The 144,179-nt window shown below is 29.5% G+C and overlaps 4 protein-coding genes and 1 long non-coding RNA gene across 11 annotated transcripts; 3 read left to right on the forward strand and 2 right to left on the reverse strand.

Moving 5' to 3' along the window:
• The first annotated feature begins 10,555 nt into the window (after positions 1-10,555).
• LOC147806506 (uncharacterized) lies at positions 10,556-59,719 on the forward strand. The gene is made up of 2 exons (XR_015435930.1): positions 10,556-10,746; positions 56,959-59,719. It is a non-coding gene; the product is annotated as an uncharacterized LOC147806506 (long non-coding RNA).
• A 1,650-nt stretch (positions 59,720-61,369) lies between these two features.
• Xrcc2 (X-ray repair cross complementing 2) lies at positions 61,370-86,638 on the forward strand. Of its 5 annotated transcripts, none has more exons than XM_071181115.2 (3): positions 61,370-61,551; positions 79,457-79,515; positions 85,562-86,638. In XM_071181115.2, the coding sequence occupies exons 2-3, from the start codon at positions 79,483-79,485 to the stop codon at positions 86,336-86,338; spliced, it is 810 nt and encodes a 269-aa protein (XP_071037216.2). In that variant the 5' UTR covers positions 61,370-61,551; positions 79,457-79,482; the 3' UTR covers positions 86,339-86,638. The 5 variants fall into 5 exon arrangements, with proteins under 5 accessions (XP_071037216.2, XP_087025425.1, XP_042906395.2 ...); XM_087169299.1 differs by lacking the exon at positions 61,370-61,551 and adding an exon at positions 77,895-77,982; XM_043050461.3 differs by lacking the exon at positions 61,370-61,551 and adding an exon at positions 77,926-78,061.
• Positions 86,639-89,538: 2,900 nt separating this feature from the next.
• Positions 89,539-107,525, forward strand: GPHR (Golgi pH regulator). 3 transcript variants are annotated; one of them, XM_043050457.3, is made up of 15 exons: positions 89,539-89,769; positions 89,841-89,900; positions 92,091-92,194; positions 93,438-93,544; positions 95,072-95,176; positions 95,583-95,703; positions 97,437-97,517; positions 97,935-98,047; positions 99,867-99,955; positions 102,053-102,145; positions 104,018-104,113; positions 104,196-104,285; positions 104,599-104,664; positions 105,373-105,431; positions 107,269-107,525. In XM_043050457.3, exons 1-15 carry the CDS (start codon positions 89,728-89,730, stop codon positions 107,411-107,413), a joined length of 1,371 nt encoding a protein of 456 aa, XP_042906391.1. In that variant the 5' UTR covers positions 89,539-89,727; the 3' UTR covers positions 107,414-107,525. The 3 variants fall into 3 exon arrangements, with proteins under 3 accessions (XP_042906391.1, XP_042906392.1, XP_071037210.1); XM_071181109.2 differs by lacking the exon at positions 92,091-92,194 and having other exon boundaries at positions 89,581-89,769; XM_043050458.3 differs by lacking the exons at positions 104,018-104,113; positions 104,196-104,285 and having other exon boundaries at positions 89,569-89,769.
• A 2,987-nt stretch (positions 107,526-110,512) lies between these two features.
• Positions 110,513-110,881, reverse strand: LOC139425594 (uncharacterized). Its single transcript, XM_071180895.2, has one exon. It carries the CDS (start codon positions 110,879-110,881, stop codon positions 110,513-110,515), a length of 369 nt encoding a protein of 122 aa, XP_071036996.2.
• A 19,575-nt stretch (positions 110,882-130,456) lies between these two features.
• Positions 130,457-134,845, reverse strand: LOC147806507 (uncharacterized). The gene is made up of 4 exons (XM_087149654.1): positions 134,627-134,845; positions 134,519-134,522; positions 131,837-131,968; positions 130,457-130,659 (listed from the first exon to the last, which is right to left on the reverse strand). The coding sequence occupies exons 1-4, from the start codon at positions 134,843-134,845 to the stop codon at positions 130,457-130,459; spliced, it is 558 nt and encodes a 185-aa protein (XP_087005780.1).
• Between the last annotated feature and the right edge of the window lie 9,334 nt (positions 134,846-144,179).

A 144,179-nucleotide genomic window follows, 5' to 3' on the forward strand; every position in this document is an offset into this window, starting at 1 on the left:
TGTTTTTAACAAATGAAGCTGAAATGGTGTCTTGGGGACAATTGTAACAATAAGTAAAGGGACGATTGTAACAGCTGAAAATAAATAATCCTATGTTTGCAAACTATTACTTAACTCTTTAAGAACCACCAATAGTTTCCTATATCATTTATATTATGTTGCATGTGCATTATTTATTTGTCACCTTTCACAGCATAAATTAAAATTTTTAACCCCTTAAAGTTAAAAGCTTAACCCTTTAGGTCTCTGCTCATTATTATTTTTACTCCTAAAATATCACTACTATTTTGATCCATAAAAAAATATATCACAACTATGATAATATGTATAATTGGCTATGTTTTAGTTGAATTTATGAACTGTTACAATTAGGACTGGGCGATATTAGAAATTATATATCGTGATATATCGTCAGTTTTGCATCGCGATATAGCGATGTATCGCGATATAGTATTTTTGAATTTCATTTACTTTAAGGCACAGAAAGTCAGATTTCTATCAAGACTTCATACGCATATTGATTTAAATCAATTTATAAATTTGAAAATATATATGTTTTGCTAAAGAAAGATATTAAATAAATTGACTAAGATGTACAAATCTTACTTAAAATATTTATTGAAAAATTGTGTGTAGATACAGAATGAAATATTTGCACTTCTTTATCGTTTATAAGGTATAAGCAGTCTTAATTTAAGTTAACCCCTAAAACACCCTTAATGAAAAAAAATATTGTTATTAAACAAAAGCTGATTTTAAAATTTCAAAATATATTTTAATTAAAATAAAAGTTAGATTGACTAAAAGCCGAAGTTTAAAATTAAAAATGTTCGAATTTTAAACTAAAAAGTAAACATAAGATTTGTAATAATTTCTTAAAATTTTCGTTCTCTGAAAGATTTCTCAGTTTAAAAATAAAAAGGGAATTTTATAAAGATATCTAGCTGAAATTATTGAAAGAAAATTTAAAAAATTAAAAAAAAAGTTTGTTAAGAAATTCATTATACATTTAAAACAAAGTGTTAAAAATATTTTTTTTTTTTTAAAAAAGAAACTTTTTTTAACAAATCAATATTTGCTTGTACTATTATTCGTAAATAATTACAGAATTATTAAGTTCGATCGTAATGTTCAAATTCTTAATGAAGAAGTAAACACAAGTTTTGTTATATTTTCTAAAAATGATCACGCAAATAACAAAAGATTTCTTAGTTTAAAAATAAAAAAATAAATAAAAGTGAAATTTATCAATATATTTACCTAACAGCAAGGAACAAAATTATTTGTATGCTTAAAACAAAGAGCTAAATAAATTTTAGAAAAAAAATGCTTCTTAAACACTATTTTTATTATTATTTCATATAAATAATTAAATTAAATTAAATAATGATCGAATTATGAACGAAAAACAAAGTAAGGCAAAGTTTCTTAATTAAATTCTTAAAAATAAAAACAAAAGAATTGTGATATTCGGTAATATATTTAGCTAATAATATAAAACGAAAATTAAAAAAAAAATAATGATTTTACTCTCTAATAAAACGAAGTAGTAATTGATAAAAAAAAAAAAGAAATGAATAAAATTCGCAAACTTTTCAAATTCTTTTGAACAAATAAAGTTTATTGACTTATGTCCAAAAAATAAGTTTTGTTTTAACTTTATTTCTAAAAATAAAAACAACTCAAGATTTATAAATTTAAAATCAGTAATAGAAGCCCATTAAATTATTAGAAGTCTTATCCGAAAGGTTTTTAATAAATTAAAAGAAAGTAAAAAAATAACCTAACAAATTTATTTATTTTGTAATTTAATTCCTTATGGATGCCTTAAATTAGATTTCCGATAATTTTCACATTTAAAAATATAAAAAAAGTTTTGTCAGAAAATAAATAAAAAACTTACCTAATTAATGAAGAAACTTTTCTTTATAAATTCTTTTCAATAATAGATTGCGTTCAGAACAAGGTTACGACGACGATCACGAAGTTAATCCCATTGAAAATAATCTACAAGAAACGATTTCAAATCGCGAAGGTGCGAAAACGAACATGTGATATAACGATATAAGGTCTCAAAAGTGATTCTGATTCTACGAACAGTCAAGGCCGTCTCAACATAACGAAACAATATCGTCTTCCACAGCGCGAGTTGGCATCGGAACGTAAGAGAAAGTCCTTGCGTGTATCGCTATATCGTTATATCGTCTTCTTCACACGACGGCTTAAATCAGATTTCTGATGCATCGCTTGGAATGAAAGTTGCTGTATCGGTTTGCCGATATAGGCGTTAAATCGATATGTCGCGATATATCGATTTATAGCCCAGTCCTAGTTACAATTGACCCCGTAAGTGGGGACAATTGTAACAACTGCACGACTGTCAAAAATTGTTAATAACTAATATAATAATATTTAAAATTAGGTATCTATTTTTTTTTCTAGTAGAGGATAGTCTACTTTACTCGTCTGTCAATTAATACTAATAATATATTGGATTTTTGTTAGTTAAAAATAGTTAAGTAAAAAATGTTACAATTGACCCCACTCTCCCCTACTGTGGTAATGAAAACCTATTACAACGAGGTGCATAATGTAGATGCTGTGGTAATAGATTTTTTTACCATCCTCCGAAATGGATAAATATCTTAATATTTATCCTAATATTCATGCTAATATCCTACTTATTCATGGTACCTAATGTACAGTCTTTTTTTTTTATTGTTCGTTGTACATTCCGGTGTGATTTCAAGCTAATAGATTAGGCTTAATCTGAATTAGAAGTTCAACTCACTAAAAGAAAGATTAACGATAGATACAGCATCATTCAAAAGGTGATATTCAGAATTTTTCATATCTTTTAATAGTTATCGTTTTTTCATTAGTTCTACTTGAGTTTCCACCAATAATTTTATAGAAACGCTCTTTAAAAGCGTAATTATCAATTATAAGAAACACGTGATTTCATATACCTTTTATGATACGAATTCGTCATCACCTTATGTTGAGATATTATTAACGTTGATTTTACTTGCGACTGCCTAACATAGGAAACCTAAGATAAATAATTCATAAGAAAGTGTGATAAAACTAATTTTTGATTGATTAGAGCTGCAAGCTAACAAATCACTCATATTATAATATGTTTATAATATGAGTCAAATCCTATGGAAAATTCTTTCTCAGAGAGCTTTATTTAAATAGATTTGAAAATTACCGGTTTATGAAATGAAATATATATAAATAGGAGGTAGTATAGGTATATATAGGAGAGATATAAATCGTATATGCGTGATTAAATATAATTGCTAGCTTACAACGGTAAGAATTTTAAGATTTATTTCTTTAAGACAAGAAGACTTGTTTAGTGCCGTCATGATTTGAACATTTAACAGAGAATATCAAAATTTATTGGTTCATTTACAAGTAGGGTGAGTAGCGTTTTTAAAAAGTTCTTAAAGGTGCTTATTTTCGATTTTCGTTTTTTAAAAGCCCTTAAAGGTGCTTTTTTTTATTGCGTGTTTTTAAAAAGTGTTTAATTTTCCCTTTTTCAAAATGAGATTTTTCCTTTATCATGTTGATTTTCGCTTCAAATAATGCAAAAAGACGCAGTTCACATTGTTCTATTCAACGTTTTTACAATTAATTCAACCCCAATTTATTTGGGCGTATTGTCAGTCCGTAGCGTATGAAAACGCCATTCGTTTTAGATGATTCAAAATTTCATGATTTTTGACAATTGTCAAAAACAATGCCAAAAGGTTTTTTTTTTTTTTTTTTTTTTTTTTTTTTTTTTTTTTGACATGACGGTTAAAGCAAGATAAAACCGTCAATTGTCAAAAACTTTCCAACTCTGCCTAATTATGATATTTCTTTAAAGTGCTTAAAAATATTTTTTGACTGCTTGAAAAGTGCTTAAAAGGTGCTTATTCTTTGTTGAATAATTTGGCTACGCACCCTGACAAGTTTTCCTAAATTTAAAGCAAATGTATACAACCATACTACGCCCACCTGTCAAATATTTTTTTTTAATTTTATAAATACATTTTTTACAATTATTTATTTTTAATTAGTATTGAAATCAACGAAATGAGAAAACGGAAATTTTGGGCTAAAACAGAATTCGCTATGAAGTTGGAGTGTTATATGTTTTATCTCTTTAAATATGTTTTTCTGAAAACCTTTTTTTTTTTTTTCGTTAATTGGGTACACTTATCCCTGGTTCGATGCATTTTTAAAACATGATATTTAGTATGTTTGTCCTGAATTGCCTCTTTTACTCAGTGCACTTGAAATTTTATTAAACTTTTGGAGAAAATAACTATTAAATAATTTAACCTGATATAAGCTTGACTGTTTGCGGAGCTATAAATGACATCTATAGCTTATTATTACATCATTATAAATATTTGTAGTTTTATGTATAACATATTTTGAAATTTTAGCATAAAATTAATTTAATAACATACTATAAATGTTATTGTTTAAACTAATTTCTGATTGCATCAGGAAAAAACTAACGAAGGACTTTTAACGAATAGTTTAAAATATGTCTCTGAAATTAAATTTTTTATAGCAGTTTATTTAAAAATATTGCTTTCGTGCATTTTCATTTCACGTAATGTTCGCTAATCCTTTGAATTAAATGAATGTCGAATCTTGGTAAAACTCCTGAAGAAACTACCTAAAATGACATAATACCTTATTGTATGCAAATGGTAATAAAATCATTGCACAAATCTTTCTAAAACATCTCTTTGAAGCATTGAGTGCGGTCTTAGGATTTAATATAGGAAAAGTTTATGTAACACCGACGCTATTGATTTGACATAATTATAAAATTCTGCATTATAAGTAACAATCCATACTAATAAATATACTATATAGATGTGCTATTTTATAAGTTATATTTTATAAGTTAATTTTAACAAATGGTATAACTTTATAATTACATTGTTGTACCATTTCTTTATTTCCCTTTTATGTTGTAAAAAAGTAAAAAATTTAAAGAAAGCATCGAATTTTGTATGAATTTTGTTAAAAAATATAAAAAGAAAAGATGCTACAACTCAAAGTATTTTTTCATATATAAATTTTAAACTTAAGGATGGGTTATTGAACTACGATGTTTGTTACAAATTTATTATTCTATAATATATTTACCAAAAACCTAACGCATAATGTTGTAATTAACTGCAATTTACCTGTTACTCATATTTGAAGATAATGCAGGGTTCAAAATTGTCCTGATTTTCCTCATAAAAAATATTTTGTCCTTATTTGTGCTAAATTTTTCCTTTTGGTCCTGATATTCCTGATTTTCGGTTGTGTTCAGAATGTTCCATTTTGTAAGAACACAAATGCTGTTTCTTGAAAATTAGATATGAAGAATCAAATAATTTTGATTTTTGATCCTACATCTTTTTATTTTATTAAATAATGCTTGTAAAAATCTCCATCTTCAATAGTTCCAATTTAGGGACCGTCTACTAATTATATGCATGATTCAGGCATATAGCCTTACTCACAGAGCTCCTTGCTTAAACCATTTTGGGAATTTAGCTACGGAAAAAAAAGCTCAATTTACAATTTTATACAAACAAATATTTATGGTGAAGAATTCTGATGTCATACTTTTATTTATCATTTTAAGAAAATGCAGTAACAAATCTTGTAAGGTGAACTTTCGAAATTTCTCAAATATTAATTAGTCTCTTCCATGTGATTTTAAAAATTATCAATTTTAATCAACAATACAATAATCATATCATAGAGTTTTATATGATAAATTGAAGAATCATCCAATAAAACTATTTCTCTACAAAAATTTTGAGACATTGATGTGACTATCATGATAAAATTTAATGTATGGTATTATCAATGCATGATAATTCCATGCATTGATTTGAATTTACCATTATGATGTTGTTATGAGAAGTTGTGCCATTTTTTAAAAACATGTGGCCATTTTTTAAAAAAAATGGAAAATTTTAAGCGATTAAAGAAAAACTATTAATAAAAAAGGCACTTCTTTTGAAGCATTTCTCACATATTATTATTAAGTTTACTTTCAAAATAAAAATTTTGAGAATTAAGCGTGAAATAAAATAATTTTTAAAATGTTATGAAATATTCATAATAATTCGATATTTATTATAGTAATAACAATGATAAAAGGTGTATTTCCGACGAACAATTAACAATTAAGTGGCGACCGGCAGACAATTTTTTATTCGCCATTTATTATATTTAGTCGCCCTGTGGCCGGTGGAGACTGTTAAATTTGTCTATAGAGTTCAGTGATAGTAAAATTATACTCGAAATTATAAAAGTTTTCTGTTCTAAACAAAGTAATTCTGAAATTAAAAATAGTACATTTCATTGTACTTAAGTAGAGCAAATTATAATTTGGTTTTAGTTAGGCTTTTTTAAAAGTTGTCTAACATAAATATGTTCCCAATTTTGTCCTAATTTTTTGGGGCAAATTTTTTTCTTTGGGCAAATACGAAGCTTGGTTCTTGTACTTTTTAAAATTTGTCAGAGGTGTAGATATTCTATTTCAAGCGCTTTACTTTTTTTTTCACAAATACATCAAATAAATCAATATTATTTTTCACAATAAAAACAACATTTTGATAGTATAAACACTCATTACATTGTACAGAATAAATAAAAAACGGACCACCCTGAATAACTTTTGATCTACTGATCTTCATATTCCAGAATTCAATCTTAATGGTACGATAAGGTGACTTCTAATATGCTAAATAATTAGTGCAAGCGATATTTTAAGTTACGGGAATCAGACACAAAAACGTACTTTCTCTTATTAAACAGGCCTTTTTTTGAAAGATTCGGATTTTTGACCCCTGAAATATATATCTAATTTTTAAAAAGTCGTATATTTAAAAGTAGATTTCTCGCTAACTATTCTATCGATTTCGTTTACATTTTGTAATTAGCCATTTAAAATTACATTCGTTAAAAGAATGTAAAAAATTGTATACCTTGCAGTTAAATAAAATAATAAAAAATAATAAATAGTTACTAAAATTTAAATTTTGCATGGAGTTATCTTTGGATAAACGAATTTTATAATTGTGTGCAAAATTTTTTCCAACTTGCTTAAAAAGTTCTCGAGATATAGCGAAATACGTAAAAAGTAGAATTAGCATTAAAGTGTCCAAACTTTGGACCTCTCTCCAGACCTGTGACCACATTTCCCAGACTGCGACTACTCTCTAAAATTCGGAATTCAAAAATTTAAATTCGTTGGGGGGGGGGATTATGTTTATTCAGAGAAAGCGCATTTTTGTGTCTGATTTCGTAACTTAAAATATCGTCTGCATTAATTAATTAGTATATTTGAGGTCACCTCCTCGTACCATTAAAATTGAGTCCTAGAACGTGAAGATCCGATAACGAGATCAAAGGTTATTTTAAATAGTCGATTTTTTTTTTTTTTTTTTTTTTTTTTTTTTTTTTTTTTTTTGCACACTGTACAGCATTCTATAGTCCACCAAACACTACAGTTGTGGAATTTATTTGTGCTTTTTCTAGTATAGTAATTGTTATTCTATACTAATTAATTAGGTAAATAGTTTTTTAAATAAAAGCTCGTTTTTGAGTTTTTTTTAATTTGCTGTTCTGCTATTTGCTTACTCTGGAGAAATATTTTCATTAGAGTTTTGGAAACATTTATAATTTTTTGAATATAGTAAAAAATTTTGTTTGTTATATAGTTTAAGTTATTTAAGACTAAGTTATTATTAAGACTAAGTTATTATTAAGATTAAGTTATTTAAGATTTTTTGAAAATTTTCTAACTTTTGAAAACGTAAATATAGTTATTTTTGTTGCAGTTTTAGAATCACGGGTACCTTTTAATATGCATATATATGTAAGTTTTGCAGACGTTATTATAGTTTTATGTATTTATTTGTAAAAAAAATTAATGATTCATATTCTTTTTCTGGAAAAATTACATGAAAAGCAGAAAAATTAAAATTTCAGACATATTCTGATTAAAGTTTCGTTTTCTCACTAAAGTTCTGTAATATTACATACTACAAAAAAAAAAATTATAGTCATTTTTTTTTATCAAAAAATGTTTTAAAATAATTTGTTCTTTTGGAAGCCTTATAATACATTTGTAGAAGAAAAATTTCTACGAAGTGTAACACAATAACAATTGTGTTATTTTTATGCAATCATTAGACTCTGCCCATGGCTCGCTTCGTTCATCAACCCCTACGACTGCTACTATCAGTTTTTTTTTCTTTATGATATGCAGAGTTTTACATTTAAATTAAAAAAGTGATCAATTGAAAGATTTCAAAGTGATTGATTCCATTATCACAGATCTGAGGAAAAAAGTATGGTCATAACTATCAGAATATGGTAAAATATGCCGTGTTTTCTTTCTCTATGGTAACACCAGAAAGTAACGTAATTTTTATCCTCACACTTGCGAGACAATTAAATTACAACTACACCTACTACTGAACTGCCGTACAATAGCAAAATCTACTTCAGCGACGAAAAATTCAAAATTAATATCTTTATATGTATGGCAGATCTTTATATATTTTTTATGATTAGCTAAGTTTTGCGAAAACAAACATTTTTTGAAAATAATTTTTTATTGTTTTTTTGAAATTCTATTTTAGTATTCATAGCGTTAGCAATTGAAAGAAAATAGTCGTCAAATCACTTTCTTCGAAATCTATCATACAGAGCTTGAGTTGTTTTTTTCAATTGCACAGCAGAATACTACTACTTGGTTATGTTTTTAATCAGTTCGATGTTTTCATTTCTAAGTAACCCATCAGGTAAAATCTACCAACTTTTAAAATTATTGAAAATGCGCAATGCAAATACAAATGAACTACAGCTCAGCAGCGTTCCAACATCCTAGAATGGAAGCGTGAAGGTTGTGGGTTCAAATCCCTCCGCATCTCTGAATGTATTTGTTTATTTATTTATTATTTTTAAACATATGTATGCAGACTTGTGTACTTGTTACAAAGTTCAACTTATAAGTTCTTCTAAAGTCGAATAGCGCAAGATAGAGAAGGACATCACAAGGATATATCCTTCACTGACAGGGCGGAATTCGAACCTGCTACCTCAGTACCATAGATGCATCTTTGTAATTTCCTTTTTTAACGTGTGCTATCTTTTCTTCAACTTAACGAGTGCCTATGATAAATCTTAACCAAAGATAAGCTATCTCAATTTTCATTCTATGCAGCGGGGATGGCTTCTCTGCTTTGGTAGCCTGACCACCTGCACGCGAAATCGAGCTTTTTACGGTAAACTAAGAAAAAATGGTTCCGCAGTGGACTGATCTTGAAGACACGGTTCCCAGTAGAACACCGAAGTCAAGCATCACTACAGTCAGTAAGCAGGTGGGTGACCACTTCGATCAGCCTGCGTAGGGACCGAGGGTGTTTGGTATCGGTTCTCGTTAAACTGTTCTACCGTAAAGTGCTCGACTTCCCTCGCTGGTCGTCAGGCTACCAAGGCAGGGGAGCCATCCCCGCTGCAGAGGATCGAAATTGCAACAGCACGTCTTCGGATCGTCCTCAGGGATGTTTTTCAGACCGTGGCCAATAGCCCATTGTGCAGCTCTAGTGAGACGTAAATAAAGTACCTACCTACTAAGAAAGAATGATGAATAATTATTACGTTTCAAATATAAAATTTTCTTTTTGCATTTTTGTTACATTTTCTTATTATTGTCTTTCCTTAATTTCATGCATATGGCAACCAAAACACAACCTGAATCTTCATGTTCGAAAATTACGTCCCAGATAGCAAAATAAGGTTTATTTTCACTCAGTGAAAACCTCTTAAAGTAAACCTAAAAAGGTTTGTAATGCGGTTTACGTGTAAACCTTCTAATCTTAAAGCGAGATCTGTGACCATCTGCTCAATTCTACGCTCATAACTCTTATCCAAAACCTTGGAAAACAACCTTCTATATAAAAACCTTAAATCGAGGTTGACTTAGAGTTTTCAAGCGTGAAAAAAATCCTTTAATAAAGCTAGTCTCAAAATGAAAATAATCTTAAATCTAGGTCATTATAAAGTTTCTTTTCGCAAAGTCTTGTATTCTCAGCTAAAATCCACCTTGTCATGAAATTTTAATGGATAATGCAATTTCGCTAGTGTGACGTCGCTAATTGCTAGTGTGACGTCAGCTAAAACGTCATTATGGACCTAAGTGACAATACTTTTTAAAAAAAGCTTTAAAAAAATAATTTTTAATCCTTTTAGGATGAAAGGTTTTAATCTGCAATATTTTCGCTTCATTGAAAAAAGGTTTTTAGTACAAACCTTTTCGTGACAATTAAAGGAAAATTCCGATGCAAGGTTGCCGTAAGGTTACATGCTTTCTGGGATTATACTAAGTGATTTATCTGTCCAATGTGAATGCTCTGTGCATAAATTTTCTACCATTTATTCATTTTTAGTACATAGTTTTTAAGTCTTATTTTTGTAGTGTTAGTGTTTTCTCTTAACTTGTTTCTCTAATCCTTTTTTTGCCTTTTAGGATCTTGCCTCCAGAAGTGCGTGCTTGTGCTGGGCCAAGCCCGTGTCCTGCTCCCCACTCCCTGAGACCCTAACTTGTGATGGATTCATTGCTTCGCACAAGTTAGTGTCTCGGGCCATGGGTGGCAGGTGGGCTCCGTCTCCCCAGTCATCTTCTGATCCCCCCTTTACTTCCACCAAAACATCTCGCAGGTAATTGTTCTATTTTCTTCTAATTCTATTTTCCTCCATTTATAAAGTTAAAGTATTGTTTTAAATAGGAGAATATTTTATAGGTTTATAGCAATGTAATAATAAGTAATGTTTTCAAATTGTTTGGAAGAGCTCTTTTGATGAATTATACCAAGATTTTTATGTAAGCATTAAGACGTAAGATGTTTATGTATATTGTACTATGATTCAGCGAAAATCCAAGTAACTTGCAAAAGACCTATCTGGAGACAATAATAATGAGCTGGCGTAAAAAATATAGTATGAAAAAAAAAGATTATATATATATATATATATATATATATATATATGTTCAAAATGTAGAGAAAACAAGGGAAAAATTACAGAACAATGAAAAAAGGGGAAAAAAGAAAAATAATAATGAAAATAAAAATAGTAAAAAACCGGGGGGGGGGGAATGGATCAAAAATTTTGAAAAATCCGGAAAATAAAAGATATAATCTTTTTATCAGCTCACACGATTGTATCCGCAAAAATTCTTCTTAAATTCTTAAATCAAAATTCTTCAAAAATTCTTTTTTATATATATATATATATATATATATATATATATATATATATATATATATATATATATATATATATATATATATATATTACATCAAACTTAACTGGAGAATTTCATTTTCACCAATATTCGAAATGATTTTGAATAAAAAATTGGATTGGTTAAATATGAGGAGTTATTAAAAAGTTTTAATTTATGTTTCATGAAATAATGTTTCATTCTGGAGCCATTTTTTTTTTCAATTTGTTCTTTTAACCTTTAAACTGTATGCTTTTCTCGACAGGAAATATTTAATTTAAAAAATGCTGGGAAGTAATAAAATATTTGGGATTCAAGTGTTCAATGCCTATTTATATCTTCCAAGAAATAAAGTACAGTGTGAAAATAAAAAGCAGACCACCCTGAATAACTTTTGATGCTAATGATCGGATCTTTACTTTCTAGGACTCAATCTTAATGGTTTGTGGGGATGACCACAAATATACTAATTAATAAACGCAGACGATATTTTAAGTTACGAAATGAGACACAAAAGCGCACTTTATAGTTCCAGTGAAATCGAATTTTAAAAAAGTCATATTTAAAATTCGATTTCACACCGATTTTTCGGGGTATCAGACGTAGATATTATTAACGCTCGGCCGCAGAAGCATTCTCATTGCGTACGTTGATGCGCCAGCGAAGGATTTGCACCAATCAAATATTAAATATTTTGCGTCTGAACTTAGTTTATTCAACTAACGCTAAAAGTAGATGCCAAGAATCGTTAAAAACTACTGTTTTTATTTTTTTTTGTATCGCACTCTTTTTTTTCAAAAGTAGTGCACTACTCTACAAACTACGGAAAAAAGTAGCGATTACAGTATAGCGGGCTAATTCCGACCACTGCAGTGGTCGGAATTAGCCCAGAGTAAAAGTGAAGTAACCAGAGGTTACTGAAACGAAACAGAACAGTGCTACTATTTTGCGAAATCCTTATCGCTTGGTAGGGTATGTTTGTTTTGTTGTTAATTTACGTCGCACTAGAGCTGCACAATGGGCTATTGGCGACGGTTCGGGAAACATCCCGGAGGATGATCCGAAGACAAGCCATCACAATTTTGATCCTCTGCACCCCCGCTTCGGTAGCCCGACGACCTGCGTGAAGTCGAGCACTTTACGGTAGCACAGTTTAACGAGGACCAATACCGCACACCCTCGGTCCCTACGCAGACTGATCCAAGTGGTCACCCACCCGCACACTGACCGTAGTCAGTGATGCTTGACCTCGGTGATCTGCTGGGAACCGTGTCTTAACGATCAGTCCACTGCGGGCCCTTGGTAGGGTATGAATCTTTAGTAAACGTATAATATATAATAATTTGGACTAAAAATAATTTTTACTTTAATAAGGATAGCTGAAAAGCAAGAGAGGTAGAGAGTTGACACAGTGAAACAACACTGACGTCATGATTTAATCAACAACAACACGTTAATATGGTGGGTCTTTTTTCATTTTTTTTTTTCACAAGTAAAGTGAAATTTTTAGTTCTTTTGCAAGAAAATAGAATTAATTTCCACGCAATCGAGATACCCTGTCTTACCCACCTTTCCACCATGTACGAAAATATTGTACTTTTGAAGCAGAAGTATTTGGCTCAAATTCTATATCAAATTAATTCCGCGAATAGTATGTTACTATTTGAATGTACATAAATTGAATTTTAAATTGAAAAACTTGGTGAAATAAAAAGCTCAACTACTAGTTTTGCATAGTCGAAGAAATTAATGTGTTTAAAAAAATATCTAAGCATCTGGAATCTGTTTAAAAAAATTACCTTTTTGTTTGAAAACTGCCATATTTTAAGTTGGTGAAATAAACTAATATTCAATTGATCTAACTTAGTTATTGAGAATGAGAAAAATATTCTGAAAATGCATTATTTACAAAACCTTTTTCTTAATACAGAATATACATAAATTGAATGTTAAATTGAAAAACTTGGTAAAATAAAAAGCTCAACTACTAGTTTTGCATAGTCGAAGAAATTAATATGTTTAAAAAAATATCTAAGGATCTGAAATCTGTTTAAAAAAATTACCTTTTTGTTTGAAAACTGCCATATTTTAAGTTGGTGAAATAAACTAATATTCAATTGATCTAACTTAGTTATTGAGAATGAGAAAAATATTCTGAAAATGCATTATTTACAAAACCTTTTTCTTAATACAGAATATACATAAATTGAATGTTAAATTGAAAAACTTGGTGAAATAAAAAGCTCAACTACTAGTTTTGCATAGTCGAAGAAATTAATATGTTTAAAAAAATATCTAAGCATCTGGAATCTGTTTAAAAAAATTACCTTTTTGTTTGAAAACTGCCATATTTTAAGTTGGTGAAATAAACTAATATTCAATTGATCTACCTTAGTTATTGAGAATGAGAAAAATATTCTGAAAATGCATTACTTACAAAACCTTTTTCTTAAAATATCATTTTCTCATTTCAAAGCAGTTTTTCAAGTGCAAAAAAACGTGTCAAGCACTTTTTATAGATAAAATTATTATTTTACATTATAATTAGTACCCCAAATTTAACTTTAATTTCAAATTTGAAATATTTTTTCTGAGTATAGTTTTTTTTTTTCAAATAATTTAATTAATTCAATTAATTTAATTTAATTTTTGTAACCTTTTTTTTTTTTTTGCATTGTTAAAAAGTTTTTAAAATAAAAGAATGTTAATGTCGTTATTTATACCCTTTCCTTACATCAATTATCAGCAAAATTAAAGAAATCACAAACCTTCTTCCATTATGAATATTTGAGTAGCCCATTTTGTATGTAAACAATCGTGCAAAATTCAAGACTATTCCGAATTTGTTAGAAAGAAAATATATTAGCAGATTTTGAAAACTATTTTAGATTCCAGTTTTTTTCATTCTTCTGAAATGCAAAGTCAATTGTTTATTTTAAAAAAATAAAATAGTATATAGTATATTACAAACTAATTAAATATACAAAACTAAAATATATAATATTACAAACTAACTATACAAAACTAATATATATAATATTACAAACTAAATGTACAAAACTAAAATGTAAGTATAAAATAAACTACAAAACTAAAATATAAATAGTATAAAACAAACTACAAAACTAAAATATTACGAACTAAAATATTCTTTCAAAATAAAATATAATGAAAAATGATTAATTGCTGTACTTGTGTGAGATAAGTATGACAATAACGTATTGAACACAAATAGAAATAAGTTAAAAAATATACAGCTGTTTCAATTCTTAAAAACAAGTATAAAATATTCTTCTGTACCAAGATAATATTTGCAATTACATAGAATCTGCTATATGAGCATTTATTAGATTGTGTCAGCCATATCTTTCAGATTGCGATTATATTTTGTGGACCAAAAACCCGAATTCGTCTAAAAATAAAATCTGTTTATTCAGACAAAGTACGTATTTGTTACTGATTTCGTTATTTAAAGTATCGTCTGCTTAATTAATTAACATCCCTTAGGGTAGGCCTTCGATCTAATATGAACATCTGATTATTAGATTAAAAGCTAGTCAGGATGTTCACTTTTTTATTTATCTGTACATTACTTATTTATACTATTCGCGAAATGTCAATCTATACTAACGTTGAAATATAACGATTTTCCGTTAATAAGATTTCGTTCCTTTTTTTTCTGAAAAAGATTTTTTTTTAAAAATATCAACGACTGACCTAATTTAAACTATTGAAAACGATTTCCGAAGGCCGAAGTGAAGCGAAGGGGAACCACACACACACCAGCAAACGCAGGAGTTAAGTTTCATTTAGAGTCCTAACTTGATTGATATCGACATCTGGACACCACTCTTAGCGAGTATCGGGGGTGGGGTACTTCTACCCCTCAACTCCCACCACCCTCTATTAGTAGGAGGGACTTCAAATAGAATAAGGAGTAGAGGGTGTTGCCAATTTTTTTTATTTTTTTCATTTTCTCTCTAGTATTGATGGAAATTGTTTTATAGTAAATATTTTCTTGCTTACGGATAAAAAGAAAAACAGTTAAAAATGTAACCTAGAGCTTTTATGGAAACAATCGATGAAGCAATCGGTTTTTAATAAATAATGTTTTAAGCATTAAATTAATAATTAATGTATTCTTTTTCTTGCCGTTTATAATAAGTCGGCCATTTTGGGAATTTTTTTTTTTTTTTTGTAACTTTTAGCTGAAATTGCGCGACCATTTAAAATGCTAGTTTTGATTATATGATGAAAATCTTCTTAGATGATGAAAATTAAATGTTGATTTTTACAGTAAACTTATTTATCAGTTGTTTTGTGAAGTTTTATTTATTATTTGTTACTGAAAATTATGTGAAATCTTAAAATGCTAGTTTTGAATACTGAATAATTTGATTAGGAATTGAAAATTAAGCGTTGATTTCTATATTGAACTGATATTTCAGTCGTTTTGCGGAGTTTTATTTAATATTTTGTACTGAAATTGTGAGAAAATTTAAAATAATATTGATTACTGTAAAAAAATATGATTATTCAGAAAATATATCAGCCAAATACCAAAACAAATATATTAGCCATTTTACAAAGATTTATTTATTAATTTCAGCTAAAATTATGAACTACATAAAACAACAGTTACATTACAAAAATATGATTAGATAGTTAAAATTAAAAGTCAATTTTTGTATTAACTTTATATTTAATTCATTTTATGAAGCTTTATTAATTTAAAACACTAAATTTGATTATGAATAGTAAAATTATTTGATGAGCTAATAAAAATTTAAGAAATGGTTTCTGTATTAAACTCAAAATTTTATTATTTCCTGGAGTTTTATTTAGTAATTTCAATTGAAATTGTTTAATCATTTAAATTAATAGTTTTGATTACTATATAAAAATCTGATTGTGATCCGAAAATTAAAAATTGGTTTCTATATTCAACCAATATTTCAGCCATTTTTTTTTAATTGAATTCAGCTGAAATTGTGTAATTATCTAAAATAAGAGTTTTGATAACAGCATACAAATCTAACTGGCAAGTAAAAATTAAAAACTGTTTAAATGTAATATTTCAGCAATTTTAAGATATTGCATTTACTAATTTCATCAGAAATTATGTAACCACTGAAAATAGTTCTAATTACAGGAAAAATAAATAAATAAAAATTGATTAGCTAGTAAAAATTGAAAGCACATTTCAGTATATAACATACAGTTCCGGAATTTTTTATGAAGTTTTATTTACTAATTTCAATTAAATATGTGATCATTTAAAATGACAGTTTTGATCATAGTAAAAAAATGTAGTATGTTATTCAAGAAAAAAGCTACTATCTGTAATAAACTCAGATTTCAGTCATTTTCTGAAGTTTTATTTAAAAATTTCAGTTGAAATTCAGTTACCATCTAAAATAATAGTTTTGATTACAGTGTGAAAGTCTGATTTGACTTTTAAAATTTAAAATTATTTCATTTTTGTTTTTAAAAGAAATATTTTGCTCATTTTTTCTGAAATAAATCTCCGAAGTTAGAGCTCTTAAACAGGAAACGCTTTAGACTTAAATTGGGAAAACTAATAGCAATATTTTGTAGTAGTTTATATATTAAATTAGATATTAATTTTAAAGATAAATTAAATTGCCGTTTCATTTTCTTTTTTTAAGAAAGAAAGAATTTTTTTTTTTTTTAAAGTATTCATTTAAAGAAAAGGAAGAAAAGAAAAAAGAATGTTTAAGGTTTTAGACATTAATGATAGTACTCGTACAAAAATTACTAATTAGATTTTAGTTTTGAGTAAGTTTTAGAAAATATTATTTCATATTTCGATACTTTTCTTGTCTTATTAGCTTTTTCTGTTATTGAGACGGAAAAAAAAGTATTTTTAATGATTTGTATTTCTACAGAAATGATAAAGCCAGCAATATTTTTTTTTTCAATTTTGATTCGAAATACATTTAAAGAAAGAGAATAAACAAAAACATCTTTCGCTATATTAAAAAATCGTCGCTGTTTTGTGTGTTCAACTTTAAATAATACATTTCGTTTTGCTGAGCAGGATCTATAACACTTAAAAACTTGAAATAACGAAGGAGTGCACATGAAGAACGATAGAATAGAAAAAATTTATATTTGATAATTAGTTTGAGTTTGAGTAAGTTTCTCATTTTAATTTGATTTTAATTAGAAAGTATTATTTCATATTTCGATGCGTTTCTGGTCTTATTAGCTTTTTCTGTTATTGAGACAAAAAAAAAATGAATTTTTAATGCTTTGTATTTCCACAGAAATGATAAAGCCAGCAACATTTTTTTTTAAATTTTGATTCGAAATACATTTAAAGAAAGAGAATAAACAAAAGCATATTTCGCTATATTAAATAATCGTCAGTGTTTTGTGTGTTCATCTTTAAATAATACATTTCGTTTTGCTGAACAGGATCTATAAGACTTAAAAACTTGAAATAACGAATGCTTTGTGTGTTCATGTTTAAATAATACATTTCGTTTTGCTGAGCAGGATCTATAAGACTTAAGAACTTGAAATAACGAGTGTTTTGTGTGTTCATCTTTAAATAATACATTTCGTTTTGCTGAGCAGGATCTATAAGACTTAAAAACTTGAAGTAACGAAGGAGTGCACATGAAGAACGATAGAATAGAAAAAATTTATATTTGATAATTAGTTTGAGAATTCAGTGTTGAACTTGTTGGGGGAAAAACATATGAGTCATTCTGCGGGTAACACAAAAGGAAATCATTGGTTGAGAGGATCATATTTATTTATAAACTCAGCACAAACTTTTTTTTCCCGTAATTCCAATTTGTTTCAGAGAGCCGCGATGGCTCTGGGCATAGAGCGTTCGTCTTCCAATGAGATGAAACGGTTTCGTATCCCAGCGATACGAATTCCGCATCTGACTTGCCCCAACCACAGTGCTGACCTAAAATATCCTCAGTGGTAGACAGATCATGGGTTAGAGTCCCCTTGCCGTCAGGCTAACCATTAGAGATTTTTGTGGTTTTCCTGCCCATGTAACGCAAATGCGGGTTAGTTCCATCAAAAACTCCTCCACGAAGGCAAATTTCTTCCAATACTTGATCCAGGAGTTCCCTTGTCTTCTGGATTGGGTTCAAAATTACATGGCTACGGATTTGAACATTGGTAGTCGTAAACTCAAAGGAGGTGTCAGTTGTTCAGCGACGGTTATAAAATAAAATAAAATTTGTTTTAGAGTTATTGGATTTTTAATGCTTTTTTCGCAAATTTTGTAGCACTTTCTTTTCTCACATTTTGTTTTATTTTGATTTGCCGTGCAAAAATAGTTAGACTTAGGAACTTAAAGTTATGAAAGACTGTAGAAAAATGTCAGAAGAGTATGATGGAATAATAAAAATTTATTTGAGAAAGTAGTGAAGTTATTTTGACATTAGTTTGAGAATTATAAACTGCTAAATTTTTAATAGAAAATATCATGAGGACCAACCTGCAGCTCTAAGAAATGTAAAGAGTCAAATTTCGACCTGCTGAAAGAACATCATGAACTTAACGAAAGTTTTTTTTTTTCCTTAAATCTTTTTTTTTTCAAGAGTTATTTCAATTGTAAGTGCATTTTTCAGATTTCTTTTAGATAATGACTATTGACCCATTGCTTTAGAATAATTTATTTCTCTCAAGATCTGTCTTTTATAAGCTCGTTTTTTGAAATAACATTAAAAAGGAGATTAAAGGGAGAGTGAGAATTTAGATGTTGACAGATAAATGTTAACATTTGTTTCGAAATTTTTTAAGATAGAAATGGCACAAGTGGGATAAAAACTGTTTCCAATTTGATCTGTTATATGTTAACTAAGCAGGGCTGCAAACTTTCTACGCTTTTGGGGAAAATTTCTTCTAGGGATTGCTAAGTTTATGTTTTAATGTATTGTTCTTTGTTTTGTAAATTTGATTTAAAGTTATTTTGCGCACCTCTAGATGGTGATTGATATGATATGCCATTTTGCTTCAGCTACCTCATGATGAGACTTTTAAAATGTAATCAAAATTACCAAAAGTTTTGAATTGTCTATTACTTTTTAAAATATTTCATAACTGTCGTTGAACAGCCGACCCAATTTTTTGGGTTTACTATTATTAATGTTCAATTCCTTAGCCGTGTAATTTTGAACCGAATCCAGAAGACAAAGGAACTCCTTGATCAAGTTTTCGGATAAATTTGTCTTTGTAAAGGAATTTTTGAAGGAACTAAACCACATTTGCGTCACATGGAGAGGAAAACCACAAAAACCTACCACGGTTAGCTTGACAGCAAGGGGACTCTAACCCATGGTCTGTCTACCACTGACGATATTTTACGTCAGCACTGTCTGTGCAAGCCTGATGCGGAATTCGTATCGACCAGCCATCGCTGGGATTTGAACCCGATGCACCTCATTCAAAGGCAGTTATATATATCAAATACAGTTGAATTTTTATTTTTCAAATGTAGATAACCATTCATTTTGTTACAATTGACATATCTAATTATATATTTCAGAAGCAAAATTACATTTTTTTCATCGACCTTTAAAAGAAAAAAACAATGATGAGCACGAAACGAATCCGGTAGTAAAATACGAAGATACGGTTGGTGAGCACAACGAACAGTTGTGGAACCTTTCCATCGCTTAAAAAAAATTTTTTTTTTTTGTTCCAATTAATTCGCACTGTATGGTAGACTTAGTTAATTTCTTTTGATATCCAATTTTAATAAAGCCTCTCCTGGATTCTGTATATTTTAGAAAATTTCATCTAGTGACACTTAAACGTGAAGTAAATAAAAATAATGTTTTTTATTTTTCCGCTTTATTAATCAGTTTATAGTTTATTATTATCATTATTTACTGGGAGTTTTTTTTTTTTGTTAATTATTTTTGAAAATTTGTACGAGACTAGATTTGTTTTTTTTCTTCTCTATATGGAATTATTTTACTGAACGTTAAGTTATATATTCACAAAAATATGGTTCAATTCAACATCTTATTAATACTGCACCAAATTTCAGCCTCATTGTGTAATTCAAAGTACTGATGGTTCTTCCCTAGAATGTAGCAAATATAAAAATTGAGACCAAAGCATTAATAAGTTGATTTACCATTGTTTTAAAATAAATGCCCCATACCCTTTAAAAGTTTTTACCCGTCACGTCTACCTATATAAATACATATATATATATACCCGCAAATCATCTTGAAATATGAGTCCTTGTTTTGACGTGGTTACACAATTTAGTCCATTTTCATCAATTCATGTACCTTGGAAAAATATTTTCTTCCTGCAATATTGGAGGGAGGGGGTGAAAGTTCTTTAAATCCCCCAACAGATGGATTACTTAGAAAAGGTGAAAGAATAAAAGAAAAAAAATGAAGGAACAGAGTAAAGATAGTGACATGAAACAGTGTTGCTACCCTTATAGGTGAACAGAGAGAGTGTGTCATTTCGAAGTGATGCACATGCCCCAAAGGGAATATTGGCTTCTCTTCACACCCCTTCCTCCACCACCCACCCTGACGGGTTTCGGTTACCATGGCAACTGCATCTCTGGCGATACCGCTCAAGGTCAGGCTTTCTTCCCCCTCATCCTTTCGTTGTCATGGATACTGGTGTGGAATCACATGACCACTCCCATCTTCACGGATGATGCGCTGTTGGAGCGTTCAGTCACGACGCTGACCAGGCGACACATGTTTGGTGAATACTGATTTGGTTGATAGCAAAGGTACAATTAAGGCTTGTTTAAGGACTTTGAAGTGCAAGAATGCGTCGTTTAGAAAGCTGCTTAGCGAGATGTTAATTTTTAAAGAGGCTTGCGGGGATTGGATGAAAGTTAAATCTAATGATTGTTACTAAGCATCGTCTTAAGCATTGGCGTCGATTTGGTCTCTTAAGTTGAAGCGGACTTTGGTAAATGTCTAAGTTGAAGCGGACCATACGCATTCGATGGCCACATAAAAACAGTTTTTTTTAACGTATTATTTCTGCTTATCAAATTATGATTCTATAAATGCTAATTATATTAAACTGAACGATTGACAATTCGGATTTAATGCCCAATATTTTGGCGTCCGCACATATTCTAGCCTTCGCACACAATGATGAACCCCTCGCTATTCTGAATTTAAAAATATTAGCACTTAAGAAGAAAAGTTTAGTAAAGCTTTCCTTTTTGTAATTAACTTTTATATTCTTGAAACTTCTTCGAGCTGTCCGGGATTTGAGGTTTTCAATTATAGCATCTTTTTGTAAAGCCTAATTAAAGGTTTTTCAGTGTTCTTCCTTGATTGTTTGTAGATAAGTGCACTTGGATCGTTTTTTCCGCTCTAAAAACACTCTGAAACTGTCACTTTCACCCACTGAGATCTTTAGAAATAAAATGCATAGAATATAAATAAATGTTGTATCAGGACTGTTAAAATATTACATAATTCTAATTTGGCAATTTTGTACCCTCTTCGCCTTCGTCAGCAAAAAAAAAAACAAATTACAAACCCTCACCCCTGCTTACGTAAGAAAATTAAAACAAGTTCTAAGCATCGAAATTTGACTAAAACATGGTGCGTAGCATTTTTAAAAAGTGCTTAAAGGTGCTTATTTTCATTTTTTGAAAGCTTTTAAATGTGATTTTTTAATTGGGTTTTTTTACGAAGTGCTTAATATTCCTCTTCCGAAATGAATTTTTTTTTCTTTAGCATGTTGATTTTCGCCACGTTTTTGGGCAAAAACAAGGTTTTTCAATATGTTCTATTTAACGTTTTCACAATTCATTCAACCACAATCCATTTCGGCTTACCGTTGGTTCGAAGCGTTCGAAAGCGCCAATCATTTTACTTGTTTGATGAAATATATGCGAGTCCGCATGTGCGTCTACTGCGCTGGGTTCTTTGAGATTCTCTTTTGCAAAATATTCTCAATTCTTCATTTTCCAACCTCTGAAATCGAACAGAAAAATCTTTCTATCTTTTTATGGTGGCTAATCTAATCAAGAAAAAAGTTCTTTGTCAGAAACTAGTTATTTTATCATTATCATATAAATTTTTTTGAAAATTATTTAGCATTTTATTAATGTATATAGTGCTTAAAAAGATTTTTGAGTACTTACAAAGTATTTAAATTTGCTTATTGTTTGTTGAAAGATTTTAATTACACACTCTGTATAATATTCAAATTTTGAGAATTTCAGAATTAATTAATTGAAAGATATTACTTTACATAAAACGAAATGTAAGTTTTAATTCATTTTTGTATATTTTTGAGTAGAAAACTTTTAATTTAAAATAATTTGAAGGAGAATATAAAGTATAAATTTATTTAAATACATCTAATATCAGACAGTGTTTGTTACAGTCCTTTTTTTCCAAATTTCTTTTAGAGTTTTCTATATGGCATTGCTTTTTTTCTAGGGCTATTTCTTTATTTAAGAGTGCAGCATTTATTCAATTGCACACATCATTTCATTGTTTTCTTATGCGTTTTCCAAAACCGCTGAAACTCCTTGAAGAAAGCTTTTTTCCCCCCAAAATCTAACTTTTATTTCGAATTCAAAGCGCATTTTTTAAAGAAAAAAATAAAACAATGGGAATTTAGTTTCTTCCGTTAAAATTGTGCATAAACCTCCTCCGACTTGTGGTACTTACGTAATATTTGAACAACTCTATAGTTAAATAAAAAAACTTTTCCTGATAAATCTTTTTTTTTATTTTAAATTTCACTTATTTTCTTAATTTAACTAGCTCATAGTGATAAAACTTTTAAAATGTTTTTTTTTCTTCTCCTTATTAGAATTACTTTAGACTTATTAAAAGTATGATCAATATTTATTAAAACTGTAAGTCCTACACTTATTAACAATTTGAAGTTCTGTAAACGTCAATTTTGGCATGCATTGTATATCGTTAGTAGATTGTTTATAATCAATTACAGGATGACAATAAGTTTTTGTTATCTACCACGCTACAGAAAAATTTGGTCGTTTCAAAATATGTTTTTAGTTGTGTAATAAGGATAATTTTATTTTAATTTTTAAATATCCGTGAACTGTTTTAAATGTTTTTATAATACTGATTTCCTATCCGTTTCAGCTCTGTTTAGCTTAGTTCCAATTCATCGTAATATTCTCCATGCGCTGTGTGTATGTTTGATTAACACACTAATTTTATTTTATGAATTAGTAAATTAATGTATTCTAAATTAATGATTCTTACTTCATATTTTATTGTTAAAATAACTTTACTGACTCATGTGTGTATCTTATTGTACTTCAATTATAAATTTTAGTGTTATTGAATAACAAAAATGAGGGAAACTATTTTACACCAAGTAGTGTAAAAGACGAATCTAGATCCAACAATTATGGTGTTTCACTACAACCATTTCTGGCGTTGAGATACATTAACGTTTTGCTTACGGCTGGTACAATATGTGGACCAGAATGTACTTTAATTATTGTACTTTAATTATAAATTTAAGTGCTACTGAATAACAAAAATGAGGGAAACTATTTTACAACAAGTAGTGTAAAATAACAATCTAGATACAAGAGTTGTGTATGGTGTTTCACTACAACCATTTCTGGCGTTGAGATACATTAACCTTTTGCTTACGGCTGGTACAATATGTGGACCAGAATGGCATAATCATGCCATTAGTAAAAGGTTAAAAAAAGAATTGTATTATAAACTAATGATTCTTACTTCATATTGTGTCGTAAAAATAACTTTACTGATTCATGTGTGTATCTTATTGTACTTTAATTATAAATTTTAATGTTACTGAATAACAAAAATGAGGGAAACTATTTTACAACAAGTAGTGTAAAATAACAATCTAGATACAAGAGTTACGTATGGTGTTTCACTACAACCATTTCTGGTGTTGAGATACATTAACGTTTTGCTTACGGCTGGTACAATATGTGGACCAGAATGTACTTTAATTATTGTACTTTAATTATAAATTTAAGTGCTACTGAATAACAAAAATGAGGGAAGCTATTTTACAACAAGTAGTGTAAAATAACAATCTAGATACAAGAGTTACGTATGGTGTTTCACTACAACCATTTCTGGTGTTGAGATACATTAACGTTTTGCTTACGGCTGGTACAATATGTGGACCAGAATGTACTTTAATTATAAATTTAAGTGCTACTGAATAACAAAAATGAGGGAAACTATTTTACAACAAGTAGTGTAAAATAACAATCTAGATACAAGAGTTGTGTATGGTGTTTCACTACAACCATTTCTGGCGTTGAGATACATTAACCTTTTGCTTACGGCTGGTACAATATGTGGACCAGAATGGCATAATCATGCCATTAGTAAAAGGTTAAAAAAAGAATTGTATTATAAACTAATGATTCTTTTCTTCATATTGTGTCGTAAAAATAACTACTGATTCATGTGTGTATATTATTGTACTTTAATTATAAATTTTAATGTTACTGAATAACAAAAATGAGGGAAACTATTTTACAACAAGTAGTGTAAAATAACAATCTAGATACAAGAGTTACGTATGGTGTTTCACTACAACCATTTCTGGTGTTGAGATACATTAACGTTTTGCTTACGGCTGGTACAATATGTGGACCAGAATGTACTTTAATTATTGTACTTTAATTATAAATTTAAGTGCTACTGAATAACAAAAATGAGGGAAACTATTTTACAACAAGTAGTGTAAAATAACAATCTAGATACAAGAGTTACGTATGGTGTTTCACTACAACCATTTCTGGTGTTGAGATACATTAACGTTTTGCTTACGGCTGGTACAATATGTGGACCAGAATGTACTTTAATTATAAATTTAAGTGCTACTGAATAACAAAAATGAGGGAAACTATTTTACAACAAGTAGTGTAAAATAACAATCTAGATACAAGAGTTGTGTATGGTGTTTCACTACAACCATTTCTGGCGTTGAGATACATTAACCTTTTGCTTACGGCTGGTACAATATGTGGCCTATAATGGCATAATCATGCTAAGCGTCGTAAGTAAAAAGTTGAAATTTTTTACAATGTTCAGATCGATTACTCCTAGTAGAAAAATTTAAGTAAACTAAATTTTTTGATAAAAAGTCGTTGAGAAGAGCAAAAGATCCTTATTCAATTATCAGAAGACTGTGGATACAAAATTTAAAAGCATGGCTTCAAATTTATCACGTACACTGAAAATGGTGACATTTGCGCTTTGTTACGACAAATTTAATTAATTTATGAAAGTTGTAATCTAAATGTACAAACTCTGCAACGAAAGAACATCGAATATACGAAATATCAAATGAAATAATTATGAATAAGTACAGTAACATTAGAACATTTCCAAATCAATAACAGTAATGTGTGTATGTGAATTCATTATTTTATTGTTATTTTATTTTAGCCATTTAAAATTTCACCAGTTGGGAAACAATGGTCTTGACGACCAGTGTCCCTTTATTTTAGCAAGATCTGAGTGCTGTTTTAAAGTATTTTAAGAATCAAGCAGTTTAGATAAGGGTGATTTCGTATCATTCTATTTGTCATTGGTCAAAAAATACCTGTTAAATGAAACTCAGTAATCTTAATACTGTCATTCGGGCTGAAAAATACTAAAACATAAATGTGGAAAAAAGGAAAATACTTACTTTGTTTAGATCCTAAATATTGATTAACTTTAGTTTAAATTCAAGATCTAAAACTTTAATAGTGTTTAATTGACAGTTATTTTCCTTAAATTACAGAATATACCTGATTCCATTTAAAATTGCTATTAAATGTATTTGTTTAAACTTTCTTTTTTAGTTTGAGTTAAGAAATTGTCTTATACCCTTTTGCAACTAATTACTCTATTTTACAATTTTTTTATTAATTTTATGTCAGTTTTCAACACTAAAAGGTAAAAATCAATTCTCTTAAACAAAAGATACATCATCTTGTTCAACACGCCATGAGATTTATTATTTACAAAATAATGTAAATTTTGCTTTTTTATATTTTAAAAAAACTATGACGTAATTATTTGATTCAATAATCAAAATTATTATCAAAATTTCAAATTTACTCTTGTCTATTTAGAGAACTAATGCACCTTTAGAGCAATTCGAGAAACATATATTTTATCCATATCTCAATTGTTCGAAACCATTTAGACTCCCCTAAAGGAAAGAAAAGACGTGAAGCTAGTAGAACTCAAATGGAAAAATAATAATGAAAAAAAAGAACTTTCAACTCAGATTATCTGACGATGTTTGGGTCTTTAAATATTCAAAGTGCTTTTGAAGTTGAGTACACAATAGCTTCCATCTTCAACAACCGGTCACTTTCAGGCGTTGCCTTGGATTCACACAAAAAAAAGATTAACGAAAGTTCTAACATACAGCTCCCTCTCCCATGTTCTCTTAAGAACATGAGTAGGGGTGGTCGAGAGGATGGAGAATTACGGTTATAGTGATAAGGAGGATGAGGATTCTAACTTTTACGATCTCGCTGAGTACCCGCCAGTGCTAAGGAGTGGCCATTGGGAGTAACAGGGTTGCCGCTTTTCCAACCTTCTTCTGAGTATCAAGAAAACGAGAGTTTTTATTCACTCGAGTTCTTAATAGGTACTCCAAAAAGAAATATTCTGCTACTTTAAGACGGTTTTTTCAGACGGAATACTTTTTTTGGTTAAAGGATAGTTTTTTTTTTCTCCGCCAAATATGCCAACTCCTTATGGTGACACTATCACCATTCTGAAACACAGAATAGGAGAAGAGCTGCAGCCACTTTTACGTAAAATATTTCTGTTCTTTTGATAAAAAAAAAAATAAGAATAATAGCACATATGAATATCTGTTTTAGAGTAACAAATCCGGGTATTTTATAAAAAGCTTCTTATTTTCCTCTGAAATGGCTGGAATGAAAAAGAGAGGCTGTTTCACTATTTATATATTTCAATGGCTAAAATGTGTTTTCGATCAGCATTTTCTATTGACTGAAATGTTAAAAATACATAGCTTTTCTACTAACGTCTTACGCAGGGTGATCTATAACAGAGAAAAGGATCTATTGGCATTTACCATTAATTGAGATGTATCAAATGCATATTAACGTCTTACACAGAATAAAATATAACAGATAAAGGGACTTGTCGGCTCTTACCATTAACTGAGATGTAGCAAATGTATAGTCATAATAACGTCTTACACAGAATAAAATATAACAGATAAAGGGACTTGTCAGCTCTTACCAATAACTGAGATGTAGCAAATGTATAGTCATAATAACGTCTTGCACATAATGAAATATAACAGAGAAAGGGATCTGTCAGCATTTACCATTAATTGAAATGTAGTAAAATTATAGTCATATAAACGTCTTGCACAGAATGAAATATAACAAAGAAAGGGATCTGTCAGCATTTACCATTAACTGAAATGTAGCAAATGTAAAGTCATATTAACGTCTTACATAGGATGAAATATAACAGAGAAGGGAATCTGTCAGCATTTACCGTTAACTGAAATGTAGCAAATTCGTAGTCATATTAACGTCTTACATAGGATGAAATATAACAGAGAAAGGGATCTGTCAGTATTTACCATTAACTGAAATGTAGCAAATTCATAGTCATATAAACGTCTTACATAGGATGAAATATAACAGAGAAAGGGATCTGTCAGCATTTACCGTTAACTGAAAAGTAGCAAATTCGTAGTCATATTAACGTCTTGCACAGAATGAAATATAACAAAGAAAGGGATCTGTCAGCATTTACCATTAACTGAAATGTAGCAAATGTAAAGTCATATTAACGTCTTGCATAGAATGAAATATAACAGAGAAAGGGATCTGTCAGCATTTACCATTAACTGAAATGTAGCAAATGTAAAGTCATATTAACGTCTTGCATAGAATGAAATATAACAGAGAAAGGGATCTGTCAGCATTTACCATTAACTGAAATGTAGCAAATTCGTAGCCATATTAACCTCTTAACAGGATAAAATATAACAGAGAAGGCTATCTGTCAGCGTTTACAATTTAATGAAATGTCGCAAATGTATAGTCATATTAACGTCTGACACAGAATAAAATATAACAAAGATCTTCTGTCATCTTTCACCATGGACTGAAATCAAACATGAGAAAAAAACTTTTAGTTAAGTTTATAGCTAGTTTCAACTTATTTTAGATTGTTTGTTCGAAAAAAAAAACACATTTTCTTCAAACTGTTAAAGCTATGGAAGCCATTTGCATTTGTTTAGTCTGTTAATTTTTAATACCTACAGACTAAAGCAAAAAAATAACATTATAAAATCGCTATGAGGCCTATTAACTACATTTTTTTTTATCTGAATTTCCCGAATGTTGAAAAGTTTCAGTTTTAATCGAAATCGAATTTAAAAATCATGTTGCTTTCAAATGTGTTCATGAAAGTTGTTATTCTGTAGTATTTAAAATAATTTAATTTTCATTCAAACTATCTTTTATTAGTGAAAACAAATTAAATAAAACTAAGCTTCTTAGGTCTTTTTTAAAAGTATTATGTTATTGTAATGGCGTTCCTTTTACAAATTCTAAACAAACAAAATGATAAAACAGGTAAATCTCTTAGAAATTTCACTCATTTAATAAAAACATTGACTTATTATCTATTTCTATGTTAAATTTCAGCAAAACAACTGAACGCAATATATGAGGCCCAAGAGCCAATCAAAAAAGTAATTGATTAAATACACCACTATGTTCTAGTTCGGAAACAGATATTAACAATATTAAACCGAAATATTTGTAGCATTTTTTTTCTTATATCGTATTAGCTCTGTAGTATAGCTATGGCGTATAAAGAAGATGACTGCTTTGAACAATATCTATTTATTAGCATACAATAAAAATTATAATATGCTATTCGGCTACTTGTCGAATATTGGTACTGGAACTTTTAAAATATCTGGTACTAAAATATGAGTCGTCTAGTAATCAAACTATTCTTCAAAATCAAGGTTATATCATATTTACTGTGTTGTTTTAAGTTTTTATATAAAATTTCTGCCATTAAGCATTAAATTTATAAGTCAGAGTAGCATGTAGGGCAGGGGTGGCAAACCTTCCTACACCAACGTGCCATTTTTTCTAAAAAATTGTTTAATGATGTCATAAACGTGCTGTCAAATAATTTTGACTTCGTGATTATTGGGACAATAATAATACTAAATACTATCAACTCAAAACTCTTTAATTACATTGAAAAAAATACATTTTGCCATATCTTAAAACAACTTAAAGTAACATCAGTGTGACTTCTGTTGTTGCAGATTCGATGACAAATAACTTATATTAGGTTGTAAGATGTTAGTTTAAGAAGGACTGTTAAAAAATTTTTTTGCAAGTTATTTATTCTTAGCTTTTTTTTTATGGTTATTAATTGTTTTTTTAGCATTAATTGTCAATTTTTTTTATTGATAATTGTTTAATATTTTGTTTGTTTTTTGTGAACTTTAATTTAATTGTTACATATGCTTCATAGTGTAATAACAATTGTGATCGGTGGCGTGTCAAAATAATGTATCTCGTAGCATAAATGGCACGCGTGCCATTGGTTCGCCATCCCTGAGTAGGAAATTAAACTTGGAACGCTCTGGTTTTGGTATTAAAAATTTTTTTTTTGTGTGTTACGATTATAAAATATTTTAACGAAGTTTAGATTTCAATTGACATAGGAATTTATGATCATTTCATGTTTAACTCTGCAATCTTGTGAATTTTATCCAAGTTAGAAAAATAGGGGAACTGCCGTATCAAAGAGCCTTAAAATAGGCTCATTTCATGGAGGAATTTTTAAATAAAAATAGCCTACAATTTTGAGAAGGACGATGACAAAAACACTCTGCGAACCCAAAGCGGTGTTTGATTCAACAGTTTCCGCCGCCGGGATTCGAACCTAGATTGATTCTATCTGTCCAAAAGGCGATAATGCATTCCCGGATCTATGTTTTTAAAATAATATCTTTGTTTTAAGCGATAAAAATTATAAAGTCAGCTTCTTTTTCGAATAAAGAATCTATTGTCATCGCCAAGATGTGCGCCAAATTTGTTAAAATGGTAGCAGTGGCGTGTGGAGCCATTCTCTTCCTCTTAAGGAGCAGAAACACGTAACTGTGAAATTTAGTTCTTCGTAAGAATAAGGGCGATTCCCCTAAAAACAGAAAATGTGGCCTGCCCTTAATATACGATCAACTCTGGCCTTTCATTACGCTCTCCCAAGCCCCTGTTATCAGAGCCCCGGGTAATTGAAAAAGACTGCGTAAAAGTTGCGCCCTTCCTTTTGATATACCAGGACGTGAGTCTAGTACATAAAATGACTTTTTTCGAAACGAAAGGCCCATCAGCAATCTGTGAGTACCAGGGCTGTGAGTGACCTATTCTTTTGTACAAAATTGTTCTTCTTTTTTCTTAGTGCGAAACAAAACTAATGGACTTTTCTTTTTTCTTCTGCTCCTGTCTTTAAAAGAAAAAAAAGAGGGGGGGGGAGGAGGATAGATTTTTCTTTTCCATTTCGAAGTTCTTCAATGAGAATGGGCACAGGTGGAAATTTTTTGTTTGTTCGATTTCTTAGGTTCGGGCTATTTGACGATTTCTGGGGTAAAATTTGTTTCGGCCATCTAACAAGGAGATGAAAAAGTTTGACTTTAATTTGTTTTCTTCCAAATTACCTGAAAAGTTTCCTTTCTGGAGAAAAAAGTATTATAGTATAACACTGATGCTATAAGACTCTTTCAACCGATGAAGATATTTGTTTCATTCCAAATTTAAAATAAAAATGTTGTACTAAAAGCAATCACCTGCGTATGTTCTAGGGCATAGTTTCCCGACGTGCGCGCTATTACCTCCCCGTGGGCGTTGATGACTTCTAGGGATACGATGAATTTTCTAGAGTATGGGTAAAAACGTTTTAAAACAATTATAAAATTCATTTATCCAAAGATAGTTGTTGCATGCGAAATATAAATTTTAGTAAATATTCATTTATTTTTAATATTTTATTTAATAATCGACACAAAACATTATTTTATTTAATAATAGTCGAAAAATGAATTGTGAAATGTAGGATTTTTTCTTTACATCATTTTAAAAAATGTAGTTTTAAATGGCAAAATTTAATTTTTTAGTTAATAATAGACACAAAACAATATTTATTTAATAATAGTAAAAATTGAATTCTAAAATTTATGATTATTTTTGCATCATTTAAAAAAATGTAGTTTTAAATGGCAAAATAAAAAATTTTAGCAAAATCGATCGAATAGTTTCAGAGAAATTCAATTTTAAAAATACGCATTTTTGGAAAATTTAAAAAGCCGTAATAGTCACTGAATTATACTAATTTTTCTTATTTAATTTTTTCTCTTAAGTGCATTATAGTATACCTTATTCTGCAACACTATATCAATAGACAAACATAAATGCATTTCTTACAAAATTTAAATTTTTGAATCATTAAATTCTACTTAAAAAATAAATAAAAACGCAGAACTGGCTCAATAATACATTGATACTCTCCTCTTTATATTAATATCTTAAAATATGAACTTAAATAAGTTTTATAATATATGTAATTTATCAAGTGAAGCCATTGTTTTTAATTCTTCATATGTCTTTAAATTTATTTACATGCACAAATTTATAAAATATTTCAATATAATATGAAGTATACTTCTAAATATAGTTTTTTATTTTATTTTATAACCGTTGTTAAACAGCCGACCGAATTTTCAGTTTACGGCAACCAATGTTCAACTCTGTAACCCTGTAATTTTGAACCCAATCCAGCAGACTCCTGGATCAAGTATTGGGTGAAATTTGCCTTCGTGGAGGACTTTTTGATAGAACTAACCCGCATTTGCGTTACATGGTGAGGAAAACTACGAAAACATCCCAAGGATAGCCTGATGGCGTGTAACCCATGATAATTTTATCACTAAGGATATTTTACGTCAGCATTGCGGTCGGTGCGAGTCGGGTGTGGAATTCGAATCGATTAGCCATCGCCAGGATTCGAACCCGGTTCACCTGATTGGTAGGCGAGTGCTCTATCCCCTGAGCCACCACGGCTCTCTAAATATAGTTTGTCGCAATGCACCAAAATTTGACTCATGACTCATGTTAGTTCATGACCTTTAGATTATAAATGCAACATACTTTCTCTTAAAGGAGACCTTTGGTTATTTTTTAACATCAAAGTTTAAAGTTTTACGCAAGTAATTTACATATTTCTCTAAGTACTTAAAACTGATATTTCATTGAATGACGTAATCACACCGTCATTTTGGTAAAAACTTTTATAAGTAATCTTAAAATGGCCCATTTTTATCGTAAATTTTCTGAATTTTATGAAAATAAATGCTGGTATAAAATGATGTTATAAATAATGCATTTTTATATTTAGTATGCTTTTTTCGCGAATAACCGATCGAAATCTTTAAGAGTGGAGTTTTATGTGACGAGTTAAAAATAGGCGAAAAAATAAATTTATGAGGAATTATAATAAGAAAGCATTTTTTTCCCCATTGTAAAACAGCAACTTATTTATTAACGCCATGATATTCATGCCACAAAGGAAAACAATAGTTTTTAATTTTAAAATGTATGTATCTTACTTATATGTTTCTTTACTTCTTTGATATAGTAGGATATATGATATTTTTACATATATGATATTTTTGTAGTACATTAGGATAGATGATGTTTTCACTTAAAAATGTTTGATTTCAACTTTAAATTTTTTATTTCAATTTTCCTATTGTAGTTCATTAACTTTTGGTGACGGTGTATCATTTTACAATCAAATAAATATCTGTGGAGAAAACAAAAACAGCTAAATATAATGTCCTCTCTCGATTCAAAGTTGAACTAATTTTTCTTAGATTATTAGATTTGAAAAAGTAAAGAAAGCATTTTACATGCATTTTTAATTATTTTTAGATATTTTTCTCTAATTTTTAAAACAATATTACTGTGTAGTTAGTTATTTGATTACTCTTTCAGTAAAATCAGTTCAATGTTAAACCATAATATCTTAACATTAATATTGTGATAAATTGAACCCTGATTAGTTTTGTGTTAAACCATAGTATCGAAAAATAAAGTCTAAGATTATTTTAATATGCCCAATAATAAAGTTCAGCTCGGCATAATATTAAGATTATTGTAATTCAAACTTTCTATTAATATAAATGCATAATTTAATTCCTAAAATCTTTTTTTTTTTTTTAATTTAAATGCTTGCTGAATTTTGTACATTAATAATACAACTTGTATAGTAAATTTCTTGTAGTGAACTAGAAAATTTTACTCTTGGAAAAATTGGTTCAACGTTGATCCATAATAAGATGTAAACTATCCACAAGCTTAAAAAGGTGTTCATTTAAACCTTGCTTATGTTCAAGTTGAACTACATAATATATAATCTATATAGATAAGCCCTTATTCTATTCATAGATAAGCCCTTATTATGTATATATATATATTTATAGATAAGCCCTTATTATCTGTACAGATATTTATAGATAAACCCTTATTATCTATATAGATTATTATCTATATAGATATAAACTCAGGCATTTCTTTATCTATTGGCAACACTATTATTCTACATTTTGTTTAATTGTCTTGAGTAATAATTTGAATAGTGTAGCAATTGCTTACTCGTTAATTAGTTATTTAGATAAATTTTTTTAGGATGCCTTAAGTAATAATTTAAGTAATGTTGAATTCTGCGATGCTAAGTAATGATGAATTAAACATTACTGTTGTTAAGCAATGATAAATAAAACATTGCTTCTGTCAAGTAATGATTTGAGTATTGTTGTCTTAAGTAATAATTTAAGTAATGTTAAATTTTGCGTTGTTAAATAATGGTGAACTGAACATTAATGTTGTTAGGTAATGATGAATAAAGCATTACTAATGTTAAGTAATGATTTGAAGTTGTTGCCTTAAGTAATAATTTAAGTAATGTTGAATTCTGCTTTGTTAAGTAATGGTGAACTAAACATTAATGTTGTTAGGTAATGGTGAATAAAACATTATTTCTGTTAAGTAAAGATTTAAGTATTCTTGTCTTAAGTAATAATTTAAGTAATGTTGAATTCTACTTTGTTAAGTAATGGTGAATTTAACATTAATTTTGTTAAGTAATTGTGAATAAAACATTACTTCTGTTAAGTAATGATTTAAGTATTGTTGTCTTAAGTAATAATTTAAGTAATTAGTTATTCAGTAAGTGTTTATTTAGAATATTTTTGTAGTGTTATGAAATAAAAATTTAATTGCGAAGTAATAATTTATATTCATTTTTGATCCTTTCTGAAATGTCTGTAGAAATTTTAATCATAAATGTTGCTATGATGCCGCATATTGTCATATCAATTATTAGTGACCTGCAATAGTATACAATATTATACGATACTCAAGTTGCAACTCAAGAGGTGCGCGAGGAAGTATTACAGCACGTTATAGAGTAATGGGTTTTCTATCATATTTCATGACAGAGATGGAAGTAATTTTAATACTTCTTCCGCCTACTATGCTGAAACTGTTCCGAACCCATAATGACGGTGGTTTGTGAGATTTAATGGCTGCCGAACATATTGTAAATTATTGTTAAAATTCAATGCATAGAGAACTTTTACAATATCGTGGACATGTCTTGAAAATAGTTAAAATTGAAATCAAAGTATTTCCTCACTGGCAACAGCTAAATGATTTGATTTTATTTTATAACCGTCGTTGAACAGCCAACCCAGTTTCATGGGTTTACGACTACTTACGTTCAATTCCGTAGCCTTGTAATTTTGAACCAATCCAGAAGACAAGGAAACTCCTGGATCAGTACCCCCAGAGGTATTGATTTGTTGTGGGAACATGGAGGACTTTGAGACTCGACAGATTTAACGTGCATCAGTCACCATTTACTACACGGGGAGTCTTCGGCCGGCGAGGATCGAACCCACGACCTCTTGGATATGGGCCCAGCGCCCTACCGACCTAATATCCCGGCCCCAGCTAAATGATTAAAAAAAATTCGGTGAATACATTGTTTAAAACTAATTAAGGTATTAGAATGAGAGGAAGGGTTTGAAGAATTAGATTATTTAGAGCCGTGATGGCTAAGGGGATAGAGCGTTCGCATTCCAATGAAGTGAACTGGGTTCGAATCTCAGCGATAGCTGGTCAATACAAATTCCGCATCCGGCCTTCACCGATCACAGTGCTGACGAATAATATCCTCAGTAGTAAACGGATCATGACTTAGACTCCCCTTGCCGTCAGGCTATTTGTGAGAGGTTTTTGTGGTTTTCCTCTCTATGGAACGCACATGCGGGTTAGTTCCATCGAGAAGTCCGCCACGGAGACAAATTTCTCTCAATACTTGATCCAGGAGTTCCCTTGTCTTATGAATTGGGTTCAAGACTACAAGGCTACGGAGTTAAACATTAGTAGTCGTAAACCCGAAAAACTGGGTCGGCTGTTCAACGACGGTTATAAAATAAAATAAAAATTAGAATATTTCAATACAGTTGTACTGTGCATTCGGCTTGGCTCCCTTAAAGTTTAAATAATGTACAAGATATATATTTGAAAGGTGACCAAGATGGTCACCAAAGGCGGTGATACAAATTTAAAAAGTACATTAATGTAGTTCAAACTAGCATCATATGATGATTTCAGAGCAGTTTTGTTTTGTAAAACTTCTAGAAAAATGCTCCCAATTAGAAATTTATTTTGTTTGAAACGTCTTCGAAGTTCTCACAAGAATAATAATGAAAAATTCTTCGCCCTAATCTCTTTCACCTATTCGCCTTTCGTTTCAGAAGCTTTTCTAAGAAAAAAAAAACTCGACATGAAGAAAAAAAAGAAGAAAAAATAGAAAGTAATTTGACATGACGTTAGTAATCCCCTAAAGAAATTTTGACTGTTTCTTCTCGAATATGACGATAATTAGATAAGTAGGCGAGACGTTACTATCGGAACAGAAGTAAAAATAAAAAAAAATTTGTTGTAAAGTGCCAGTGCCTTCAAAAGTGCTAAAGAAAGTATAAGTCAGGAAAAACTAAGAAAGTTATTTTAGTTTTCCTTCCGTTGATATGAAATTTGATGTTTCCAACTTGACGTCAGGCTTTAAGTCGGCAAAGTTGTCGTACTCAGGGGAGAAGGGTTAGTTCTAACTGAAAAGAAAACAACTCGCAGAAGAAAAGGTAGTTGCTGTAAACCAACTTATTTCTATGTCCAGCAACATAAAGACTTGGATCATTCTTCCTCAGATTGTTGTTTCTTACATTTTGTATTACACAACCGAAACAAAACAAAAGTTCTTTTGAAATGAAAGTGTCAAGATGTTATTTTATGATCCGTCTCGGTTATCATTTTTGAGGATAGATTTTTCTCAAATATTGTTTTGAGTTTAGAGCCTTGTCCGAGCAGTTCATATTTCGCCTTTTTAATAATTTTATTTATAAAGATTGGTTATATACACAAAATTTTTAATTTTTACTGTTCAAAAATTTCTTTTAATAATAGTTAATAAAGTAACACGAGAAGAATCATTAATTCTGTCGACACTGGATGAACTTAATTCTGTCAAAACTAGTTTTTAAAAAAGTGGTACTTGTAATAAAAAAAATTAAATTAAATTAAAAATACTTCGAAGGTGTAGGGGAGAGTCGGGTAACCCCGCCCACTTAAGGAGTATTTCTTATATTTCTGTATAATATTGAGTAATAATAATATTTTTATATGTTTCTATTGTTTTATCATCTAATTAAATAATGCAAAAAGAATAAACCAAAAAAAGAATAGTTTAACTTAAAAAAAATAGAAATTTAAGAAAACATGTTTTTCAGATCTTTTCAAAATGTGTCGGGTAGCCCCGCCCAAATACAAAAATTACGTTTTTTGACTGTTTTTTCAGGTGTAAATGAAAATGACCAATGTATTGACAATAGATAAACCTCATTTATCATTTTTATCACAAAATTCAACATATTTTCAAAACTATTGTTTACCTGTATAAATACTTGAAACTTTGAAAATAATTGTTTTTTAATATAACAATTAATGTCCGATTGCCCATTGACTTGAAAAAATATTCTATACATATGAAATTGACAGTGGGCGGGGTTACCCGACACTCCCCTATCTATTTATTTATTTGTCTATCTTTTTATTTATTATCAGAAAGGTTCTGGGTTTGATACCCAGACCAGGCATGGATGTTCTTTCATTCACTGTGCTATCTGCCCTTACTGTGGGAGCAACGTTTTCCCATTTAATATGATGCCCTTGAAAGAGTGACCAACAAATCTGCCTTAATACGTCTGAATTGACAAAATGTCAACCCAGGTGTGGACATTGAAAAAAAAACCTTTTCATTTTTGATGCTAAATTTACAGGAATTTAAATTAAAAACGTACAGACAATCTTAATGTCATTACAGTGTAAAAATAATAAATTACACCAGGTTTTTAGTCGACAAAATTTGAAGAAACAGGGAACAGTTCTAATTGAGAAAGCGAGTTGCAGGAAAAAAAAAACTTTCTGTAAACCAACTGCAGCAATATAAAGATCTTTCAGCACACAAAATTATTACTCCTTATCTTTTGTATTAGACAATCGAAACTGTGACAATAGTTATTTTAAATAAAAATGGATCTATTGAATTTGAAAGGAATCTATACAAATAGGGTATGTATAGGAACTTTTAATATTTCCAAGGATATTTAGCTTAATTTGAAATACTTCGAAGTTTTCTTTATGGTGAATTTGCAAGAATTTACAGAAAAGTTAGCAGGAAATTTAAGTATTGCAAAAATTGGACGATGCCAGACTTTGAGTCAGCAAAGTTGTCGTACTTGTTGCAATTGTTTTAGTTATAATCTTAGAATTTTGAAAAGAAAGCTACTTGCATAAAAAAAGGTAGATCTTTTGAAACAATTTTTGGTACTCAGTAATAGTAATTCAATACTTGTTGTCTCTATATTATTGCTCTTAAGTTCAGTGCTAAGTTAAAGAAACGAGCGCAACAAAACTACTTTGAAGTAAGAGTATCATGATCTAATTTTCCTTTTAATAAATTTTATTTTCCAAATTTTACTAAAATTAAATTGTTTTTAATTTCTTACATTTCTCGAGAATTTTATAATATTACTAATACATCTATTCTTAATCAAATGATAAATTCTTACGAATTACAATCTTTAATGAATGAGAAATGCATACAAAAACGTTATGGAATAAAATTTTCCCTCATAGCTGCAGGTTTATCGCGTTTCATGATATCAACTAATAACCTTAGTAAACTTTATCATGATGTGAAAATTAAGTGGGACAAGTTAGTACATTAGTGATTTTACCATTTTATAATAACAACTAACCTTAGTAAACCCTACGATGCTATGCAAATAAATTAGGACAAGCTAGTACATTCGGGTTTTACAATTTCATATTTAACCTAAGTAAACCTTACTATGCTGTGTAAATAAATTAGGACAAGTTAGTACATTAATGTTTTACCATTTCATAATCACAACCAACCTCAGTAAACTCTACAATGTATGCTGTGCAAACAAATTTGAACAAGCTAGTATATTCGTGTTTTACAATTTCATGATCACAACTAATAACCTTAGTAAACCTTACTATGCTGTGTAAATAAATTAGGACAAGTTAGTACATTAATGTTTTACCATTTCATAATCACAGCCAACCTCAGTAAACTCTACAATACTGTGCAAACAAATTTGAACAAGCTAGTATATTCGTGTTTTACAACTTCATGATCACAACTAATAACCTTAGTAAACCTTACTATGCTGTGTAAATTAATTAGGACAAGTTAGTGCATTAATGTTTTACCATTTCATAATCACAGCCAACCTCAGTAAACTCTACAATACTGTGCAAACAAATTTGAGCAAGCTAGTATATTCGTGTTTTACAATTTCATGATCACAACTAATAACCTTAGTAAACCTTACTATGCTGTGTAAATAAATTAGGACAAGTTAGTACATTAATGTTTTACCATTTCATAATCACAACCAACCTCAGTGAACTCTACAATACTGTGCAAACAAATTTGAACAAGCTAGTATATTCGTGTTTTACAATTTCATGATCACAACTAATAACCTTAGTAAACCTTACTATGCTGTGTAAATTAATTAGGACAAGTTAGTACATTAATGTTTGACCATTTCATAATCACAGCCAACCTCAGTAAACTCTACAATACTGTGCAAACAAATTTGAGCAAGCTAGTATATTCGTGTTTTACAATTTCATGATCACAACTAATAACCTTAGTAAACCTTACTATGCTGTGTAAATAAATTAGGACAAGTTAGTACATTAATGTTTTACCATTTCATAATCACAGCCAACCTCAGTGAACTCTACAATACTGTGCAAACAAATTTGAACAAGCTAGTATATTCGTGTTTTACAATTTCATGATCACAACTAATAACCTTAGTAAACCTTACTATGCTGTGTAAATAAATTAGGACAAGTTAGTACATTAATGTTTTACCATTTCATAATCACAACCAACCTCAGTAAACTCTACAATGCTGTGCAAACAAATTCGAACAAGCTAGTACATTCGTGTTTTATTATTTCATAGTTAACCTTAGCAAACCTTACTATGCTGTGTAAATAGTTAGTACATTTGTGCTTACTCTACTTTTCTGTGCAAATTAATTGGGACAGGCTATCTCTTATTTTCTGTCAATTTGACTGATAAGCGTTTCCGATTTCCGTCAGCAAATGGCTATACAACCGTAGTCTTGCTGTTAGGCACATGCATGTAAATATTCATAAGATAAAATAAGTTTAATAAGATTAAGTAAATATTCATAACATGTTAATATTCATAAGATTATTTCATCTATGCAAAATTTGACAGAGCAGACTTAGTCCCTTGCCGTAATTCAAAAATTCGCAAGAGATTCAAACCAGGAAATCAAGACAATCTTGCTTGATTCGTATTGAAATACATCAGGCTTAATTCCAATTGAAAATTTTTGGAATATTTTGATGGGTCATTTAGGTAAGATCGACTGTATGAAAAAAAAAGATAAATAATGCTATAAAAGTCCAGTTCCACGATGAATACAGTAATCTACCGAAACATCTTCAAAAGTACATTGCTACAAGAGAAATACTGCATTTATCAATATGTTTATACACATAATATGAATGTTTTTTTTAAAGAACTACTTTTTCGGTTTGCTTGAATTAATTTCTGTGCAGTAAAGTATTTCTTCGGTAACATCGAATAAAATCATTATTCAAACTGAGACCTTTCTGCATTTCACCACAAGAATATTAAAAAGTAATTAATTTCTTTTTTTATTTTTAAACTTTTAACAAATCTTTTTTTTTTCTTCCCATTACTGTAGATTATTACTATAAACTTTTATAAAAGGAAGAAAAAGAAGGAATTGTCACGAAAAAAGAAAAGATCGGCGTAATAATCTATCGGAGTAAAAAAAAAAATTATTACACCGTGAAAATCACTCTATTGTTCGTGTAACAACAGAATTCAGTGCAATAAACCTTTTCTTTCAATGCTCTTTTCTCTTTTTTTTTCTTTCTTTGAGAATGTGTGTGGCCGTACCTAAGCCGATGCGATTTAAGGAAGTTATACGGAACTTATGCTAATGCAGGAAAAAGAGGGGACCTCTTTTTTGACTCCATTGATATAACTCTCCCTCGTAGATTGATACCTGACTTCAAAACTCCCGTGGTTTTTCCTGTTGAGTGAACTTTAAGCACTTTTTAGACTTCTTGATACTTCTCGACATTTAGTGCTAAGGGCATTGCCTCCTGTAGTTCATTCTAGATTATGGAAATAATTTTGCACTCTAGGATTTTAAAGGAACTTAAAGCAATCTTTCTTTAAAAAAAGATGTTTAAATTTAAATTGCGAAAGGGAGAATTTATATACCTCGATTTAACGTGCTTTGATTTAACGAATTCTTCGATTTAACGAGCATTTTCTCTGTCCCGACAAAAGGAGTGCTAAAGTGCTCTCATGTAACTAATTTTTAGCTTTGATTTAACGAACAACAATCACTGGAAAAAAAATTCGCACATAAAACTAAAATTTCTAATTTTTTTTATCTTAAAATTGTGAATATTTCACATCCTAATCCAAGTGTTATAATTATATGTATGTATTAAGTTTTAAAAGCAAGTAGCATTAAAGAATTAAGATCATTTTAAAGTTGATTTCCTAACGTATAACTTATAATTTATAAGCTCATATGATTAAGTTTATCACAATTGTTGCAAAATTCATTAAAACATAATTTTTTATAGACTTCTACTGTGTCGTTTCTCCTTAATAAAAATAAAAAACAATTTAATATTTTATATCTGGGTTCCAGTAAAGCTTTACAATTAATTCCGATTTAATGAACTGATTGAGACCGGCAAATAATTGACCGATAATAACTTATAATTCTGCATAATATGATTTATGATAATTTTAAAGTTGATTTCCTAACGTATAACTTATAATTTTTAAGCTCGTAGTAAACAATAATCACTTTTTTTCATATCTGTATATCTAAGGGTATTTTGCAGTGACATTTTTATACCATACTCTTTACAGAAATTGATGTTCGATTTAACGAATTTTTTCGATTTAACGAACTGATTTGTCGGTCTCAATCAGTTCGTTAAATCGGAATTAATTGCAAAGCTTTACTCAAAGCCAGATTTAAAATATTAATTTGTTTTTGATTTTGAAGTACGATAATATGATTTAAGATCATATTAAAGTTGATTTTCTAGCGTATAACTTATCATTTTTAAGCTCGTTGTAAACAATAATCACTTTTTTTCATATCTGTATATCTAAGGGTATTTTGCAGTGATATTTTTATGCCATACTCTATACAAAAATTGATGTTCTATTTAACGAATTTTTTTCGATTTAACGAACGGATTTGTCCGTCTCAATCAGTTCGTTAAATCGCACTTAATTGTAAAGCTTTACTCAAACCCAGATTCAAAATATTAATTTGTTTTTGATTTTTATTAAGAAGAAACGACACAGAAAAAGTGTGAAGAAAAAATTATTTTTTAATGAATTTTGCAACAATAGTGATAAATTTAATTCATATATTTTTATCTTATTGTACAATTTTAATCTTAATTTTATCATGTCACAAATACCAACATGTAAGAAATTAACTCTTCTTTAATTCAATGTTTATAGCTTATTTTTTTAAATTATCCATAAAACTTGCTGTACTCATAAGATGAAGAAAAAAATCATCCAAATTTGGTTCCGTTTTGATTTTTTTAAACTACATGAATGTAATTTTCGCTACAAGTAGGATTTTTTAAAAAAATATTTTTTTCACATAATGGCGCTATTTTGAAAATAATAATTCAGCAAATGATGTAAAAAAAAGTTACATTTTCGTAAACTACTCAAAACCAGTCAACCCAATTTAAAAAATTTTATGTGCTACAAAAACAGCTTTTATTGAAAACATTGTATTAAAAATTTAAAGTAAATCAGTTGGACTAATTAGAGATGCAGCTAGTAAGAGAAATATAGGCATGTGTAAATTGCGTTTAAAGTTTTATGATCAATAATCCAACTAAATATATAAAATTTTGCAACTAACTATAATGCAATAATATCAGGGCCTTAACGCTGTTTTTCGAAGCTCTGACGTCAAGGAAATTAAAAAAGCCATTGTTTAAGTGGCTTACTCGTGAAGCAATGCGATGATTTTAAGCTATATATATTATCTTTGCCGTGAAGAAATATCTGGGATTCAGAACATACAAATAATTTAAACATTTTAAAAGTTATTAAACTTTTTTAAAAGTTGTCAATTTGGCGACATTTTTTAATCTAGATAAAAATTATCAAAATCACTGCTTTATTCTCAATTTTTGTAAACTTTTATGAGCCCAAGTAATACAGCATTGGAGTAAGTTTTAAAACATTTAAAAATTAGACCACAAACGCTTTTCATTTTCACAAAACTGTGACTTTTCTCCTTATTGACGTTTTGCGCCATTTGCAGAATAAGCGTAGACAGCGCTGGCATTAAATAGGCTAAACTTGACCTAAAAGTTATGAGTAACAGTTACAAACTCAAGGCAGTTGCAAAAATAAGCAAAATATTCGAAAAAAAGCATCATTTCATATTACAACGAAGCTTTCGAAAAACAGCCTTACGATGCTTCTTCCCTATCATTTTCAGCTGTCTCGAGTGCTAGTCTAGCCTTTTTTTTCTTCTTTTTTCTTTCTTGTCAATCAACACCGTCATATGACACCTCATATGTTTTTAGAGTTGCAACCGAAATTCTACGGTCATCTTCATTTTAAGCATATTCTGGAGATACATTTATTTCGAATTGTTCCAAAACTGTCCTTCACAACTTTCATTAAAATGGATTACAACAAAATAAGATGCAACTATTTCAATTATTTATATTGAAAATACCATTAATTCCTTTTCTGGCATTTTAAACAAATTATTTCAATAGAAAAGTTAAAATGATAAAATTTTGCTAAAATGTTTTGAGATAGTTTCGATAGTTCGATAGTTTGCTCAGTGAGAAAATCTATTAATCAACTGCGGGCACAAGTTTATATGTCACAACGCGTTCGACATATTATGTTGTAACCTTTACATTTTTACGAAAATCAATTTAATATTTTGATACATTAATATGAAAAGGATAAACTATCGAAAAATGCTTATTAATTCAAATGATTTTATAATTCAAATTTTAAAAAAAAGGATTGGTAACATTTGTAAACTTAAAGTGTTAATTTCATTTTTTTTTTTTTTAATAAAGCGAATTTAGCATTAATACCTCTTGACAATTAATATCTCTTGACATCTTAAGATTGAAAAGGCATCACCTCTATTAATCAATTCTGATAATTTACATTAATTCTGATAATTACATTTTCACGAAAATCAATTTAATATTTTGATACATTAATATGAAAAGGATAAACTATTGAAAAATGCTTATTAATTCAAATGATTTATAATTTAAATTTTAAAAAAAAGGATTGGTAACATTTGTAAACTTAAAGTGTTAATTTCATTTTTTTTTTTTTTTTTAATAAAGCGAATTTAGCATTTAATATCTCTTAACAATTATTAGCGATTGTAAAGGCATCACCTCTTTTAATCAATTCTGATAATTAGAAATAATTTTACAGTTTAAGAATTTAAATGTGTGACAGGTAACTTTCTTTGAAATATTATATAATTTGAATTCCGAAAAGAATGGGTAATATATAACGCTTTTTGAATGAAGGACTTTTTGAATGAACCAAGTACAAGTTTCTGAACTTACTTCTTAAGGCTTGGTTTCTTAGGACAGGACGCCGTCAGCTGGAAATCAGCGTTAACCTCTGATTGGTCCATTTGTGAGTTTGATAAGTATACGTCATCGAACGCTCATCTTGAACTACAATTGCCGTCCAACTCAACTGCAGTTGGATTACAACGTGACGTTAACCACAGAAGCAATGGCGGACAACATCCAACAGCGCATTGAAATCAGCCAAGATTTTGATTTTGACATTAAACATAGCTTCTTCATTAAACATAGCACTCTTCATTTAGCTCAGCTGCAATGTGTTTTTTCTTGGACAAAGTCATTATTTGTTCTCTAAAACACTGGTCGACAATAACAAAATCAATACAAATTCAAAATAAATATTTGTTTACGTTATTAACGCATGCGCAATGAGAGAAAATGTCTGCGTTGGGCCGACTGCTCACGCTGAGCTAACAAAAAAGTATTTTTATGGTGTCAGCTCTACGTCAACTTTCCGCTGACGCCCAGATAAGGCGCTAGTTCTAAGAAACCAGGCCTTGAGCTAACAAACCAATATTTTGTTGGCGTCAGCGTGACGTTGACGTCCCGCTGACGCCCAGATAAGGCGCTTGTCCTAAGAAACCAGACCTTTAGATTAAACCATTGGTGCAATAGCATGAGAATTATACTAATTTTTAAAAAATCACGACAGCAGGCTAGTATTTCTTAAAAATATTTTATTTAATAATTTACTTTTTTTGGGAAAAAATCATTAACAGTGCATAATTACTTAAAAGGAAATTTTTAAAGTCATTTATTTTTGTATTATTTTCGTTTCAAATTTATTTTATTTCATGTACCCGAAATTCAAAATGCATAAGCTCTTTTCAAATTCAACCAGAAATTACTCTGGATTTCATTTAACACTAAACATTCCAAAACTTAATATATACCTATTTCTACCATAGCCGATAAAATGACCGGGTTTTTGGTTTTCTGATTGAATGTAGGAAATATGGATGTTAGGAAGGAAATAAACTTTAAAAAAAACTTTATTATAATTAAACAAAATTGTATGTTGCCAATTTTTATGTATTACAAACACAAAGAATAAGAATTTTTAATTCATTGCTCAACGCATTTTTTGCGTATACAGGGAGTTTCCATTGTACATTTTCCGCAAACATATTTCTTCTAATCTATATTATATAAAACGCTAATACGTACGTATGTATGCATCAATAAAACCGATGATATTTCTTTTTTCGCCCTGGCAACAATTTTCATTTTTAATTGATTGGATTCGGCGCGCAAGAGCACGTAGTGAGCAACCAGATAACAATAACCAGAGTGAGCATTATCAGGTTGTTCAATTCAGATTCATGCACTAAAAACATGACAATATTTAATTTAAACTCAATTAGGAATTAATTAATTAATTGAAGTGAGAATGCTTTAAGGCCTCACATACCTTTTAATGCTTCAAAAAATCGATTTTTTTTAATAATATTTTATTCTATTCTATGGATCTTTCTGAAAATTTGGAAAAAAAAGCATAAAAAAATTCACATTAGATCAAAAGTTATCGAAAAAATAAGTCATACATTTTCTTTAATAAAATATGTCCTGTTTTGTGTTTAAACTCATTAATCTCAAAATGCTATTTTTACACCTTGCGCGCACAATATCTCGAAAACTATTGATTAGAATTGCACAAAATTTTTACAGCAGGTCTCAAATACCTGTTTCTATAAATTAACGAAGCCATTTGAAGGTGGGATTAATGTATTGACATTTAAAAAAATGAAATAGCATTTTTTTTTTGTTAAAATTTTTTAATAAATTTTAAAAAAATTTTTGCATAGAGAAAAAAGTAAAATTATTTGTTCATTCTTCGTCATTTTAGTTTTACCATATATTTCTATACTCACAAAAAAAATCAAGCAAATATTATGTAAACTTTTTCCAGAAGCTTGCGCGCAAATAAAAACAGAAAAATTTTATTGAATTAAAATTTCAATTAATTAAGAAATTTCTTAATTTTTGAAAAAAATTTTTGCATTGTTTTCAAAATGTAGACTATGTATAGTGTCATATTTCAAAATTTGGTATTTTTAGAATAATTATTATAAAATTGGCAGATGATTGAAAATTGCTCGTTTTCTCTCATTTTTTACCTATTAAAAGGTATGTGAGGCCTTAAAAGGCCGCTGTTGAATTGATATTTTTCTACTGGGAGCTACCTAAACATCTAAAAAACGTTTAAGTGTTTGTATTGAATGCTTTGAATTTTTTTATATTTCGCGTTTGTTTATGCATTGAATTTTCACGCTTTAAAATGCAGAATATCAGTGAAGCAATATTTGATGGTTTATTTTGCTAATATGTTTCTTATTTAGCAACTGTTTTGATTTTTTCACCATGTACAATCTAAATAGCTAATATACTTTTTTAAAAGCCAATAAGAACATTGGTAGAATTCTTCTACATAAGTACAATACTATGTCTTTGATGATAAAATACTATGTCTTTGATGATAATATATTATGTCTTTGTGCTAGAACATTGTGTTCATTGGCGAGCGAGCGCAGCGAGCCATGGTTCACGGCGTGAACCACATAGGATTGCGTAGCAATTCTCGGGGTCAGCGAGCAGGGAGCGGAGCCTCCTAGTTATTATTATTTCTATAATTCTTATGATTATAAGAATATGTAAAATTAATATTATTTCTTCTAAGAACTTGTGCTGTCTTGATTGTTTCAGCATTTCTCAGGGTAAAAACTAACAGTTAGAAATAAAGTAAAGCTATCAAAATAAAATATAAGCTACATACCAAACCATTTAGCTTTTGTCACTTTTTCTTACACAAAAATGTCAATCTAAAATCTTAGAAACTTTCTTGAAAATTTAAATTTACAGTTATTCTAATTGAACTAACTACGCAACAGTCTTTGCAGAAATGTGCAACTCGTCGAATGCAATACGTTAAACACTCATTACATCGTAATTTCTGATCCGATAACCTTATGAAGCAATAAACTGTTCTCCCGGTCAAATGACCAGTTGTGGTAGAAATAGGTATACGACAAGTATTATTCGAAACAAACAAAATATTAAAAAAATAGTAATGGATTATTAACTGTATATAATTGTTAGAAAAAGTCATGAAGTCAAATGTGCAAAAACGGTAAGATGATGAGCGCATTTTCAATGCCAAAGTTCTTAAACGGTCATTTGACCGGTAATGGTAGGTTTAGTGTAAAACATTGTGACCAATCTTTTAGTTCTTTTTGGTTTATCTTGTCAAAACTTAAAATATTTGAAATAATAATTTTTTTTTAATTATTTTAAAAATTCTAAGATTTATTATATTTCAGAAATCATGATTAGCAAAATTTAACAATAATATTGCCTTGCTTAAAAACATAACATAAACTTTAGCTATTCAAGTAAAAATAATAAAATAATTTTTGAAGTTTATATTTTGTATCGAATTATCTTATATTTTAGGTGTGGGAAAGTTTCGAATTAAATTAATTTAGTAAGTAATATATTTATGTATTTTAAAAAGGACAGAGCACTTTTACGTATGACACAAGTGTTGCCAAACTACATAGAGAAATATCTTCGCGTAAGGCAAAAGCAATCAGTTTTCTTATAAATCCAAGTTTTAGTAGGACTTAAAAATAAAAATATATATACATCGTGAATAAAACTGCTATAAAATGTGAAAGAAAATACTGATTCAAAATAACTTGGGGCGAAAATATAATTCCTGTGAGCTCATAAAACATTTTTAGGTTTGTCTTTAAATCTCGATCCTGATTGGTTGTTGAAACGTGGCATTTGTTAGCAATTGTTCTTTCCATTCTACTTCGAGTAAACCAAGCCTGTCAAGTATCAATTCTCTTAAGTGACGCATTCTAAATTCTTTCACAAAGATTCTTTCTCAAAGATTTCAATTCTTTCACTGTATATTTACACAGAGACTTAACACAAAGACAGGCACGAGGCCATGTGGAACATAAACAAACTAGTTATGCATCGAAGTTGCCAGGTGCACAAAACAAATATATAACACGGTTACAATAAAATACATAAACGAGTAATCAATCTAAGTTAGGTAAAAGAAGTAGACAAGAAAGAATTATATTTCAACTAATTCGATGCGCGTTATGGCTCTGTATTTTTAACATTCTAACTTTTGCAGAGGAACTTAGCTGACGCCATTTTGCTGATAAAGACTAGCTGGCGCTGAAGTCATAGATAACATGTATGGGAAGTATTTTTCTTCTTGAAGTGCAAGTCCCAATTGTACATTCCAGCAGATACTATTAACAGAGGTCCAAAATTTTTAAAGGGGTAGCAAAATGTATACAACAAAATATATTTCTTGTTTTTTATTCATTAATTTTCTTGCATCATTATATCATCATCTTGTATCACATTGTATCTTCATAACTTATGTCATTAAATTTTCTCGGTCATCACAAAGATATGGAAACTTATTGCATATATAGAAATCTGATACATACAGTTCTTGACCAAATTATTAGACGCACTATAAGATTCTATGTAAAAAAATTTATTATCAAGTGATACTATGCAGCTTTATTGTTTTTACGCGACTGAAACCGGTTTCACTTGTTTACGTTTGTGTATCAATGGGTTAAATTATACAATATATAATATAAATTCGACGATTAAATAAATTAAACGATATATTATATGAATATATAATATTTATAGTATCAGGTATTATATTGTATATTATAATAATTAGACCAAATTATTAGTCTCATAATTATTAAATAACTAGCCGCCTAAGGCGACCAGCTGTCCGCCAAGCTGAAGGTTTTCACAAATAAAGTTTTTTAAAACATAGCAGGAAATCTGAAGATTAGTGGACAATTAAAGTGTTCCTGTCCTGCAATTTTGTCTTCATATCCAGTTCTGCTGCAGATGTGTTATAGCTCTTTAGGATGTTTGAAATTATATAGCTACAACGCTTAAGAAAAAAAAAACTAAAATGCCAAATACATGAAAAGAACACGAAAACGAATAAATTTTTTATGGTATCAATTTTTATTTCTATATAATTTTTTATGGTATCAAATTCTATTTCTATATCTGCTACGTCAAGCACTCAGGTATTATAATTTGATCTAGTTGTGCTTGTATAATTTTGATCTAGTTGCGCTTTCTACGTCATTTTGTTAACATCGTTTGGTTTGTTATTTAACATCGTTTGGTTTGTTATTTCTAAGTTAACTTTCAAAAAATTGGCTGGCATCAGCATTTTTATTCTTTAAGTTGTTTATTTTTTCTTTTGGAATTCGTTCCTTTTTAGCGAAATGTTTTTCAACCTAATCGAATTCTTTGCCGACTGTTCTCTGTATATATAAAGAAAATAAAGTAAATATTTTTAAAGTGTTATGAAAAGAATTTTTAGTTGTACAAAGTACTACAATATCGCTACAAAAATTATCGTCTTCGCTTAAGAAAAAAATAGAGCGTGGAAAGAAGAAGAAAAACTTATTATAACAAATATGAACAGCGACAAATATATCAAAGCGACGCGTTCTATTTACGTATCGAATATGTTGCCACATTTTTAATACAAAAGTTAAACTTTTCTCCACTTTAATAAATGTAAACTAATGCGAACTTTACAATTAAATTATTAATTCCTTATTATATTATTGGTTTAAGTTGTCGAAAATTAATATTTCAATTGTAAGGTTCGCATTAGCATACATTTATAAGAGTGGGGAAAAGTATATGCATTTTTTAATAGTTTTTTGAATATGGCTCTTTGAAGACGAAAAAGCAGACGAAAAGCATAGACTTACAAAATGACTGATAACTAAATAACTAATCCAAATTTTTGAAAAAGAAAAAAAATACTTCTTCATTATGTCAAAACACAATTATGTGCCGAGTTTCGTGCCTGGGCGAGGCTTCTGGGGCGATATATTGTGATTACAGACACACATACACACACACAGCCGCTTTTATTATTATGTATAGATGACATGTTTTTGCACGAGCTTAAATGCCATACTTTTATATTTAAACATACATATAATGGGTTTTATTCAGGAGATTTTTCATATACTTCCTATTTGTATTTATTTTTAACGTATTGCAATAATGTTAACCAATTGAATACACGAACGTAAACAAGTGCAAACCGGTTTGTGCGGCGTAAAAACAATAAAGCTGTATAGTATCACCTGATGATTAAGAATTTACATAAAATCTTATAGGGCGTCTAATAATTTGACCAGTGACTGTATATATACTTAAAAAAGAAACGATTTTCTAATATGCATAACAAATATTTCAGAAACTTGCGTCTTTTACAATCCTTTGCATCGAATAGCTTGTTGAGAAATAAAATAAGAAATCAGCCATTGCTAAAGAGGCTTTCGAATTTGAAGCTAGTATATATCATTTGCCGTAAACACTCGTATCATACGCTTGTCAATATTTGACAGAAAGCCCTATGAAAAGTGCTTCCGATTCAACATGACTGGGGGAAATGCGTACGAATAAGGGGGGAAGATGGAAAAAGTATTCGAAATAATTTTCGACACTACGTTTCTCACACTGTATGATGAAGAGAGGGGGGTCGAAGGGGGTTTTCTCCATTCATTCACTCATCTATTTAATTTTTTTTGCCTCTTTCTGATCGAAATGTGACGTCATTTACCGAAAAACGGTGGGCCGGAAACCCCCACCACGCACGCGTCTGACCTAGTTCCAAGGGTCTACCCCCCAGCTGTGTCGTGCCCCATTCCGCTTCCTGCCTTCGTCCCGTTACAGGGAAAGTATAACCGAGGAACTTTTTTTTTCTGGAATTAAAAAAAGAAAAAAAAAGAAAAGTGAATTCGGTACTACCAGTTGAGGTAAAAGCAAAGGGTGGTCTACCTTAAGGTGGTTAGGTTTTTTTTTCCTTACCACGTGCAGCTGGTGGAACAATGGAAGCTTTCACTCCTATCCACAATCTCCCTTTCGTCGTCTTAAATTCTCGTCTTCTTCCTGTCTTGGTGGAGGTTGACAACCCTTCTTGGGGTACGACGACCCCTTTGTGATAGAAGGTCCTCCCGGAAGAAGGATTCCTTCCTGGTCCAAGGAAAAGATTCCGGGTTCTCACCATTTTTCGAACGTCTTAAGATCGGGAGATCAATGACATGGAATTCTCAAGTTCCAGAATGGAATGACGAAGAAGGGAGTGGATTTTTGGATCGATGACACGTCCCAGCTGTAGATGGACGGAATTCCTTTAAAGTTTATTGACGTTCCTTTTAACTTTTGACAGCAGGACCAACTTCCTACTTGCTGTGAGAAAGATATGAAATCATTCGAAACCTCGTGATATAGCAGGTTTTCTACTTCCTCTCGGCCATCGAGCGTATGTTCTTAGACACGTAATCCATCGTTAGACAAGAAAAACCAAACGATGTCACTCGCATTCCATCGAATGTTAACCCTCAACGAAGTGAAATGAAATAAGTTGGCAAATATTCACATGAGAAGTTGATGATTCGATTCTTAAGTGTACCGTGTGATTGTAGGACAACCAGACTTGCAATACTGATTCCAAGCTTACCGGTAGTTATACTTCCTTATTTGAAAGGAAACCATTTCATTGATTAATACATAACGACAATACTTTGGCATTTTTTTACGTATTTGGAACAATTTTTACCATTTGCTTTCAGTTAAGGTATTTTTGGAAGAAAACATTTCCCGGAACAGGAAGCAACTTTCATTGATAATTCAAATTACTGTCTGTATGAGAAAGTTACTATTTCTAAAAAAATGGTCACTTGCTAATGCTATGGGAACTTCCTTATTTCGTAATAGGAAAGAAAAGTGAGCTATAAGCAAGGACGATAAATAACGTTTGGAATAATTTCTCACAAATGGCAACAGGAAAAGACTTAATCATCTTTGTTCAATCAAATTCGTTTCATATAAAATCATACCAATTAACCTAACTCATTACATGCAATGTTATATCAGCGCTAATGAATCTAACGCGTTGTATTTATTGATGGATACATGAGAAGATGCCTGAATCATATTTTCATGACAATATATAGTTTTCATGCAAGAACTTTCAGTTAAAGTTTCATGAAATAAATGAAAACCATTTTTATGCAATTTTAAAACAAAATATAAAGGCAAGAAATCTTTTTAAGATTTTGAATTAGCAAATATTTAAAATATGAACTTTTACATCATTTGTTGCCAAATTAAAATACTTTAATCTACAGTTGGTTGTTGCAATAACTTCATATATTAAAAATCATATTATGCTTGAACTTTTTTTTTCTTCAAATATTTTCAAGAGCTAAAATGAATTTTTTAACAAATCCAAATTTTCTTTTTAATATAATTTGAAAAGAAAGTAGGTATAATAAGTCTTCCTCCAAAACTGACTTATCAATTCCCTTGAGTCTATAGTCAATACCAATTCTGATAATTAGGAATAATAAAATTGCATAGAATTTAAAATGTCTGATAAGTAATCTTTCATTAAAATATTATGTCAATTTGAATAAAAAAAAGTCAGCGTCATGAAACTCTTGGATTACTAATTTTTTAAACAAAAAACTAGTAATCCAATAAAAATAGTTCGGCAACGTCCAAGGAAGAAAATTAGCAACCCAAATTAAAAGCTAGTACTAATTAAGAACAATATAGTAGCATCGATTTTCAAATTTCTGATAACTAATCTTTTATTAAAATATAATGTAAATTTGAATAAAATAACTCAGTGTTATGAAACTCTTAGATTACTAATTTTTTAAACAAAAGATATAGTAATCCAAGAAAAATAGTTCAGCAACCAAGAATGAAAATTAGTAACCCAACTTAAAAGCTAAAAACGCAGCCCAAAATAAATTATTTCATTATAATAATCAAAATATTCATTGAAAATTAAGATGAATTTTAAAAATATTTTCTATCTTATTCTCAAACTTGGAAAAAAAATCAAAATTCACTGCTAATTTTTTAAAAAAAAAAACTTGTAAAATTCCTTCAAGAAATCATTCCAGTCAACGGAACTATTTCTTAAAGATTGCATCATTTGAACTTATCAAAATTTTGTAAATTTTATTGTATTGCAAAATAAAGTTCTTAATTGAAATGGATTTTTAAGAAAATGATAATTCAAACTACTGTATTTCACTAGCCAATAAAAATTACTATCCAAATAAAAAGTCAAATAAATAGATATATCGTATGCCTACTTTATTTAAGTTGCAAATCAATTACAACAATTACACCCTCTACAAATCGAGAGGTTATATTTTTTAAAAAATTTATTTCATTATTTCCCTAATCTTCTCATAGCTTCTTCTATTAAATTATATTTAATTAAATTCACTCGTTGTTTCAATTATTTATTGCAATTTTTGTGGACGATATGAAAATATACAAGTTTATTCACAATAAGTTTAAAATTTACCTTTTTTAATTAACGGTTTTTTCCCCGTAGGAACAAACATTTGTATATCGAGTGTCAATGTCACTCATTGTTCTAATTATTGATTGCAACTTCTGTGGATGATATGAAAATATGCAAGTTTATTCACAATAAGCTTAAAATTTACCATTTTTTAAATTACGGTTTATTTTCCCCGTAGGAACAAACATTTGTATATCGAGTTTCAATGTCACTCATTGTTCTAATTATTGATTGCAACTTCTGTGGATGATATAAAAATATTCAAGTTCATTCACAATAAGCTTAAAATTTAACATTTTTAAAATAACGGTTTTTTCCACCAGTAGGAACAAACATTTGTATATAGAGTGTAACTACTCCTTAAAGTGATTAGATTATTAAGTTACTTTGTCTGCAGTGATATACTTATTTTTATTTTATTGTTTAAAGTTGTGAATATTTTTAACGATTATTTAAAGTCTTAACCATTTTAGTGACAGAGGTCTGATTATATGCTTTCACGAAAATCTGTTTAACGTAGAACCGTAATATTGGACCTCGAATCTATAATACAGTGTAAGTTTGTTGCAATATTAGTAAGGTGTTAAATAGAACCATATTTCTGTTCAAATTAACCATATTATAGTGTAATCAAATCGGAGAAGTACGATAATATGGTTTAAATTTGCAAATTTGTACCATATTATGGTTCAATATTCTCCAATGTTTACAGCAGTGTAATGAAAGTTGCAATAATGCAAAATATGTTAATATTTTTTTCTGTCGCATTTTTCATATAAAATTTTTAAATTGCAACGACTTTATAAACGTTCAATTATTTGTGTGCAGCTTTTTCAATTCAGCCAATAAAAAAGTATAATGTTTCCATTTTTATTAATTATTAGGAAGTTCTACCCTTTGCTCATTTTCCCCACCAACCTCCACGATTACTGGGCTACCATTTTTCTTTTTTTGACAATAAACACTGTGTTACATCAAAATTATCAAGTGTTTAGTTAAAAGGATCTTAAAATATTTGTTTGTATTAGCACATATTTGTGTTCTAAGATTTTTTTTTTCGGATTTTATTGGGATAAAATTTAAACCTAATCAGTTTGCTCGTTTGCCTAATTTATATTTTGTTTAAAAGAATTTAAGTGTTTTTCTCTACAGTGAATATTTATAAATACTGCAATGTTGTCTTACAATGTTGTATTCATTATTTTAGTTGCATGTATTTCCAGGGCACAGTTTTACGAAAAACTTGCTATAAAAATCAATAAAATTTGTTTACTGTTTAATAAATTTAAAATGGTTAATTAAATATCGATACCGCTTTAAATCTGATTATCCTAAACTGTTTCAAAATAAGGTAATAGCATAGAATTACTTTATAATAAAGATCCATCACTTTCAGTTTTAAGATTTTTATAAGGAATCATAATCAAAATACGTAAAGCACAGAATAATATTAATAACAGAAAAAATGTTTTAAAGAAGTATTTCAAGTAAATACCTTTTAAATAAGGATAGTGAAATATTTTACGGATAAGCATTACCTTTGTAACTTTTATTAATTTTGTATTAATGATAATCAAAGAAATCGGGACCTTCTTTGTAAATTAAAGAACCAAATCATATAATATTCCGACCAATAAGAAAGCTCCAACAACAATGTGAAACGGTTTTGAACCAGTATGTTTTATGCTAGAGAAATGAATTAAAATACAATTTTATTTATTAAAAAATTAAAAGCTTTCTCAATCAAGCGTTTTCTTAAATTTTTTTTACATATTTCACTCAAAGTTATGCCTTGGTCAATTGTTTTTTGTTGCTGCTAGAGGCTACAGTAGTATAATCATAATAAAACTTTACTAATTAGACTAGTTAACAAAGTGGACGTTTATAATCATCCATTGCAATTTATGATTGCATTTTTAATTATCAAACATTTTTAATTTCGAAAATTTAAAAACAACTAGGTCACACTAAAAAATTCCGGATCATATTACGATGAAATATAACGGCACTCGGGGTACTAATTATTACAGTAAAATATGCGGTATAAAATTTTACAGTAAAAACTGATAATGGTTATGATAAAATTAATTTTACAGATGATGCAGCTAGGATGCTGATATTTTTCATCTTAATTTGATCCTGATTTTTTACAGTGTAAACTCGTACAAATTAACTTTTTCTTAAACTAAAATTTTCAAGAATTAAAATTTCAGTTTTTGTTAAAAAACTGAAATTCTTAGCAGCAAACGATATTTACGTTTTTAAAACGAAGAGAGTCTATGAAGACCACTTTATTCACTGCGTAGTAGAGTGCGCATTGTAAAGATATTTTTTCTGCAACAGCAGTTCCATTGAAGAGTACTTTTTTTTTCCTGCCTTGATAGAACTACCGCTGTTCCATTTTCAGTAGGCATCATATGGTTGAAAGAACAATTTTATTGTTATATTTTCAGCATCCTGCGCCCACCTAATTCCTAGCCATAAATCTAGGTTAAAAAGCTGATAAGAAAAATTTGCAAAAACTTTACGATCGATAAGCTTTCAGTTCCTGTTCTACTTGTAAGTTAGTGATAGTTTTAAAAGTTTGTTCGTATATAGTTAACATTGTCAATATTAATGAAAAAAGTGTTACCGCGATGGAGTAAAATAAGAAAATAAATATTTACGATATATATATATATATTATCGAAATATTTTTATATATTATCGCAATCTTTATTAGCGTTCTCTTAAATTTTATAATTTTTTTAAAAAGATAATACCTTTCTTTTCTATTTCTAGCACTTGTTGAACATCTGAAAAGAAGATAGCTACAACTGTTGTTTTCAGAATATTGAGAGGCAAAAATTCCAAGGAAGCTTCAAGTATTATCATTATTCCGCATAGTTAATGTATAAAGATAATTAACACCAACCCACTTGTATAGAAATAATTAAAAATTTCATATTTACTTATTTTTAATTAAATTTGTTTTTATGGTGATAAATAAAAATTAATTTTTTAAGGCATTAAGTTTAATTCTTTTCCAACAAAACAAAAACTTACTAAGTATATTTTCAAAGCTCAAGTTGACAAAAGTCTCAGTTCTTCAACACATTTTATTTCCGCTTCCCATAAAAAAATTAATTTTACTTCTCTAAAAATGGCATTTTTGTTTAAAATGTATAATATTAATTCAACATAAAATTGCATGTCATGAAAATATAATATAAGAATAACAGTTTTTTAGGGTGTTCAAATTCAAAATGCAGTTCTTTTTTTTACATAATTTTTTCTTATTATTCGAAATTTGTCTTGTTATATTATATTTTAATTTCAAAGAAAAATTTCAATTGAAAACTAAAAAACTATTCAGAAAATGGGACCATTCATAGAACTAAAAAATTGTGTTCTTTTCCTTACATTTAAAATAGAGAGATTTCAAGAACTTTCTAGCAGTCCAAGCAATAGAGAATTTTAACTGGAAAAATTGGCGGGAGTTTTTATTTTTTGTGTGTTTGGGGGGTGCTAAAGACGAGCCCGAATTTTGCGACCATCCTGTTTTTGTATATAACTTTTTTTGTTGGTTTAGGATAAAATATTTCTGATGTCATATTCGGAAACAAGAGAAAATTTCTTTCAAATTCTATACCTACAATGTGTCCATAAGATTATAAATCGAAGAATTATTTGAGATAATGACTGTAGCATTGGAATGACGTCATTCTCAGTACTTCAACGGAGAAAATAGAGGAGAATGATGAATAGAGGTTTGTAATTTATAAACAATTCTCTTATAGGATCTAGTAATAAACAAAAAAAAATTATTTGTACCCCTGAGAGATCTTACCTACTCCCAATAATCATAATTTTCCCTAACTTTCCTCAAAATCATAATTTTTAGAGACTTTTCCGCTTTTTTGTGTATTTTCTTAACTCTTAAGGAATGTTCTATTTTAAACCGAAAAAGAGTTATATGCAAAAAAACTAGATTTGCCATGCTTTTCCTGGAAAAACATATTTCTCGTAAAAAATTTTGATCGCAAAATGCGGTTTTGTGTTCAGAACCCCTAAAAACATAAATTTTGAAAATAATAATAATAATAATAATTCTTGTTAAGTTTATCACGTAGTGATCATTTTTTAGCTCTTTTGCCTGATGTAAAAAAAAAATTACGATGCAGTAATTCACAGTTATTTTCTACAATTTACGTAGTCTGACCATCCTAATTATATTCTCTATATGTTTCCGATTTCCCCCAAAAAACTAATTTTAACTTTGCTAAATTCCTTTTTTGCTGTTTAAAATGTATAAATTTTAATATTGCCCTCTATAATCGAAGCGGAAGGAAACTGTGCAATTAAAGTTTTAGAAAGTTAAAACAATTAACAAAATGTTTAAAACTGTTTTGTTTACTTTTGATGAAAAGGTTAATTTTAGTACGTTCTATTTATTATTTACGGTATTTTACGTTCTGAAATGAGCTTACAAATCGTGAATCAGTTACGAACAATTATTGAAAAATATTTTTTTAATAAAAAAAATGTCTATTTATTTCCAAATTTCAAAAAGGGATACAGTTTTTAAATAAGCGATTCTAATAGAAAGATCATTTTCTGAATCGTTTTCTAATTTTCTTCCTTAAACTTTGTAATAAAAGATTGCTTTGCAAAACATTTCGCGAGTCAAAAATATTTGTTAGGAAGTAGTTTGAGTTACGCAAAACTTATCACATGTTTCAAAACTTTTAAACATTATTTCAAACCGAAAATTTCAAGCTAATTATTCAGAAACTTCAGTACAAAATTTGTTTTAATTTTTAGCTTCGTAAAGGAAAGAATTTTAATTTTTGTTCGTCTTAAACAATAAGCACTAGTCTAAAAAATAAAATCTCAGTTTATTTGCGCAAAAAGAATAAAAAAACGAACGGAAAAAAAATTCAGTAAAATTACAATTGTGATTTTATGTGGCATGAAGATGCCGTTTTAATTAAAAACTTTGTTTTCTTATTTTATTATTAATATTATACAGGAAAAATTTATGTAATATCATCATTATTAAAGGCGGACTTTATCGCAAACTTAAACTTGTAATATTTTAATTATCTTTTAGTTCATAAATTAAATTTTTTTTTGACAATAACAATATTCTCAAACTAGGTTTTTAAAGTTTCAACTATATTTTATTGTATAATAAATTTTAAATAACACTATTGTTCATTCAAACTAATTAAAGTTTGTGATATTTTAACTATCTTTTACATTAAATGCCATATTAACAATGCTCTCAAACTAAAGTATAAATTTATCTTTAACATTATAATAATGTAATTTTAACAGCATTGCTCTCTTTGTAATTCATTCTTTCATTAATCTTGACTTTATATAAAACATAACAGTATTGTTTTGTATTTATAAGGCTAAAATATAGTTTTATGATATTTAAATTATCTTTTAAATTATAATATTGACAATATTCGTAATTCATTATTCTCTCAAACTAAAATTTATTTTGTATAATTTAAATTTTATTTCACATTATAATAAAGGTACTGTAAAAGAATGTTGTTGACTTTTGCTTTTCAAAGATTAAACTTCCATACAATACAGTTATAGTTTTTGTTTATAATAAATACAGCATTTTTTTTTTATCATGACTGTAAGCTTAATAAAATACAGAAAAAAATCAAAATGCCACTAATCATTTATGATACAATTAATAATAATGCCATATATTCTGTTCTTAATATTGATTAAACTGAAATATCTAATGCAAAACACTAGCATTCGATCATGCAACTAATTAGCTAATTTGGAATTGAAAATAAAAATTATATGTTTTCTTTAAAGGTAGCTTTATCAAATGTATATGTTACAGTGAATGACCGAAATCAAGAGAATGTCGACTTTCACCGGTGAATGTCAACAATCACATAGTTGCTTTGGTGAATGTCCGAAATATTTGTTATATCCGATTTGATACTAATTTATTCGTTGATATTATTATATTTATTCGGTATTTTAATGTCTGCTAAGGAAAGACATGGTGCGTAGCGTTTTTAAGAAGTGCTAAAAGGTGCTTATTTTTGATTTTCGTTATTTAAAAGCCTTTAAAGGTGCTTTTTTTATTCCGTGTTCTTAAAAAGTGCTTAATTTTCCCTTTTCAAAAATGGAATTTTTTTTCGTTACCATGTCGATTTTCGGAAACGTATTATACAAAAGCGAGCTTTTCGCATTGTTCTATTCAACGTTTTCACAATTTATTTCGGCGTACCGTCGGTCCATAGTATATGAAAGCGCCAATCATTTTACATGTTTGGTGAAATGCTGGCGAGTCCATATGCGCGTCTACTGAGCTGGATTTGGTGAGATTAATGCCTTCTCATGTGCAACTCTGTTGCATTTTGCGAGATATTCTCAATTTCAGACTTCATTTTCCACCCTCTGATATCGAACCGAAAAATCTCTCGATCTTTTATAACGGCTATTATAATCAAGAAAAAGAGTTCTTTGTCAGAGACTAGTTATTTTCTCACAATCATCTAAAGTCTTTGAAAATTATTTTGCATTTTGTTAATGTATATAGTGCTTAAAAATATTTTTGAGTGCTTGAAAAGTACTTATAGGTGCTTATTTTTTGTTGAGAGGTTTGGCTACGCACCCTGATAAATTAGGAGAAACATCAGCGTTCGGAGTACCGGTTAAAGGCATACTGGGCACTTGACCTTAAAAAAAACATTGATGTATGGCATACCGGGCAGTAACTAGACCTAGTATATATTTCGGACATTTAACAAAGCGACTATGTTATTGTCAACATTCACAGGTGGAAATTAATAACCACCAATTTCGGTCATTTACAGCAACATATATTTTTAATAGATACACAATTATCATAATATAAGACAGAGCAGGCTTGATCGAGAGGCAATGACATCAAAAATTGTGTTTCAAACATTGCCATTTTATATTTTCAAGAAAAATAAAAACAGCTACAAAGAATCGATAAGCAAAAAAGAACGTTTCAATGCAATTCACAGATTGTGGAAATTATTCGCAGTTTATCAGTTCTACGCCGATAAGAAGCATTCAGTCAAAAATCACCGAAAAACAGTTACACTCAGTTGGAGATGCGATCTGCGTTATCCACATCCCACCGCATCCACGGAGTGATCCATCACGAAAAGAGCTGTTTCCTAGGCAACAAAGGGGGTGTGGGAGGAGAGGGAGTGAAGAGGCGTGTCACGGAGGCGGGGCTTATAGACAGCTCGCATAATGGTCAACAGATCGTTACATTGACCAGCGATGGTATCAACGTGGAACAACAACCGATCCTGGAACAGCAATAAATTATCCAGAATTCAATTTCAAAACTCTGGAAGAAAAATATCTCCAGTAAGTTAATTATTTATTGTGGTATCGTAAGCAATGAGATCCGAGAAAATGCTTTCGGATAATGATATATTTTAAAAAATGCCATCAAATCCATAAGGACTTATTAATTATTTACGAGACCAGATCTAATAAACTTTGTGGATATATTTTTTATCTATTTTTTTTTGTCCCTTTTATGATCATGAAGATTGTTGGCGAAACATTTATTTTAATCTACAGAAAAATATTGAAGGATTATGTAGTTAATGTGTACAAATACAAATTATCCCATCTCGAGGCAAAATGTTGAATTATAAAATGCACATCTCTATTTTAACCAATAATACTGATAGATTTTATAGTGTATTTTCAAGCATCGAGCAATCGAGCTGAATTTTCGTATGTTAATAAAATTTAAGGTAAGAAATTAAAACGGGAAAATAAAATTGTCTCATTCTCTTTTGTTTCGGAAATAAGAATAAAAGTTTGCTCGAAAAAAATTTTAAAATTTCGATGATTTTTTACCACAGGAGTTAAAAAATTGAATTTAGTTGTGTCATTTTTAAGCTCAATTTACTCTTATTTTTAACACATAATATCAATTTATAATTACCATCTTCATTGAAACAATCAGCGTTTTTAATTTTATGATGTCCATTACACTTATGTAATACATTAAAAAATTTCCTTTTAAAAAAGGAAATGTAATTTTTTTTAAATATAATTGAGCTTTAAATGTTTTAACAGTAAAATTTGGAATTGTTATGGGCTTAAACTGTTATAATGAAATTATTTAGAGGTTTGCTATAGTTAATTTATATACATAGAAACTAAAAAAAGTGCAAAATATAATCAATAGAGATCTCATAAATATTAAAAAATAATTATTTGGATAGAATTTACTAGGTTCAAGACAAATCTAAGCATTAAAAATAGCAAATCTTAAAAAGCTTTTAAAACTAACCACTCTCTTTATTAACGTAAAACCAAAATGAAGTCATGTAAATACATCAGTCAAATCGATTTGATTTGAAGCTTTTTGATAGAATGAAATCGCATAGCTTTGCAATATTTAAAAAGTAAAAATTTAACAAAAACTGCACTCTCCATTCAAAAATTAGTTTCATTTCTTTAAAAGTTTCCAAATACTTGTGAAATTAAAACCTAAGCTTTTCCTTCATTTTTATTGTATATTTTGTTAAATATGGATAATCTTTCTCACGTGCATACAAAATTTATTAGTCATTTTTAGCCTTGGCATACACCGACCCATTTATATTGCTCTAGCTTTTAACAAACTTAACAAATATCAGTTATATTTAAATATAGTTTTCTTTTCCCAGAAAACATTAGATGAAAGCTTTAATATTCTTTCATGAGATACATATATCTCATAGATGAATAGTTTTAAGTTATAGATATGATCAAACAAAATTTAACACGTCTGGAACTTATATCTCATAAAAAGTTGGTTGGTTGGTGTCGTATCCTCTATAGAATCATATTTCATGGTGTGCTTGAATAGTTTTTGTTATTTCTATGGCATTAAAAGAATACAAATCCTCTTCTGTGGGGTAGTTTAAGAGGTGAAGGCCTGCAGCGACTGCAGGGCAGTTAAAAACATGATATGGTGTCAGTTCCACATTACGACAGTTGCCACAGTTTATCTCATAAAAAGTACGTTTATGGTATAAAATAAAAAGTACGTTTATGGTATAAAATCAAATAGTAATTAAACACAAATATACATTCTGATATTGATTTTAATTTGTAACTGTAACGTTTTCTGAAAAGAAAACATTAGATGAAAGCTTTAATATTCTTTTATTAGATATATTTCTTAGAGGAATATTTTTAAGTTACAGATTTGATCAAACAAAATTAAGCACGTCTGGAACTTATATCACATAAAACGTACTTTTATGGTATAAATTATACAATCTAATAATGATTAAACACAAATATACATTCTGATATTTATTTTAATTTGAAACTGCATTTAGTAAAAAGCAGATATAGTTTAAAATTTTATCTATACTATTATGCCTAGATAAGTGAAAACGAAAAACTAAAATAGTTTGAATACTAAACAACTATTTATTATAAAAATGTATACTAATAGACTCTTTAAATCATATAGACTCTTCATATAGATCATATGGACTCTTTACACCACTAATTAATTAATTTTTTTTTTTTAAAATTTAAACATACTTTCCGCCCTAGCGCAATTTATGTACATGATGTAAGTTACCTAAAGCATATAAAGAGTATCTATTAGACACGAATCAATAGTACAGATTGAAGCTTTTGTCAAAAGTTTTTAGTGCAGACGCATAAAAGTTATCTGTTACAAACATACGAAAAATATGTTTATAAAAAGTTACGTTAGATGAAATGAATGTATTTCAGGATATAATATCATACGATTTGTAAAAAAAAAAAAAGCTTTAGAAGCAACTACTGTTATGTCCACAAATTAAGGATAACACAAAATCACACGAAAGTTGATGTCTGAGCAAAAATGTCGCCTGTAGAATTATCACCCTCAAGAATAATATGCAAATTACAAGAAGCCACAGGTAATACGTCACAATGATGAGAGTGTAAGAGAAGAATATAAAGGGCTCCGCATAACTAATGAGAAGTGAGTCCAAATAATATAAGCCTGCAACAAACTACCGTAAAATAGTTCTCCATGAGGAAAAAAAATTATTATAAAAAATTGTTAAGATTTGCATTAAGCGAAGACTTTCGAAAATTTGGCGAATATTTTTGATATTTGTCTAATTTATTGGCTAATGATTCGAAATTCTCAGCGTAGGCTTTGCGTATATATATATATTTATGCCTTTTTTCAGTTACAAATGTTTTTTGACATGTGACAATTTTGTTTTACGATAAACAATCTGTCATCTAGTTAGTTTCAAACTATCAATGATTCCTAAAGCTGCAAAAATATGTTCTTGAAGCTTTTGCAGTGTTGTGGCATCAGTAATTTATAAAAAATGTTTTTGAAGTAACCTCATAATAGGAAATCATATGGCGTAAGGTTTGAGGATTGCGCTGGCCGTGTGATTCAAGGTGAATCCCTTGTAATTGCGCACGCCCAAGACACTGCTTATGATCCAACGATACCAAAAACAATAGAAGAACCTAAAGGAACACTTGTGCACAACATTTTAAACTATTGGCAGTGCAAAATGTGTTAAACGTACTTGATTACAGATTCGTTGTAGCAACGAAATGTTGCGATGTTGCAGTTTAGAAAACAGTTGCAGATTCGAGTGTAGAATAAGAAAATACAATGTTGCAGATTCGATGTTGATGATGCAACAAAAAAGTTGCACATCAAACTATTGGCACTGAAAAAATCCAAATGCTTTATCTATTTTTCTTTAATTTCGCATATTACATATTTATTTCATGTAATTTCGAATACATATTTAAAATCCGATCATTTATTTGAAAGATCCTTCAGCATTAAGAAGAAAAATTATTACAACTGACAAACTTACTTGAAATTGTTACACTCATAGGGAACTGTTAAAATCTGTTTTATATTTTATTTTTGATTTTTACATTTAAAAAAAATTACTTGAATTATCGTAAAATAAAAATTCTATTAAACCAGTGGTGAAAGTGGCCACCTCCAAATACCACCTTTTCCTTTCCTTTTCTTTTCTTTTGATAAAATAATATGTTGAGAAGATTTCATAAAACTTGATCACTTATGCGCACCAATACAATGATGTGGTAGCACTTACCAGTCATAAATTTCAAATGTGTTTATAAGAAAACCATCATTTTTAACCCTATTTCGAGAATTCCTCAAAACTCTTTTATGTTACTATGGTTCTATGACTTCCGTGTCTGTGAAGTTGAGATGGTCAGCTAGCAAAACACTCGAATCTCTATTGGAGCTTCGTGTCTGTAAACAATGAAAGTTTCAACTATTTTCTGGCCATTTCAAGCATATGGAAACTGGCAGCAAGTTTCAAGTAAAATTTGTCGTTATTTTATTGCCGAAATAGAAGCTATCGTCAAAAGAAACACTAACCATATTCCAACTTACTAGTGTGCTTTAATTCTACCTGAAGCTCTGTGTTTAACACAATACCAGTCATACAACTAAGCCCGAAGTACTTCAAGTCAAATTTCTCGCCAATCAAAGCTTTAACCTCTTTTTAACATTAAAATAAATTAAAAGACAAAACTAAGGGGAAAAATAAAAAAATAAAATTAAAAATTTGAAAAGTTATGCTTAAGTTGACCAAAAATATTAAAATAATTTTATTTTTGTCAGATCTAGTACGAAAAATGTGGACCCGTAACAAACTTTTTTTTTTTTTTTGCTAGAGATTTGATGTGAAACTAGATTATTTTCTCCTTTTTTAAGCCAACTTGAAAAAACGTTTTTTTTCAGAAAAAATTATCTAATTTTGTTCTACAATTGGGTATAATATGAAAAAAACACAACTACTTCGATTTAGTAGGAACAACATATGACGCAATGCTAAACGAATGGAATTTAGTTGTTGTTTATTTAGTTATTGTTATTAGTAGTTGTTGTTATTTGTTTTAGTTGTTGTTGTTTATTTAGTTTCAATAACTTTTCTTTATAATGCAATAAAATCTGGCGAGCAGCTATTTAAACGATCGAACACTTCATTTGTTTATTTGTGGCTTGAAGTTAGGCTCGCAGAAAATGCCGTTCATGGGTTAAATTTAGTAGGAACAACACAACCTGTGACGTAGGCTATATCATACCCAATTACTGGTTTAATTTTTGAGAGAATGTAGTGAGATCGATTCTCAATAATGTAGGATACGATTTTATTTTTTTTTACCGCTTTTATACTTTTTCAATTTTAGAATTTTTACAAATTTCAAAAAAAAAAAAAAAAAACTTATTTACCTAAATATAAATGCTAAAACTGACAAAAATTGCAAAAAATAAAATGAGTTTTATTTTAAATCATAAAATAGATAAACCAGTACGTAATAATAGGTATGGCAAAATTCATAACTGGGGAAAGATAAAATGATTGTCATTATAACGCGTAACATTGCTAAACATGGTCTTAAAAGTACATTTCGGCACACATATGAATAAGAAAGATAAAATCGTTCTTCATATTAATGCGTAATATATTTTAAAATTTACATAAAATGTGAAAGATAAAATGACTTCTGTTTTAGGGTGCAATATCGATAAACATATTCTTAAAGATATATGCATAAACTCATATAAATCGGAAAGATAAAATGATTTTAGTTTTAAAGCATCAAGAATAAATATATTTTAAAAGGTGTTGCAGCTCCCATAAATGGAAAAGATACGAACTGTTTTTTTTTTTTTTTTTTTTTTACATATTAATGCGTAAAATGTATGAACGTTTCCAAAAAAATCACAGGTTGGAAAACTCACATAAATATGAAAGATAAAAAGATTTGTTACTATAACTAGCGCGTAATATGGTTAAGCATACTCTTGTCTCTCTATACATAAAAGCGAAAATCTGTCTGGATGCATGTTCGCCACCAACTCGAGAATAAGAGCACAAATTAAGACTTTTTTTTTTTTACAAGTTCGTAAATTTTTAAGGGGTGGTTTGTAAACAATCACCTCTTTCCCGAGTTATATGATTCGGGAAATGTATATCGAAAATACGAAATTTCATTGAGGAAAAAAATTAAATCTTTAAAAATTCTAAGATGAAAATAATTAAAGCTTAAACATAGATTAAAACGTGCAATGGAAACATTTTTGCAAAATAATTAAAAAATAAATTTTTTAAGAAAATAAGAAAAACAACGAAACCACTTAAAAAAAATTAAATATATATATATGGGTCTTTCTCACGAAAACTGTCATTTTTCAGTTCATAAAATCCCAAAAAAGTAAAGTTAATAAAAAGCTCTGAAACTTTTTATATTAATAGAAATATGTAATGGCATTATAAAAAAAGTATATATCCTATAAATTATACTTAATATTTAAATTAATTAATTTTTTTAATAATTAACTTTTAATAATTAATTAATTAATTTAAAAAATAAGTAAATTAATTTAATAAATTAATTTATGAATTAATTTTTTAAGTTAATTAATAAATAAATTAATTAATTTCACTATTTAAAAATTGAGGGAATGACACTAATAGTGAGGGAATGATATTTTATTTTAATACATGTTTTTATCTAAGTTACATCTACCTAAAGTTTGAAAATGATAACATACTAAGTATATCTAATATTTTTTATAATTTAGTTTTATATATTTAATAGTTTTTACAGGTTTGGGAAATAAAATTGGCTGGCATGATTGAACAAAAAAATTTTTTGTAATATACTCATGTTGAATCATTCCCTCACTTCAGCGTCATTCCCTCACTTTATACACAAGTGAGGGAATGACGAATTCAATAAAATTTAAAAATAACCAGTTAGGCCTAATGAATTTCTGAAGTCAATCACATACAATTATATTCATACAAGCAAGCAACATATAATTATCCACTTTCTCGATGAAGTTGTATTTTATTTTACTCTAAAAAATGACATGAGGGAATGACAAATGTAAAAAATTTTACCTGGTTTGACTCATTCAAATTTATTCCACAGCAAAGCTTCTTTAAGTTGAAGATGGAAACATACTGCAATTTTGTTCTATGATGCCAGTTGTTAACTTCTGAAGTTTTTATTAAAACATTTTTATTCTAAGAAGATTGCAGGTGATAAGAACATTGTTGTGAGGGAATGACGCGAAACACTGGGGACAAAGTTTAAAATAGTGCTGTGTTAATATTTTTATCAGAAATTCAATTTAAAATTGATTTTCTGAATTCTATATTTCAGTATTCTGAAATAAAAAACACGAATTTGTAAAAAGAATTTTTGTATTTCAGAAACAATTTTTTTCTTTTTTTAAATCAGCAGTGGGGACAAGTGAGGGAATGACATATTGGTATATTTTAATTACCTAAAATAAATAAAAAATAAAAATTGACAATTTTATTTTTATTCTTTTGTTAGCCTGCATTCTGAAGAACACTTTCCCTGAAATTTTTTTTTTCGTAAGTTGTAAAACAAACATAAAATATACTGGGGACATGAAAATGACTGTTTTTGTGAGAATGACCCAAATATAGATAGATAGATAGATGTTTATTCTTATTCGTTTGAACAGCATTTCAATTTCAAGGCTTAATTTATTGTATTTTAATACTAAAACATTTTAATGCCAACAATAACGTGGCATTTGTTTATGTTAGCAACTGCTCCTTCCATTCTATTTCGAGTAAGCCAAGAACGTCAAGTATCATTTCTCTTAAGTGACGGATTCTATATTCTTACACAAAGATTCTGTCACAAAGATTTCAATTATTTATGTTTCTTAACACAAAGACAGGCATGAAGCCTTGTAGAATATAAACAAACTAATTATGCATCGGAGTTGCCAGGTACACAAAACAAAAATATATCATGACTACAATGAAATACATGAACAAATAATAAATAAATCTGAGTTAAGTAAAAGACGTAGGCGAGAAAGAATTGCATTTCAATAAAATCGACGTGCGATACCGGAGCTGTATTTCATTAATTTCGTGTTAATTAACAATCTAACTTATGAAAAGAAACTTAGTTCAATTTTAGCACTCCATTATGCTTATAAACGATCAACTGTCGCTGACGTCATAGGTCACATGTGTGGGTATCCGTGATCTTTTTCTTGAAGTGCAAGTACTCAATTATTGAGTACAGTATTATTGTGAATGTTGCGATATTTAATGGAAATAACAAAAATATTGATACCAATAAAGAAATTAGATTAATAAAGAAAATATCGCGATATATTTTTGACGATGCATCGCGATATTAAAATTTATACGCAATATATAGTGTGTTAACTGGAAGAAGCAGTCGTCAACGCATGGTCTTTAAAACCGATGATTAGAGGATGCGAATTTGGGCGACAAAAGCGGATAAATGTCCCAAACGTACATATTTTATATTTGAGTATTCACATTTAAAACATAGTTCAGTTATCTCAATTCACGGGTCTCACTATTGAGGGAGGAAAAGTTTTTTATAGCAAAATAAATCTTTAAAAGGTTAAATAAAACTGGTTGGCAAGCTAAGGTCCATTTTAATTATCAATTAAGCATGTGAAATAAATGGGAAGACTGATTTTAACTTTTCAGCGAAAATACTCATTCACTTGGTTATGCTATAGTTTAGTTCTCGAACAGCGCCATTAAATCCAAAAGAATTTAAAAATTTTAAACTTTAAAGTTTTTTTTTCGCTTTTAAATGTATTGTTTATTATTTTATATTCGTGAAGTGTACTTCTTACTTAAAGAAATTTATAATAGTTAAAGTTCGTTTCGTTTTAGCGGAAAAAACCTTCGGAAGGAAATTTGTAGGATCGCATAATTAATAATAGCTAACAAGTACACAGTTTGATTTCTACGAATTTGCTAACTTGATTATTATCCAACACCATTGAGACAATTAGCATTTTTTTTTAAATGTTAGCATACATTGTACTAAACATTTTAATGACAAATTCACTACGATACCAGAGATAGAATACGAACAAAACAAAAGATGTAAAGATGTATGAATTTATTATGCTTACATTTGTCGTGATTTTTTGGTGTACTATTTTCTAGTATTCGATAAACCGGATAAAACTTGAAAGGGTAGTCGAATTTGTTGTTTAGCCGTCTGTCATTTCGTTTCAATAATTTAATTTTAATTTATGTTTCAAATTTATTCCAAAATTTGTTGAATGTTTTAAAACAAATACATTTGTTTCTTATCTGATATGTGATTTATAGATTTCATTTAGAAAAAAAAGGCTTTTTTTACAAAATTCTCTACAGGATACCTCTTAGTATTACTCAAATAAAACAAATTATGCAATTACAAAAAAGGAAGTTTTTTTCCTGATTAGTAGAATTTACAGTTTATAGTACTTGCAATATTATATAATAATAAAAGAAATCGAAATTTTCCTATGCTATACTCCACTCTCTTCTTTTTATTATATTTAATACTGGTAAGGGCTAGACTAACAAAATACTTTTCCGTACCACGTTTTTTTTTTTTTTTTTTTTTAAATTTACTTATTCATTTGTTTCAAATTTTCCTATGCTATTCTCCAACGGCTTCCACTCTTTTCTTTTTATTATATTTAATACTGGTAAGAGCTAGACTAACAAAATACTTTTCCGTACCACGTTTTTTTTTTTTTTTTTTTTAAATTTACTTATTTATTTGTTTCAAATTTTCCTATGCTATTCTCCAATGGCTTCCACTCTTTTCTTTTTATTATATTTAATACTGGTAAGAGCTAGACTATCAAAATACTTTTCCGCACCGCGTGTTTTTTATTTATTCATTTGTTTCAAATTTTCCTATGCTATCCTCCAATGGTTTCCACTATTTTCTTTTTATTTAATTTAATACTGGTAAGAGCTAGACTAACAAAATACTTTTCCGCACCGCGTGTTTTTTATTTATTCATTTGTTTCAAATTTTCCTATGCTATTCTCCAACGGCTTCCACTCTTTTCTTTTTATTGTATTTAATACTGGTAAGAGCTAGACTAACAAAATACTTTTCCGCACCGTGTTTTTTTTATTTATTCATTTGTTTCAAATTTTCCTATGCTATTCTCCAACGGCTTCCACTCTTTTCTTTTTATTGTATTTAATACTGGTAAGAGCTAGACCATAGGTTCCCAAAGTGGTCCAGGTGGACCCCCAGGGGTCCATAGGAGACCACACGGGGGTCCACGTAGACATGAAAAGAAAACAGGGGTTCACAAGTTGTAAGTGGGGGTCCACGAAAAATTTTCTGGTTTTCATAATAAAGAACAAATATTTTGACTTGGATTTACCTATCTATGTAGGCAGGTAGCATCATTCACTAGGTAGGTACTCAAAAATATTCGAGACTCAGTTCAAACACAGAATTGAATCGAACAATAGATAACAGTACAAGTGTACACCACATGTCGCGACTTGCAAGAGCCGCCCGTGCGCCCGCTCGCATTTAAATACCCTGCATGATGACTTCAAAAACAGATTTGAAGACATTCAGACGATGGAAATACCACCATGGTTCATGGAGCTACTTGAGCTCAGCAACAACGAGGAACTGAAGGTGAAATTTAAAAAGGGTTATCAAAAATTTTGGCTGCAGGCAGAAATCAACGAAAAGTATCCTGGGCTGTGGGAAATTGCGAGAAAATTTTTGATAGCGTTTCCCTCGTCATATCTTTTCGAAAGAAGTTTTAGTGCCGTTTCCAACCTATTAACAAAAAAACGAGCAGATTGAACATCACAGAACGGGGAGATTTGAGATTACTTCTTACGAACCTGAAGCCAAATATTGATAATTTGCTGTCAATTCATCATGTACATCCGTCTCATTAAAAGTATGACTATTTTTTATTGTTGATGTACATTTCAGAGTTCATTGTTGATTTTTTTGTCAATTGTTGATTGTTTGTAAATAATAAATGTCTATAATTTTGTATAACCGCAAGTATTGTTTTAATAAATAGGACACAAGATAATTCGATTTTTTTTTTCTTCTTAACACCCCTAATTAAGGGTGATATTTTTTAGGAGTTTTGGGAATACAGTAGAAATGTAGCAGCAGGTGGTCTACCGAAAATAGTAAAACTTTGAAAGTGGTTCACGAGAAAAAAAAGTTCGGGAACCTGTGAGCTAGACTAACAAAATACTTTTCCGCACCGCGTTTTTTTTATTTATTCATTTGTTTCAAATTTTCCTATGCTATTCTCCAACGGCTTCCATTCTTTTCTTTTTATTGTATTTAATACTGGTAAGAGCTAGACTAACAAAATACTTTTCCGCACCGCGTTTTTTTTATTTATCTATTTATTCATTTGCACCTTTTTAAAATGCCGCGCTTTCTTATCAGTGCTCAAAAACAGAGCTTCTTCAATTAAATCTATCCACATACCCTTTACTTCAGGGTTTTGTAATTCCTTTTTTAGATTATTGGAATCAAAAATTTTGAAAGCCAATAGAATTTTTATGAAACCTTTATTAGAACTTAAGAACACACCATGAGTACATGTGTCCATCTGATCTTTATTATATTTTACCGTTTGTTTCTCTGCGATAAACTGTAAGACTTAAATACTCGAAAGTATGAAGGTGTTTAGAAAAATGTTCAGTGAGTACAGTGGAATAAATAAAAAATAAAAATTTAAACTCGATGATTAAATTTTTGCGATACAAACTTAACACTCGAGAATTTTTAGCAGTTAAACTTGTAGCAGAAACCACATTCCGCAGGAATGCAACTACAGACTTGAAATTTAACACGCCGAAAGGGTTATGCTTGTTTATGAGCTTAAGGCCAATATTTCTTTTTAATTCAATTTGTTCGAAGGTTATTGCATTGTTTATCACTTTTTTCTAATGCTATTCCAATTTTTTTACTCCTTTTTTTGCTTTTCGTAACTTTTGTTTTGTTGCGCAAAACATTTAAGACTTAGAATCTTTTGAATTCAAAGTTGTGTAAAAAAATTTACAAGGAAAAGGGTAGAAGAAAAACAATTAAAGTGCTATAATTAGTTCGAGAATTATCAATTGTTAAATTTGAAAAAAAAAAAAACTTTTTTAACCATTCTGCAGTCCATTGCAATGCAATTATGGATGTGACATTTAGCATGTTTAAAGAGCCATTTTATTTTAAAATCTTAAAACAGGTTTTTTTTTTTTCAAAATTCAAATTTCTTCGAAAGTGATTTAAATTTGAAATGATTTTTTGTGAATTCTTTTCTTTTCTTTTTTTTCTTCTTGCTTTAAACAAAAGCTATTAATCTATCGTCGTAGAAAAACTTATCTCACGTTTAAATTTTATAAGCTCGCGCTGAACTTGATCTCAAAAGTAACAATAAATAAATAAATGTAATAAAAAAATAAAGTGAAAAATAAGATGTTGCCAGCAATAAATCTTCACATTTGTATCAAAATCAAATAACTATAAATGAAATAAATTTATAAAATTAAGTAAAGTAGTAAAATTAAATAAAAGCAAATGTAAAAAACTCAAGAGACAGAAAATCTGTTTCCAATTCGATCTATCGATATGGTTATCGTTATCGACAATCAAAATCATACTGATCATGAAATACTTCTTATTGTGTCGCTCATTCTATTATAATTGTTTTTTCAAGTACAATTGATTATTTTTAAACTCCAAAGATCACTTTATTTCATTACATATTAGCAAAACATTTACATATTAGCACATTTTACATATTACATATTAGCACATTTTACATATTAGCAAATTTACATATTAGCAAAACATATTTCCTATAAGCAAAATTCACATATCAACCTACATATTACGAATTACATATTACATATTAGCAAAACATATTAGCAAAATTTGCATATTACATATTAGCAAAATTTGCTTACAAAAAATTGCAATAATAGCGTATTTTATAAACAAAATTAACTTTTTTAATCAACTTTTAGGAAGGAAAAACAATGTTAAATGAGAAGCAATCACAGGGATTGGTGATCCAAACTAACGGAGAGCGGAGCCCCTAAGTCTGTTTAAAGTGTTCATATGCAGCGTCGGGCAAAACTCCTTTAATCATAATTTATTATTATTATTATACATTCCCTTTGTCCCCCCCCCCCAAGAAAAATATTTCGCGAAACTGCGGGAAATTTGTAGCAGTTAGAGGATATGCAATCATATTAAAAATATTTCTAAACTAACTCGATTAATCTTACAAATTAACGTTTAAAAAAAAGTTACAACAAGAAAGAAAGAACTTGGTCTTGCTTTAACGTAGTATATAATGCTTAGAGAAAACTGTATAATTTTTTTAAATGAATATTTTATTTAATACTAGTCAGACAAGAGTTTTACTTTTCTAATTACATGCACGATTTTAGCAAACAAGTTTAATACTTTTTATTGATTTTTTTTTCTTGTGGTTAGTCTTACCATTAGTTTTTAAAATAATTAGATTTTTTTTTAATTTTATCGTGATTACTATTAAACATTCTCAAAACAAATATTTTTTTCAGCTCTATGAAATTCCTAGTCAGTATGCTTAAGCAGAAATTATATATTTTATAAAAGTTTTTGTTCAAATAAAATAATTATTTTCAAGGGCGCCGGCAGAATAATATAAAAGAGGGTGCAACCCTCTAACAAACTACCCTCCCCTCCCCCCGAAAAAAAATTTAAATATTCTGCTATTACATTTTGTTTTGTTATTACATATACTTTCATCTGTTCATTTTTTCAAGATACATTTCTTCATTGTTAGCAAGATATTTAAAAAAAAGTACGAATTTCTTGTACTTGCAAATTTTGCCCAGAGGAGATCGCGCTGGCATAGCTACTGACTTTGAAACACAAATAACTACAAACAGTAGTTTCGTATACTAACGTGTTTGTGCACGCTTAACATTATTTATTGTGTTGATGAAGTTTTACAGTTGTGAGAAGTCAGCTTGTGTTATACACCTTTGTTAAACTGAATAACTAATAGAAAATATAATATTATTTACATTTTATTAAATGAAATTTAAAAATATAGCTTAGATATCTGCCAAATTTGTGAATGCTCAGTGCGCATAAGAAAAGAATCAAAGATGACTCAGAATTCATTGAAAATGTTAAAAACAGATTTGGATAGCAAACAAGACGATTACAATTCTTGTTTGATTAAACAATTTTTTAATTGTTATGTATCAATAATTACTTAATTATTTGTTTTTCCATAAAAATATGTTTAATAAAAAAATTTTATAAAAAAAAATTTCTGTATCTCTTTAATTGTTTTTTTTTAAAAAGCCAGGGGGGTGCAAGTGCACCCCCTTGCACCCCGCTGCCGGCCCCTTTGATTATTTTGAAATCTTGGATTTTCATTTTTAAAAAAAATTAAGCGTTTAGCTGGATATAGATCTAACCATGTTGGAAGTCCTAAATTAGATTAACCGTTTTCGAATACATAAAACTGTTGAATGATTAAAGTAAGCGTAAAGTTGAATGATTAATTCTTTATCAAATTCAAGGCAAAAATTTTCTTGCCAGATGTCCTGGTTTTAATTAAAACGAAGTCCTACAGATGGCGCTGCAAATCCTCTTTTAATCCATTTTTTATGAATGTAAACTTTGATCGATTACGACATATGATTGCAAACATATCAAAAATTACGTATAAAACATATGAAAAATATAATAATGTGGTTTCCATTAAAATATTTCGAAAAACTGTGACGTGATTTTCAGATGATTTTTTCCTTTATTTACAGGTGTAATATCAAACAATTTTTACAATTAAAGGTTACACTACGCAGTTTTTAAATTTAAAGATTGCACTGTTAGGAAAAGGAAGAATTTGAACAGAAATTTTATTTTCAAATCCTAATCGTTTGTATGTTGTAAATTTATAAAAAGCTCTAGTCCAATTTAGAAGTTTTCCTTTTTTAAAAAGGACAGCTCTTTTCGAGAAAAGAATACCATAAAATCCGTTCTATTCAGAAATGCATGCACTTTTAATATCAGTTATAAAAACATAAAACTTTTAATATCAGTTATATTAAACAGGCCTTAAGGCCTGTTTAGACGATCCAATTTCTTGGACAGAGATTGATTGATATTGATGGAAACTTGTTTTGCTTTGAGCTTGGATCGTGTAAACAAACATCCAAGAACTTGGTCCAACTTCTTGGACGATAGTAGAGCATGTTCTACTTTCCATCCAAGTTTTTTCTCCCTTAACTAATCAGCGTCTTAGGTTTCGTGACGTCAACAAGCTGGCAGCAAATTATGTCATTTTGTTGTGGGTTTTCATATATTTTAGTCCAAATAAATTGATCTGTTGAGGTTTATTTGTGTTATTATGATTTTATTTGAATTTATTTAGTAAATTTAAACTTATGTAATTATTATTTTATAATGTTGAATATGAACAATGCGCATGCGCAAGTTTTTCTTTCAACGAATCAGCGACATTCAAGAACTTGGATAGTGTCAACGAATCATCCAATTTCTTGGACAGAGAAATCCGTCCAATTTCTCGGATTCAAGAAATTGGACCGTGTAAACAGGCCTTGCTTGGTTAACTTCATTCCGTCGCAATAAGAAAAGATGCCAAATCGTCTAGAGTTTTTTTTTTTTTTTTTTTTTTTTTTAATAAGTAAGAAACAAATAAGAAAAGCAGTTTATTATTATTGTACTAGGCAATGGAGAAATTGGATGTTGTAGAATAGTTAATCTTACTACTACAATTAATCTCATTATAATGATCATTTTCACCTGATACAATAATCATATAACTTTACGTTTTTACTGCATGTCTTGATAATATTTTGTGCTTTAAAACAAGCTTAAATTCCGCTCTTTGAATCTTCCTTTACTACTTCAGGAGTTTTCGCTTAGTTTCTTTTACTGCTTCTTCCATTTCATCTCTTTTTAAAGGCTTCATTATCACATAGATCTATAAGAGAAAGCACTTTTAAAGAAGTATTCTAATACTAAAATAAAAATATCAAAATAACAACTTGTTAAAATATTCGTAAAAATTAAACAATAAGGAAAAAATAACCTGTAGCTGTAATTGTTATTATCTTTAAATCAAGTATATTAAAAACAATTAATACCTTTCTTTGAAAACAGCATTCAGGCAAATGGCTGAGGTTGACTAAGCTTCGTGTTTATAAATTTAAAGATATCCCTCTCTCCCTTACTATTTTTTTTATTTATCGTAATAAAGTAATTTGACTAAAATTAACAACATTCATTCCTGACAACGCCTTTTTTTCCTTCAAAATTGTTAATTAATCTTAATAATTTTAGATCTGCATTTTTGTATGTTACATCAGATGAAAAAAATATCTGGAGTTTATTCTCTTCGTTATTTCTTCTTTTTTAACAATTGACGAAAAGATTCCAAATTGTAACAATTATTAAATAAATCGCGTTCCACTGAAATGGGTAAAATATCTTTTCAACACATATAAAAATTCAACAAAATTATTCTATAAAAAAGAAAGGTAATTTTCCGAAATCTTTTCAAAGATTTTATATCGTAAGAAATTAAAGTAAGAAAATAGCAGTAGAACTACATGCATTTTGTGAAATCATTTCGTAAAGTTATTGTAATTAAAAAAAAACATATCCCGTAAATCTACATATCCTTTCAGTTTTATTTCATTAATGCATGATCTTAACGTCATGCAAAAATAGTGTAAATCACTGGGCTTTCCAGCATGAATTTCGATAATTTTAGTCGAACAGAAATAAGCTTCTACTTTGCAAGCTATAAGCACACTTTAAATTACTTCTAAAGCTCTGAGACTAATTCCCATATCCACAATTTTTAAAACAAGTTCTGCTATGCCGACTTAGATTTTTATTTTAGTTAGTTGACAATTACATTTTGATATTTGTTTGCTTTTGATGCATTAATTTCAAGTATTTTCATGACGATTTATTTTTGGTATTATTTTATCGAGTAATCTCCTTCAATCTTTTCATGTATTTCTTTATGCTCAATATTGACGCTGTTGTGAATTTATTACTGAGTTATGCAATGATTATCGTGTTATACTTACTCCGATTTTTCTTTATCCGTTATTATTCGTTAATTGTATTAGATATTTTTTTATCATTTTTAGAGAATAGTAATCATAAGCGTGAGCTGGCATTTTTATCATGGCATCCAGATTATCATCCACTTTCAAGAACGTTAAAATTTTAACGCCACTATTAAAAATAGCTATTTATTTTACTTTATTTGCTATTATTTTTTGACACGTGACAGCCGTTCTTTTTTTTTTTTTTTTAATAATAATTGTACAAAAATAATTGAATTTACTTGCATCCTGTTAATGCAAAAGTACCTTGCCTTGTTACTGTAAGCTGAAAAAAGAATATTACTAGAAATAAAACTAGTTTTTCCCCTTTAGACCCCTAAGCGTTTTTCCAGCCAAATTTTTTTTTTAACTTTTTATAAAACATGGTGTAATAAAGTAAACTTCCCCTCTCGAACAATTATTTTCTTTTTAGAAGTTTCTCTTTAAATCATTATCAAAACTCTGGAAATAGTTTTAAAATTATACAGATTATGTTTTCATAATTACAAATGATTTCTTGTATTGTATGTATTTTATAATCATAATTTTTGTGCATTACTGTTTTTTCTATTAATTTTCAACATTTAGTTACCTTAAATCTTCATTGTTTTTTATACTAATACTTTAATTTTATTTAAATATATTTTTTGTGGAAATAATTGCATTTTAAAAATCCCTAAATTGTCAAATTTATATACAAACCCTGCATTCTTTTAATTGTTTGCGAAACGAAATTCTCATTTTAAAATTTTAATAAGGTATTCTCCAGTTTTCTCAAAATTATATTTCTGCTTTTCTAATCGTCACAATTTGATAAAAAAGGCATTATTTTGTAATACTGCTATTGCATTTAATTCTATTTTTCTATAGTGCATTTATCCTATGCTTTTTCCCTATTTAGTATGATTTAAAAATGAAAAAAAAGGTGTAAATAAAAGAGTTATATATCCTTTAATGGAATTTGTTTTGTTGTTACTTTAGTAGTAATTACAGTAAATTAACTCTTTTAAAGAGTTTATTTGGATCGACTAAATATATCACTACCAGCAAAGTTCCTTAATTCTTTGAAAACTGTAATTTTATTAACAATCTTGAATAAATGTTCTGTTATTATGAACCTTTTATGACATGGTTTTTCTTATGTCATCTAAAATAAATCTTTAAGAACTCTAATTAATGAATTATTAATTTTTTTCATTATAGGTGCAAATAAATTTATGATATATGACTAAAATGTGTTTTTATAATATTTGACCTAGATGGCTAATAGGCAGTAAATGAAGCAATGGCAATATTTATTGAAGAAAAAGGTTCTCAGGTAATTATCAGATCTTTGTAGTTTGTTACATGGCATTTTTCAAAAGGTGGAAGCATAACACTGATCTAAACTTTAAGATCTATTCTTTAGATTACAATTAAGTTTAAATTTATATTCAAAACCAAAAGTTTAGAGTAATTATATAGTTCCGTCTAATGACCAGAATTAGCCCCTTCCTTCTCGCTCCCATGAAAATGATAAGGTGATTTTTCACTCGTTATTTTTCGCTCCCGTGATATTGACGGGCTGGAGTGTTCAGTAGTAATGAGCCAATAAAAATAATTCATTTCTTTTGCCCGGAAAAAATTTTATTTCTCATTTTACAGAACATATAGCAGTACCAGGATATTTTTAAGGTAATTGTAAATAGTTAGTTTATTTTAAACTAGATAGCACTAATCAAATACGTGTATTTGGCAAAATAGACACTTTTATGACCGTCTTCTTGAAAATTAACCGATCGTTAAGGGGCTAGCATTGATATGTTTTCTATGTATTTTCTGTTTCTTTAAAGATATTTTTTCTTACCAAAAAAACCAATCAAAGCTATGTAAAACCAAAAAAAAAATTTTTTTTAAGTGTTTATATATTTACAGCTAAAAATAATAGTATGAAGTTAAAATAGGATAGTTACTTGATAATATCTTTAACAAATGGCTGTCATGGATAAATTATATTTTACTTTGAATTGTTTTTCAAAAAATGGTGGTTTGATTCATGTTCAAAAAAGTAATATAAGAAAATGTGCTATTATTTTAACAGTAAATAAATTACAGTAAGTAATTTAACTTGTTTATCTATCCTTAGAACAATTTCTCAATATTCTGGCATTTTATAAAATATTTAACAATAAGGCAATAAACTCTATTTTTCTACACTTGAAGTGTAGGATTATCGAAATAATGTAATGCACACCATGTTGATAGTTTTTCACATAAATTTATTGTGTAAGATAATCTGATGCCCTAAAATTCAATGAAAAAAGTGATTATAGTGACAATGTTTTTTACTTTTTTTTAAATAGAACAGTATATTGCATAAAGAGGTACTCTAAATCATGAATAGCATTAAAAATTTACTGCTGTTTACGTTTTTACTAACACCTCTTGAGAAGTGCTCTGAGTTGATTTTTATCTTAATGATTTATTATAATCTGGTAAATTATTTGATTTTATTAATACTTGGTTTCTTTTTTCATTTTATGAAAAACTTATGTCATTTATATAACTGTATGACAAATATCAGTAGTCAACTTATAAAATAAACTTATAAACATGAAAAATTTAAACCTTCTTATTCTTTACAAAACATTTGTGACTTAGATTAAAGTGAAAAACTGTTAATACTTATTTTTATTTAATTAAATCTATGATTATTTATTCATTTATGAAGTGTAATACAACACATTAATAATTGTAAACGCAATATCTCATTTTATTTAATAATTGTTGATGGTTATCATACAAGTTGTCCCAGGAATGACTTAGAATAGAAAATTAAGAAGAAAAAACAGAAGATAAAACTTGTTATGTTCTGCTTTGAAAAATAGGTGTGTTTCTCACAAAGTTCCAGAAATTATAACTAAGTTTGTTAACTAATTCAGCATAACCAGCAGAATATTCTGAATATAATGAATGATATAATGAAAAAGTTATTAATAGACGTGATTGTAAACAGGGCACTTTTAGCTGGATTTTAATAAACACGTACAACACAATGGTTGTTAATCAATGCCAACTGAACAAAAAGGATTTTTTAAAAAATATTTTCTCAATGCCTACAATTTCCAGAAATAATTTGTAAATCACAAATTGACAAAGCCAAGCATCAAAACTAATAGACACCTGTGCAAATATTTCTATTAGAATAGCATTGACATGGAAAATAAATCATTGTTATATAATTTCTCCGATCAGAGGCGCCATCTGTTCCTAAACTATGTAGCTATGTTTATTACTTGGCAAAACAAAATATTCTGGTTTTCAATGATAAACATAACAAACCATGCATTTCTATCTCCCACCATTTTTCCTTAATCGAATTTCAATTGGTCTATCATTTTGCAGGGTGCGCAGCGTTTTTAAAAAGTGCTTATTTTTAATTTACATTTTTTATAAGCCCTTAAAGGGACTTTTTATATTCTGGGTTTGTAAAAGGTACTTAATTTTCTATCTTTTAAGAAGAGGTGTTTTTCTCTGCAGTGTAGATTGTCATTCTAAATTACAGAAAATGCATGATTTTCACAATATTTATCAAAAACTAGTTATTTTATCATGATTATGTAAAGTGTTTGAAAATGTTTTTGAATTTTATGTTTATAAATTAAAAACTTTAAATGGTAGACAAATATAAAACTTTTATTACAGTACAGATCCTAATTATGAATTTTTTTTTTTTTTGGAAAGTGATTAAAAATATTTTTTAAGTGCTTAAAAAGTACTTAAAAGGTGCTCATTTTTTGTTAAAAAATCTATCTGCACACATTGTTAAAAAATCTAGCTGCACCTTGTTTTAAGAACACTCGATATGTCAATGTATGAGTGATACCGCTAGACTTTGGAAACTATGAATCCTTAGAACCCAATACTAAATTTCTGGTTCCCTTTCCACTAAAAGCAGGTCCCAAATTGAAATTTGAATTTTCTACCTTTATTGATCTATTAATATGTAACATCTAAAACAAAGAATTTCAAACCAAGAGACGAGTAATATTGGAAAAATAAAGGCTTTAATTAGAACAGATCAAGCACTTGTAGCAAAGAAAAGCTACAATTTGATATGATACTCAGAGTTATTGTTTTCTTCAGCTAAGAATGAAGAAGAAAAAGTTTTTTTTTTTATAATTATATATTTATAGTTTGGTTATAATGTTGGTAATATGCTACTTTTTTTCATGCTGCAAAACTATGTGTTTCTTGAACGCTTAATAACATATTTTTCATGTCTCCCCTTGCAATTTTTATTGCATTTGAAGCATTATAGTGCTTTGGCCAAATCACTGATGTATAGTCTATAACTACATCAATAATTCTAAGTTGACTTTTTTTCTTACGCAAAAGGTGCAATAAACACAAAAAGAGTCTAAGTATTTTAATTATAACATTTTGGAACAAATATTAGTTGAAAAAAAAAAATACCTGAATAGTTAGTTACTGATGGAAGCAGATTTTTGTAGTATACTATTATTTGTTCTAAATCATAAATCTATCATAACGTTTTTGAAATTTGAAATTTTTTAGTGGAATTGCGTTTTGTGATTATTCTATATTAAATTTAAGAATAAGAAATAACTCTAAAAATGCATAGATGAAAAGTTAACTTAAAAAACCTTTGCAGTTGAACTAAATTGCTGCAACTGAAATTAAACTTATGAGGATATTAGATTTAATCTTTATTCTTTCTATTTATATTGTATATTTTCATGTCATCAATTAATTTATACTTCTTCATTTATTCTGCAATAAATATTTAATTATGTTAAAAATCTTCCATATTTCCATGTTATTCAAAAATATTTTTAAATTTTTTTTATTTTTTTTTATTTCCATAATATTTTAAAAAAATATTTAGCTTTGATTTATTCTGTTAAAAAAATTATCTCATGTGGTACATTTTTTCTAAGAATAACCATTTGTTTAGCTGAAACTGTTTGTTCATATATTTTTGCTGTTAATAATTTATTTAGATTGAAATGGATTACAATTTACTTTGTTACAAATTTATATAAATTTTGCTTTGAACATAGTTTGTTTTACTATCATTTAGTTCTTAAATATTATAACTTTCTTTATTTTAAAATCTGAAAATGTATTTCAGTGAACATCATTTTATTAATCTTAGTACTGTTCTTAAATCTGTGCTGAAATGCCAAATTTTATTGGTTGGTGCCTGTGCACGAAGGAAAAAAGATATCATCCTGAATAAGTTTTGTTCTAATGGTTGAATTTTCATGTATTGATTAATATCTCAGAGGTTCAAAAGAGGGACTTCAATTGTGCTAATTAATTAGAGCAAAAAAATATTTTGCATTACTATATCATACATTCTTTGCATAAACATATTTTTTTCCTGATGGATTTGGATTTTTGGCCATAAAAAATATGTAAGATAATCTTCGACTTTTTTATTATTTAAAATTTCTAAGCTTAAAGTAAGGCAAAAATTTGTATACCTTACAATTCATAATTTTTGGCCATTATTAAAGGAAATAAAAAATATTGAATAAATATTTATTTTGAAATCTACATTGAATCATCTTTGCTTAAATGAATTTTATTGTTAGGAAATCCATTCACTTAAACTTCCCGAGATATAACAAAATTCTCAAAAAGGGAAAATAGTTATTAGGAATCCAAACTTCCGACTTCTCTTTGGACGAAACTATTGGCACTGTTTTTTTTCCGAATCATGTTTTTTTCCACCCCTTCCTGTTTTATTGTCAAAAACCAAAATCTGTTGGGAGAAAAATTTGTTTATTTAAAGAAAGTATACTTTTGCATTTGATTTTTTAACTACACATATCAATTACGTTAATTAATAACCACATTTAAGGCCTCTGAATATTGCACTCAGTTCTTAAAGATCTGAACATTTAAACAAAGATTTTTTTTTAATCTCTTTGTGCACTGTAATTGTGATGTGAATACTTATTGTCATTTATATTAAATAATTGATGCTTTAAGATTAGGTTAAAACATAGCTAAAATTAATTTTAGCTATTAAGGTTTTTGAAGCTCTTCTTAAATTTAAAAAGGCTGTGTTGAATTTTTTTTACAGAAAATTTATTACAAGATAATCTTATTTTTACATGTAGTTGATAGCCATATAGTATTCCATACATTTGTATAACTATCTGGAGTCCCTAATTTTTAGAAACATTTAAAAAAAAAATATGCCCTTTAAAAATAGCTCTTAATAGCCTTTAAGTATGCTCTGTTGAAATTAAACTAATATTTAAAAAAAGGAAAAATGAATATGTTATCATGATTTGACAAATAATCATTGAGAAAAGAGATTAAAAAAATTGCATATATATATACAAATGCTTACTGTATGTATGTATGTGTATATGTGATTTACATATCTACTATGAATATTATATAACTATCAAAATATAATAGTTTGATAACCGTCTGAAATTTGAAGGTATTTTTAAGTGCCATTTTTTTCTAGAGTTTTTTTCACTCTTTAAGTTTCTTTTGGCAATCACACTTGTTTAGATATTTTCAATCTCTTTCTAATTATTAATGAATTCTGAAGTTTTGTTTGTTTTGTTTTCTCATTTAAGTATTAGTTTGTATCCTAGATTGTACATATTTCTTTTCTTGATTATTTATAAGAATTCTAATAATATATATTAGAGGTTGGGATCAATGAATACTTTACATATGGGGCAAAATTATATGAAATTGAAATTATATTTAAACTTAATGCAAAGAATTTACTTAGTAATAATATATTAATATATTTTAAATATATACTTATATTATAAATAATATAATATTATAATATTAATAAAAAATTCAATACTAAGCTATGTTATATAATTTAAACAATAGTAACTCAGTCCTAGTCTCTACAAATCTATTTAATAATCAGGGTCTGATTATTATGTACATCTACTATAAATCCTTTCTTTCAATATTTGTATGGCTCAAATTTTAATGTTGAATTGATATGAAAAAGGGATGTTTTAAAGTTTCGATAATAGATGTAAATAAATTAAGGCTACAAATCTGGAGGGTACAGAACAGTGGAATTGTTTAAAGGATAACAAGGATCCGAGGTAACATTGCTTCATCCTATTTGTGGTACATTATTATTTCTTTAACCATCATTTGCTAAAATTTTCCTGAAATGTTTCGTTTTTATTTAATTTTATTAATAATATATAATGTTTTGACTGTCTTGCAAATCATTAAAATTCCATGTTTTATTTTTAAATTAATGTTTCTTAAAATAAAGAATCAGTTATCTTTAAAGGGAAAATTTTGTAATAATTTGTTTTCTTCTTATTTTACTGTTTATTAATTAAAAATGTTTTTAGTTTCTTTCCAGATATACCAATGTTTTAACTGACTACAATCTTGAAAAGAATTTATTTCCTTCCTTGAAGCCCGAAGATATAGTTGAAATATATGGGGAATCAGGAGCAGGGAAAACCGAGCTTCTCTACCACTTTATAGCTCGTTGCATTTTACCGGATAACTGGAAAGGTTTGATGTTAGATGGTCTAAACTTAAGAGTCATCTTTATTGATAATGATTGTCGCTTTGATTTACTAAGGCTGATAACTATACTTGAAACACGAATAAAACTTATGCGTCAATCAACTTGCATCAAATCTGAAGAAATGTCTGTTTTCATAAATGAACGCTTAAGGTGTCTGGAAATTATCAAATGTTTCAACAGCGAGCAGTTCTTGGTGACTCTGCATTCTTTAGAAACTTTGCTATCTTTGGAGAATTATAAGACTGTTTTAATGGTTGATGGAATGACATCATTTTATTGGAGTGACAAAATGAAATATGTGAATCACCATCAAAATTTACTGAAATTTTATACTCAAATAGCCACTGTACTCAAAAAGATGTCTCAAAATTGTAAAATCCCAGTTTTTGCTACAAGGAGAAAAATTATAAACAATGAAACAAGTGATAAAAAAATTCTTGGACAGACATGGAGAAATTCAGTTAAGTGGCAACTAGAGTTGACTTTTAATGGCTCTAAACCTGATAAAACTGTTGTTTCTTTAACTAATGTCAATATGTCATCCACCTGCTTATGTGCAATAGGCAAAAATGGTTTTGTAGTTCATGTATAAAAAGTTTTTATTTTTTTTATAGTCATTAAGGTTTTTTTTTCTCCAATTCGGTTGTATTTTAATTTATATTTCTACTATTCAATATTAAAATTTAGAATAACATATTTCATGAACATAATTCTCTGAATTTGAATAACCCTGAAGGGTTCAATGTTAAAGTTGTTATCAAGAAAACTTAATTGTGTACCAAAATTATCTGCAATAAAACAAATCTTCATAATGAAAGAAGATTAATTTTTGAGTAATGGAATTTCAAACTTTCTTAAAGTAACTTGGAAAGTAATAAAGAATTTTCGAAAAGTTTTGTTTTGTCTTTTGTTTAATACGTAAATGTGTCATAAAATGTGATGCTTTTGGACTACTCATCTTCTAGAATTTCTGAAATCGGTACTTGTACTAAATCCGGCCAGCCCTAGGAAAGTTGGTCTGAATTCACACAAATTTGTTTTATATTTATGACCATTATTGAAAAGCCGACACAATTTTAAGGTTTATGACTACTAATGTTAAACTCCGTAGCCTTGTAATTTTGAACCCGATTCAGAAGACAAGGGAACTCCTGGATCAAGCATTGGGAGCAATTTGCCTTCGTGGAGGACTTTTTTGTTGGAACTAACCCCCATTTGTGTTGAATGGAGAGTAAAACCTCCCACGAATAGCCTGACGGCAAACTGACTCTAACCCATCATTTGTCTACCATTGGGGATATTTTGCATCAATTCTGTGGTCGGTACAAGGTGAATGCGGAATTCAAATCAACTAGCGATTGCTGGGATTCGAACTCAGTTCACCCCTTTTAAAGGCAAACGTTCTATCTCTGAGCCATCACGGCTCAAATTTGTAATAGGACTTATCAATAAGTATTAGATGGATGCTTGTCCTTAGGATCGGCAAGTATTGTCTTCAGATCATTACTAAGCATGATATCTTTAACAATATCAATATCCCATTGTACCTCTAGTGGATCATTAGCAAACATTATTTTTATTATTTAATCAAGTAAGATACCCTGAGAATTAATTGTTAAAAAAAAACATATATATATATATATATTTAAATGACAAATTGCTGACTGTGGGTACGCTCAATGTTTTGCTGTTAAATATTTTAAGCACACTTTAACAAAACCATTGGCTTGCGATGTGTAGTTCCTGCCATAATCAGAGGGCACAAATAACTGTAAATACACAAGAAAACTGATACGTATCGTGTCCATCAAAAAATTAAAAGATTTAGTTTAGAAATATAAAGGGCTGAGAGACGGAGTTAATGTGAACATTAGACTATAGAATGGACAAAGATCATTCAAAAACACCGTAAATTTTGGCAAGAGGGAAAAAATGCGTCACATTTTCATATGTAGTTGCAAGACACAACGTGTAATTTTTAAGTAGTAGGGATGGTGATCCCATAGAATAAAACTAAATCATTAAAAAAATTAATTGAATTAAAATTAGAAAAAATTTTTAGCTTCAAAATGTTTCAAAAAAGTATGGATAGGAGGGTCCGGATCCCCCCCCCACCTCCTCTTAGCTGCATGGCTGACGGAAACACAATGACTTCACACAACTTTGGTACTTGTCTTGTACATATCGATCGTGGGGATCTACTCTATGACAGAATTTAAGGAGGGTGGTAAAGTCAGCCCTAGTAGGTTTGGAGGTCTTATATTGTCCTATGTTGGCTAGTTTTCATATAAAATAGGTGTGAAGGCTAGAGTGCTCCCTACAATAGATAAACTTGAAAGATGTTCATGCTGGCAGCTGAGTACAGCGGGAGACTAATTAAACACCAAAAGAGGAAACGTGTAAAAAAGGCAAAAATATTAACTTCAAAGTTTTATGTCAACAAATATTTATCCGACAAGTTTATTTACGTGAAGATAGAATTTAATTCCTGAGAAAATAAAATATTTTATTTTTTAAAATACGCATCGTCTCAGAATGAATTGATCGTAAGGCATGATTACCAGTCGATCACCGCAATCATGCATCATTGACAGTGTTCAGTGAGAGGGATGATGATCAGTCTGGGAAGGGAACGAGAAGTGGGTTGCATCGGTTTTCGTTAAACTCTTCTAATATATAGTGCTTGACTTCACGCACTGGTTGTTGAGCTACAAAAGTGGTGGAGCCAACCTCTCTGCTGAAAATTGCAATTGGATTATCCTCAGGGATGTTTCTCTGATCGTTGTAGGTGGGTGTGTAGTTTACTTACGTCACACTAAATTTTCTCAATAGAGTATTGGCGATGGTCTGGAAAACGGGTCTTTCTTAAGGATGATCCGAACCCATGCCATGTTAGGCCACTTCCTCAATTTTGACATAGATCTGAAGGGGAATTTAATTTTCTAGATACCTGTACCCATGGTATTGCTGAAAGATCCGATCACTGATTTTGTGATTTATCTTTAACCCCGGCTCTCTGGTCCAGAATCCAATTCTCAAACCACTGAGCTAACACCGCCACTGACAATCGCCAATAGTCTGCTGTGAAGCTGTAGTGCGTTGCAGATAAAGTACTATGCATTGCAGTTTTAATCCTCTGCAGAGGGGATGGCACCTCCGCTTCGGTAGCCCGACGACCTGTAAGCGAAGCAGAGCAATTTACGGTAGAACAGTTTAACGAGGACCAATGCCGCACACCCTCGGTCTCAACGCAGATTGATCCAAGTTTTCACCAACCCGCACACTGACCGCAACCAGTGATACTTGACTTCAGTGATCTACTGGGAACCGTGTCTTAATGATCAGTCCACTGCGGGACAATAATTAAAGTAAACAATAATAAATAACTGCGGGACAAAAGTAAATAATTTAGTATTCTGTACTTCAACTTTTTTTTTCGTCATACCAATAAGAACCTGATTGGTGAAACATTTTTTACTCATAAAAAATTCACTAATCAGGCTTGAGAAATATTTCTGGCAGTGAGAATGTTCCTTCAAAATCTTCCTCGTTCTCACCTCAGTTTTATTAACGCACCTCCGGAGATATCGGAGGTTCGCTGACGGATCAATTCTCAAGGACCTTGGAAAACCTGCTGATTTGCAAAGTTTTCGCGAAAAAAATGCATCCAATTACCAATCAGGTTAGCATTTTCTCTAGATGTTGATCAGAAGTGCGTGAATCTCATACAGTAAGAATGACTCTTCACGCTTTGTGAAACGTTTGGTGGGCGATACCACTCGGCCAATGCCCGTCTTTAGCTTCGTGACAAAAAAAAATATCATCGTAATCGTTAGATTTAAAAAAACATTTGCTTACAAGCGCATTTAATATGGAAATTTGTTAGATTTAAAATTGTTGATTAAAAAATTATGTACATACATATGACGAATTTTTTTTAGCGTTATTAATTATGTTGTAACTCGCCTGAGCTAAAGCAAAATGGCTTTGTTTGAAGACACCTTCATTGTATTTGTAACTCAGGTATGTTTTTGAATTTTAAAGCATTTTTTGTATTGTAGTTAAAGCTGTGTTTAATTATCATAATATTTCAGGTTTTATTTTTTGCTGGTGGTTGGGTTTTTTTCATGAAGCAATTGTTCCGAGATTATGAGGTAATACAGTTTCTCTATAATATTTTGCTTTTCTTTGTTTTTGCATATGATTTTTAAAAGATTTCTGTATCATGATCGGCGGCAGAAAATTCGGGGATATTTCCGCATCCTGATCAGTCGTGCCAACTACAATCGCCAAGGTGCCAAATAGATTTTAAAATTGCAATTTAAAAAAAAAAAAACATGTAGATGTTTGTGAGATGGCTATGAGCTATACATGTCGTGATGGTACCTTTCTGTGATTTTTTTTTTTTTTTAGTTTCTCGCGGGCCGCTGCCTGGAAATTGCCAAGACTTGCCGATTATTCTGCCACAGATCAGGATGTGGTTATCTCCCCAGATTTTCACCCTGTGGTGGTTTAGAGTTGTACCTCTCTAGTTGATCCTCCAGCAGCCCGCAGGAAACTAAAAAGTACATCACAGGGGACCAACTCCCTTCTTCGTTTACATTGATTTTAAAATATTTGTACACATCGGGGAGGGGGAGAGATTTTTGTGGGGATCTTTCCGTATCGCGATCTGTTACTCCAACAGCAATTGCCAAGGTGCCAAATAGATTTTAATTTCGCAAAATTTTTAAAAAAAAAACATGTAGATGTTTGCCCGGGGGTGGCTATGAGTTATACCTTTCGAGTTGGTCCGTTTCTGGGATTTTTTTTTTAGTTTCTTGCAGGCCTCTGCCCAGAAATTGCCAAGACTTGGCGATTATTCTGCCACAGATCACGATATGGATATCTCCCCATCTTTGTATCCTGATCTTTCACAGAATAATCACCAAGTTTTCGCTACTTTCGAGCAGCGGCCGTCAAGAAACTGAAACAACACCACAGCAAGGGACCAACTTGAAAGGTATAACGTGTAGCCACCCCTAGACAAACATCTACATATTTTTTTAAAATTTTTTTTACCAGTTTAAAATCTATGTGGCGTGGCAGATCACAATACGGAAATGTCCCTGAAAAATTAAATTTAATATAATATAATTAAACATATATTTTTTTTTTAATAATAATCTTTTGAATCTTCATTTCTTTGAATGAACATATAATTTTTAAGTGTTTGGATATCACAGCTTTAATGTAAAAATATCTATTAAAATAAAATGATGATGTTCGAAAAGTGCATAAAATAAAATACAGCATTATCAAATCCATTTTCTGATTATTTAAAAAGTTAATTAAATAATGTAAACTAAGTAGTATTTTTTTTATCTTACATTAATCATTATACTTATTTCAATCAAAAGTATAAATAGAATAAATGAGCTTGTCTAAGTTTTATATTTTACTTTTCGATTTTTGTATACATTTTTTTTTTTCAGTATTAAAATATTTTATGATATGATTTTATGAATTTTTTTTCCTATTTTTAAAATGTGTAGTTTGCATTAAAACAAAGAATATGCAGAATTCCTTTTGAATATTTTCTTTGTATTTCATTTTATTTAATGTTGTAGTCCAGGCCAATTTACTAATGTTTATCGGTGCCTTCACAAAATACTTTTTCTTAAAGTTTTATTTTTGTATCCCGTAAGAAACGATAAATCCATATTTTTGTGTTGATTTTTTAATATAGTAATTTTTAATTTTCACAAATTATGTCTAAATTTTCACAAAATTGGTGCCTCTCAAAAAACCTAGACAGACCCCTGATTATGTTAATAAGCAAATCTCAGATATCTTGTGGGCTGAAAAAAAAACAGGATATTATTTGTTACAGTATGTACATGTAATAGACTACTTTTAAAAAAAGGCAGCAAACTATAAAATATCTAACTTGATCTTTCTTTTAGTTTTACAGTAAGGGCAAATTTTATTTTTAACAAATACTCTATGATAAATTTGATTTATTTCTCAAGATTTTCTCCTAATTGATCTTTATTGTTTATTTGTTGACAATTTTTATTTTATAATTTAACTTATCAAATAGAAAACTTTCAGTAATTTTACACAAATTTATAAAAGTATCTTCCTCAAATCCGAGTTATTCTTGTAATAACTGAATTTTAAATTAACCATTAATTGAAAATTTCTTCCTGTTCCTGAAATCTCATTAAATCAAAGCGTGCAATAAACTAGTTGGACAGTTTAATACCGATGGCTGGGTTCTAAACAATAGCTTGTTAGTGAACACTTTAGTTGTGTAATAGATTTTTACTTAGTGCTAATTTATGTCTGTAATATTTATTTAGGTTCATCATGTATTTGTACAACTTATGTTCTCCATTACATTTTCTCTTTCCTGTACGATGTTCGAGTTAATCATATTTGAAATTCTTGATGTTTTACATTCCAGGTAAAGATCTTGCACTATTAATTTTATGTACCAAAGTACTATTTAGGATAATAAATACACAAATTTCCTTGTTGAATAATTTCTCCATTAAATAGCAGGAGGTTTTATCATGGTGGGATAGCGGAGGGCCTCTTTTGCTTTCTTAGAAAAGCTTTGGGTCTTCTATTGTGACTGGAAATAGTTTTATTTATTTCATTCTCTCTCTTTTTTTCTCTTTTTTAAAAAGAATATGCTAGGATCTTCTGGAAGATGTTTTGGTTCCTTTTTTTTTTTTTTTTCAAATTTGTTTTTCAACAATTCTTTTCTCTTTCTTTTTATCTTTTAAAAAGTAAATTGCATATAAAATTACGTTCAGTATACACATGCAATTTTAATAATTAATACACAAAATAGCTATGTAAAATTTTAAACCTATATTAAGAATTGTATGCAATCTAATTACATAATATATTTAAATCCATAATATAGTTATGTTGCATATTATGTGTCAATTAACACTCCTTCAAGGCGTCAATTTTGTGATAAGCTGAGTTTTGTGATAATTTGCGATTTATTTCGTTTTTATACACTTTTTTGAAAAACTTTATTGCTGAGAATGTATTGTTTGTAATTTGTACATTGGAACTTATGAATCAAAATTACTATATATATATATAGTAATATATATGTATAGTTATATATATATATATATATATATATATATATATATATATATATATTGGGTGGAAATAATATAGAATATTTCCGCGAACTTCAAATTAATCCTTGAATGTTGATTAATTTTTAAAACAATAGCTGATGCTATGTGAATGAATAGTTAATTTAACTAAATTCTGGCTCAATGACCCAAACCTATTTGAATGTTAAATTTATATAAAATTTGTATAAAGGTTTTAAAATGAATGTGTTTATTTATTTGTTATTTTTTACATTAATCCCATAATGCCTTATTACGCAACATATTTTGACAAATATATTTAGTCACGGCTATACATTTATTAAAAATTAAATTAATTTATTTCTTTTCTAATGATTATTTTATTTTTAAACATAAATTGTCTATAAAACTATCTTTATTCAACACTCACAATTAAATATATTGGTAAATAGTTTTCTTTTTTATAGTTAGAGCTGTCTTTTTTCCGGTTGGCAGCTAGATTTTTTTGTTTTATTGATATATATGTACTGTTTCAATGTTATTAATATTTTTAAAATATTTGATTACTTATTTCTGTTGATTTAGTTCTAGGTATGTTCATTGGAAACTAGGATTATATGCTATACTTTTTATGTTGATCGTCGTGTTGCCTTTTTATATTGGCTACTTTGTTTTAAGTAATATTAGATTTGGTAAGTAATTATTTGCGGTGACAGTATTTTTTTATTTGTATTTTTATATATATTTAATGTACCAAAAAGTGTGTAATTTTAAATTACGCATTAATGAAAATTTAAAATAACTCAAAGGATGAATAATTTTTACTATACAAATATTTTTATATTGCATAGTATACAAATATATATATATATATATATATATATATATATATATATATATATATATATATATATATATATATATATATATATATATATATATATATATATATATAATTTTACTATACAAATATACATATTTTACTATACAAATAAACATATTTTACTATACAAATATATCTATAAAATATATTGTAAATATATTTTATATATTACATGATGATATTGTTAGTTAAATGATTTTAAGCTAATTGTTTGATTTAGAAGCTGTTAAGTCAAATCAATAACCATTTCTCATCTAATATCCAATAATATTGATAGTGTTGTAAAGTCTTGAGGGAGAAAAATACATAAGGCATGAAATTCTTTCTCAAATCTATGATTTCCTCTTCTAATTCTCCTGTAATTTTTCCTTTATTCCTAATTTTTATCATTAGTATTTTCTAATTTTTGTTCTGTTTCTAAGCACATTGAAATAACCACTTTGCAAAAAAGTTTCTATTGTGTACTTTTCGAAATGGAAACAAAGTGATCACATAAATTTTTAATTGTATGGATTAATAACAATTCTATTTAATTTTCTTTGTTCTATTTGCTGATCATTCATTAATTAATTTTGTTAAAGTTGTTTGTTTTATAACTTGAACTGTGGTTTCTATAGTCAGTTTTGGTGAGTCTCATAATACTTATAAAATGATTTTGTTTTCATGTATTAGTATATTCTTAATTACAGCTTACTAATATCCCATTATTCTTAGAGAATTTTAACCTGCTAATCTGCTAGTGATATATCTGAATAAGTTCAAGACTTGCTTTAAATTTAGTCTGTACTCTAATTTGATACTTTTTACCACATGAAGCAGTATGTAAACAAAAATGTTGTTAAATATTCTGATTGCAAAATAATCTTTGAAATTGTTTTTCAAATGCATTGTTATGTTTATGGATATTGTAATCAACAAAAAGAAAAGTATCTGATTATGCTCTGTGTTTCACCTTTTTATGAAGGGAAAAGGGGTGTCATTCCCTCTTCAAATACATTATTCCAATTTTATTGTTTTATGTCTTCTCTCTCTTTTTTTTTATAGAAATCTTTTGCCTAATTACATTCTGATTTAAATTAATTTTTTAAAGAAAGGAAAAACTGTATGCTTACATTATCAAAGCCAACAATAGAAAAAAAAACTATTCTTTCCAAAATAATTCTAATTTTTTGATGGTAATAAAAAATATAAATGCTTTAAAATTTTAAAAAAGATTGGGAAAAGTTACTTTTGAAGTATTAAATATGGCTAATTTCTAGACCTTACTTATGTATTACATTTTTGTGTTATATCAGCATATGTATTACAACAACATTATTTTAAATTTTTTTTATAGTGCAGAAAAAGTTGATAAAACCACTGACAGTGGTTTCATGGCTGGTATTTATGTATTTGTTCTGGAAAATTGGAGATCCATTTCCTATTTTAAGTCCCAAGCATGGTATGAGTTTATTTTTAATTTTTCTTGTATTAATGTAGTTTAAGATTACTAATTATCAATGATTGTCTCGGCAATCTTAAGATATTTAATATTAAAAATCATATCCTTAAATAAAGCAACAAAAAAAACATGAATAAAGCAGAAAAATTAATTAATTCATTCATTCATTGAAATTCATTCTGAATTATTTGCTGCGCCAAACCAAGCACTCTCATCGAGTGCTTGGTTTGGCGCAGTAATTTGAAAAACACTGCGCCACTGCCAAAACAATGCAACCCTTGTCTTAGATTGATTTGCATATGATTATTGGCCAGTTAGGGAGTAATGACACAAATGAATTTAGCATCTGATATCTTATTTTTAGCTGTTTGAATTAAGGTAATTTAAATTATTATTTGTTTTGAAGGTATATTATCCATTGAGCAAGGCATTAGCAGAATAGGAGTCATTGGTGTGACATTGATGGCCTTGTTGTCTGGATTTGGTGCTGTTAATTACCCATATACTTCAATGGCATATTTTATGAGGTATTGTTTAATCAGTCTGTCCTGTATCAATTAAAAGTATGCAGTCAATAAATGGAAAAATCTTTATTATGTTTTAAGTTGTTAATTCTTCAGGGTGCATAGCATTTTTAAAATGTAATTTAAGGTGCTTATTTTCGTGTTTTAAAAGCCTTTAAAGGTGCTTTTTTTCATTGGGTGTTTTTAAAAAGTGCTTAATTTTCCTTTTTCCAAAATGAGATGTTTCCTTTACCATGTTGAATTTCGTCAGGAATTATACAAAATGACATTATTCAACATTTTCACAATTGATTCAACCCCAATCTATTTCGGCGTACCCACGGTCCGTAGCGTATGAAAGCGTCATTCGTTTTACGTCCTTCAAAATTTCCTAGTTTTTGACAATTGTCAAAAACTATACAAGTTTTTTTTTTTTGACATGTTAAAACCGTCAATTGTCAAAAACTTACCAACCCTGCTTATTTATGATATTTTTTTAAAGTGCTTAAAAATATTTTTACGTGCTAAGGTGCTTATTTTTTGTTGAAAAGTTTGGCTGCACACTTTGTTCTTAACATTTAAAATTTTAAATTATTGTATGGAGCATGATACTTGACCTGATAATTATATTTTATGTTTGCATAATGTTATCTTAAATATTTTCCAATAAATGATAAAAATACATCTTAATCTTATCTTTAAATTTAGAGTTTATTTTTTTATTATTATTTGAAATGTTTTTTTATTTTTTATAACTGATTATATCGACTTAGATTTTCAAGATTGAAAGTTGTAAATATTTCTGAATTGTTATTTGAATGGGTATAATATGTTTTACAATTATTGCTATTTATCACATTGACATTTTATTAATAGAAATATGAATATTTTGCCCTTGAATTGATTATTTGCAATATCAATTGAATTACTTCATTAAGAATATAATTTTAATTTTGGCAAATTTCTGTAAAAAAAATTATAATTCTATTCAAACAAATTTCTTGTTTATTTTAAATTCTTAGTAATCGTATACTGATTTGACGGTTTCATAATTTTTCCTGAGGCCAACTTTGGTCCAGCATATATGCATCAAGAATGAAGGTACCTCAAGATTCCTATCGCATCAGAAAAATTGAATTTGTCAAAGAATTTGACTGTCTCATGAAGGAAAAAAAAATTAGAATGTTGCATTTTTAACAAAAACTTAGAAACATCCTATAACAAACTTTATTAGGATAGATTATTTTTAAAATTATCTATCCTAGAATTCATAACAATAGGTAGCCCGTGAGGTTTGAAGTAAATAAATATAGCTTCCATTGCAATAATTTCTTCTACAAATTACACTTCAAACTGACTAAAACCATCTTAAGATTTATTAAAATTCAGATCTAAATTTGTATAAAATGTTTGTTCTTTAAACAATTTTTTTTTTTGTATATATCACCATATTTGCAATTTAATGTGCTTTCCACTTTATTCTTTATAAATTTTTTATAGTTTAAAAAAAAAAAAAAAAAAACTTACTGCATAAAAAAACAAAAACGATAATTTGAATTAAGTGCTAGTATTTTTCTTTAAATAGTCTTAGATTATGATTATGAGTTGGTAATTTGCTACTGTTTTTCTTGCTGACATATTTACAGTATTAAAATATTATATTAAAATAGTCTGTTAAAACAATTTTGTAGTAGCTTAAAATTTTTATGTATTTTTTGTAGAAGCTTAAAATACTTAGTGTTGGAATTATATTTTAGGAATGTTTCACCGTCAGATATTCAGTCTCAGGAGAAAAAGGTCATGCAGACTTTAGATATGATAATTGTAAAGAAAAAGAGGTAATTTGCCCATTATATTTCTTAAGAGAAATATATCCATTGTTACTGCTCTATTTTACAGCAGATCTCAGTTTTATTTGATTGCCTTATACAGCTAAAAATATTCAAAGAAATTGAAATTGACATAGTTTGTGCAAATACAATGATCTTTAAATAAATTTTTTTCAATAGGGTTAATTAAATAGAAATTTTTAAACGTAACTTAGTACTTTTTGATAGCCTGGCATAATAACTTTGTCTCCTACTCAAGGGCTTATGAACATAAATGCTGTTATTAAATAGAATTTTAATTTGAATCTTAAATTTTTTCTGTGAATTAAATTTTACCTTAATTGTTGTTAGAGCCTTAAATTTAGATCTGTGTTATGCTCACACTTTTTTATGAACTGCCCAAGAACATATGAATATTCTTTTCAGATTAGCTTTACATGAAAGGGAAAAGCAACAACAGTCAACTTTGTCTCATGCTACATCTGGGATTTGGAGTATGCTTAAAAGTGTTACCACATCCTCCAGCAGCTCTGTTGAAAGTATCCTTATTTCATTTGATTATAAACAATTTTGTTGTATCACAGACAAATTCAGTATATACTGTTGTGTGTTGAAATTGTGTGATAAAAGTTCTCAAGGTTCTAATTATTTTCATAGAAACTAAGTTCTAACTATGGTTTGTGGAAAAGGTTTGGTTTATTTTTAAAATCACTAATTGGCTATAAACTTTTTCTATATACCGTTGTAGGAGCAGATTTTGGGTACTTTCTAATAACGTTTTGAAAAACTTTTGATTGTGAAATTTTCAAAGGTATTAGCAGTTAAGACAAATAAAATTTTACAGAATTGGTAGGAAAATTTGCAGTGATTGGAAAATTTATTACCCTAGAGATACTGAATAGAAATGGTTTTTTTTTTTTTTTTTTTTTTTTTTTTTTTTTTTTTTCCAAGGAGTTTGTTTAATGCTATAAGAATTACAAAAATATTTTCCCTGGTCCAAATAATTTCTAACTGGGCGATTTGTTTCCATGGCCTTATTAGATTTTTAAAATTAATTTAAATTAATTAAATTTAGCCTATACAATATTTAAATTCTTAATATCTAATTGATAACTGCAAATGAATCTTTATATAGTTTTTTTTTTTTTTTTAATGTTTAAACAGCTTTAGTGATACATATTTATAAAAAGTAGAAGGATGTAAAAGCTGTCCTAAAGCAAAACAGAGATGTGCTTCACTATCTAATTTTTTCTAATGGTTTTACAGGAGAGCAAAGTTTTTTTCATTTAATTTTAATTATACTTCTTTTTCTAACTGTTCAGAACTGCTTATTTTTTCTGCTATTCATTGGTAAAATAAAATAAATGGATCTCTGCCAGTATTAAAAATGCCACCCTTTAAATTTTATTCTAGTTCACATGTAAATTTATGTTCTATATTTTACTAATGTAGGATTGCCACAGGCGACTTATTTGCAATTATTTTTGGCCTGAGGTGACTATGGCAGCTTTTTTTTTTGCCTGAAAGGCTAAAAAAGCAACTATTTTCAAGAAAAGGAGACTATTGGGAGACTTTTCTGTACTCATAGCGATGTTTTTCAGTATTAATGGGGTTGACAACCTGCGGCCTGCAAAAGTTTCTGAACACAGTGAATTTTTTCTTTCTTAAAAAATAAAGAATATTGAAAATTTTGAATTTCAAGTTTGAGTCATCACTTTTTAATGCACTAAATTTGCACAGATTCCATTGTAAGTCTATTTTGTTTCCTGTTATTGCTACGAAATTCTGCTTGATTTAAAAAAAAAAAAATTTTAGATGCAATATTACGATGCATGAATTTCCAATTTTGAGTAATCACTTTTCACTATCTATATATATATATATATATATAGAGAGAGAGAGAAAATTTTTTAGAAAAAGTATTTTTTTATATGAATTCTAGTAATTAAAATTTTAATTTTCTGCAACTATACTTTTTCTTTTATATAAAAATTCAGTGCTATTCACTATTCTATTCACTAACGTTTATATAAAAATTATCATATTTGCCACTAACTTTACTAAATGGATCATCGTATATGATAATTAAGTCATTTATAAAATTTTAGTCTTATTATTGAGGAAATTTTGTTCTTATTTAGGCAACTATTTTCGTTCTTTCAGGCTACAAAGCGCAACTATTTTGTTCAAATTTTTTCTGTAGCAACCCTGCTCATGTAATGTTACTGATTTTTTAGAATCGCTCAATGGTTACAAACAAATGTAGGTCTACTTCCCTAAAAATTGTACTCATATTGCTTGAAAAGTGTTTTTTAATATTAATTAATAAACCCCATTGTTTTTCTTCAAAACCTTAAGATATTAGTCAGCTAAAGCAAGATATCCGAGCTTTAGAAGAGTTGAGTAGACAACTCTTTCTGGAAGCAGTTGATATTCATAACATGCAGGTATGCATTTTATTTTTAAAATTAATAAAACAGTTTAGATATCGATAATTCATAAATATTTTCAAAATGTTTATTAAAATAAGATGGGTTTAGTTTCAGTGTAATGTAAAATTCTATTTCAGTGAAATGAGTTAATCAGCAGTTAATTTTATTTCTTAACAACTGTTTGACAAAGAATTTTTATTAAACTTATTTTTCATATTTTATTTATTATTTTGCATTAATTTACGTGAAATTATTATATTTATCATTTTAATAACTTATGGTTGTGAAAAGCAGCATGAAAAACTGGCATCTTTTTCTGCATTGAAGGCAATTATTTGTGCCGCAGAAAAAAGCTTACTTCAAAACAATAATTTTTTAAAATTTTCAGTTATTTAGATCTAGAGAAAGCAGTTATTCATCTTTAAAGTTTCTTTAATTTGCAAAATAAATTATTAATAAGTTATGAATTTTAAAAAAATTTCAAGTTTTTTCATTTATTTGGATTTTATATTTTAGTACAAATATAATTCCGATAATCTATATCTAACAGATTTTTTTTTAATAAATATTGGACTGTTTTTTATAACTAAAAAATACCAAATGTCTTTTTGCTTGTAATTAGAGCGTCAAGTAGGGACACCAGTGTCAAAGGATTAACTCATTTTTTTTATGTATATTTCAGACATTTTATGTTGTGTTGCGAATATATTTTGTTGAGGAATTACCAGTTTTTGTTGAGGCCTGTTAGATAATGTATAATAAATTCAAAAGAAATTCTTTAAGACAGTTAAATCTAAGTATTAAGCAGTCTACAAATAATTAATGTAGTTAGAATTGTTGATGGTTTTAGTTCATGGAGAAGCTCTCAAAATATTAGTTCTTAGTTGCAAATCAGTTTATCTCGAATGATAGTTTGATTTCATTATATTCATAATAAATAATAGGGTGCATAGCATTTTTAAAAAGTGCTTAAAGGTGATTATTTTAGACTTTCATTTTTTAAAAGCCCTTAAAAGTGCTTTTTTCATTGGATGTTTTTAAAAAGTGCTTAATTTTCCCTTTTCCAAAATGAGATGAATTTTCTTTACCATATCAATTTTTGCCTGCCTCGAATTATGCAAAAAGCGTGGTTTTTACATTGTTCCATTCAACATTTTCATAATTCATTCAACCACAATCTATTTCGACATACCATCAGTCCGTAACGTCTGAAAGCGGCAATCATTTTATGAAATTCTTGCGAGTTCGAATACTGAGCTGGATTCATTGGGAAGGATTCATGCATTCTCGTGAGCAGCTCTGCTGCCTTTTGCAAGAGAGATAATCTTTTTAAATAATTGCAAAATTAATTATTTATAATTTTAAATAAAAAGAAAATTTACACAATTATGTAAAGTAATTATAAATTTAAAAAATTTAATGATTCACTCAATATTGAATGTATTTAAAATTGTGCATAAATTGTTTTTATGGTGGTGAATATATTCATGAAAAGTATTCTTTGCCAGAAACTAATAATTTTATTATGATATGAACTTAGAAAACTATTTTGCATTTTCTTAACATACATATATGAAGAACTTTCAACAATATGAAGGAAAAAATAATTATTAGTATACATGTCCTAATTGTAATATTTTTTTAAAGTGCTTAAAAATATTTTTTGAGTGCTTAAAAAGTACTTAAAAGGTGCTTATTTTTTGTTGCAAAATTTGGCTATGCATATAACATTTCTTCACAAGCATGTACAAACCTAAAATAAACATGTAAAAATATTGTTTACACTCAGTGTGACTATTCCTGTTTCAATTTGTTTCAGAAAAAGTATTTTTGGTCATTTTTCATTTTTTTTATTTAAATGATCATAAATAATTGTAACTAAGTGTTAAGCTCTATAAATTATTTGTTTTAATACTCTTATTTTTTATTTAAAAATAAAACTTAATTTTTGTGCAAATTATTTATAATTTATCCCTAATTGTTATTTTGATATACAAAGTTATCATCACATAAGTAATTTGCCATTGAATAACCGTAGAAAAATAATAATTTTTTTGAATTTATAAAGTTGAGTTTGTTCAATTTTAGAAAATTTATTTTATGCATTTATAGGAAAGAATTGAATGGTCCAAAACACTGAAGGGAAAATATTTTAATTGCTTAGGATACTTTTTCTCCTTGTATTGCATGTGGAAAATATTTATTGTAAGTATATTTAGACCATAAATATATTTTTTTATTTTCACATTTTATTTTTGTAAGTTGATTTTTATTTTTGTTTTTATTCTTTATAACAAAAACTATATATTAAGATTACCATTTATTTCTTGTGCAAAATATTTTAGTTAATTTTTTTTAGAAAAAGTGTATTTTTTATGTACTAACGTTTGAAATTATCATTTAAGAAAAATCGGTTTTTGAATTATGGTCCAGTTTAGAAAAAACATAATTAAACCTATTTTGTATCAGCAATGTTATTATTACTTATGTTAATTAAATTTCTTACTCTGAGTTTATTTTTAAAAATATTTTGATTAAAAGTTCTCTTATTTCTACTAGTGTTAAACTTAGCACTGTTTTAGTGATGCACAATTTAAATTTTTGATTTTCAATGTAAATCTTTTTTTTTTTTTTTTACCTTGTGTGAAAAATGTCTTGTTTAATAATGCCAGGAGACCATAAGCAAAACAAATTTCAATTCCTTTTGTGTTCATCATGAAATGTTCCCTTTTATTTTTGGGGCGAACTCTGGTTTTTCATTCCAATATATTACTATTAATATACTAATATATTATTATATTATTATTAATATACTAATCTGACATATAAATTTCAAATATGAGCTATCACTTTTTTGACGCTTTTGATTTTCAGTGATTGTATCTTAATTTCATATCTTTTGAAGAACGTTTTCACAGTTTTTTTTTTTTGAGATTATCATTTCCAGTTCCCTTTATGTGGTTTTTACAAATTCGGATTTTTTTTTATCGGATGTTATTAAGATGTACAAATTTCAAATTTGAGTAATCCTCTTATGACCCATTCAATTTGTGACAGTTCCATCTTAATTTCACGTCATTGTATGATAGATTTTTAAGTTATGATATTGCAACGTGCAATTGAATTCAATTGTGCATTCAATAATCCACCTCTTTTCTAATGCATTTTGGCCATATATGCCTGATTTTTTTTTAAAATCTGGTATTTTGTTTATGGTGTCATTAAGTCAAGCATGCATTTCAAGCTGCAAGGATTCACTTTTTGACTCCCTCAGTTTGTAATGATTCTATCGTAAATCTGTGTCATTTATCGACAAATATCTGTCTTTTTTTCCCATCTATTTCGGTGCAATTTTTTTCACAACTCTGATATCTTTAATATGATATTATGGTTATCAAATTTTTTAGCAGTTATTATAGTTACTTTTCATATTTCAGCCATTTTAGCATCGTTTTTAAAATCCCAATACTTTAAAAACATTATTATTACAAGCAACATTTTCAAAATACTCATTCTAAAATTAGTTTTTGGATTGTTCTAATTTAACTGCTTAATTATAGGTTAAACTATCTCTTTGAAAATAAGATTTTTTTTAATGAAAAAATTTAGAACTTGGTATAATTTAGATTTTTGAAAAGTTATGCAAAATTTAGTGAAATGCAACACTCCTTTGTGTGATGGATGTTCTTTTTAATGGAGATATAATGCCTTTTTCAGTTTCTAGCACCCTGCCCTTTTTAAAGTTTAAAATAAATAACTTCTGCCTTATCCTTGTATGATGTATTTGAAAGTGTTTGCCTTATTTTCAAATACGTAGTGTTTATTTAATAATTCATCTGTCCATTAATATTATTATTTTTATTTGACTTTCTTGATTATATATTTTAAATGATAAAATATTTTTTAATTAATAGAATTCAATATTAAATATTATCTGCGTGATACAAGGAATTTGAAAATGTCTTCTCACTAGACTAATCATTTGAATAAGTTTGACTGCCACCTATTTAATAAATTTTTTTATCTGTAATAAAAAAGGGTTATTTGTTTTTGTACTCAAGTATTTACTTTTTGCAGTGCACTTTCAATATTCTATTTGACAGAGTTGGAAAAGTAGACCCTGTCACCAGAGGAATTGAAATCTCTGTTAACTACATGAATATTAATTTTGATGTAAGTAGTTTAAATTTATAATGAAATATAGTAATAACCTGAATGATATAAAATTTTTTACTTAATTTTTATTTTTTATCAGGTGAAATTTTGGTCACAATATATATCATTTATCTTAGTTGGAGTTATAGTTGTGACTTCAATCAGGGGCTTGCTTATCACTTTAACAAAGGTAAAAATATGGTCTCCTTTTTGTCTGTAGTATAACACATTTTCTTTGTGATATCAGTTGAGTTTTTGATGTGGCAAAATTTAAATAGTTCCGAAATGCTATAGCATATCTCTCTGTTGAAAGTTATGTTTTATAACTGTATAGCTACTATTTTCTATTACAATTAAGAGTTATTGGTGCGAGAGCCAGTTATTATGGCTGTATTTTTTCTTATGTAATTAGTCGCATTAAACAATGATGTCATGAATCAAAATGCTTGTAATGTATGCATCATATTTTTGTTCATTAAATTAAAGCTTTTTGTTTCTTTTAGTTCTTCTATGCCATATCTAGTAGCAAGTCTTCAAATATTATTGTGTTGGCTTTGGCTCAAATAATGGTAAGTGCATAAATATTAGTTTTTTTTTTTTTTTCATTTAAACTTTCACTTTATTTACTTCCAATTGTTTTAATATCAGAATGAAACTTTGGTCTATGTTAGTTAATATCCTCTATTATAACTTTTTAAAAAAAATGCCAATGTCTTTTGGTTTCATTGAATTTCACAAGTGTCTCTTTGAAAATTCTGTTTTCTATTTCAGTTTAGATTTTTAAGTAGAGCTAATTAGGACAAGACAAAAATTCAATAAATTATAATTGAAAAATATATATGTAAAAAAATAACAATTAAAAAAAAGGAAAGAAACTTTCTTTTTGTAGTAAAGGAAGGTGTAAGAAGAAAAGGAATAACTGTTTTTAACTTATGAATTGGAAACTTTGCATGTATGAAACATCAATTATTATACTGAACTGTATTTATAACCCTAATTATTTTAGTTATTTGTTTGTCAGGTATTAACTTTACTAAATTAATTTTTTTAAGTTTAAAAAAAATGAACAAAAACTGGTTCTTTATTTTTAAATATAAAGATCAACTTTTGATATTTTATTTACTTTAACTAACCCTTCTTGTATCTAAAAATTTTGGTCTAATAGATTTTATTGTATCTATATAAGAAATTATGTGTATCACCAACAGAAAAGTATTGTCATAAACAGTACTGAAATACAAGTAATGATTATATGCTTAAAATGGTTTATATTTTAGGGAATGTATTTTGTTTCCTCTGTACTGTTAATTCGAATGAATATGCCATCTGAATACAGGTATGAATAAAATTCTTATGTTTCATTTCAATTTAGTTTTTGAACTTCTAGTCAATATCTTTCATAATGTAAAGAATTAGCAGCACAGATATTCAGATAAAACAGCAGCAAACTGAAAAAGTAATGAAAATTATTAAACAATAAAACTTGCAAAAATATTTAGTCAAAACTATAGAAGAGAAAAGTTAAGTAAAATGATATTATTTAGTTACGAATCTAAAAGCATAGTATTTCTCAATATTTTACAACTTAAATTTTTTAGCTTTTTTATACTTAATAACTGAACCATACAAAATTCAGTATTTTCTTATTTAAAAGTAGTCAGAAAATGTATGAAAAGCCTAAAGACTTCTCTCAACTAACGAGCCTAGGCACCCTTAAATATAAATGACAATGAATTTTTAATTGGCAATATGAAATCTCAAAGAAATGTTATCAAAAAAAAAATAATAATAATATGTATTTTTTGCTTGTTAAATTTGATTTAAAATATCTCTCCTAAAATAGGATATGAGGACACAGATTTTTAAACAATTATTTCTCTGGTGCTACCTATTTTGTAGCAGTTGTTGTGTAAAAGTGAAATTATATAAAACTATAACTGTAAAAATAAAAAATTGAGCTCTATTAGTTGTGTTTTCATATAGAATGGTACTTTAAATTAGTGTTTAGGATTTTTTTTAAAGATACTTTGAGAAATTTTATAATACTAATTTGAAATAGACTATTGAATAAAATCCTTTTAAAAATATATGTTTTGACAGTGTTTTCATCATAGAAAAAAAATGGGTGAGAATTTCTCACCCTTTCTCAAAAGCAGGGTGAGATTTCAAAAAGTTAAGTGAGATTTCTAAAAACTAAAAAAACACTAAAACTCTTAAAAAAAAATTATTTCTTTGATTATAATAAATTTTTAACGTCTTCTATTTTTTAAAGCATTGAATATTTTTGGTGCATCATCATAGAAGATTTTGCCTTTACAAGGTATTTGTCCATCTTACATAAGTGCATAAAAAATTTGAACGTCTTACATGAAGAAACCTTACCTACGGTGAACATGTGATTGTAGAGAAATGTGCTCTGAAAGGGGTTCCGTGGTTGTGTTCTGTTGTTCGAAAAGGTTCTAAACAATACTGGTAAATAGGGAAGCTAGATAATGGGGCAGATGATGAAAATAATGAAAGATCTAGGAAGAAAAGTGAAACGGATTTTTTTCTAAATGGCGTAATTCGAAGCTTTTTCCAAAATGCAAGAAATTCGCGAATTTTGAAATTGATTTATAGAATGTGCGAATTTCTCGCGGTAATCATTTTTTAATGCGAGAAAAGAAAAAAATATGCGAGATTCTCGCGTTCTCGCGCTGTAGTGAAAACACTGTTTTGAGATTCAGAAATATACTTGAAATTTTAAAATAAAATGTAGTTTTGATAATTAGATATTTACATATATATATAATAATATAATAAATAAATACAAGGAATCTGTATCTTGTAATATTTTGTATCTTGTTAATTTATACAATGCACCCTGTAATCTTATTTTGAAAAGCTGAAGTTGTTAAAATATTTTATCTCTATTGCAAAAGGGAATATCATAATTAGACTTTTTATTGATTATTAAAAATTCTTGATGTCTGGAGTATTTTATTTACTGTGCAATACTTCGCATAAAATCTCTATTTAAAAAAATATGCTTGTATAAGTTTTTTTATTTTATGTTGGAAGTTATATAAAAATTGAATTGGGAAATATCAACATATTGTATCATTGTTTCTTACATTCATTAAGCGTAGCTGTATTTGAATTCATTTATGAAAAGCTATTATTATTTATTTCAGATCAATTGTTTCTGAGGTATTAGGAGATTTACAATTCAATTTCTATCATCGATGGTTTGATGTTATATTTTTAGTTAGTGCTCTCTCAAGTATTGGATTTTTATATATTGCTCATAAACAATTACCAGAAGCGGATAATCTATAAAAAAAATTCCAATTTCGTTTTGTTACTTTTTTATCATTATTTATTTTAATTATTATTTATTGTTGGACATCATTGTACTTCTTCGTTAAAAATAAAAAATTATTTAATTATATCTTGTATTTGATAAGTATTTTTTGTCATTGCATATATTTTAACCCATATGTAGATATACAATTACATGCTTATAAATCAGTTACGTTTTGTTGTTAGTAAAATGTTGCATAAATAAGCAATCTAGAATATTAGTAACAAACCTTTATACTTTTTTTTTTTAAGCATTAGGTTTTATATAGAAATTTGTGTTCTAAAAATGACTATCATAGTTGCAAATATTTCCAATCAAGTTTCAAAGGTCTAAAGTTTATTAATTTTTTACCAATTCATTATAGTTTTTATGTTGAAAAAATTTATAACTTTAAATTTATATTCCTCCAATGATAGTGATACAAAATATCCGATGTCTATATAAAAATATTTCCCTCTGTTTTTCTTTGAAGTTTTCTTAAATACTTTTTTAGAATTTTCTTTGCAATTAAAAAAATAACCAACTGCATCTTATCCTTCTAGGTTAATTAATTTAAATTTGTGTCATCGTACTAAAAATTCAAGTATTTGAAATAACTATTTAGAGAATTATTTAAATGTACAATATGTATAATTACTCAATATTTTTTTATAATAATTTCAAATTAATTGAAATATTAGTAATTATGATGTTTCAGAAGATATTCATATCTGAAAAGTATGACTCTGACCTTTTTTAGTCGTTGCAATTATCATTGCGACTATTTTTTAAATAGCCCGGCACTGTATTGGTGATTCATTTACCTCAAGGGGTTTGCCATTCTTTGGTAAACACGGGTGTCACAATCCCGAGGTGCCCTAGTGACCTTTATGTTCAACAGTAGTTAATTCAATATAATTCTAACACTTAGAAAAAGCAAGTATTTGCAACAAAGTTCTGTTTTTAACTAGTTATTCCCTGAATCCTGTAATATAGCAGAGAATTACAGAAATGCAGTAAGAAATAAAATCCTTAGTATATCAAACAATACAATAACTGTTGTCAATTACTTTTAAAACAGTATAAATATTACAATAAATTAGCCTTATTAATTCAGTTGAAAGCAAGAATAAACTTGTTCCTCTTCTAATTAATTTTAAATAGTGGATATTTATGCCTTTAATACCTGTTTCACATTAATGGTTATTTAAGAACAATATGTCACTGTGAATTAAGAAATGTATTTGTGAAAAAAAGAAAATTTATTGTTTAGTTTTCATTAGTCATAACTGGGTGTATTGTCGCATATTATTGAACAAGCCATTTGTTCCTCTGTGATTTTTCATTTGAATAATAATGCTCACACCCCTCTAACCTCAAGGGGTTTACCATTTTCTGGTAAACATGGGTGTCACAATCCCAAGGTGCCCTAGTGAGGATGGATAATAGTCTAATTTCCATTTTACACATTGTAAGTTAATTATTAAATTTTAAATATATTAAAATTTTAACAACATAATGTGGAACAGTTGTTACTTTTTTCCCCTCCATTCTATAAGTCTCCATAAACCAAAAGGATCCACCCAATCATTCATTTCTGGAGCTTATATAGTTCTTAATTTATCTATCATGTCCTTGTAGACTTCAATAGATATTATATTACGGGTGCATTTTAGGCCAAATAGCACAATTATTTGCAAAAATATTAAATTATAAGCACATCTCTCAAGTACTACTGTCATGTTATATTTGAAGGGTATGCCATTTTCAAAACCCATTTTGTTTTTTATTAACAAATGGGGTGGTTGATATAAAAAGAGCAGGCTGAAAGCATCTAATTTGTTTGAGGTAGTTTGCGAGAGTTCCTTAAGTAATACAGATTTATCAGAAAATTTATATTTTTAAGTTCGTCATATTTGAGTTTAAATTAGTCGTGATGGCCATTATATTATACAGGGTTTCTGTGATCTTGTGGCCAAAATCTTCATAGCAGCATTGTACAGTAGCTTAAAGGTTTCAGTTATCATGTTTTCGAAATGTGATGTTTAAACAAATTGGATAAATTGGTATCACCAAATTTGGAATAAGGGGGAAAACTAAAATAAATAAGACAATAACATGCGATATCCAGAGCTTAGCATTTGACACGGTGATATGATGTTTCCAACTAAACAAACGAACGCATGTCCAAACCAGAAAATAACAAAATGTACTCGCTACAAACAGGAAAAATTGATAAAAAGAAAAAACTAAATGAGGATTCATAGCTGAACAACATCAATTTTTCGAACACACCCATATACAAAACAGACATTGAATATGAAGTTTAGGAAATTATTTTTTAACAAATGCTAATAACTATATAACAGATTTATAATAAATACAAATAGGAAAACAAGGGGTTCCTTTTGTGTCAGTCAATCTTAAGAATGAAATAAGGATAATTGAGCTTTTTTTTTAATATCTTATACATTTCCAACGCAGATATCGAATGCAACTTATTCCGTTTCTTCAGATAGATATTTCTTAATTAATATTTCGTACGTTAAATGATGTAAAGTTTATAAAAATAGTACATTTCGAACGTAATTAAAAGTGTAAATGTGACATCCACAAATGTTGATTTTGACATTCATGACCTGGATGTATTTATCTCCCACTCTGGCTTTGTTGAAACTTTCATTTGTGTTTTTCCTTGCAAATATTTCTGTAAGAGATCAGGATGGGATAAGTCCTTGAATATTGGACGCATAGCTTGCAGGCGGAAGACTGTTTTTGTGAACATACGTTTCATTTGTGATTTCAGCTTTCGTATACCCGCACCACTAGGACAAAACTCGTGCCGAGGTTCTTTATCAGTGGATAGAGTATTTATGTAAATTGCTTCGCGAAGGTCCTTAACACTTCTCATACTTCATCTTTTTGGGAAGGCCATTTTATGTTTGAATTTTATCAATAACACTATCTGTAAGGTGGTTTTTCCCCGATATTCCTTAGCCGTCACTTCCCTTTAAATCGCATCTTAGTGTGTGGGCTCATCGTCTTGAGCCCATACGCTTCATTACATGTCCAGTGCACTCAAGTTTCGTAACTGGTTAATCATCTCCATATACATTTTGCACTCTGCGTTTCATATCCCACACGAGCTCAGTTGGTTTTCTATCCCCGAGATTTTCACCGGCCAGTAGAAGTCGGATCTCCTCTGTTTTTGATTCTCCACAGCGTTCGATGATTTTTGATTTCAAGTCCATGTAGGGATCAGTGACATCCGGTTGCATGATCACGTCTCTCACGATCGTCGCCGTATCCGGTGGCAAATGAGCGACGACGTAATTATATTTGGTCTTCGCTTCTGTGGTTGCCTTTGGAGCTGCTAACGCAAACGTCGATTCCAGCATAAAGAACCAAAGGGCGGGGTCAGCTCGGATGAAGGGAGGGATGACTACGACGGCAGCGTCATCCATTGTTCTGGATCAGAAGATTTTTTTATTTATAGTCCGGTCACCAATTTAGAGGTTTCAAAGTGTAGATTATTTTCCTCTAATCACTAAATATATTATGAGGACTCCAATGTGTGAAAAGAGCAAGGATGACGATTCTAAAACTTAACATAAATTTATTGAAACTTAACAAGTAACCGGTTGCAAAATCACGTCTCGCACGATCGTCGCCGTATCCGGTGGTAAATGAGCGACGACGTAATTATATTCGCTTTTGTGATTGCCTTAGGAGCTGCTAACGCAAACGTCGATTCCAGCATAAAGAACCAAAGGGCGAGGTCAGCTCAGATGAAAGGGGGGATGACTACGGCTGCAGTGTCACCCATTGTTCTGAATCAGAAGTTTTATTATTTCATAGTCCGGTCACCAATTTAGAGGATTTAAAAGGGTCGATTGTTTTCCTCTAATCACATAGCTTATTCTTATGACTCCAATATGTGGAAAGAACAAGTGTGACGATTGTAAAAACTTAATATAATTTTATTAAAACTTAACTTTGATGATTGGTGGTCATCTCAAATATTCCAGAACTATCGACTGCAAGGTCTCGAGCATTTAGAGCAATATATGGATAATATTTCATAGTCAATTGCAAAATTTGTTGAAAAGTCAATAATACAAATCATACAATATAGAGGTATGTCCTTGTTTGTACCAATCACCGTCGTACAACACAGTCAAATTTAATATATCGTTTATTAGCTATGATGTATGTATATATCTCTTGGGGCTTCTAAACAATGTCGTTTGCTGAAAAAATAAACTGCTGTTTGAATAAAGACTTCTTCTTGCTCTAAGACATTTTTTGATCGAAATTAATTTATTCTTCATTTAATATCTAACTGACAGATAGAAACACTGAGTTGACATTTATTAAGGTGTTGAGTTGGATAAAAGTTCAGTGGTTAGTTATTCAGTGATTAGTTTATTGTCCTATTTTTATGACTTACATTTTTGAATAAATCTATAAACAATACCTTTCATTTAACTAGAGAAATGTTGAATTCATTGTATTCTAATATCAAACATAGATGTCAAGCATTCAGCATTTTTCTCAGGTTCAAATTTTACGCAATTGCCCACCAAAACCTTCTTTCGCAACAATTATATTGGAAACAGTGTCAGTTGTTAATGAGATTCTGTTTTTAGTTTTTATCAAAGAAACATTGCCAAAAATTCTCTCACAATCTGAATTTAAAATAGGGAGTGATAGCAATAAAAATACAAATTTTTGTCTTCCCCCTTCCCTTTATCTTTCCAATCTTCGACCAAAGCTTTTTCAGATATTAGCACTCGCCACTTTTTATCAATTATTTCACTAAATTCAGTGGTGAAGAAGTGCTGTTCTTTAAATTACAGCGGTAAATCGTCCCACAAAATCTGCTCTGCTAGCATCATATAACCTTGGGCATTCTTGAACGAAGTTGATAGTATTTTTTGTCACGTTTTCATTTTTCTTTCAAAGAAATTTTACAATAGTCAATCACAAGAGTAAACAAACTATTGATAAAGGATTAAAGTAAAATTCAAGATTTTTGCTATACAGGGAATTGTAGGTAGCGAGTTAAAACAAATCTGGGTCTGCAACAGCGACGAAAAGTAAACTGAATCCAATTCTTGAAACCAGTGCGATGGCGATCTCTGGCAGTTGCAACAACGAGAGAATGTAGTGCGCGTGCGTAAAAACCTCTGCAACATGCGATTTGTTGCTGTTGCAGTCGGTATGAAGACTCCAGCTGGGTCTCCACCGATCGCAACGGCAACGTAGATCAAAATCTGTTGCTTCCCATCTGTTGCCAAGGTCTTTCATACCGGTAATTGGCAACAACTCTGCTTCTTGTCTCGCTCATGCTCAGAAGACTTATCACGTGATACAGTAAGCGTCATCTCTTCTGGTTTCACTTTTCTTTTGTTTTGAAGCGCTAAAGTTCTATTTATTAAAATTTAAAGAGCAAATTTGAAAAAGGTTTTGTTAGCCAGACATTATTATTTAACTCATCTTTTGCATTCCAATCGCACTGTTTGGGTTAAGGATCTGAATTAAAATAGAAAAGAAAAGGAACACGAGGAAAACCTTATTAGAGAAATGAGACTGAATGATTTGGACGGCTACTTCGAATATTTCAGGATGCGTGGCCCTCTCTGACGTAACTATGTAGAAATGACATCGCCTTCATGTGTTTCCACACTGCCTTCTTATTTCCAGCAGTGCCACTTGGCCCTATTTTTTTCTCTCTTACAAAAAAAGCTCTCAGGCATTTCCACTTGCGTTTGGCTTCAACCACTTTAAAATATTAAAAATAAATTGTCAAGACAAAAATGTCAAATACAGTATTCAAATGACATTTTTAAGACATCTATACAAACTTTTCACGCAAAAATTTATTCTAAAAAAAAAAATTGTAAGAACTAGTTATAAAACTAAAAGAGTGAATTTCGTAACCAACAAGATTATTTTTTTTCTAAAAAAAGGTGAGAAAATATATTGTTGCGGAATGTGCATGGATCAAAGTATATAACAGTAAAGATCCATATTCAATGGATATATTGTTTATTTGACTATAAAAATATCCATTAAAAGCTCTAATATAGCTGTGGAACAATATTTTTAATTTTTTTCATTCATCATAAATGAACTTCTTTACAGAATATATTTAGTTATTTATGAAGAGTAACTTAACTATTGTTATGAAGTACTATTGTTACGACAGTCAAAAATATTAGTATTAAATTATCTTTAGAAATCAATTGAAAATACTTTCCATTAATAGGTTACATAACATTGATTTAATTAATGAAGTAAATTCAAAAATATAATAGTAAAATTTTACTCACCATCTATGCCAAGCTTTTCTGCTATTTTAATCCAAGTTTGTTTCTTTTTTTCCGCATCTCTGAAACCCGCACGGCTATAATCATATAACCACATATTTTTACACCTTTCAAACATACACCTGTCTTATAATTTAGAAAGATTTTGAACATTAACATTCCTCTTTGAATGAAATTATTGAATATTCAAGAATATATATATATATGAATTTGAGGTTAGAAATTTACAGCTAGCACCTACATATTCAATCATTGGGCCTATTCATTTTTCAGATATTATGAGAGTTAATACAACTATAAGAAATAAATTGATGCAGATAATAAATTGCGATGGTAAATCTATTGATGCAGGTCTCGTGAAATAAATGTCCACAAGTTAATTGTGTTAGACTATACATGACGTCCAAGCAGATGCAGCGTCTGGCTCTTTTATTCTAAGGTGTGGTGGTAAACCTTCTTTCGACAAGAAATGCTTAATTTTTTCAACAACGTAAATTGTTGTTATTTTATCCAGCCAAAAGAATCGAAGGAAAAAGGTATTCCTTAAGCTAAAAGCGTCTTCTCTGTCGCGAAAAGTTCTACGGGGAATGTTTTCTATAATCAATGCCAAACGTAAAACAGTCGCCATTGTTTTGGTTTCGTATAGGATTCACGAACGATTTGACTGGTGAAAGCTATCCTTGCGAGATTTGAGGTTTTCGTTCACTGTAGAAAATGTCATTTTTTTTTCTTTCTAGCTCGTTGGAAGGCTGCGAGTTCAGATTTCATGGAAAAGAGCGGTGGCTTAAATAACATGCCCGCAAGCGTCGCGGGGAGCGCACAAGCTCGCACCTGAACGTAAAAATAATACTAATAGTGAACTATTAACATTTCTTTTGGAAAGTAAAAAAAAAAATCGGAAGCTTTGACTTGAGCATGAGTCCACTTTTGTCGTTAACTTCGCAGCTTTCCCATCAGGTTCAGAATTAATTATTTGTCAAAAGAAGAATCAGTTATTGGTACTGGATTTCTTTAAAGTATTTACTAAGCAACTGTCCATATGCTTGTTGGTATGGTGCAATCTATGCAGAACTGCGTGGCATTTCACAAGATTGCATGCATCCAATATGAATAAAATACTCCAGTCACTAAACAGGCTTGTTGCGCATTAGTCCACTTTTGTCGTATACTTCGCAGCTCTCACATCATATTCAGTTTTTGTTTTGGATGCGCCAAATTCACTCTATATGATAGCTTATCGCCGGGCTCCTTTTAAAAATTTTCACAAAACTGAAATTGACCCTCTGGTTGGCAAAAAGTGAACTGAACCACTCGTGTGTTGCACTCTTACCATAAAGTGCGTTGCGCATCCAAAATTAAATGGAGGTGAAAATCTTGGGGCTCAAAGATTTAGAAGAGATGGGGCATTTTGTCACGTTAATACAATATACAATACAAATTAATAGGGAACAATATCCAAAGGTATTTTTGAAATCTGACAAAAGCCACCCGTATCGGTGGCACTGTTTTGAACAAAATTAACATTTCCCCAAAAGCTTTTTCACAACAAGTTTCATGACCTTTAAATGTTTTATAAGTTATATGCTGTCCAGTTTTGCGACAATGGACTTCTTGTGGGTGTCCTTAACGGCAGTCAGCAAATATCCCACTTTGGAATATATCACATCGCCCACCCCCCAGGGGCACCCTGGGCCCCGAGCTGGATATAATGAAGCTAAAAATAGAGTTTTAAATTAAAAGCTATGCGTTATTAAGGTATCTAGTGATACTATTGTACCCTATACAGAAATAAATACAACCTACAGCCGATAATATTAAGAAGCTGTCTACAAATGATGATTTAGTGCGGTATCGATCATGAATTCATTTTTTACTGTTATATTTAGTCTTGCAGCAAATTTAACAAAAAATAAGTGTATTGTACAAAGATGTACTAATATAGTCACCTGGTTATCTCATGTAATGAATTGAATGTACACTGAAATTAGTTAAATACATAATCAACATTGTCACTTGCATACATTTTATTATACAAAGATACATAAATACAAAGGCATATCCATAAACAATACAAATATTACACAAATTTATATTTAATTTTAAAAATAATAAAGACAATAGAGAAATAAATATCTTTGTCTACATAGAATCACTTGGAACAGCATTGAAGAGTTCTGAAAAACTTCAATAAAACAATTGCAAAAAGCAATGCTTGACATTTTTCAAAATCTTGAAAGAGAGGATGTTAAAAAAAAATTATGCAAATCATATATTTTAAGCAACATAGGTATTTTTGTGAAAATGTGCTTTTAAAACTAAAATTTCCATCTTGAAAAGTTTTTGCTTTCATCATTTCATTAATAAATTTAGACTTATCAAAATACATATTGTGACACCATGCAAACATACACCTGCCATATTTAGAAAGATTTTGAACATAAAATTCCTTTTTGAATAAAATTATTGAATATTGACTCACGAACCCATTAAGATTGACACCTAGTACATGAAAATCTGATTGTTAAATGAAAAGTTATACAGAGTGTTCTCTTTTTTTTGTGCACACCTTTTTTCAGAAGATATTTAATTTTCAAAAACATGTTTTTTTTTTCCATTATTTTTTTTATGGCGCTCAATTTTATTACTTTTAATATTTAAAATAATTATGATATTCTAATGTAAATTATTGTTTCAAGGAAAGGTATAGAAGAAATTACTTTTAAATATATAAACACGAATTTATCAAGTGTATTTCTTTTTCGCTTTACTTTTATGATTAAATTTGTAATAGCATTCCTTTGACAAAAAACATTTTTCATATTAAAATAGGCATCAAAACAATAATATGTGATGAAATTGAAACCAGTTCAGTAATAAATGAAAAAAGGTTGCTAAAAATTTGCTAGTTAAAAAAAAAGACAGATAATTTTCCAATACTGTAATAAATTTATATTTCAATAAATTTTTAAATTGCTTCAATGGTGATGCTTTGTGAAATTCATATGTTTTCCTTACATAAAACACAAGAATTAGATAAGAATAATGACAGATTTGACCACGTAACGATTTCCGTAATGTCTCTATATAACTGGTATATGTAAGACAAAAAATAAAAAGTTTCCATAAATATTAATGACATCTCTGAAGAAATTTCTTTTCTCCAATATTTTTATTTATTTGGTTAATTTTTCTAACTAAAATTTTTTTTGTTAAATACTCCATTACTACGCCTACTACAGAATTCTCCCTTGGAATAAAAAAGGGTAAGGTGCTTCCTCACAGAAAAGGGTACACTGAGTTTTTAAAGGGCTCTTAATTAACACCTTAAATATTTAACAAAATGTATACTATTACGTAATAGCTGAATTTGACTTTCAACGACTGTAAAATTACCATCTTATACTATTTTACACGTGTATTTCAAAGAGTAGTTCTCGCCCATTATCAAAATGAGAAAAATTGGTGGTTTATGAAAAAAAAAAAAAAAAAAAAGACATGCTAAAAGAAAATGATTGTGCACACTTCAAAAAAAAATTAACTGTTAAACTTGAGAGCTTTTTCTATAATTTAAACTAAAAATTATAAGAAAAATATTTATTTCAAAATTTAACTAGGTGAGAAAAATCCTATCAAAGTAAATATTTGTAATGGTATCAGAATCAAACTTGTTGTCATTCCCTGGGAAGGATAGCTACGAAGTCTTTTTCTTTTTACACCGCCAGATGGCGTTCTTTTTAAATTTGTATGTGTTTGTTCGCTTTTCGTTAATAAACTTTTACTTTCTGTCTGAATCTCGATCCACGGACTACAGTTGGTAGCAGAGCGTGGTTCGTTTTATGGCAGATGAAACATTTCTTCCTGCTTCTATTTTCATTTTTATGTTTTACTCCGAATGCTTCTGTTCGTCTGGGAATATCATTTCTTAATTTTGATAAGATGTTTTCTTCTTCCCGCAGTTTTTCTAAAATTTCCTCCATTTGTTTTTCGCGTTGGGTTTTCAAGATCTCTCTTATTTTTGCAAATTTCCCTCTTAATCCTCTAACAGTATAATAAACAAGTTCTCGTTCAGAAATTTGCAGTCCAAGTGATGAACATTTCGTTTGAAGTCCTCGTGATCTTGCAATATAGTCTGACACATTTTCATTTTCTTTCATTTCAAGATTTTTTATTTCGTTACTTGCATCGATTTTTCGATCTTCCGTTTTACCAGTAAATGTGCTTTGAATTTTTTCCCATAGAATTTTTGCGTTAGTTTCGTTTGCGAACTGAAGACTTTGGTCATCAGAAAGCGATAGTTGTATGTATGCAACTGCGTCATCATTGTTTAATGTCCATTGTTCCCGCAACTTTGGATCAACGGGGGCTTCTTCAGTTAGCACATTAGCAATTTTCTTAAGTGTCAGCAAAGCCTTGACTTTAATACTCCACTGACTACAAAACTTATTAACACGAATAATTTTAAAAGTGTGTTTACACATTTAATTTTTTTAAAGGAATATTAACAGACAGTGTCATCAAAGGGCAGTGAGGACGAATGGCCCTTCTCGAGGAAGTACACTGCATACTACATGCATTTTCATTTGATACAGAAAAATTAGTTGTCATTTTCTGTAGATTAGTATAGCAGGTGTTCCACATTAACCACTTTCAATATATACTTTTCGAATTCTAGTAAAAAAAAAACTTTGTAATAAGATACACACATTAAGGGTCACAAATGAAAAGAAACAATCTAATCTAATGAATAATTCGGAGGAAAACTGGACTGAAAATAATTAAACCTGTTTGATTGACAGAGGACAGGAAAGTTAAAAAAGAATCTTTGAAAACTTCAACATTTCAATATGCAATTAAATTGGTTCTGATGTTTTTCATGTCTTTTAACTCATAAAAAAAATCGTGAGATTTCTTTAATTTTTTTAAACGCACTTAAATGTTAGTTTAGAGATTCCTAATGTGTTTACATAAGGTATCCGAACACGTTCGGAGGACTTTTTTTAAAAATATTAAGTTTCAGAACACTTTAATTATGTTTTTATATGTAAAAACTAATATTAAATAAGAGAAATTAGACATTTATATTATATTTTGTTTTTAAAAGCTAAATAACAAGAGAAAATTGATGTTTTTTTTTCCATAAAACTTGGGAAAGGATATACTTCACCAAAATTATTGTATCAAAAAAGTATTATTATCAAAATAAAGAGCAGAATTTTGTCTAGTGATTTGAATAAAAATATTTGAAAAATTTAATTTTTTATAGAAAATAGAAAACTTTTTATGAGATTTTTGTCAAATTTTTTACGCATATTTCACATTTTAGACCAATAATAAAAAACAATTGTAGCCCAAGCACTAGAAAACATTATACATAATACACATACAAACTTTTTATTGAAATATAACAACTTTTTTAATAATGAATTTTGAAATTACATTCTGAGAAAAAGGCATTTAAAGTATAAATTATATCATTTCTATTTTAAAAATGCATCAATACATCTAAAATTTTCCCGATTTGTATGTGATACCTTCCTCTTTTTCAATTTCACAAATTTTTTTATGTTTTTGCAACTCTATTTTTTTTTCGGACAATTTTTACATTAATTAATGAATGGCGTTAAGACTCATACACACGCTCAAAATCAAGTTCTGTAAAACCTTTTAAAGTTTATTTGGCTGACTCCAACCATGTCGAGTATGCTTTTCAGTCCCAGAAAACCTTTATTGAACTGAATAACAGCCAAATACACACCAAATTGTAATGTTTGCAATTCAACGAACACCTCCTTAGGGACAATTTCCAAACAATGCCATTAAAACTCTCGTTAGCGTTCTGAGTGAGTCCGTGTAAACACTTTTGAAGGAGATCTCTTTCGCACAATTGCATGTAAGTTGGTTTGATAATTTGCATGACTGACTTAGGGAGCCCTTTATTTTTGTCCTCATAGATTTGCCCATTTGCACGGACTCGTTGAAACTTACACCAACTGTCTTCTCCAACAAGACACTGTCCATGCAATTGTTGTTGTGCATTAGAGCAGCAATGGAAGAATGCAGCAATAACTGCACTTTGCATGCTGTCCAAGTCATTGACATTGCTGCGTATGGCAATCGCATAGTAATTTTGTAAACGATCAATGAAAACATCCCTTAACTTTCCCCGACCACCATGACCTTTGTACTTTGTTTTTAATTTTCGCAGTCTGGTGCCAACACGCTTTTGGATGTGACCGATACACTCGAACTTTTTCACTGCACTTTCTGCATATTCTCCGTATATGTACTTTACTGTTTCATATGCCTTACTATCACCGTCACCATAAAATTTACGTACTCCAACTTTCTGGTTTCAGCAGATCTTTCGAAAACACGATACACTCCAACAACTTCCATTGAGTTGGATGTTCCTCAATGTTTGGAACAGATGTGCCTTCTTGTTAGAACACATTCGACACGATTTCGGCGTCTAACACCTTTCCAGTATCTACTGAAATCACAGTGACGCGACTTTATTTCGCAATGCAGTGCCCAGTGTCTTAGATACATGATTAACACAATCCTCTTTTTTAATTTTAATGGAACCATTTTCATTTAGAAATTGGTGAGTTTTTGCATCACCGTCAGACAAAACAGTTACATAACGCATATTGCACTCTGTGATTGATCGTTTCCACATAATTAGTGCAGCTTTCATTTCCATACTGCCTGAGGACCCGAAAAAAACTTTTGACATGCAGTTTCATGTGAACCATTCCACGTTTCAAATTTAGCAGAATCGACGCCTAATTCTTTGACTGTCACAGTGCAGTCGTGACAATACTTAGATAACAGTTCATAGTCAACCACTAAGCCCGCCAATATGTCCACAACAAGGCCAATACCATAAAGAGAGGTATGGCCTCTCTTGTGCCATGTACCAGCGTAAGACACACTTATATCAATAACAGCATCAGAGTTTAAATTTGCTTTCGATTGCAAATGGGCAGCTCGCGTGAAACACGCAGCATTTAATTTTTTTTATTTTTTTCACACAAGTTTTCGAGGCATCGATAAAATGTTTTTTTGTCCATGGTGGGCATTCCTAATGCAGATGAAAAAATCTCCACGGCTGCATCACCTTTGCCTATAGCTAAAAATGCTGATACTAGTTTGCAATTGACATCAAACTTTTTACTGGTAGTATCCCTTTCACTCGTAAAAGTTGATCCATAAGTTTTATTGCAGCTTTCACAAACCAATTCAAATTTTGCTGCATATCCATATAATAAATACTCATGGATTATTTTTAAGAAATCCATGATCAAAAAGTAACAAAAACTTTATCGCACAAAAGTCATTGTACACTTTCAAAAAAATCTCTGCCTATTAGTAATTATTATGATCTTTTAATTAGAAATATTAAGTAGAGTTTCCTTTCACATCTGCGATAGCTTTTATAAATTTGCAAACTTATTATGTTGGGGGGAATTCGAGCAGAATATTTTTACCACATTTTACAGAAACTGAGGAAGAAAAAAAAGAAATATTACGGTGAAGCAAAAATTAAAATCTAATTTTACTATTCACATTTTATTTATCACAAGTTTGATACTAAATTGCAAATATATAAAAAAGTAAGTGAAGAATAATAAAATAAAAAATTAATGAAATACAATAAAAACAATTTATTCTACAAGCTAAACATATTATTTTCTCCACATGTCGTAATTTCTTAAAAATTAATGTTGTACCAAAATATTAAAAAATCATGCCGAATCGTCAAAATAAATTATTATTTTCAAAAAGATGTGTTAAAAAAATAACATTTTGATTAAAATATTTTATAATATACACATTTCTCTTGTACACATCCTACACTTTTTATAAAAAAAAAAAAAAAAAAAAGAAACACAGACCTGGTCTTGGTATAATCATGGGTATATGATTGAATACTATGTAATGTGATTTGAAAAGTAATGTAATTCTGAATATAAATCGTTTAAAAAAGAATAAATAAATGAAATGGTAATTGAAATAGAATTAAACTATTAAAGATCTTATTTGCCCCGGGACAAAATTTTGTCTTGCCATAGTAAGGGACTCTTTACAAAATGATTTTTAAAAGCTTCCCTTATGGCTTTTGCCTCCCTTATCTTGGGTTTCCTGCGAAGTTAATTCCTCACGCCACTTGTCTTTTGTTATAATGCCATCCACTTCTGTGTCTGCATATGCAGAAGGCAAGTAGTGGCGTTGACAGACAGTTGAATTAACTTCGTTTTGAGAAACAAAATTGTGCAAGCAAACAACAGTTTTCACTATCTTCTCTACTGTTGATATAGAGGCTACAATTGGCTGTCTCAATATTCGCCAACGACTGCTTGTTATGCCAAAAGTGTTCTCAATGAGCCTTCTTGCTCGGCATAGTCTGTAGTTAAAGGCCTCTTGATCTTGACTCAAATTTTTGCCTGGGTATGGCCTCATTATGTTCTTTTTCAGTGGGAAGTCCTCATCTGCTACAAATACCAGAGGCAATGCTTCATTGCCCTGGGGAAGGCATCTGTCCCTGGGCAGATTAAGCCCTCCTTCAGACAAGAGTTTATCCAGCTGGGACTCGGAAAATATAGTCGAGTCTCCTTGCTTACCTATGTCCACAAATGTGTAGCAGTAAGTGGCGTCACGTGCTGCCAAGAGCACTACACTGTAAGTTCCCTTATAATTAAAGTAGAGGGAGCCAATGTTTCCGGGAGCTTGTATGATAACATGCTTGCCATCAATAGCCCCGACACAATTCGGAAAGTTTGTAATATCCAAAAAGGTAGATGCTTTCTGCTCCCACATCTGTTCATTCGGTTTTTTCAAGTAAATTGGAGTTAGGCAACCCCAAATACTTTCACAAGTTTCATTTATTATTGCAGAAACTGTGGATAAACCAATCCTGTGATTGAAGGCCATGCTTGTCATAGAATCTCCACTTGACAGGTATCTGAAAAATAAAAAATAGAGCAGAATTAATTAATATGCATTACATTACTTATTAATGAAAAAAGTTTGCTTAAAAATATAGCAATAAAATTATACTAGTAGACATTATTACAAATTTGTCAAAAAACCATATTTAGTATAATTTTTAACAGGTAAGATATATTTTTAATAATTTGAGCAATTATCTACCTTCATTCTGGTTTAGATATGAAATAGCAAAGTTGTTGATTTTTCCCATAATATTTAAAAAAAACTTCTTTTTTTCTTTTCGGTATCCACTATTATAGCACAGGACAGCAAATGTTACAAGCTGTGGGACTAGTGAGGGCAAATCTGATTACTTATTAAACAGTCATTACAACCCGGATATATCTAAAACCAAGTTGAAATCTAAGCCTTATTGTGGAATGTATATTGGCGTATTTTAATTTAAATACTAATTGGTAAGCCTTTGTTGTAGTTCATTTATGTCACACAAGAGCTGCCCAATGGGCTATTGGCGAATCGGCTTACTTACGCAGTCTTTCAGATACTGAGATGGCTTCTCTATAATTTGTATCCATCCTTGTTATAGAAGGGCCAATAAGTGGCAGCAAACGGTCAAATATTGCTGGTCTCATCCTAAAATACGTGAAGAAGCTGTCCAGGTCATTTAATCGCATTTCTTGGATTAAATTATTAAAATGTCCCTGCTCTTTTCTTTTAAGATTTAACTCTTTCACCCAAGAGCGCTGATTTGTTTTCAATAATTGTAACAACTGAATTCTACGACGCAATAGTAATTTTTTCATTTTTTTCTTATCTATTTTAAAATACACTAATATAAAATAAAAACAACAATCAATAAGTACGTAAAATTAAAATGAAAAACAATGTTTATTTTGGCGGATTATAACAGATCGTTCTAAGCAGCAAAACTTAATACACGAGAAAAAAACAGGAAAACAAGATTCTGAAGAAGAAAAAAAAAAGAGCGCTCGCTGTTAAATGTCTGTTTTGCGCATGCGCGAACATGGAAATGGGTTTGTTGTATCTTGCTGTGTGAAGTTACTTGAAATCACGTGCAACAAATTCAGTGCAACAGAGGAGAAAAATCGTGTTTCGCATCGCTGTTGCGTTCGGTATGTAGGCGCCTTAAGAAAAAGAAGCATTTACGTCTCTCTTTAAAGATCTTGGGGTAAAATTAAATAAAGATTAAATTTAGAAAAGGAAAACAAACAAAAATTAAATTAATACAATTAAAAGATTAAATTAATACAATTAAAAGATTAAATTAATACAATTAAAAGATTAAATTAATACAATTAAAAGATTAAATTAAATACAAATAAGAAAATTTTTTCACTCATCATGGTGACAATAGCTGCATTCAATTTATCCAGCTGATTGCAGTACAGATCCGCGTTGATGGTTTTTCCCTGTTTCAGCAACTCGTAGTACACTGGACCTTTCCTGTCCCACCACAAACAAAGCAGTACTTTTCGTTGAAGTTTACTGAAGTTTTTCGTTGAAGTACCTGGTTTTGGAACTGCTATGCTGATGATGTTCCTGGTTTGCAGTAAGATTGTTTCTCTTAATATTCTCGTAAAGAATCCACTTTTAATCTCCAGTAACTAATCTGTCCAAAAACGGCTCCACATTGAGTCGAATCAGATGTGATGAGCACATTCTTACACGATCAGACAAATTCTTTTCCGTTGATTCATGTGGAACCCAAACACTTTGCTTTAAAACAAACCCAAAAGATTTAATGTGATCTCCAACAGTTGTATGATGAATGCCAAACTCTTTTGCAATTTCTCGACTTGTTAAATGTGTATTATTTTCCAACATGGATCGCAAAACATCATTATCGATCTTGGATGGTCTTTCAGATCGATCACTTTCTTTGAGGCTCTGATCCCCGGAGCGGAATGTGCTAAACCATCTTTGTCAAGTACGAACATTTACAATATCTTTTCCAAATACCGCACATAAATTTTTACATGCAACCGATGCGTTGCTTCCGTTTTGGAATTCATGTAAAATGCAGTGTCGTAAATGCACGTTATCTACTGACATGTTTTTCACTTTAAATATCACAAGTAAATGATGAACGGTAAAAAAAGTGCACCTTTTATGTTATACAGCAGCTAAAAAAACCGATTGACTCACTAGCCAGATGTTTTTTTTATTCACAAGAAAAATCACCTGCATTTAAAATACGACAGAACTCTTCCTCCAACCCATTAGTAATGAGAAATACTCTCATGTGATTGACATAAAGATTATTGAAAATTGTTGACTTTTAAATAAGAACCATGGATCGAGGTGATGGGTGACAACTAGTCTATTGAAGCTAGAAGTGAAGATTACATTTGTGACATCCCTTTTATAGGGGCATACAAGGAAGTAAAAGGATGATGATAAACGTACAATAGGGTAGCGAGATAGCAGAGCGGACGGCTGAGAAGACTGTGCTTGATTATTATTTGCAGTTATTATTTTTCGTGAACTTTCCCGGATCTTAAAGTATGTCAGTGCGATTGCAAAATATTACAAGAAAACTTTTCAGATCCGTTTCTCAACAAAAATGATTCGCGTGGAACAGGTTTCAATGTAAACATCTTGACGTGGTTGCCTGGAACATGCAAGTTGAGTTGTATAAGATGCAATTACAGTTATATTTAATTCTACAGTTAATTTTGAAGGATAACAGTGATACAGTGATAACAGAGATCTACAAGATAAGAAATAACGTAAATAGTAAATTATATGAAAACTCATTACTAAATTTTATAAAATTAAATAAATTAATTGGTTAAGATACTACGTATACGTACTACAGAACGACGAAGATTTGTTATGACCCAGACTACTTCCACTGATGTTTTTCCTATTTTCTGCCTGTCTTTTACCATCGTACTTTCGAACTTTGGTTGAATAAGCATCACTTACATACGGAATTTTGTTCTCATCTTTTTGCTTTAGTTCAATCCTCCCAGATTCCGTAATTAGGTTGCTTATTACATAATTGAATAGATCATAAATTCTTCATCTTTTATTCTGTAGGGAATCTGTACCAGGTTATCATATTCAAGAGGCAGATATTTTATCCGCTGAAAACACAATAATATTGAAGGCATTGTAAAACCAGCATCCTCAATTTGTCTAGATTGTGGACGAGTGCGACGAGCACTCTGTATTACCTTATAGCTCTGTATTTCCATTAATGTTGATTAGGGTTTAGGCTTGATGGATAACTGGAGGTTGTAGTAATAAGTCAAAAGTGGTTTGTGGTTTGGAAGATCAATTTGTTTATTTTTCTCTACCATTCTTTTGCTGTATATTCTGATCGTTTCTTCGTCGGGTGAAAATCTTGTGTTAAAGAAATCATATACCAAACCAGCCATACGAACTCTCGACGTATGTTCAAAGTTTACTTTCAATGTTTCCCAAGCTGTCCTACCGTCTTCAGTATCAGCAATCAGGGATTGTATTTACTTTTGATCCCCATGTAGATTGTCATGTAGGCTCTCTGTTTTTATAGAAGATAGGCCAAATTGTCTCCCTCTCAGCTGCTGTATCCTCAAGTGGCATTTCTTTTTTTTATTAGCAAAACTTTCATATCAATTTTCTAACTTCCGTGATTAAAATCTCCGAGTTTTGGAAAGGCAAAAACTGTTTCATCAGTAGACTCTGCCATATTGAAAATTGAAGACTTAATTCCACTTTTCACTCGCTATTAGTCTAAATATCCCATGTTCAAGACCACAGGTTTGCGGATTCGATGCCCATAATCAACTTCCTTATGTTACTAGTTATTATACATTAGTTAGTGAACGTGTTAAGGCCTCACATACCTTTTAAAAGGTAAAAAGTGAGAGAAAACGAGCAATTTTCAATCATCTGCCAATTTTACAATAATTATTCTAAAAATGCAAAATTTTGAAATATGACACTATACACATTCTACATTTTGAAAACAATGCAAAAAATATTTTTAAAAATTAAGAAATTTCTAAATTAATCAAAATTTTAATTCAATTAAATTTTTCTGATTTCGTTTTATAATATTTGCTTCATTTTTTTTTTTTTTTTTGTGAGTATGGAAATATATGGTAAACTAAAATGACGAAGAATGAACAAATTATGTTACTTTTTTCTCTATGCAAAATTTTTGTTTTAAATGTCAATACATTAATCCCACCTTCAAATGGCTTCGTTAATTTAAAGAAACAGGTATTTGGGGCCTGCTGTAAAAGTTTTGTGCAATTCTAATTAATGGTTTTTGAGATATTGTGCGCGCAAGGTGTAAAAGTAGCATTTTGAGATAAATGAGTTTAAACACAAAAAATTTTTTATGACTAAAATTAGTATACAAAATTACTGAAAACAATCACCTAATAACAATTACTGAAAAATATTAATTCATTACATAATATTTGGAATAGTAAAAACTAATAATTAAAATTAATAAATTTCATGCGATATGCATTACGAGGAATATCTCAGCTGATATATTTTGGAATTACATGAAATTTTCATAGTAGATCTTAACGTTATGTGTTTTTGAAATAACAAACTGCTTTACATATAGAAATAACATAATTATTTAAAAAAATATTAAACTTTAATTAGTTAAAGAAAAATTGATAGTCCATGCTTTTATTTTAGTAAAACTTATAACTTTATGTTATAGAATTAATGTTTGCTTGAACATAATAAAGTCATACTGTTTTGTTAAATTTCTTTAACTTATATCTACTAAACACAAAAATAACATAAAACAAACTAAACTATGCAACGAAAGATTAAAATATTACAAACATACAAAACTATAAATATCTTACACAAGCTCATTATCATAAGTGTGAACTCAAAACTCACTGGCACTATATGAAGTGCCTTCCTTTGCAAGGAAAGATTGTTGTTCAGCTGAAAGCAACATCTTTCGAGCTTGTCGACTTTCTTTAGTTCGAAAAGAAAACTGTCTTTCGGCTGTCTGAATCCTTTGCTTGTCCATATTTACAGCAAAATTAAGAGCATATTTTCCCACGTCTGAACCTAGGGACTGCATTACTTGTAAGCGACCTGTATGACCGTCATTGAATAAGATAATAGCTTCATTTGCAGCTATTTCTACAATTCCCCAACCACTACTAAAAGTTTTAGGACACAATTGCAGAACAGAATTGAAAGATTATTATTCTGGGTTTTACCCCCTAAACACCTCATAAGTAATTTCGGTTGTGAAGGATCATTAAAAATTGGTTTTATGGCATCCATTACTGCCATGGGCATTGTGTTCTTATAATTATAAGATGATTCTGAGCCTTTAGCTTCATTCACTTGATATTTACACCAAGAATTGAGTCCAACAGGACAGAAACTGTGTAACGGTTCTTCATTAGTAGAACGAAGATGAAAATAAACAGACCACACAGCTTCACGCATATCTTTAAGGCTTGATTTGTTTTCTCTAATTGCATTTCCATAAAATGCATATCTAATTCAGTTGACCTAATTGCATATCTTATGAATGACCTTATCTGTCAACCTTCCTTTTCCTCCTAGTGACTTTCCATCGCTGAGTTTCGAACTTACTTGTTTCAATTTTCTTAAGCGTGTCCCCATCCGCTTTTGTATATGGCCCCCACACTCTAGCTTTCTCAAAGAAATATCACTACCGTAAGGTTGAGAATTAGAAGAACTGAAAAATATAACCATCCCACTGTAGTTTTTCTAGCACTCACTTTTATGTCGAGTTTCCCAATCCTTATACTCAGCCGTCCCCTTGAGTCGTTTCCTAGAATCGCAGCCTTTGCAAAAAGATGACAAAACTTCGGTATCAAGCACTTTGCCTGTCTTATCCCCAATCACGACACACACTCCAATGAGAGAGGTATGGCCTTGAGTTTTCCATGTGCCATCACCACTATTAATAATATCTGTAGATCCTGTTTCACTAAACTCTTTTGAAGCAACTTTTTGCATGGAAGTTTGAGCGACTTCATTAGTACTCGACAGCAAAGAAGTAGTAATGGCTTTGTAAGACTTTCGAGCAATTGGTGGAGGGAGGAAGACCCATAGCTCCACAAAATGTTTCCATCTCATGGCATAAACAAATCGTTTGTTAATTTCTGCACTATTTTTATGCTCTCCAAGCATTTTAGAAATGGTATTGCACTTAGAACAGTCAATAGAAATAATGCAGGATAAGCCTCTAACACTTCTTTCAGTAAGTGTTTTTTCTCCATCACACATCCTGCACTTCAAACAATTTTGAATATTTGAAAATAATTTATGCTTATCTATAATAATATATCCATCAAAAGAATTGTTTGCTTCAATATTTACTTAATGCATTCAATATCTACTGTGCATTCTCTGCTTCTTTTTTCATCTGTTTAGCTTTTCCATGAGTATGGTAATATCCTGTAAACTTACGTTTTTTAGGTCTTGAATGTTTAGTACGACAATTCGTACTCATTTTTGCAGAAGAAAGCAGTGAATTTTAGAAATATTATGTAAGAAATGTAAAGCAGAAACAAATACTTATTGCCAGAGATCAAACCATACAATCAAAATCAATTAGAAATCAAAAGATATTCAAAGTTAAAGTAAATAAAAGGTTTAGTGAAAGTAGTTCTGTACCAAAAATATATGTGAGGCTTGTTTGATAGCAATTAAACTGAATTATACATTATGACGTAAATTCAAAACACCCATATGTTATTTCCCCGAGAGCACGTGTTTTTTTTTTTCTTCAAATTTTTTCAGAGAGATTCATAGAATAAAATAAAATATTAAAAAAAAAAAAAATCGAATTTTTTGAAGCATTAAAGGGTATGTGAGGACATAACTCATATGAGGAAACTTTAAATATTTCTTTATTACATACAGTACCATCTCGATACAGCAAACAACTGAAAATAATTACTATGAATACAGCTTAACAAAATATGGTACATCATCACCGGAAACAACATAGTGGAGTAACATCTTTCAACAAAGCGTCTTTTAGACAAATTTCATAACGATATGCACGAATGACGCCACTTACGTTATCGGAAAAGAAAATGTCTGTTGCCAACACACGACCGAAACTTACTTCTGTTAATTTAATGTGTTCAAAGGAGTAACAAACCACTCCAACACTATGAACTTCTAGAACATTCCAAGATTCCCTAAGGACCCATGCTCAGTACGATTCTGTTGGAATAGTTGAGTGCGTAGGATGGAAAATGCTAAGCAAGAAAAAATATAGTTTAACTTAAACATCACATAACTTTTTCAAAAGAAAACAATCCACGAGAGTATTCTACTCTCAACAAGACAGCTATAGTTACTCCATACATAGCTTAAAACTTCCCCTTCTGAATCGATTTAGAGATCTTCCAGAGATTTTTTGAACTTGTGAATTCTAACTCTCCGTTCTTCTTACTCGAACCTTGTTCCTTGAAATTCGTAGTCTGCCATGCGGCCCCATCGGACATTTCAAAATTAGAATAGAGAAAATAATTAGAATTGAAATAGCAGCAAAACACTAAATAAATAAATGTAATTAATTTTTAAAAGAGAATTAAAACACTATTTTTTCTTTTGTTTAAGAAAAAATAAATAAAAGATTAATTTAACAATTTGGCAAATATTAGAAAATATAAATACTTGAAAAAGTTTTACAAATTACAGCTCATTCATTGAAAGAATGTGCGAGGTAAAAAAACACTAATAATAAAAAATTGAAAGTTTTGCGTTTCTCTATAATTCCCATTCTTCATCGCAAGAATTAGTTTCCTCATCACAAGATTCTGTTTCTTCAGAATCATCTGCTGTACTTATTATTATATTGTCTACTAAGTCTTCTATTAACCCATCTTTTTCCCAATATGTGTTTTCGACATGCTGGCAATGAGAGCGCCATTCGTCAGCTGTCACCCCATTTACAGCATCGCAAAGAAGAGCTGTTAAATTAGCAAGGCTTAAATCTCCTGTTGATTTTTTGACGTCGGTAGAAATGTTCGAGTTCTATTGATTGTTGGGCTTGGAGGATGAGATTGTGCGATGGTGGACAAGGTTGTTGAACATTCGTTATATTCATGTTGAGCTCTTGGAGTCAGTTGATTGCTGCGGTATGAACTCCTTGTCATGATGGGGGTAGTAGGAGTCTGGTTGTTTTGAGGAAGTGGTTGGTTATGATGTAATCCCCTACTTGAATTATGTTGCATGCTGTTGTAATGATTTGATCCCCTTCTTGGAGTATGTTGCATGTTGCGGTTTGGACTCCTTGTCGTTGTTGAAGAAGTTAGGGTGAGTAAGTCCTTATTTCGATTTTGCGAATTCTCTCACAAATCTTTTAACAGTTGCCCAAGCATATTCTATGGCATTTAAATCGCAATGATATGGAGGAAGACGAACCACATGGTGTCCCTGATCTTTAATCAGCTTATCAATTGAATAAATCACTTTTGGGCGATTGTTTTCGATCAGGGAAAAAAGTTCAGCCTTCCTCATACTCACATCACAGCCAATCAACCATGACTGCTTTCGTTGCATAATTTGTGGTTGTTGGATTTTCCACCTTAGTGTGGTAAGGGGCATTGTCCATTACAACTACACCCTCAGGCTGCAGATTTGGGAGTAATTTTTCCAACACCCTTTGAAATTATCAAAGTTCATCTGCTCATGATAGTCTCCAGTTTGGCTTGAAACCTTTATAAATTATAATGGACTGCAGTTTACGACGGCACCAATTTTGCTGTTTTCCTCGTGCCAGCATTTTTGAAAGGTTAAATTACTGTCTAGCCACGTTTCATCGATATATACGATTTGTCGTGACATTCTTCGATGCTCACGCATCTCCCGAAGAAATTTTTTTCTCCAGAAAGCAATATGAGGATTTTCAATTAGTATTTTCCTCTTATTTATACACTTTCTCCACCGAAAATTCATAGAGTGTAAGATCTTTCGAAGACTTTCTTTCTTCCATTTAAAATTTATTTTTTCCTGGAGTACGGGAATCAATTTAGGAATTGAAGGCCTTTTCTTTGAAATAAAAGTTATGTTTTGTTTGTCGTATAACACACTTAACAAAGTCATCAATATGGCAATTTCTGGAGGATTCTCTTATCCTGTTTTTACCAGGTGTACTCAGGATGTCACCTTCTCCCAATTCCTTTAAATTAATCCTACTGTCACGAGGAACGGTACTTGGTTTTAGAAACATCAACTCTTTATAGTACACCCACTTGGGTTCGAAGACGTCGTCGAGACCTGTAATAAAATATAATAATCATCTTATCCGTATTTAAAATTATATGTGGCTTCAGAAACTCTTTGTTAATCAAGCTGAACTTCAGCTGATATTAATAGTAAATGGCACTAATTATTTTACTGAAATGAAAATTTGTTTACAATTATATTACTTCATAACTATTCTAATTCCACCAACATTTCTTTAATTTTCAGTAAAAATTCAAATAAATTCTTCTCATTTTATACATTTAACATAAATTTAGTTAGATTAATAATATTTGCTAATAATTATTATTTGCGAGTAATAATTATTTGCTTTGTATTAACTTGTGCCCTTACTTCAAAAAATAGGCAAAAACAATATCAAATAATGTCAGTAATTCAAGATGAAATTATGAGGCTGAAATATTAAAAAATTTTACCAAGAAAACAGTTTAACAACATTTCTTTTTTAAATAAAATCTGAATTAATTATTTTAGTTTTATAAAATGAACAGAAACTGAGGCAAATATATTTATACTAGAGAGGTAGAAATTTTGAATAATGCCCCTCCTCTTTTCTTTTTCTTCCTTGTTTGATTCATGATGAGATGTTATAGTAAGAGTTGTGAACACAAGTTTTTAAAAAAAATATATGAATTTCTAAAAAGAACTTTAAATAAACTTTCTAAGTCTATTAGGAAACTTTATCCATTGGATGTGAAGCTGTAATGATATTCAAAAAATCAATATAATCAGTAACTTTGTAATAAAGGCATTTGCATAAAAAAAAAAAAAAAACCGGTGGAGGTAAACGTGTACAAGTACTAAACAGTTAACAGTGATTCTTATTGTGGAAAGTTATTCCTGTTGATTATTCTTCACATTTGTAAATTAATCACGAACTATTATTAACTGATTAAAATAAAAAATTTCCAAGAAGGTTTTTTAATATTGCATCATACGACTTATAAGAAAGTGCATCTGAATAGTTAGAGTGAGTAGGAATTGGATTAAAATTTAATTTCAAATTTAAATGTGGACAAAATACATTAAGTATTAATTACTTTTCTATAATTCAACGCATATTATTTCTGCAAAAGACAAACATGCTTTTAAAAAGATAGTTAAATTTAAATTAAGCACACAATTTATCTACAAAACTTATGCATTTATTTACAAAAATAAAATAAAAGTTTTCGTGTTCCATAACAAAACATCTAAGATTACAGATAAACAATTGATAAAGGTAGTAACAATTAATTTGATATTTACACACAATATAATTATTGTATAAGTATTATATAATACTAGTGGGCTGCGCCCCCTGCTCGAGCAAAAAAAGTTTCCATCAATATCAATCAATCTCTGTTCAAGAAATTTGATTGTGTAAACAGGCCCAGAAAACTTAGGGGTTATACAATGAGATTGGTATTGGCGTTTCGATACATACAGTTTCGATAAGTATTGGTTTTGGTGAAGAAAGTTTTTGAATTTTTAGGACGATTAAAATGATTTGATAGTTTAACAACATAGTTCTGTTTTGGGAAACTATTTTTATTTATTTCTTCAAGAATTCGAATTCTTTCTTCCAAAAAATTTAAAAAATCATCTAATTTCGGGATTCTATTAGATTTTACACTTAGATCGAAAGCTTTTCTCGATTCTTTATCTAATTAATGTAATAAAATATTTAATAATAAAACATCTGACAAATTATTACAATCGAATTCTAGTACTGTTAATGATCGTAAGCATCTTTTTACATTGTCAACTAATGCCCTTAATTGTGATGGTGAATCATTTATTTTTTTCAAAATTTAATAAGCTATTGATAAAAGCATCTACAACTGCTCTTTTATTCTCATACCTGCTATTAAGTGCAGAAAACAGAGATTCAAACATGTCTTGACAAGATTCCAACAATTTTGCTTCTCCTTTAAGAGATGCTTTGAGATAAAATAGTTTTTGTGTATCATTCAATTCTTTATTGTTACCGATAATTGACACAAATTACATTTTAAAGTTTTTGAAATCTTCATATTTTCCATAAAATTGCGGTAAAGGTAAATCTGGCAATTTATAACTAGAATTAAAAAAATTTTTTGCTTCTTTAGTTTTATCTTTATCATTAATTTTGCATTCAGAAAGAGAAATTCGAAATCTTACTTCTAAATCTTCTATTTCCTCGTCTAGTTCTTCAGTTACACTAAGATTATCCTTCAAATCGATATCTTCTGGAAGTTGAGTGTAATCAACTATCAATTGCTTTGCAATATTTTTTAGTTCCAGTAACGAATTTAGTTTTGTGTTTAGTATAACTTCACGATTCAGTTCCTTTTCATCGACTTTCAATTCATCAAGACATTTTAACAACTTTCCTAATTTTGTTTTAATTACGCCTCTTGGGCGGTTCAACGATATCAAAGAAGCCATATTCTTCTCCGGTTGCATAGGACCAACAGTACGGTCCCGTGATAGGTCAATAGTTAAAATTGAAGGTAATGCGGACTGTATGTAATGCTGCTCTTCTAAGCCATAACTTTATGCTGGGGTTCCTCTTGCTAAGAAGTTAAAGACCTAGCTTACCTGACTTTAAAATAAGCAAAATGTTTCAAATTAAGTTTATAGTTTTTCACCTTGAACTCATACACTATTACTGAAATTCGAAATGTAGCTTAAAAATGTTATACATACCTTTTTCACCAAACTTTGAACAAAGTGAAAGTAACAACCTTTCACTTCAATACTTGGAAAGACTTCCTTCAGAGCCTTTATGCTTGCCAACTCAAAATCTGCCATGGCAAAAGTCGATACTAATAAGATGTTGTGACTCCATGCTGCTGCAGATTTTACGATTTCAAACATCCTCTTGTACAGAGCAAAAGTTTTACCTCCTAACAGACAAAAAGCCATGGGAAATATCTGGCCCATGTAATCCCCATGTAAGGTATATAGCTGTTTGAAAATTTTTGGTGTTACCTTAAAGGTGCCATCTAAAAATAATTTCGGGCTAGCACAAAGGTTTCTTACGGTTTCTGCAGTGCAAAATACCTACAAGTAAAAGATTAATTATATCTCTATGTAACACAAATACATAATAGTTTAATATAGTTTTTATTATTATTATAATGCAATTCTGCTCTACATTTTAAGATATAGTTATTAACTTCTTATAGTAGTTTTCCTACATACGTATAAAGTTAATAGTTTCAACTTTCGTAGAAAAAACTGTTTTATGTCAAGGGACAACAAATATTGTGAGTCACTTATCCGGGTTAAAGCATGGGTTAGAGTTTTATTTGTAACAATGTCTAATGCTGAAGTCATGCGAGAAAATCATTTTCCGAGCATTTCTGCCTAACGGAATAATTTTTTTTCTTCCTATTTCCAATGGCAGGGCATAAACAAGAAATAACACAGAAAACAAATGCAAAGACAAAACAGGTGAATGAATAAACTAAACAGAATGACCGAAGTCATTGCCCTAAAAGTTCTCTGGCTTGCCAATAAAGCGACTATTCAGAGCCGGAATGCAATGCAGCACAGCGGCGGAGGTGGGTCCTATTCATGGGCTCTGCCAAGTTGCAGTCAGGTGAATTTAGAATACCGATGCGGTGCAAATGTTCAGCCAGACAGTCGTGGCCCGTTAGGAGTCGAAACTGTGCCGCAACTTCACGGCGTGGACCATTAGGGATAGCCTAACTTTAATAATTAAAATTTGTAAACGAATTTTAGTATTAGCGGCTAAACTAATACCTTCGAGTTTTCAAGAGTTAAAATAGTAATTATAATAGGTTTCAATAGCACAAATAGTTCTTAGATATTTGACTGGGCGTTGTTTGACAAGATCGGGCATAAACATAATTTTAGTAAAAAATGTACTAGGTGAAAATGTATTTAGTAAAAAATGTATTAAGACAAAAATGTATTATTAGTGAGTTCAAAAAGAAAATTTAAAAACGTAATAACAAAATTCAGCATTTTTTATTTAAAATGCATTAAATAAATGCATAAAACTCGAAAATGAATGAAAATAAAGTTATTTTCAATCTAATTAATATTTTTATTCATTTTGCAAAATAATTGCATTTCGAAAGTGGTGTCACTGAGTCTGCTGCGAGAATTTCTCAGAACGTGCTTAGCCACGCTGCATAAGCTCTCCACGGGAGCACTAGAAGGTACTGCAGTATTATATTTCACATTTAATTTTTTTACGATTGGATATCGATTTAAAGTTGATATGCTTTCCGTTTCGACATTTGAGCTCATGTATGCCATAAATTCTGCTGTCGCTGGTGATTGGCATGATGTTTTCTGCTTTAGAAAATTTAAAATCCCAGTTTTTTTTAAGAAAGCTTACCGAGTTTTAGAAAAAAGTAACGATTTCATTCGACATTTCCGTTACACATACTTGTACTTTTTCCCTAAGAAAGTAACGAAAGTAGAAGTAAAAGTACTAAATTTAAAAAGTAACGAAGTACAAGTAAAAGTACGTACTTTTTACTTGTACCGGCGGTACAAGTAACGAAAGTAAAAGTACTGCTATATATGAAGATGAGTAATGTGTCGTAATTACAATATTAAATACCAATTCACTAGCATATAAGACTTTTTAACTTGATTCTATCAGGAGGTACATTTTGATTGATGAAGGTTGACACAGTCAATGTATAAAACCTCGTTAAAAACTGAGGTTATTTTTCAATATATCTTGTCTTATACAAAAATCTAGAGCTCTGAATATTTTACAATAAATACCTGCATAACTTTTTTTTAATGTAGCATCACTGTTCTAAATGGCTAGGAAAATTTTTTTTAAAAATCTGTCACGAAGCCACTAATTTTGAGACCCCTAGTTTATCGCCTTGAAACCCACTAAAACATTTTAGAACTACTTCGATAAATGCTTTAATCATAGTTTATTTATATCACTCCTATTTAAAATTAAACTTTGAAATCTGTATCAAGCAAATGACAACTTTTCTCTAGAATCAATCAGGTGGTTCGACCTTAAGAGCTGGTGCCTCTGAAAACACCCTCCTAGAGTAAAGTTCGCTGAAATACTGAACTTAGAAATAAATTATGTATTAGTTCTTTGTGCTTGATCGGCGTATCTGGATATTTCGTTTGGGATTGACAGAATAAACATTGCCCACGGTGTCTTACCGGTCACTGTTACCGACCTCCTTAGTGATCTGTACTCAACCTAAACTTCACAAAGTCTACAAATTAAAATTGTCTATTTTAATAGAAAACTTTCGTTTTACTAGAAATCTGAATGTTAGCTTAATGACGATGACGTAAATTTGTATATCAGACGAGATTTGATCAGATTTCATAGTAAGACAGAAAAACTTCAGCTACGAAAATCCTCATTTGAAGTAATCATAGAAATTGTTGCCGTTTCATAACCCAAAACTGCTCCGGAAACATAAAAAAAAACAGCGAAAACTAACGCAGTCAGGTAAAATTCTTCGTCGTTAAGAAAATTCGTAACTAAATACGTAAGAAAAACTAGCGATATACAGAGTTTGTTCTCACGTTTTGTTTAGATTTCATCTCCAAGTCATGTGTATCCTTTTTCAATTTTGCAGCCAGACATTACTTTTACGATAGTTATTAACGATAAAGTTTTTAGACGATATTAAACCGGAGAGTAAAGCCTGGAAAATACAATTTATATCACTGAAAAAGACATTTCTAAACAGTGAATTTTATTTATTTTCGTTTGTACCCACAGAAAATAATAAATTTTTATCGCAATAGTAAATGAAACTACTAAAGAACTTCTTTGTTCATTGACAAATGCAAGTCCGTGCTTAATTAGAACTAGAAAGCTCCTTAAATGGATAGTTAAAATAGTGGACAGTTTATCAAGTCTTAACAGATTGTTAAAATTTACAATTTGTGGACTTTATTATCTTGTTTATTTAGAGTGAATATATAATTATGTATTGTAGAGATTCAAAAGCTAATTTATTTTGCTATATATTGTTTACGCCACCACCAGGACTTCAAACATCATATAGTCATCCTTAGTCAAGTATTTTAAAAATTATGTTACTTTCTCTGCAAGTATGCCAGTTAAGGAAGCATTTACTGAAATTCTTAGCTTTAAAAATTTGAGTAGATCGTAAATGTGAAATTACGTCAAACTGGAATATGGAAGAAGACAATTTTATTAATTTGAGCACTATACACGATCTTCTTAAATATTTCCAAAAATAAAAATCACATTCTTATTCTATTCTTCTAACAAGAGTGTCCACGAATTGATCCGGGTATTCAAGAAAAATGAAGTGTGAAGCGCCTTTGAATTCTATCATCTCAGCCTTTGGAAAGTGTTTCTTGATGTCTGACTCCTCGGAACCTCTATATTAAAAAAAATATAGTTTAAAATATTTCTTTGCTATAGTCAAAATTAAGGAATAATCAACTAAAACTCTTAATTTGTTTAAGCCACATTTCCGTTACAAATACTTGTACTTTCGTTACTTTTTTAGAGAAAAAGTACAAGTAAAAGTACTAAATTTAAAAAGTAACGAATTACGAGTAAAAGTACGTACTTTTTACTTGTACCGGCGGTACAAGTAACGAAAGTAAAAGTACTGCCATATATGCTGACTAGTGTGACGAAATAATTCATATCTTCTGTTTTTTTTTTTTACTTGTTATACCCTTATGTTTTTTTATTTTATTTAATATTTTAATTAGCTTCTTGGTTTTGAAAAATATTTTATTATTTGAAGACTGCAACTGGTTATGGTCTCAATTTTTTTTAATTATGCGTAGTTTAAAAAATGCTTCATTTAATGTGCATTGAGTTTTTGGGGTTGATAAAAATGTGTTTAATTTTTTTAAAAATTATAGCATATCTTAAAAATACTTTATTTTATTAATGTGAAGTTTTTTAGTTCAATTTTTGATATGTTATAGGGGTCCAATACATTTCTGTGCCCCGGGGGCCCTGATTGTTTTAGATTCTATTTTAAACATAGGCGCAATATTTATCTTTAACTCTTCGATTTTGTATACTATTACGTTAAATTCTGTTTCTTTTTTCGGAATGCATTTTTCATCACAAGTACATATTGTTTGTTCATGAATACTCATTAGTTCTCACCAAAGTTCATCTGCTTGAGAAGCATAAATCTGTACTGTGACTTTATCATACGCAGTAGAAGATAATTTTTCAATGTTATTGGTAAGGCGAGTGCACTTACCTTTTAGAGCTGATAGTTTCCTCACAAGCGCATCCATGTTTGCGCTATTAGTTTGAAAAAAAGGTTTCGTTTTTCGTTACGATTTAATATCCATTAGACTGAATAAGGAACGTTTCTTGAATATTTTTTTTAATATCCCGGATGTAGAGGCACCATGATATGAAAATTCGATCAATGATAATTGATTACGATTCGATAAAACAAAAAAAACTTTATTTTAAGTTATGATGATGAGAGTTTTTTTTTTTTTTTATGTTTACATACGTTATCATTCTTTGTTCACTGTGCCCATGCGCATTCGTTATTAAAGTTACAGATAGCGCCGCTCCAATTATAAAATGGCTTATTGAGTCTGTACGCTGCATGCTTTTCAACATTCATATCTTCAGAACGCGTCTCACCTTTTCCAAGCTATGGAAACGCATTCAAAATGTATTTTGAAGACACATCTGTTGCTTACCAAAACTTAATGCCAAATTTACCTGTTTTTTTTTTGTGGCATGTACTGAAGAAATTTGCATTTAACTTAAGTTAGAAACAGTTGTTCATCAATGCAGACATTTTCCCCATGTTTATATCTCCAGGAATTGCTCCCAAATTCAGAGCAAATTTATCAGAAAATAGACGTTGTGATCTCATTGATTTCAAATCAAATCTTAGATATCTAACAATTTCCTTGAATCTATTTCTTGGCATTGTTTCAGGAGAATAATTATGTCCCCCTTTTTTTAATACAAAGCAAAAGAAACTTTCCAGCTGTTATTTTTACACCTAGCACTCTCTGCTTTTGTACACTTCTGTATATGTTTCAACATATTTTCATTTATAAAGAGACGCCATGCACTGCTTGTAGATTGATATTTCTTTTTGCGAACGGCGTGGGTCCACTTTTTTCTTTCAAAACATTTTGTTTGGGCAGTCTTCCAGGAATACTTTATTGAAGGTATTTCCAAACAGTTCCATTTTTTGTTATTTCTTCTTCAGAGTTATTTTCTGATAACATAGAATCATCCAATTGTTTTGAAGGGATGAATTTTGACAGCATTATTTAAAAAATTCTTGTACTCTTATACAATGGCATCACAATCTTTATCTAATATGAAGTTATTTTCATCTAAATAATTTAACAAAGTTATCAAATACTTTTCACAATCAGATGACTTGGAAAATATTTTTCTGGGATCAAAACAGGAAGAAGTTCTGACTAAAACATAATTGATTGGGCATTTTGGGTATTACCAAAAGATGTCGAAAAAGGAGATAGCTTACCTCCACCAAAAGACCGGGAACACTTCTTAATATTCCATAAACTTTTATAGAACATCTAAATAATTGTAGCTGAGAGTGTAACATTCAAGATTTAATTTTATTAACAAATATATGGACTCACAAAATATGCAGGGACACAAACAAAATATAACAACGTGCTTCCCAATCGGAGTTTTAATCAGTTCAGTTTAATCAGTGTGTGCAGGAGGAATCTGGATTAAACTTGAACACGGGATGATCATGCGCTCACGAGCTGAAATTAAGTGATGGGATCAATAAATTTAATTGCAATTTCCAACAGCGCACTTCTTCATTAAATGAATAATCATGTTTATAACAAACTGTTGGCAATTATGCTGTTCTTGTCTTTCAGTTTAACAACAAAATATAAATGTTATCTGACTCCATTTACGTATCAATAGCACATTTATTTAAGTCTTTCAGTTATTAATTTTATGAACAATACACATTTACATAATTCTATGAACAAACATGTGTATTTTTTTAGATGCATATTTTTTATCAATCTATTACAGTGGTTGCAGTTAAAAAGAAAAGTTATACAGTTAATAAAATAAGATACAAATAATATATATAAAGTTAAAATTAATAAATAAACAAATACTGATTATTGTGACTCAAAAATAATTTAAGTTTAGTTTTAAAATATTGTAATTAGTAGTGCTGCATACAAGGCCTTCTGCAGGCTTGTCATGCTGCCATCTATTAACTTCTTGCCACAACAGTTGTCGTGGCTATTTAAGGTGATTAAATAGATTTACAACCTTTATTGTGAAACTGTGAATTAATTGTCTATAATTCTCCAATAGATAATTTATATTAATCCTAACCATAGTTCGGTCTGATTAGGACTGAATAAATAGCACATCTTGAACTGTTTAGGGCTGGACTGGAACGATATTCATTCCTCTCACCTTTTAGTTTTGGACTTCCTAAATGTCAACGGATTTATTGATCTGGTCTGACTCCGTCAGACCAGATGGGAATTAGCAACAACAACAGAATCCAGAGGAGACAACTAATATTCATTAAATAAAAAGTACATTTTATACAGTTTTAAATTAAATGCCTATTATTAGTATAAAAATTACGGGATTAGAAATTATTAAATTCTAAGAATATAAGGATATTTAAAAGGGGGTATTTTAAATTAAGTGTGGTAATGAGGAGGAGGCCTAGCAAATCAACAAGAGAAAACACTATTTAAGAAAACTCTCACTATACATCTCGGGTGGGAGGGGGGCTTATTCGATATTCCTTCACGTTCTCCTTTCGCTACATCCAGTTAGCCACCATCTAACTACTAACTGTTCAGAATTTTCAGAGTACCTAATCTAAAAGGTTATCTGCTCTTTCATCGAGAAACAGATGTGAGTAAGGGTTGGTAGGTGATATAGCGGGAGCTAATTTTCGTTGGAAATCCCCTTCAGTAGGGATTGGAGGAGGCTGAGCTCTTCTTCATTTTTCAGGAGCTCCTGAAGTTCCTTGATTATGGAAACAAGTCTGTGGGCAGAGGATGCTGGGGTGTTCTTTTTCCCTCGGCTCTTTCTACTGGGGCGGGCCTCGCCAGAGAAGTTGGAAGTATGAGTTATTTTGCAGTTGCAACAAGTTGCAGGAGGGTCTTTGCTTTTCTTGCACTGGTAGGAGTAGTGCCCTTCGGCACACTCCATGCACTTGGGTTGGGCAGTACAAGAACTCTGTAAATGTCCGTAGGCTTGGCAACGAAAACACTGTAGCTGCCGCCGTGAAATCGCTCGATGCAGACCGGGAACTGTTTAATCCTCTCTGTGTGGTATATCTTCTCATGATTGGTCAGCTTTGGGACGATCACTAAGAAAAGTGGGAGGGACGTATAGACTCCGCCCACCCTCTTCTGGAACTGGACGATTTTGTGCACTTCGATGTTCAATTTCCTCAATTCAAGGGAAATTATATCAGATTCAAAGTCTTTTCGGAGACCACGGAAGAGCACTTTCAGGAACTTGGTTGTTTTCTGAGTCTCATCTTTAGTAGTAGAGGCTTTGGTGTCGATTTCCTCGGTGGTTTCGATCGGGGCTGGTGGGGGTGAGTCCGACATTGGAAGAGCAGTGGAAGGCGAAAGGCTTAGGTGGGGAGGAGGCTTTAGTTTCTTTTGCTGATTTGGACTTTTTCTTCCGTCTTTTCTTGGCTCGAGGCTCCTTGCTAGGGTTATTTGTGAACGCTGGGTCAGACGCCGAGGCTTCCTCATCAGGTTCAGAAGACAGATTTATGTTGGGAGTGGCAATAATCTCAGTTGGTGGGACCCTGGGCTCAGGAACGGGCACAGGCTCAGTCGAAGTTTCTAAGTCCAGAAAGGATGCTGGAATCGGAGCTGTATCTCTCTTGGTCAATAAGGCGTTGAATTTGCTAAGATTATTCGAGAGTTTGTCGGCCACATCAGTTGCAATCGCATTATCTAGAGCAGCTGTTGCATCTCCAATCGATTCAGGTCTACGGCCGGAAGGTGAAACCTTTCCGCCGCGGGCTGTTCGCTGGTACGGCATGATATAGGTCCTACTCTCAATTCAGACGGTCATCGAATCTCAGCCACCTTCCGCCTTCTTCTGTCTTTTTCCATCTTCTTTGCCTTTAGGAAACCTCGGTCCCCCTTTTATTGGTCGGTTCCCTTCTCCAACGAGGTGCTACCTTGATCCCCACCCACAGATCATTGGTAAAAAAACCCGACTACCTGGCGACCGCCCTGGCTTTGACGGCCAATTCCACCGCCTTTTTCTCATGCTTGCCTGGCCTCCTTCCTTTACAGTAAATATTGTTAAAAGTGACCATGTCACTACCACAACAGTAATGCATCTTTATTGCTGATGACCTTTTTCAACACTAGTTTTTTCAGAAACTTGTCTGCAGTAAAACCCAAACTTACTTTATCCACAGAGTTAAGTAAATATTTGTCACTAAAATCTACTTTACACAACTGTAAAGCAGATGATATTTTTTCTGTGTGTTAGGATTTGAGGACATGAAAATGTTCTGCACAATGTTTAATTAGCTTTACCAAATTATTACCAAGAAATGGTATTAAAGGTGCATCAGTCTGATAAAATTACAGAAAAGGTGGAACAATTTTGACAACTGACAGATGGAAATGAAATTTAATGAATTTTTTATTGACTCAAGATCTTTTGTGGGACTCAAGAATATTGAAATAAGATTTGTTCTTATTTGTTTTATATTTTCCTTTCCATTGTGAAAATAAGATGTAACAGATTGCGAAATTTCAATGGCTCTTTCGACAGCAGGAACATTTTCTAGCCATCTATAATTCAAAATTTGACTGGAAACTCAGGATTAGAGGAAAAATTAATAAGACCTTCTGAATGAGCCGGACTGTTTTTAAACAGCCAGTACAGACTTGTCAAAATTCTAAAAATATTCCAGCTAGCAGAATTTTCACCATGTTTGAAAGCATTGTTTAATATTTGTAGCCCACAGCTACTAATGCAAATGGTTTGATAGTTGTATTAATGCTTCAAATCAGTTTGAAGACTTCCAAAGAATTTCCAATTGACATTGGGTTCATCCATGGATAGCTGCAATATTTTTGTCAGCTTTAACTTAACAGCAAAATCATAGAAAGCTGCTAATAATTCTTCTGCTTTTGCATGTCTAAATAAATGCAGCTTTTAAATACAAGTAAGTGATGTAAATTTTTAGCGCAAGAGCCATGATTTGGCTATACCACGCCTAAAACTTTATAT

The sequence above is a fragment of the Parasteatoda tepidariorum genome, chromosome 8 (assembly GCF_982258835.1).
Source record: "Parasteatoda tepidariorum strain Cologne lab strain chromosome 8, Ptep-v5.0, whole genome shotgun sequence".
Classification (NCBI taxonomy): Eukaryota; Metazoa; Arthropoda; class Arachnida; order Araneae; family Theridiidae; genus Parasteatoda; species Parasteatoda tepidariorum.

Excerpts from the sequence above, each read along its gene's own strand:
- Xrcc2 (XM_071181115.2), top strand. The coding sequence starts at position 79,483 with ATGGCAATATTTATTGAAGAAAAAGGTTCTCAG. Across the intron at positions 79,516-85,561 it reads TTGAAGAAAAAGGTTCTCAG|TTTCTTTCCAGATATACCAA; the intron begins GTAATTATCAGA and ends AAATGTTTTTAG.
- GPHR (XM_043050457.3), top strand. The coding sequence starts at position 89,728 with ATGGCTTTGTTTGAAGACACCTTCATTGTATTTGTAACTCAG. Across the intron at positions 99,956-102,052 it reads TTGATATTCATAACATGCAG|GAAAGAATTGAATGGTCCAA; the intron begins GTATGCATTTTA and ends ATGCATTTATAG. Across the intron at positions 105,432-107,268 it reads AATATGCCATCTGAATACAG|ATCAATTGTTTCTGAGGTAT; the intron begins GTATGAATAAAA and ends TATTTATTTCAG.
- LOC139425594 (XM_071180895.2), bottom strand. The coding sequence starts at position 110,881 with ATGGATGACGCTGCCGTCGTAGTCATCCCTCCCTTCATCCGAGCTGAC.
- LOC147806507 (XM_087149654.1), bottom strand. The coding sequence starts at position 134,845 with ATGGCTTTTTGTCTGTTAGGAGGTAAAACTTTTGCTCTGTACAAGAGG. Across the intron at positions 130,660-131,836 it reads TGACATCCTGAGTACACCTG|CTCTTCTTTGCGATGCTGTA; the intron begins GTAAAAACAGGA and ends CTAATTTAACAG.